Raw genomic sequence first — 144,179 nt, 5'->3', positions numbered from 1 at the left:
GTCAAATGGCATTGAAAATACTCCGAAGTTCACATTATCTATATAATTATATCTGTGTGTGTGCGTGTTTTGTTCCTTTAGTCAAAACTTAGTTATAATCATAACAAATTTTATTGCCCTAAGACCGTTATCCATTATTGATAACAGTTTCCTCCTTGTGTATACCTTAAGGTACAATGAAATATAAGTATAGGCTACTATACACGTAGTTATCTATTTCTTTTGAGTACTTTTTATTTTGAAGTGAAACTTATGGATTTTATCATAATGATTTGATTTATACAAGTAAAGGAATAAAACAAACTGAAACTGAAAATTGAAACTATCACCTTCCAAGTGCGAGTATATCCGATTCAGAGTAATTTTCAATAGTATTGTATTATACAAAATCAGCTAACCAGCAACCTTAAGTCGTTACTCACGACATTGGGTAGTTTTGCCAACAAAAACAGTGATAGCAAATTGTCCTTTCCTGGAGTCAGTTTCATCCGTCTTGAGAGACTTTCTCTCCTTTAAGACACACGTACATATTATGAGAGACTTCACGAAATGGTTTCTTATACTTATCTATGAAAGTCTCTCTTAGTCTTAGCTATGAGCGACTTTCGCCATTCTGAGATTTATATAAAGACTTTATGTGATAGCTTCAAGAAAAGCACCCTGATAACATAATGTTTATACTAAGTCTTGATAAGCACACGAAAACACCTCGTTGATAGCACACACAATAGCGCATAATTATATACACACAAATATCATTCACGTCAAGTGATATAATACTGTTGATGTTATGAACGCGCGAGATGGCTTGCCAACGAGTGAGCTTTGAATATTATCATACGCTTAATACAAAGAGATCCGTATCAAGAAACACTGTATACTAGACAATTTTTTTTTTACTGAAATATCTCTTTTAATTTTACATACAATTCATTCCTTTTATCTTATACAAGCCTGTACTTCATAGTATCAAATATTGCAGCACAACAAAATAGAATATTTGTTCTTACTTCAATGAGCGATTTGTATAATCATAAGCACCAATTATTTGTCTCACACAGAACCCTTAGTCATCTACATAATACATTAAGATTACAAGACACTCCATACTTAAAAACAGACATATGAAATATACCGTTCAAACATATAAGTTCAAAGAACTTCCATCCCTATTTTACAGTGTACAATCTTAATTCAACTATACCTGTATATTCATTTATCCTACTCGCCTTTCAACTGATTATTCACTAAATCATCCTAAACTTATCTTAGCTCAAAGATCAATTAGGCGCCACGGCCTTACAATCCCACTTTTTAAAGTTATTCCCTATCTTAATTCCTTTAAAGTATCTTAAAAAATGTCTTGTTTTCAAACTATCATCGATACTGATTGTGACGAAACAGTTTTGTCAAATTTTGGTCTACAAACGTACCCCTTAATTACTTATTCATTCTCTGATTTTTGAAGATACCATTTTTTTTTCATGTCAAAACAAAACCAGCAAGGCTTTCTCAATTTTTCAAAACCATATACCAACTAACTCACGCGCAATCATGCACACAGCCACACACATACATACATGCACACACACACACACACACGCACACACACACACGCACACACACACACACACACACACACACACACACACACACAAACATATACTCAATATGAACCAATGCACACTCATGATCACTTTTTTTCGTCGAGAGGCAGGATAAACACAAACATTCGTATACACAACACAGTCTTCTATTTAGGCAATGCATTCCAATTACTCTTCATTAAAAATAATGTACAGCACGTTTCATTTTACCTAAAATTCACGTAATTCACTATACACTGCACACTTTAATACATGTATAGCCTCTCACATTGCTTCTTTTTTTCCTTTTGCCCATTCGCTTCCCTTTGCGGTATCATTAAGTTAGAGCACAAGACAAGTTTTAGTTCCCAAATTGCCCATGTCTGTATATTTTTTCTTCTGAGGGTAAGATCACTTTATATCAAAGCAGATTCCTTCATTTTTTCATTCTAAACTAGAAATAGCTGAATCGTTCATTGATTTCATTGTATATTGTTCAAATACTTTAACGGTTATCGTGATCATTATAATGTGAATGTATTATGTAGATTTTTTGTTCTGATATATGTATCGTCATTTTAAGTATGATTTCCGTGAAAAAAAAACACCGAACAAAAATAGAATCAAACTAAAACTGGAACTGCATTATCGATGTTACTACAATAATGGCAATCATAGCGACGATGATGTTTATGATGAAGATGATAGAGATTATTAAATGATCCTCATAACTCATACTACTGCACTCATACTCATAACTATGTCAGTATTATAACATATCTTCTATTCACTATTTCATTATTATTGCAACTTTACGCACTTCCCTTCCTCCTACCAATGTTCCTTCTACTCCAGCCTGTGATTGACAACATTGCTCCTATGACAATACAGACACAATACAATATAACACACTCTTCTCATGAGACTCAGAGAACTTACAATATTACAGAAGATTTTAAAAAGAGAGAATTATTTAAATCCATTGTTTAGACGCCATACAATAAAGTAAACACGCAGGCATATACATAATCTTGTACACATATCATCCACGTAGTGATACATAATATGCATATAGACATACACATGCACCTATATACTTCAGAGCTGAAGACTGAATTTCAGAGCTTTTTGAAAGGAATTTTGTAGATACACCACCAAGAGATCAGTGACACACGAACGTAGCTGAGAAGCGATACATGACATTGCAAGGACGTATTTATGACCTCTCACGCTGCTACTGCGTCATAAAACTTGTCGGTCATGTCTTCGTGCTTAGCCTTGCCCCATATTATTGTGGGCTATGAACCGGTTGGTTTCTGTTTTGTTGTTGTTGCTGTCTTATCTTAAGATTCTTTCTGTGAGTTCAGGGTTGAGTCTCTCATCTCTCGACGGCAATAAACAAGAGTGTGATAAGTTGAGCATTATGATCATCACCTGGCCATTCTGGGCCATTGTCGGAGATCGTATCCATATAGGGTCTACGACCTATGAAATGATTGTCAATAACAGTCAACACCAAGTGTAGGGAATGCCCCCAACCCCAGTGCATTGATATGTATCAAACCACAAAGAGAGATGAAGAGAAAATGAGACGGAGGAGGAGGAGACGGAGGAGGATGAGATAGACAGATAGATAGATGGATAGATGGATAGACAGACAGAGAGGAGGGAGAAAAGAAAGAGGGAGAGGGAAGATGTTATTTCCTCGTTTAAGAAGTTCACCGCTTATCCATAGGCCTATAGGAAGGAAGGAAGAAATTAAGATCCAACCCCTTTGATTAGTTAAGTACAGTGTGTACTTCACCACAAGTCCTGAAGTAGATTTTTTGTTTCTAAGACAACACCAATAGTGCAAGTTCTCCGCGTCCAGTATTTCGTGAGGTGTAATTGATGTTTTATCATTCAGATATAGGGTCTTCTATTGCAACTTGACACGGTAGGGCCTATCTCTGAGCCATGACCTCTGGTGGTAAATACTGATGGTGTGACTTGATAATCGTTCACAATTGGACCGAAGTACGGAAATACTGTACGTGCGGATCAGCATCGTATGAGGAACTCGATGTTGATCGAGCGGTGTACATCATGTGACGTCATGAAGTAAACCTTGTAACTGAAAGCTCATTACGTGGCTAACAATTCAGATATTTATGGACCTATAAACATAGATCAATAAATAGTCAGACGACTGTTCAAGGGTTGAAAATGAGATCATTGGCAGAGCGTATACTTCTGAGATATCAGTGACATCTGATGAGCAAAACTAGCATGCTGAAATGTTTCAACAGTTTTGTGTGTATGCCATAATCTAGGCCTACTGTGCGGTAACATTGTTACTAAGAACACTGTATATGGGTATACTGGTGTAGTGAGAATCAAATAATGTAAAAAAAAAACTTTAAAAAAACTTATATGGCACATTGTATTACATAATCAACTTTCCTGTTCACTGGCCTGGGATGGCATATAAACATAGGCCTATATGTATTTGGCAAGCAAGTATTAATTATGTTGACCACATTTTCACATTAATACAGTGTAGGCCTTAACTATCTAAAAGGAATAACATAAATCCACCAGGTCCTTACCTAATGATACATTTTATAGATGGCATATAAACATTCGATATCAACATTCAAATATCCGCATGTGCTGCCCTGGTGTTTTGGCAAATGCTGTCCACATTTCTACTGATTTGTAGCACCTATGTTTCTTATGGTGTTCAAGATGACTTTCTCTGAAAACTTTTCTGGGTTTTCTTTGTCTTCTGTGAATGATCAAATATACATGTCACAATGTGCTTTTGATTATGTGAAGAAGTGAGAAAGTTGAAAATGAATAGAAAAGAATGAGAGCTCAATCACTATTAACAAAGACGATTCTGGCCTACCGCCGCAAAACGCAACAAGTGACAATACTGATATTTCCTGGTGATAAACAAAATGTATGTCATTCAAATCAACATCCGTGTCTTGATTGTAGATTATCTCTCACCGAGATGAAAATTTAGAAAATAGACAAAACTTGAATTCAGATGATTTGCCATTTTTTGAGTGTAAATGTATTTGCCACAGTGAGGCAGTATAAAAGACTACCTGGTAGGCATAACAAGTCTCCCACTGTAATTTTTCTTCCTTGAAAGAAGGATCATATGTATCATATGTACACATATATGTCAAAATCATGGTTATCAGGTCTATCACCATCCTTGGTGTTATGATGCCTTCATAAATGAACGTGTGTAGTACAATTTAATGTAAGTGGTGATTTTCAAACAATACATTTCACCACAGACGACAACATGATTGACTACCCACCCTGCCCTACACCTACATCTACCTACCCTGCTCTACAGCTTAATAAAAAAAATCAATGGATCTCAAACCATGCAACAAAAGGAATACCAACTATACTTTCTTCTTGTTTGGTTTTTTTTTTTTTTTTTGGGGGGGGGGGGTGGGGAGTTTATGTCATCACATGCATCAGTTTCATACCAGCATACCCATATAATAACTGTCTCACAGTCCACTGTTTGAAATATTAAAGTGAGCATTTATTGCAAAGTGATTATCATTTACGCATCCACATGCTTCCATATAATTATCAGGTGCATTATCAATGTTAATCATGTACAACCATATCAAATTTACATACATGACTCACACATCATCAGTGACAGATGAGCATCAAGCCTATATATAGCTTTGGATGTAAATAGAACAGGATCCTAGAAGAGTGATATCATAATCATATGATACTATGACCAACAATACTTTTGTGCTTATGAAATATAAGTTTCAACTGATTCTAAGTGCTTGGGACTGTGTGTAGCAGATGACACTGCACTCACAAAGGCAACTTCTGTATAAAGATACTCATTCCTCTACCAAATTCAACCTCTGAAATGATAAAATAAATCATCACAAAGTAAAGACAATAGAAATAATCAAACATTGGACAGGAAATCAGAAACAATATATATCAACTATCACAAAATATTCCATAATTAATCATTAGAATTCAAGATATATATTTTTTTGTCATTTTTGTCACTTTATACCCTCTTGATGCTACATTTTTGGCTCTTCATTCCCAATAGATCAACACAAATCAAAACTTTTCACTTGATTACTAAATGACAGCATAATAACGTTGATGCAGATAACACACTTGTCAGACGGAACCAACATAATGTAAGAATCAAATTTCACTTTGGGCTTTAGCATCATGATATCATCAATTAAACAAATTACACATAACGAAAAGAAAGTGCAAAAATAGGTGTCACTGGTTAATTACATTTGAAAATTGTACAGTTCAAGAATTTTTGCATTATACAAAGCATAAACATTTAATGTAGGCATCAGCATTGTAGAAAAATAACTTGCTGATTTAAAATACACATTACAAAAGAGAGAGAGAGAGAGAGAGAGAGAGAGGGGGGGGGGGAGGAGAGTACATATTTCCACAAAGAAGTGACTGTGAGAAACAATGCACAATATGAATAAACACCAAGATCCAGTCAAAATTTAAATTCTACAACTTGCAACAGTGGACTACATCACATGAAAATTCAATCAAGTACTAAGTAGCTCTTTCATGGATTATACTCTTCATGGAAATCACAGGAGTTCAAGGATCACAATAACAAACAAGGCAAACATATCAGGTACACTGTATTTGCTTAGCATAAAGCAAAACATGTGACTGTTAATCTACGCCACCCAAGGAACTCTTATCACATGTACAATGTAGCTAAAAAAATTCCTCACTGGCATGGGCCACATAAATCAAAAGTACAATTTTAATGCTATAAATTCAATACTTGCTGAGAAGCTTCTGCATAATTTATATGATAACAAAAAGAACTATTTGACCAGGAATTCCTAAAACTCTCAGCAGAGCATACAGAATACATTATGTAGCTTTTATATTTGTGTTTAATGCTGCTTGCATGCCTTCAGTGACAAAATGACCATGTCGCAAAAGTGATACAGGAACAAAAACACTCACAAAATATTATTATGATCACTGTCTCACTTTAGTCACTCCGACTGATTGATGCAGAAACTAGCAAAACAAGTCATAAGGTAAATATCTTGCTGGTGAATGTAAATGCAGACACATTAACCCTTTTGAGTGCTTTGCATGCTGCTTAGCACAAAAAACCCTACTGCACCGTACATTGTACCCACTGTCCAAAGTCCTTCCTGCACAAGGGGTTACTATTGATGTAAAAAGTGAAAGATAGATCAGTAGATAGGTATAGAAAACACAAGCTTAGGGTTAAAAGACTGGTTATTGCTTATCAGTAGCAGGCTTGGAGTCCTTACAGAGGCATATTAAATGGCCCTTAAACCATCCCTTCATGAGCAGCATAAATATACAATGTACATAAATCTACCAGGTTACAGAGTGATAAATCTGTGTATGCTCATAAGATGTCAGTACTGTGAGCTTGATTTTTCCTTCATATGTGATTTCTTAAAGTACAATAATAAAATAAAGGGGATCTTCTCTAATCCAAAAGACAGGCATTTGATTACTACTTCGCCTAATCAGACATCCTTCATAACTGTCATTACAAATTCAAAAACAGTTGTTTCCCCTTTTGAAGTCTCATATACTTGACAATATTTGACAGATTTTATCACATACAGAAAGGCATTTGTGGCATGGCCAAAAAGTAGGCTGTACACACAAGTGTCCAACAAAGTTTTCTGAAAAAAACCTCACCAAAATAAAACTTTCAACTGAACAAACTACAGCACACACATATCAAAAAACACTATATAGTATGTGGGCTTCATGCCACAAACATAAAGCTAGGCCATGATCCAAATCTGCATCTCATTAAAACAAACAAATAAACATAACAGGAATCTAGTCACTATCCTCCTATGTGTCATTCTGGCACACGATGGAGGCAAAGGACAAACACACTCACTACTCTGGCATGTCTACAGAACCTTCTATTGACAGAAAACATTATCAGAAGGATGTTCATCAAGGACTAATCCTTAGCCTTCTGACCTTTGCTGATTAAACTGTATGTACCTCATCATGGATGGCACTTAAATCTCTCTAGGCTATGCTTGTGTCACACAATCAAGGCCAAAGTCCATTACGTTAACAGTTAATAACTAAATACATTAACTCCCTCAAACAAATGTACATGTATACCTCCATGTAGCAGTTACATTGTACCTTGATTCTGCATCTAAAACTGCACACACTATCCTCTGGATAAACTCACTAAAGCCACTAAGACAGCATGTCTCTGCAATTGTTTCTCACAAACCTGTAAGACAGCATTTACAAGGACAAACATTTCTATCAGCAGAACTGAAATTGTGGAATACAATACTCACGCACTGTAAAAGCTGTTATTTTCACGAGGGTTGAATTTTCTCGAATTTTACGGATCACTGTAGGGTCACTAATTCAACAACACAAAGATATTCACCACACACCTGGGTATCACTGCACCTACAACAGGCTTGGCATCAAGTCCTGAAAACAACATCTCACAAAAATGTCCATGACCTCCTCGTTCGTGAAAAATTGTACGCAGAAAATAACAGCTTTCAAAGTAATATGCTTATTCAGGGCTCGACACTAACGGTGGCCTGGTGGCCTGGGGCCATCAAACTTTCAGAAATGAAGAATTTGGTGGCCTGATCGGGCCATCAAAAAAGGTCGGATGTTTGCCTTTGGGCCACCAAAAATAAAAGTTAGTGTGGAGCCCTGGCTTATTAGATCCTTATTAATGTCTAATACCAATCACTGTAAGTTCAGAGAAACACCCCAGCTCCCCACAACTAGCAGCATATCTGGAACGGCAAATTAAGAGTATGGATTCAGGTAAAATGCAGATATTCAGTAATATACCACAGACGAAAAAGCAACATCACTGTGAAGTATTATAATGGGAGTTTATCTCAATGTTGCACTCAATTACAAAATGAGCCATAGGGATATATATACCTATACCGGTGTTGCCTGTACTCGACAGAAGGCATTATTATATTTTGAAGTATCATGAATTATTTAATGAGAGACCTACCTAAAATTATGTATGGTTCATGATCAAATTACCAGCAAGGCATACTCACTAAGCTGTCAGAATAATTCTACTGGACGATCAGCCTACAAAATAAGTCATCATCATAAATCATCACAGTCCACAAGTGTCAATTTTGAGGCCATTTCCCCATGGGCTATAGACTGAAATGGCTCCAATTATTGTATCTACAGAGGATGAGCTCTTACTGATTTCTGGGAACAGGAAAGCTATGCGACTTCTCAAAATGTAAAAACTGCCCATCATCGTACTATCAGCTGTCGGAATTGTGTGTAGAGATGTAAGCTCAAGTGGGCTGAATGGTGGTCGCAGTGTACTAAGAAGTAATTTTCACAAGCACATCGATGCAGAGGGCTTCATGATTTTGTCCATCATAGAGGTACCACAGAACCACTAACTGTATCTGCAGAGAGGAACAAAATACAGTGATAGCTTTTCAATGAGCATGAACAAGAAGTAAAATAAATGAATGAAGTTAAGCTTGATGCATTCACATACCATCGAATTCTCCTATTTCAGCATAATTCCTGTGAATTAATGCCTAACCTCCCTAAAGCAATTAAAACGTACAAATTGATGGCACACTCTCTAAAATATTGGTCAGTTGTTACTTGAACAGTCATTACAGAATAGTTTTTCTTCATTTTTCTTGGATCAAATGTGAAGGTCAAAGCTTAAATAACAATTTTGAAAATTGTTTTAAAAGTCAATCAAGGCAGCAATCTGTCAATTATCACTGGGTTCAATCTGTCTGTAGTCATGCAATATGACACATAGGATGTTTCTAACGGTGCAATGAAAATGCATATTCTTGTTTGCTTGATTTCGCTGCGCAATACAAGAGCATACTGAACGAAGCACATCCATACGTGAATGCATCAATTTCCCAAAGGCTATTGTCATTAGTGGCTGTGCGATAATTCACTGTATTGCATTGGCTCATCAGTGAACTCGTTGGTGAATGCTTGGTATGTACTAAGAGCACAAACTCTAATTGTTACAATTCACAAGCGCGCAAACATCTTGCTACATACGCAAGTGCAGTGCAAGTCCCTCCTCTTTCAGTGCAATGTCAACTTCAAAATCTAGAAGTGCAGTACTTTTTTACAGTTTATGCCATATCTAGACAATGATTATAGATGATAATAATTATATTGGATGACTTTAATTTATGGAATGCCAGTGAATATTGCACTCGTTACGGCCAATATTTCACTCATCTTTGATTCATGCAATATTGGCCCTAACCCAGGCAATATTCTCTGGTATCCCATTCATAGCCATCCAAAACAAAATCATTATTGAATGGCCAGTAACAACAGTAGCCTATATGGGGAATTAATACATTGGCCTATGCATTTCCTTAAATACGCTCCCATATTGCACAGTAAAAATTGAGCGGACAACAATACACGTAGGCGTTTTTTAATGCGCCACGAAAATGCAGATGATAATTCCTGATACCAGTATCCCATTCATTGTCATCCAATATACTATAACTGTACATGTTATCTCTTCTTCACTTAATTTTTCAAATAAAATCTAATTTCACCATATGATTTCCATAGAACTTGTTATTCATTCTAACACAATCACAACATCCATATTCTTGTAGGGGGATGAAACGCACACATACATTGTATGTGGATTGACTGAATGCAGCAATATCAAAATCCAAGAATCTATTATGATTTTATGAATTTTTATATTTTTGGAGCAGCCATCACTGAATGAGAAGACTACTGCAGTTCATCATGTCACGCATGGAAAACTATCATATAACATAAAGAAAAGGCCACACAATCAATGTTTTTACATAAAAAGCACACATTCCCTCAACTTGCTACTGACTGAATTGTTAACGGTAATATTATTCCCCCTACTTCCTGAAAGAGGTAAATCAAGTGCTCTTTCGTTGTGCTAGAGAAATGAGAATAATTATGTTAAACTTTTGTTGTATTTTCTTTATATTGTTTTTCCATACATGATGTCATAAAATGTTGCAGTTTTATCATCTAGCAATGACAGCAAAAAATAAGAAAAAAAAAATAAATCGATGTCATAAAATGTTGCAGTTTCTCACCCAGCAATGGCAGGAAAAAAAAAAATCTTTGACAATATATAGAGGCTTCATAACTGATTGATTTCCTCACTCTTTGTTGATTTAGTTCTACCGATATTGCTGCATTCCCTCAATTCCATGGACAATTATGTTTGGGTTTTATTCTCCTGTGAAGGTTTTCAAGATGAATGCAGGGAAACATAACACCCTTTCAGCTTTCTTACATCTGGGTACACGGATTCAATCAAGAGGTTGTTCTTGTATGTGTAAGTTGCACCAGACTTGGTGGGGCATGTGACGCCTGTTGTGCACGCATCTGGATTGGGGAGCGGAAATTTCACGTCCACTCCAGCAATGACACCATAGACCTTTGCAGTCACATTGGGAGTGACCTCCTCTGCAGCAAAATGAGAACAAAAGACACAGCTTCGCGATTACCTACGATAAAGGTACCGGTAAGCTTGTGATGACTGGCAACGAATGCAGACGGTCAGTGAAGAGAACATCAACATCAACCGGTAGATGTGAGAGTTGGACATGGATACATGATACACATAAATCTGCACAGGGCATCTTTGCTTAGCTGCTCAAATGGCCACTTCAATTCTACCTGCAATGATACTTCTGTTCAGGCAATGACACATACAGTCAAACCTGTCTACAGTGGCTACCCAAGGGAGAGAAAAAAAAAGTGAGCGTAACAGACAGGTGGCCGCTGTAAGGCAGGTTTGATTGTATTTTGAAAGGTGATACTAGAGACATCATTATTATTATTTTTGCGGGACTAATTTTATGCGCTGGGTGGTTCAAAACATATTTTGCAGGAACCTTCTTAATTTTGCACTGCACAATTGCTTACTCCTATGTGATTTGACATTTCCATGCAAGAAAACTAACATGTTGCTAGATTGCCCTGATATTTTAACATTATGAATACAAATAACAAGACTGTATACTGTATAATTCATACAATCAGACTCAAATTGCAGTTGCCTTATCAAAGTTTACCTTTCAAGCAGTTTCATGGTTTAACAACAATTTTTGCTGACCTTGTTAGTGACGAGCATGAGGAAACATTATGATAACAAAGATCATAAGGGAAAAGATGCTGCTATGTACATGTAGTTTATTTCTTTTTGTTTTAGTACTTTTACCTGAAGCACAAGGAATCAAATCCACATTCGGCATTCCTTCATAGGCTAAGAGGAGCATAATTAAATTGATTTCCACTTCACTCACCTGCAGTGAAATCAATTTGCACTGAAACATTAGTCCCCTTCTTCAGAATGCATGGAGGTGTGCTGCAACCTTCTACAATGACATCCTTTACCTTGAACGTATCTGTGAAAACAAAAGCACAAGCACAAGCCATAAAGGGATAATACTTGTCACATAATTATGTGAAATAGCATTTTGTTTTAGCATCACATTTCTAAAAAAGAAAAAAAAAGAAAAAAGAAAACAACCAACCAACCAACAAGCAAATATGTGTTATTGTCATATCTGAGAAGCCGGGTTTTGATGTGCAGTTATACCCTCACATGGAAATGGAGCCTTGTGAATGTGATGTGACATTTTGGACTCCTTAGGTAACACCGTACTACATAAATTTGCAAGGAGCTAAGAATGCACAAACATGTTTATAAAACCTTTAGATAAAATATGGACACACAAAGTCAAATGATCAAGACTAAGGACAAGTATTTAAAGGGATTGTATAGTTTTGGTTAAAACCTAACTTCAGGTTTCTAACATTTTTGGGTGAGATAGCGAGAAACCTCTTATGAAATATGAAAGAGCCTGTAATTCTAAGAGGAATTCAAAGTTTATTTGATTAAAATTGGTTCTGAAATGGCTGAGATACCCCAAACACAGCAATCCGAATAAAAGGTAGGACCCAACTTTTATATACAATGGATTTGTTGTACTTTGTTTTTTGGATGTCTCAGCCATTCCAAAACCGATTTTCTTCAAATAAATCTTGAATTCCTCTAGAATGGTATGCTCTCAACTATTTCATAAGTAGCTTCTTGGTACCGATATCTCATAAAAATTTAAAAGCCCAATCCTCACCTCAACAAATACTATATCATACTTTAAACTTTGAAAATGAGGATACAGTACAAACTTTTTAAGATGTTCATCTATTTACTGCTTGGGTCCAGCAGTTTTATTTTGTTATATTGAAATTCTGTTATAGCCAAACATATTACTTGTATTATGAAGATAATATGGACTATAGTTTTGGGATGTGACTATTTTACTTCAAACTTTATCATAACTGTGTTGATTATACATGGAGCACACTGCATTAAAATAAATAAGACCTTTATACTCAATGGTGTAGCATAAAGAAAATATCAGTACGTTTTTCATGTAGCATTTCACAAGCTGGCACCTTTTATTGGCTGTAACAGAAAAAGAAAGAAAATGGAATAATTAAAAGTCGACTATAAAAGAGTGATCACTAAACTAGACACTGCTAGATTTGATATTCAATGACATTTTACATTGGTTTCAGAGGGGTATAATTCTGGATTTAGAACTGCTTGTTGAGAGATGCTGAACACATCTTATTTCAAAAGATTACCACATACAAACTTCAGAAAAAAATTCATTTCTTTTACCCAGCAAATATCCATTACAACCATAGAAGGGCTTCTTAAAGCAAGCCTCTCCTGAACAAAACCAAAACATGGACTACATGGAGACACAAAGATTAAAAAAAGAAGAAAACAAACCTAATAAATACTGGTATAAACTGATCATGCTGACCCTCACCATTGTCATGCAGTGATGATGGTTACAAGTACATCATACACATGGCCTATGGTTGGACCTACTACTCATCGACCACTCCTTATCAGCCCTATCTTAGAAAATATTCTTCAGTTTCACCTTAGCTAGGGGCCTAATTTAATTTCACTATGGCAGAAAATACATGTACTCGTACTGTAAAACACAATATTTTGCGGAATGAACTTTTCACGAATTGGAGCTGACAGCCATTTTCGCGAGTTACCTCTATACATTTAATGCATTTGATATTATAGTGTAGACATGAATTTCTGCATGCATTTTACTTTGCGAATCTTGGCACTCGCGAAATTAAAATGCATGCGAACATTCCTTGTTTTCCAGTAGATTCTACCGCAGATTCATATCACCGGTTCAGACTGACTTTTGACTTGCAACGTATGTGCGGAATTCTCATTGACAAATGCAAGAGATATTTTTTACTGTGCACCAGTGCAAGCTCATCATTTTACCATAGACCACCACCAGTTCTCCCATTGATAAAGCATGTAATTATATTCTACTGTAGTGAATGGCAAAGACGTGAAAACCAAGAGGATTTTCATCAATTCTTTTTCCTCCTGTTTCCTTGGGTTATTTACCTGCTGCTGTACATCTATCCCCGTAATTTCTTGTGATTTGTATTTATGTTCGAATGTTCCAGTGTATTGCGCCCCATCCGCATCCAAAGCAAGGCACGCATATTTTTTATTTTATTTTTATATGGCGAGAAAGTCCTTGCGCCAGGTTGGTTGATCTAAAACTTAGGTAGTCCATGCCATGAGTAGTAATTTATTTACAGTAGACTGTTAGTGTTAGACGTCTATGCCTACTAGTACTACAAGTATGTATGACTATGACGATGATGCAGGGATGCCCAGTTAAAAAAAAAAAAAATTATGAGTGAGATATTCATGACTCGGCATCTCTGCATGCGAATATGTGCGCGAGCAAGGGTGTGGGTGGGGTTTTTTCCCCCTGTGGCCCGAGTCCCACGTTAGGGAACTTTTTCAATTTCATCAGCTAGGTGCATACTTAAGTGACTATTTTTTACTTATTTCAGGGAGGTGACACCTCCCTGCTTATTTTGAAAGACAAAAGGGAAATACACCTTCATTTGCAACTAGACTCTCGACTATTACTTTAATCTTTTGAGCTATACTCATTATTATAGGCCCAAATTGCAGACTTGGCCCGATGCGTGAGAAAAATGGGTGCCATGCGTGAGATCATGAGATTGCCCCTAAATGCTTGAGTCTCACGCAGAATGCGTGAGACTTGGTAGCTCTGGATGATGATGATGATGGTTAGACCTCTAGACACCTAACGTTAGAAGTCTAGGCCTACATGTAAATTTAGTTTCTGATGATGGTGATCAGTGATGATGATGATGCAATTTTGGCTGGCCTTCTACTACTAGTACTACACAAACACAACAATGAGAAACAACAACACGAACAGAAGACAGAAGTCTCACCAGTTGAGGCTGAACAATCTTTGTAGATGGCTCCGGCTGATTTTGTTTCAATGGGCCGTGTTTTGATCACTTCGGCAGGGCGAAGTTCGACCATCGATATTTTAAACGGAGCAGGAGCTGATTGCACCATGCCAATTACTGAAACTAGGCACAAAACTGCAAAGGAAATTGCCTTCATCTTGATGAATAGCTGCACACTGCACTGCAATATGATGTCAAGAGGAAAAACGTCTGTAGGTGCTGGCTGGCGTGAACCTTTCTCTATGGCCGAATAATGTGGACTGAATCAAGTTCCTTCTTAACCAGACCAATCCAAGTATCTGCCGATGAAAGATTAAGTTGAACGAAAGGATGTGGATCCGTGGAGTTGCATGAAGTCACAGTGCAGTGCAGTTGCTCGGACCAAAACATGTGATCTTTCGATCTGGTGGTTCCCACCCACGCCACAAGCGAGCGAGCAAGATAACAACACACGATTTGCTGGGCTGGGTGCATCAAAATGTGGGAAGCTCTAGCAGGATTGAAGCAAAGCGCAAATAATTATTCAGTCCGCCTATGTAACTGAAAAAAAAGTAAATCAGCGTTGTTATGCGGAAGTGCTGTCTCGTCTCCAATTTCGCTGTGTAATATGTCATGCTCACCATCCCTGTGAAACATGATTTTCGCCGAGATATCCAAAAATGGTACTATTGCTTTTTTATTTGTTTTCAACAAACGCCCACAAAGTATTTCATGGGAATTTTCTCTAAATGTGACATGTGGATTGAATGAATGCAGCGATACGTACGTATACCCCTTACATTACTCGTAAAACATAGTGAAAGTTTGAGGAGAATCAGGCAAAAAAAAAGCAAAAATGAAGAGCACCAAAAAAGTGTCACTTTTTATTTAATGACATGTTACTGACATTATGTTAAAGGTGGTATTATTCGTCCTGCTTTCTAAAAAAGGTGATAAAGTAAATTGCTATTTAATTATAGGCCTATAAAATGAGTTCAGTGTACATGTATAATAAAAATATCTATGCAATAGAGATAGGTATAGACAAATGTGAAAGTGTACTATCACTTTAATGATTAATATCAATATCATCATCATTATTGTTATCATCATCACCATTGATATCTTTTTCATCATCATCACCATCATGATCATGATAACATTATCATTGTTGTCATTATTCTCTTGTCTGAAAGGATAGAGAAGAGCCCCTTATAAACTGAATGAATGAATGAATTTGAATTTATCATCCAATGGATTTAATATCATAACCATTGAGGCCTACATGTTTACAAAATATGCAGTCACATGGAAAAAATGTAAGGATAATAAGGAACCAGTAAATAGCATGAATGCTATAGTCGAGTCTGGCCCCTTGAAGTTCAGGCAGTTTCAAAGTCTTTTTTTCTTTCTTAATTTTTTTAACTGCATGTGCAGTAATGTGTTACCACGATTGCTGGTTAGATAGTTATCAATAAGACATTAAGTATATTCTAGTGCTAATAAAAGAAAAATGATTAAATAAACAATTCATCACACGATGAATATACTGACACTTGTAATATAAGTATGTTATACACAATGTCTACTATACTAACAAAAAGAAAATATTTATAGGATACTAGTACATTATGTTAACAATATCTCATTGGGCATGTTAACGTTCTATTAAATGTTCTATGACCCCAGCTTTACGCAAACATGATCTTGCTGTTTTCTTCTTAATTCTAACTGGTGTAGATCATTGTTCCACAATGTTGTACCTTGGTAAAAACACCATTTTCCCCCCTTTTGTTCTGGTGTTTTTGTGTGAGTGCCATCACTGTCACCACCATGCTCTCTACCTATAGAGTTTACTCTTTATGAGAGAAGTAAAGTGAGTTCATTATAAGGTATAACTAGAGTATATTATATACACACTACTACTTCACTCTCCTTAGAAAGACTTTTGATTTGATTTTTGATTTGATTTGATTTTATTGGTTCCTGCATTATATCATTGCTCATGCAGATACATACACATATATTATATACATTGATGGTGCCATATATATATATATATATATATATATATATATATACATAAACATTAATTGCTAACAAACTAAGTTTCTTCATTACCTTTAGAATATACAGCAATACACTTTCTTCATTGCCTTTACAATGTACAACAGAACATATCAGCGATGCAATGAATAACGCAGAAGGGCTACAGCTTAAGCATTGATTGATTTGCATGCAGCCCTCGTACATAATGCATAACATAATAGCATTATAGGAAAATAGGAGGGAGTGATGACTTGCATAGAGATAGGATAGAAGAAAGGAGGGAGGAGAGGTCTGTCTGCTTTCGCTAATACACAACGTTAGATCACCTGGATCACTGAATAGTAAAGCATGGCAAAGGATTTTCTCACCAAGGCACAGGTGAACAGACGACAGTTACAGGTCATGGTCGGTTACATAACATTACGCAAGAAATTCAGAACGGTGATAATTCCACGAGGGAATTTCATAATAAAATTACAATGACATTATAAGATCACTGATATCCAGAGAGCAGCATTGTCTTTACAGCTTTCTTAAAAGAATACATAGACTTTAAAGTTCGAATTTCAGAAGGAAGAGAGTTCTAAATATCGGGTCCAGTGTGTCTGATAGATTTCAGTAGCCATCACCGTTTTAGGATTTTGTAAATGAAATTTATCAGCCTTTGCAGTGACAGTAAAGTGCCTTGAATGCAGAAAGCAGAAAAATCACCCATTTAGCGCCATTAAGATATATGCTCATATATCATTCGTTGCCACGCATGGCCATTTCTTTTTTCTTTTTTTTTGCTTGTATACAATGTTTGTACAAGCACTTGATCGACTTGTTGTATTTCTATAGATGTTAATAATATTCTCATAATTTGTTGACGATACATTATCAATCATATCATATGACTCGCTTTGAAAATGTCAAGGGTATTTCTTCTTATTTTTCCTGTTTAAAATTGATTTTGAATGGTATATATATATTTATATATATACTTTTTTCATGTCGAAAAGGTTTTAACAAATAACAGAGCCCTGGGGAAGACGGGTAGTTAGTTCTAGATTTGCATGATTGCATCACTATACTTCATTTTGAACGTATGATGTTTGTCTATCTTATGCTGCATGTATATATAAATATGTTGATAAGGTAGTCCACCTGTTGGCAAGATAAAAAGATAAGTAACAAAGCTGCAACAAAGTTCATGCTGTATTCACCAACGGTTTATTGGAAATAAACCGTTGGTGAATACAGCATGAACTTTGTTGCAGCTTATATATATATATATATATATATATATATATATATATATATATATATATATATATATTCATATATTCTGCTGATCAGAGGCCACTCTCTATAAAGATTGCAATGAATGACTTAATAAATCAATGGCCTTATGAGCAGCGAGACAGTCACTACAATATTCAGTCGTTCACATTGTCCTTGTAATATTGAATATCATTTTTTTTTTGGGGGGGGGGGGGAGGGAAGATGTTCATAGTTTACCAAAATATACCATGATGGTTGAATATCAGTTCTCAAATTGCATGTGTGATATTTATACATATGTGATTTGTGGAGTGAGTAAATCAATCCAACTTTTCTAAGGTATATGAGCAAGACAAGCAGTGGGTCAAGGATAATACATACAGGATGGCGATTGTTGTCTAGAAACTGGTACTTCGGATATAGACGGTCAGTCTAATGTATAGAGTGGTATAGCAAAGATGAGTATTGACAAAAAAAGCTATTAATTGCTAGAAACGTACATTTACCTCTTAGCTCTGCGTATGCCATTGATTCGTACACAAAATATATGGGGTATACCGCATATTGATGGACCGATGATCTGATTTTTCAACTGCAACGTCTCCCCCTAAATATCATCCTTACTAATTACAAAAGTAATATGATGGGAATGATACAATGTCTTTAAGCTTGATTTCATGTAAAATTTCACACAAAGACTTTAAGTTTATTGATGGATTGATGATTCATAAACTGCAACCTCTTCCCCTAAAAGCATAATTATGACAATATGATCGGGAGGATACATGCTCGTTTGCAAGTTTGATTCAATGTGAAAAAAAAATGAATCAGTTAAGACTTATTCTTGCTTCCGATGAAGATGTTGTCATTACAACATATATTTAAATTTCATTATGTCGTTGCGACTAAAGCAATCATCAACAGTTGAGAAACTTTGAAAGTGTATCTCTTATTATATCAGATGATAATATATTGACGAAATTCTTACTTACATGTCTTTTACTGTCTTTCGGCCTATACAATGGTTTCCCTCGACATGGGTGATAATGATTGATCACATCTTCAGCAGAAATATAAACTACTTCTCTGACTCGTGATATTTCTAGGAGGTGGATGTGTGTTTAATGCTTCGAAAGTTACACAGCAAATCAAGCCCCTTGAATATGCTGGAAATGTATATATGCATGTTTAATCAATGTGTTGTTGTTAAAGGGCCAGAGATACTTGATTTTAATACATGATACAGACAATCTATTTACATGAACAACCCTGATTTTTTTTCCTATGAAAGTCGGATTTGACATATTAAGGAAGCTAGAGAAATGTTAAAGATAAGCTCTTCCTATTTTTTTTCAAAAATAGTTCTCGAGCGGTAATTTGAAAAAATGCTGGAGTAAAGTGGCGATGTTATCAACTTACAATTCTGTATTGCTCGTGTACAATACAAAAAAAAAACACAAACAAACAAACTTCAATTCAATTCGTGAAATTCATACATCAATTCAGTAATAACAGTTGTTTGGAAATAGAGTATAAAATTTGTATAAGATGTACCAGTTACAATTCAGTGAAAACCAGAGGCAGAAATTCTGATATAATAATGATACCAATGGAATCATCTGTACTTTATCATTAGGCCAAATCAAATCAGTTTGCACACAGCCACAGTTTACCGATACCCTATTACTTATGTGATGTTAATATTCTGTTTGAATTTCACTAATATATATTCTTTCAGCCTAATCAGCTGTGTAAATCACGCAAAATAAATGGCACAGCAGATGACAGAGAAAAGTTGCAGAATGTCAGGTTTCACGTTGCCGCATCTATATATAGGTGCTGATGGTTTGTTTTGTGGGCGTCATGTCATTTTCTTCACCCGCTGCTTGCCGACCATTTCGCAAAGATTATCTGGCTCATGCTACCATCCATTAAGATGTCTAGGGTAATGACGAATTCCATGGAAAAGATCACGTGTAAAAGAAATTTTATGATATTATCAATATGTTTTATGTCAGCCATGCACGTCACTCGTTTTCCACCATCAATAGAGTACGTCTTTTGGTGAACCATCAATAAATAATTGTCCTGCTTTGTCATCAATGATAATGAAAATAATGATACATGACAAGAGATTGTGTAATAAAATGACACACACCAATGTTTGGCATCAATTACAAAATGTATTTCAGTGCTTTACAGATTTTAAAAAAAAAAGATATATAACACCGAATCAACACTTATGTATAGATTTACTTATTAGTTATTCTATCAGTTTTGATAGATATTTGACTGGGCAATATCACATCACAGATGCTGTGTACGTGTGTATATTTTGGGCCATTTTGAACAAACACATCTTGCTTATGCTGCCTTCCATTAAGACGTCAAGGGTAATTACGAATTCCAGGAGCATGCAGATCACGTGTATAAGAATTTTCATAAATATATTCTATAACAGCCACTTCACTCGTTTTGCATATTGTCTGCATCCGTAGACGTGCTTTGATGAGCTGCCTTATTCTGCCTTGTGCTCAGTATGACCGCTTTAGTTTCCAGATGATATAACCAAGTTGTCGTTTTGTTTCATGCAAGTGAAAAAAAAAAGATGTGAAATATGATGTGATTCTAAATTAAAATCCCAAAGATCAAAAGCACTTCGCGCACTCAAGTGTATGAAACTGACTCTCATGCACCGCTTTTTAAAGACAAACCTTTCACTGCGATGGCAAGATGCCAATGTTAATTTGCGAAGAGTAGCCAGCGGAAAGTATTAAGCCCAAGTTTTATAACTAAAACATGTTAAAACTTGTTTGGTTTTTTTTAATAAGCTCAATGGAAAATCTAGAGAGACAGAGCGATGGGAAAAGACTGAAAAGATGACCACAATGTTTATTTCGTAAACGACCAATTCAATTCAATTCAATTCAATTCAATAGTTTATTTATTTCCATCATAAAAAAAGAAAAAAGAGAACATGATTCAAAGCGGTATCAAAGCTTCGTAACCACAAATTCTCTACTGTATCTTTTACACTACAACGGCGTGTGTAATAGGCGGCTACCATGTTGTTTCCTTTGCAATTTATACTACACGTATATATTTTTTTCCAACAGACAAGATGCCAATCCAAATATTCATCAATATATTTCATGACTCAAGTTTTGCAGTGAATCTCCATGGTGCCCACGTTCACTATGCAGCTTTACACGATTGAAACGTTTCTAATTGTATGTATACAGGACTAATTCAATATTATCATCTGCCGCACATCGGGTTAGTTGTTGTAGTTATCTTGATTTGATTGATTTTGATTTTGTTTCTGAATTTCTTTTTCATACATAAATGAAAAAAAAAGTCGATTGAGCGAATTGCGCACAGTATAATTTGAATCTGACAGTTAAAACAAATAAATGATTAACTCAAATATCTAATTTTTTTTTCTGACGTAATGGAAAATGAAAATAAACTATTTTGTGCATACATTTGTGCAAACATAAGTTACAGTATACCTTTTGCTCAAAGACAGTAGGAAACTCTTGATGTACAGAAATTCGGGAGATCATTATCATAAGCAAACGTTTGACGAGGACAATGGCCTCAGAAATGATTGTCTATACAATACAACATTGTAAGAATATAACATGTATAATATACTGTACAAGTTTCCACCCACTGAGTGGCGATAAAGAGAAAGGGCGGGAAGAATGAGGGGGAAAAGTGCAGCGGTGCATTGTGCAAGATGTGAAGTGATTGCGTGGAAATGAGTTGTGAATATGTGTTAATGTTTATGTTTGTTGTGTACGTTCAATTCGGAGTCCTTACTTTAACCATAAAGTGAAAAAAATAAAACAGATAAATAGCAAAATGCTCTAATATTCGGATACATCTTTTATTTTTCAACCTTATTTTAGGGGCCCGCTTTATTTCCATCAAACAAAAAGATATTAATGCATGTTACAAAGTATACATTTGTCGATTTACATTGTTCAACAATAATAAAAAAAGTGCGAGTCTTAACTATAATACAGAATATATATACAAACAATTATTATAGAACGAGGAAACAGTCCACGCTTTACAATGATAACAAAGAATAATCATAATCATAGCGATGGAAAAGAGTGATCTACTGAAGAGCGTAACATGAAAAACGTGGATCACTCGAAAAAACAACAATAAAAATATGCAAAATTTATCTACGTATACCATAAGAGCATCTTTCAAAGCATTTCATGTTGTAGTTAATTTGAATTACAGAATGAAAAAGGCAAACAGTGATAGTAGCACACACTGATTTCTCTATATTGAAGCGACATTATTCATATCATTTGCGGGGTTTCTTTATGTTTGTTTGAAAATCAAAAGGATTTCAATCTCCATCAAAATGTTTCAAATTAAGCAGCAAAGATAACAAAAATTCATGAAAATTAGATGGAAAAAGAGAGAGTATACACTATAATAAACTGGAGAAAACATAACCTAGTTCGAATAATAGCACGCCATCTAAAATGCAATCCATAAATGAACTAGAAATGTCGCTACGGCGACTGGTATGCCTCCGCCATAATGTATGGTTCTCCTAATAGGTCTATAGTACATGTGGACAATGTGTGATTACATTTTCACAAAATTGGCAAAATATTAAAATGACAAGTTTGTCACAAATGTGTTATATGCTCACCTTCCTTGACCTAGGTTTATTTGGATGAATAGGAGAGCATGTATTTAAGAACTTTAACTTGACTTTGATCTATTCATAAGTTTATGCACTGAGTAATTTTCAAGGTATGGAGAAAAAGTGCAATTTCTGTATTGAATAGTAAATTGTTGCCATTTTCATCTGGCCTTTGACCCTAAAATTCATATTACGATAATCACTGTCAGGCAGAACATGCATAAATATGTAGTAAGTTTCAAGATAACTTGAACCATTTCCTAGATAGTATTATGGAGGAAACAGTTAGTTCAGCACTTTCACTTGATCTTTGACCTTTTGACCTTTGAGGCAAAAAAAAAAAGAAGAAACTTAACAGACCCTTGACCCTAAAATTCATATTACGATAATCAGTCAGGCAGAACATGCATAAATATGTAGTAAGTTTCAAGATAACTAGAACCATTTCCTAGATAGTATTATGGAGGAAACAGTTAGTTCAGCACTTTCACTTGATCTTTGACCTTTTGACCTTTGAGGCAAAAAAAGAAGAAACTTAACAGAGAATCTCTATTGGGTTATACATGCATACACCAAGTGTAAAAAAAATAATCCTGCTGGCATTGCATAAATATGAGGGAAATAGTAAAATTTTGAAGTGTTGCCCTTGACCTTTGACCCCATGAACCCTGCATTCTCTTGATAATCACTGCCAGTCAGTTCATGTATATATATAGGGTGCTGTTCGTTATTCCGAAGGTTCGCTATTCCGAAGGTTCGTTATTCCGAAGGGTCGTTAATCCGAAACACGCAAATTCCCTATACCTACAGGTTCGTTAATCCGAAAATGAAAAAGGGTTCGTTGATCCGATAATTTGTGGCGTTATTCCGAAGGTTCGTTATTCCGAAGATTGGTTAATCCGAAAATGAAATTCGGAACAATGAACCTTCGGAATAACGAATCTTAGGAATAAAGAGCCTTCGGAATAACGACCCTTCGGAATAACGAGCTGTAACCATATACTACGTTCCATGAAGATACCTTGAACAATTTCCAAGGTACAGAGAAAGAGTGAAATTTTAATATTTTTACTTGAACTTTTGACCTTTGACCTTTGACCTCATGACCCCAAACTATCACCAGAGAATCTTAATTGGGTAATACATGTATACACTAAGTTTCAAGAAAATATCTTCAGGCAATGCATAGATATGGAGGAAATAGTAAAATTTTATGTATTTGACCTTGACCTTTTGACCTTTGACTTTGAGCATGTGCACCCAAAAGTTGATAGGCACAATTTCATCCCCTAATACACATACATGCCAAGTTTCATTAGGATACCTCTGAAGGTTTTTTAGTTATGCTTGCCACAAAATTCATTACGGACGGACGGAAGGACGGACGGACAACCCGAAAACATAATGCCTCCGGCACCACTTCGTGGCGGAGGCATAAAAAAGGTGTTCTTTTTTTTCCAGTCACAAGATGAGTATGGAACTGTTGTACTTCGGATTCGTCTCGTATATAACATCCTCATAATACACTCATACTTCGCCTAAAGTGATGTTGTTCTGATGCCTAATAGGTGACAAGAACCACAACCACAACCTCTTGATATATGGGTGTCCATAGCTCCTTTGAACAACGAATGATTAAAAGGTGCAAACAGTCGGCGAGGATATCAAATCAACTCTCGGAACCATGACAATTGGGGCAGTACCGACACACTTTGGCGAACCCTTTCCTGTACTGGCGATTTGTTAGGGCGTACAAAAACGGGTTGACGGCGGAATTCATGTAGACTGCCATGTAGGCCCAGTACATCACCAGCGGACTAACACAGTGAGGACAAGCTAGGGACACCAGCGAAGCGATGGCTACTGGAGTCCAGAAGACCAGAAATGCTCCAACAAGGACTGCGAGTCTGAGAGCTGACTTTCGATGTCCTTGGAGTTTGGTTTTCTTCGGCACGACTGGAACATTCGAACCTGCAGCAGTGGGAAAAGAAGACGCCTGGCGCTGTCGGGGATTTCCCGTCGTCAAGGATACCGCCGGATCACCTTGGTTGCGGGATGGTGTGATTGTACCTGCAACGGCCATTCCGGACTTTGGCGTCAGACTTGTGCTCGTACTCCCGTCTGACACACCTGGCGCTGCACCCGGCGGAGCCGTGTCCTGGTTAGTCCTGGTATCCGAAGTTTGTTTTGAAGGACATGCAGTCTTTGAGTTTGATGCCCCCTCTGTCACCATGTTAGTGAGATGGATGCGAGTCGAAATTTTCCGTATCGTACGAAAGAGGTTAAAGCAGAAGAAAGAAAGAATGACGAGGGGTAATACGTACTTCAATATGATAATGAAGATGACGAAATTTGGACTCAGAAATATAAACTCCATCTGGCAGAAATAGTCATAATCAATCACACTCCTTCCATACATTGCAGGAATGCCAAACGCTAAGAAGAAATCAAATGCTGCTTCTCCTGCCCAGCATATAGCCATGAGAATATCGACATGCTTTGCTTTAATGGCTTGTCGATATCTAGGCTTTCTCGAAGTCCGGAGGTTATGAAATATCGACATCAGTATGATGACGGTGACAGGCACGAACGTGATAACGTACGCCAAAGCCTGCCTGAACTTGCAGAACACCTCCCCAAATCGCCAGCGCACCGAAAAATCGGCGTCTGCAAGGAATGGCACGTTGAAGATCCCTACCATGAAATCCGCAACAGAGAGGTTTACAATAAACCTGTTGGTGACATCTTTTCGGATGTCTTCCACGAGCAGGTACGTTGCCATGACAACCCCGTTGCTGCAGACGATTAGGACGCTCAAAAACACCGAAAATGTAAGCCGGGAAATGAAGGCAGCATTGTTCCTGTTCATGGTGTTGAGGAGGATGTCTGATACTCCCTCTGTGTTGGTTTCATTTGCCATGATTGTCATTCAGCTTCCGCCTGCAAAGAAGAAAGAAGGCCGAACATAGTAAAGACAAATTAAAATGTAGCATGAAAACTTCAACCACCTGTTGCTGATTTTTGTGTAGCGTTGTATCGACGATGCCAGTCCGTAATCGGATCATCATCATGCGATGTGTTGCTAAAACATGTACACTGTGCTGTCATGTTGCTCGTTCTTTTGTTTTCAGGTCTCGCTTTCCAAAATGCCTCATAACTTTTTCCCCCAGAAAATATCCCAAAACGACAATTATCACCGGGGTATTAAAATGACGGCCAGATGCTTTTCTGCTTTTGTTTGTGCTAAGTGTCCCTTCTTATGACGCACGTACTCGAGTTTGCTGTGCTTTCAAGTGTATAGGCTGTCTTTGACCAGGTATGTTCTCGGTGTACTTCATTAAGGTCTGTATATATGCTCTTTTTCCGCATTCACATTAATTTACTTCGTCCAAAAATAACCTCAGGCTATTTCTGAAAATGTTTGACATTCTGCTTTCAGTGCGTTCATCAACGGTAATCATCTGACATGTTATCCGAAGTAAAGTCATTCTTTTTACCAGTCAAGAAGACGAATATTGGTATTATAAAAAAAAAAAACTGTCACCACGTTAATCATATAAAGTCTCATTCTCATTCTCATTAGGTCTTTGAAAGCATCCAAAGCTTCTTATAAATTCTTTATTTCCTTTCGTTTCGTTTGTTGTCGCTTTTTTCATTTCCAACAGATATTTATTGTAAACATGAATACGCATAATAACAAAGCAATGTAATGAAACAAACAAACTGTGAACTGAGATACATTATTGTACATTTCATAACAAATACCGAAAAACTTTGTTGAATATAACGATAGGGAGCTGCTAAAAAAGCAGGGTTTGTAGATTGCAGTCCCCTCATAAAGAATATCTAATGAAAAAAAAACTTACAAAACTGAGCAAAATGCTTGAAAAAAAAAAGAGGGAAAGGAAGCCAGAAAAGAAGCAGGGGCCTACACACGCATACAGACACGTAAGCAAACACGAGACAACTCTCTTAAAAAAAGAGGAAAAGAAAGTAAGTGTGAAATGCATGACAGAAAGAGACTATGATGGACAGAGGAAAGGGAGAAGGAAGAGGAGATGATAGGTCAAAACCAGGGCACGTGAGGCATGAGATATACAATGTAATTACAAACTCACCCTTCAAAATATAACGAGTTACAGAGAGGATTTTATAGAAGACGATAAACAATATTGTAATGAAAAAAGACTTGAAATTAAGCCTGACAAAAGTATAACTCATTCCGCAATGTGAAAATTTACTTTAAAAGTTTAGTTAAAAGGTAAAGATATAACGCTAAAACTTAGAGATTCTTTTATATTGCTATCAAGAGAATTCCAACATTTAGGGCCAGAGCAGAGAATACAGATTCGGCAAAAATAGTCCTGGTCAAAGGCAAGTGAAATTCATTGGATTGCCGGGTAGGATATGGACAATTTTGTGTTTTGTTTATATTCTAAATTACATTGTAGATCATTTGCACAGCGAAATCTAAGCTATAAGGCTTTGCAAAGACGATCGTTTATACATGTCAGTCTAACAGAGTGATGGTTGATTTACATATACATTTGTAGCTTGAAAAACAAACAAAATATACAATCCCAAACAAACCTGCAACAATAGTATAGGTTTGCATCTTTAATGCTAATTCAGTGTGCGTCTGAATAATAAAGAATGGTCTTCCGAAACAAAGTAACAAACAATGACAAACTCGGTTACAAGAAAGAAAAAAAGTAAGTCTCAACAGCAACATGCTTTCCATATTTCCAGTTGTTCGCATTCTGATTCCGTTTGGTAAAAACAGACGGTAAGTTCTAATAAGAAATTCTTACCGTCCGTTGCCATAATTACTGTGTAGACACACAAAGCCATGACATAACTGCAATCTACGAAATCGAAAGGGATGGATTAAACGATTCTGGCATCACCGGCCGAAATCGCATCTTCTACTTCTACTTCTACGTCTACGTCTACGTCTACGTCTACTTCTACTTCTACTTCTATGTCTACGTCTACGTCTACTTCTACTTCTACTTCTACGTCTACTTCTACTTCTATACTTCTACGTCTACTTCTACGTCTACTGAACTTCTACGTCTACTTCAACTTCCACTTCTACTTCCACTTCCACTTCCACTTCCACTTCTACTTCTACTTCTACTTCTACTTCTACTTCTACTTCTACTTCTACTTCTACTTCGGTACTCGACAGGATCCTTCACTCTGAATGTAGCATCGAGGGACTAGTGAGTGTCCCATGCAGTACAGGCAGACTGTGCTTATAATACAAGACACGTGAAGGAAACTTAGTATAAGAACCATGGCTTTTAGTTGTGTGTCTACCTTAAAGAATTCATAAACCTCATTTCCTGACTGATTTCCCTTTCCCTGGTTACTATCAAACAGGTATGAAGATATAGAGAGGGAGAGAGAAAGAGGGGGAGGGGGGGGGAGAGAGGGAGAGTAAATGAAATGATATAACATGCTGCCAATCATTTGAACAGGGAGAAGGGAAAGTCAACTCCGTATCCAGATTGACTGTAATACGACATCGGCCTTAATAAATATGTAAACTAGATTAGGTGATGGTGTGGGAAAGCTCCCACCTCCCTGACGTAAAGTGATCAATTCGCTTTGCTGATGACACTATAGATGATAGATGTTATAAGCTTTGGCAGAATATTGTCCACTTCTTCCTACAATATAGGCAGGAGTGAATCTTTTAAAGAGGAAATCTCGTCCAAATATAAGTTAGTCTGATAAAAAAAGAGTAAATTTGTACGAGGTCAACGGTAAAATTTGACTGGAATCGGATGAAAAATAAGAGAGTTATGACATTTTGAAGTTTTGATGATTTCCCCAAAATAGTTCTTGTACAGAGGGTATGAATTTGCAAATGAGTGTGCTATTGCATGTCATACCCTCACAATTTTTCATTGATCGTGCACAACAACAAAAATGACGAAAATTTAATGTTTCTAAAATGTCATTCAAGTCTGAAACATGACGTTATTCCTGATTGAATAACTTTACAATAGTGATCAGTTAGTATTATGAGGATTTGAGCCTCGGGCATAATTGCGTTTGAATGAAAAATTGAAATTTCAAAATTATGTACAAAATATAATGTAAGTTGTGAGGGAAACTGCTCACTTTTCCATTTGCATATTCATCGACTGTTCAAGAACTATTTCCCCCCCCCCCAAAAAAAAACAACAACTAACAAACAAACAAACAAACAAAACTTTGAAATGTCATAACTTCCTTATTTTTCATCCAATTTTAATCACATTTATACCGTTAAACTCGTAACCACTCTTTCTTATCAGACTAACTTATATTTGGACTGGATTTCTCCTTTAAGGAAATGGAAACATCAATGCAAGATCCTAAAGCAGAAACGGCTGTAAAGATTTTAGAAGTTCAACATGGTGTTGAAGAAGAAAAATCATTGATTCCTTACACGGTATACACTATCAAACAAAAATTATAGAAATTGTGCTATATTCTAACTGAATCAGACGCACTCAGCAACTCAATCAGTATCACAGTTCCTATATTATAAGTACATTTAAATCTAAAAATTAAGTGAAGTGAGGAGCTGCAGCAGCAAGCTTAGTTTCGATACACGGATCAACCTCAGAGAACAAAATCACCAAGGCACAACTTGTCCAGATCAAAGTGATGTACCAAATATTTTTGTTTTGAGCAATTATAGAGCTTGATGTAAAACATAAAATGTTTTTTAATGAAAGCGCAAGACCCTCCGTATCACAGCCTCCGTGTATATGGCGGTGACACATTTTCAAGGATTTGCCTACTTCTTAATTGAATAATTTGGAAAGAAAGCTATATCCTAAGACACTGACAGGAATAGACGGCTTACAATGCAGGTGATTTTCACAGCCCAAACATAGTACAAGACGGTATTATTGTTTATTTAAAACATTCTTTAAAAGTATTGCACAACTTCATGACTTACCTGATAATGGTAGAATACGATTGCTATTTCGCGGAATGATTGTAGTAATGATTATACGATGAGTCTTCACAAGTGAACTTGAATTGTCCTTTCTTCTCTCCCTCTCCTTCTCTTTCTACGCGGTCTGGGTCATTTATCTGAGGGAGATCTCAACGATTCTCTCTCTGCAATTCCTGTAGATGTGAATTAGTGTTAGGGGAAAGGCATTAGGTATCAAATGGTTTTGTAAGCTCCGGTCAGGAAGAGAAGAATCAAAAAGAAGAAGAAGAAGAAGAATACTATACTTCTGAGCACTTATCGCGAACGCAGCCAGTCATCGAGAGGAGTGCCGTAGAGCGAAAGAGAAACACAATGTGAGCATCTGACTATTCCGACACCAAGTCTCAGTCCTAATATGAGCGCAAGTATACCATTTACTGGTTTTCAAAAGAGAGTCAATACGGGCTTCCGGGGAAAACGAAAATTACACGGTCTCGAACTCTCGTGATGCCTAAGTTGCCATGGTAACGGCAAGATGGAAGCAGCCAATCTCTCTCATCTCCTGCTCTCCGGGGATGAATTCAAGACGTACGCATGTAGGCATTTATTTAAATATTCACACACAATTAGAAGAGGATATTTGACGCTGCAAGCTGCTTAGCGAGAAAATTTCTTTAACTAATGATTGACTAATGGTATAAAATAGTTTTACAATTGCCTTCGTCATATCATCATAGAACACAACACATGTTATATTGCATTCCTCTTCTGTATGCTATGATCATTCTATTTTCTACTCATACCTTGTAAAAAATGATCAATCACACAACTGTGTCTAGATAAATGAAATAAAAACATAGAATTTAAAAAAAAAATTGCCTGAAAGGAATTAAGAAATGTATCTATATAATGAACGTATAACACAAATGCAGCAAACATTTCGTTAGATATCTTAACAAGATATCAAACATTATCTGTGGGCACTTGTCGCTTCCTTTTTCTTTTTTCCCCTCCTTTCTTTTCCTTGCTTATTTCAACATAATTGTATATGCATCCTTTATGGCAATGTGTAAATATGTTGGACGGAAGTATACGTATGCGCCTTTGTTAGACTGTTAAAGTTGAACAGGAGCACATGTTTTTCTCATTTATTCATTAGACTTTCAAGATGCTGCTGACGACTTATTTTTCTTGACTCGTCTCAGCATAATATGTAATGACAACATGTATATTTTACAATGGTTTAGCGGACTAATACTGGGACTTTGGACTCTTACATTGGGGATCTATATTTTGAATCTTGAACTACAATGTTCTCCCCTCAATGTCCCATACTTGACCCATCTGGAGGAATGATAATCTGTAGCATTCATTTCTAGGATCCACCCAAGCCCCCTCCCCTTTACTTTCATTCCTCTTTTTTTTTCTTCTTCTTCTCTTGGTTTCCTCCCCCCCCCCCTCCCTCTCTCTCTCTCTCTCTCTCTCTCTCTCCCTTCTCTCAATACTAAAGTAGTCCCACCTCTCCTCGACTTACCTTTCCTTCGCGGGATTATTCATCTTTTCTCCATTGATTCCGCATTCCATACTCCACATTGTACGCCGACTTCGTTCTTCTCTTTGGTTTCATGAATCTTCACTTCTCTCTCCTATCTCACTCTATTCTTCCTTACTACTCTTTCTGTTCCCTTCTCTTTTACCATCTCCACTAGTACAACTTCAACTTCCAGCCCATTACTGTCGTCCCCCACTCTTCACTTTTTGCCCTCCTTACAACCCCCATGTCGCTTCCCTCTTCAATTCTCCTTTTTTCTAGGCTCTTCTTCTGCCGGTTAAGAACTACATACAAATGGTGTCACTGCAAACCTTTCTCCCTCATTCACAGAGCTCTTTACTCAAAGGGTAAATCCAGAATGAATGAGAATTCATTGACAACTTATATAAATATTGCATATACATGGTTTTTAATATGCTTATCATACATGGCATATAATTTTCTCTGTTTATTTGATCGAAATGAAAATAAATTTGAACTTGAACTTTGAACCATATGCATCTCTAATACTAATATAATGCTGATGATGTTGAAAGTAATGATTACAATCATGGCTAATGAACATTATCTGATTATTGTTGTTATTCAGACTGAAATTCGCTTTTCTTTTGCCTATAAGCTTTGAAAATTATTTGTTCGCAGGTGATACAACTGAGAAGTATGTAACGAACACATTTCATCATTAAATACTTAGATTAGTAAAAAAATACGATACAAACGAAACATTTTGATGCAGTCCTTTACATTGCACAGAGAGAGAGAGAGAAAGAGAGAGGAGTAGGAATGAAACAGTTAGATAATAAACTCCTTAAAGATGGACTCAAGGATATATACTCATATACACCATGTGTGGCATTTTCCCTTCTTAATCCACAATAATTATGACTTATGCATTACACTTTATTATTGTACCATTATTTTTTTTTTATCGTATCTGGTCCACGTAAAACTGGAACAGGTTATTTTGAAGATGCAAGCCGCTGTCTGCTCAATATGACTTCACTCCATGGAGTTAATAAAAAGAACTAATCATTGAAAAAAAAAAAGATACTTGTGGAAATTTCAAAGTTTCACATACCTTCAAACGGCGAAAATATATGCCCAACTCATTATCATGCAGAAGTGTTGGGGTGATCGATGCCAGCAACTGTCAACTTTAATATGGCTTTGTGTATACTCAGTAATCATGACTGTACAATACTGAACAAGTAAATAAAAATCATCGACGATATCTGCACATCTCAGTGGAAGACTTATGAAACGATAATGCCATTACTTCTGTCAGTTTGCATAATGTGACTGTTTGAAAATTCAGTAATCTTAAAAAGAAACTGTGCTGTTTTAAGACTGGATTTAATGAAACGTCCTCCCGTCTTGTTTAGATTTATCATTAGAATTATTTGTCTAAATCAGCGCGATCGTGGTGTGGCATTTCACAGTAAACAAATACAATAAGATGCTACTTTGGCCTTCCTACAAGTAAAACATAATCCCCCTCCAACGTTCACTACTATTATCATAATTATGATATTCCTTTAACCTCCGCTCCTGAATATTCAATCTGTATAAGGCGGACGAAGGGATTTACTGGCACACATACCCTAAAGTCACATTTTGAGAATATAGTATTTAATACTCTGTCGGAATTATGACTCTGCTTCACGTTGATCGCCACTTTTTTGCGCATTTTCCTTTTTTTTTTTCTCAGTCTAAATGTACTGTGATGCTAAAATGATGCAAAAACAAAAACACGCTCCCTTACCTCGAAGGGGTAACAAGATTAACTAATCAGTTGAATAATTCAGCACCGTGTGTACTCATCCAAAGATAGTGTTAATTTCAATATTTCATTCTCTTCAGTGTGTGATTTCTGCCTTAAAATAAGAGTATTTTCTTTATACTTTCATAAATTTATAGGCCCTATAGCCTCAGTTAGTTCCGTATATACTTTCTTGCAAGCTAAGCTATATTTGCAATCTCAGTTAATCAATATGTGAAATGACTAGTCTCTTAAGATATTGAGAATGATATTATGCGTCAATAGAATCTATTAAAAAGATATAAAATGACATGATGATGATGACTTATTACAGATGTTATAAGTGTATTCACTCTTTTATCGGTCCCACAAATGGAAACTATTCAAGTGACCTTTTATTTCCATCCAACAGAAAAGTAACACAAATATAAAGTATGCATTGATGATATTGTTAACAATATATAAGCAATGCAGATCATAGATTTTGTATACAGGTATATATGGTGAATATTATGATGAACAAATGAATATAAACACTGCATTTCGTTTGCAGTGGCAACAAAAAAGCAAATAAATCTATGGGAAAAAGTGACCAATTGAAAAGCAGAGTTTGTTGAGATAGATTTCCCCGAAAAAAAATCATGACTGCATTTTATGACAAGTATAATGTTGCATGTATGTGTTTATATCTGTATCTATGTATATATCTATACTGATCTATATATGTATTTATATCTATATCTATATATGTATACATTACATGTATATCTATATATCTAGATCTATATCAATATCTCTATCTCTATACTCTATCTCTGTCTCTATCTCTGTCTCTATCTTTGTCTCTATCTCTATCTCTATCTCTATCTCTATCTCTATCTCTATCTCTATCTCTATCTCTATCTCTATCTCTATCTCTATCTCTATCTCTATCTCTATCTCTATCTCTATCTCTATCTCTATCTCTATCTCTATCTCTATCTCTATCTCTATCTCTATCTCTATCTCTATCTCTATCTCTATCTCTATCTCTATCTCTATCTCTATCTCTATCTCTATCTCTATCTCTATCTCTATCTCTATCTCTATCTATCTCTATCTCTATCTCTATCTTGTAGCGATTTTGGGTATTTGATGTTTTATGCCGTGACCTTTTATACCCCAGGCCAAGTGGCAAGGGGTGCTAGCCACACTGGACACACTAGTATTCGTTTACACACGTGTGTGTTTATCATCCATTGGTTCTACACAGTACAGTTGACTTCTAACCGTCTGCTGCCCTCTCAGGCCAAAGGCCAATTTTGTTACAATATCTATATTTTTATCTATATCTATATCTATATCTATATCTATATCTATATCTATATCTATATCTATATCTATATCTATATCTATATCTATATCTATATCTATATCTATATCTATATCTATATCTATATCTATATCTATATCTGTATCTGTATCTGTATCTATATCTATATCTATATCTATATCTATATCTATATCTATATCTATATCTATATCTATATCTATATCTATATCTATATCTATATCTATATCTATATCTATATCTGTATCTATATCTATATCTGTATCTGTATCTGTATCTATATCTATATCTATATCTACATCATGGGTTTGCCCAGCAACATGGATACCTGTGGACTCAGTATTAGCATTGAAAAAAGGGAAAGTGACAGTATATACGCTATACAGACAAGTATACGACATTCCCTAAACATAGAAATCAAGGTTTAGGATTTTACATATTCCATGGGACTGAGGATGCTAAGAAAATGATAAACAAAATGGACGATTTTAAACGAAAACATGAAAAAGAAAGAAAAAAAGAAGGACCATGGGAAACTATGAGAAAAAAAACAATTGATATTAATGAAAATTCAACAAGTACTATGCGATGGAAAATACATTATCACCCTGCCAATTCTCGTATAATGTTTCTGATATGATAACTTTAAGTGATGACTTATATTGTTTGGCGAGTTGCATAAAAAATTATTATTTTGTCTCACACTGAAATTACATCGGAGGTTACTTAAGTTGGAATTATGTATGTATTGACTAATATTAGTATTTTGTAATGCACAGTAGTTACTACAATTACTTGATACTTGGTGTTACAAAAAACATTTCCCACTTTTGATCCTTAATAGTTTAATATATCAGGTAACACTGACATTTATATGAGCAATAGCTGAAGAGTGTATAAATTTGTTGGAGGCAATTTTAAAATGACAGCATAATTCAGTTTCATTAAACTAAACATTGATATTTCAGTTAGGTTTCAGATTTTGCTCTATTTTCAACCTTCTGTATAGGCCTATGATATACAAAACTTAAACTTTGCACAGAAGTTAATTGATGTGTATTGGAGTGTGTAGTTGACACCCAGACAATGGTCCTGGACAATGACCAGGATTTGAATGCTCTATTATTTATTCATGAGGAATTCCACTATCACAGCTAGTCTTTATTCATTCTTAAATGTGGTGTATGCAAGCACGTGTTTCCATATGCTTCCTGTTTTCATGTGCATGCATTTCACCCTTTGCTAGGAATTCAGACTAGCAGTGCCCAGGGCAATCCATTATGAATGATTAATAAAGCATTCATGTGCCTTGGAGCAGAGCTCTGAACAGATGGCATCCAGGTCCATTGTTCAGGGTCATTGTGGAAGTACACACTCACATACACATCATTAGTTCCTGTGTAAAGTTCAGGTTTTGTATATAACAGAGGATTAAGATTTGACCAAAATCTTGAGCTATTAAGCATCAAAAGTTGGAAATTTGTGGGGTTTTTTTAAACACCTAATAGTAAGCTAATAAAGCTGCGTAATATTATGTCCTTTTCGTTATCAGCGACCTTGTCACATCCCTTGTAAATTTTTGGAAACCTAAGCAGTACCGAGCGTCTGACTGCCGAAATGTTCTCTTCCTTCAGCATTACACACAGGTGACTCCTCTCCGTTCAGTCAGAGGTACTCAAGGTGACTCATATCACATGACATTAAACCACTACCCTCTTTTCGTCCGAGTAATGTATTTTAAATGTATTTTGGCGCCATATGTTTTTTACTGTCTTCAATTCCATGAAATGAAAATTCTAAAAAATATCTGATTGTAATTATGTAAGTATGAAATAGCATCTATTAAGTAGGTGAAAGATTAAAATTTAGATTAATGTCATGGTGTCAAACATGCCAATTTGCCGAAGATTGTCGGTAGACTGAGTGAGCGCATGCGCTGTCAACATGAATACAGTCAATGTACGATGTACGAGCCGAAGAGAAACCTATCCCGGCCGTGTGAAGTGATGTGACTGTCAGGCCAAGAATGGGATTTAATTGCGAATTTCATTCATTTCAAAGCAATCAAGGCAAAAGTGACGAAGGATAAGTCATGTTCAGTAAAAAATCTCACGGTGACTTTAAGAAATCTGGTCAGAAGGTTCTCGATTTGAAGAAAGATGTGGTTGCCCGTCTGAGACACCTGCGAATTGTGATTGGTAGGTCATTAAATTTATTTATGACTTGTGTTTACTATCTTGTGCTTAGTGTTTTGGCATTTCTAGTATACTTTCATTTCACTTCGTTGCAGTACTACTAACAGTAGTATACTGTTGTTTGTAGTAAGAAGGCCCTACTGCTGGTAGGCTGGAGATCTAATGTGGCATACTCGTGAAATAGGTCTAATGTCAAGTGAGGTTGAACACAAAAGTATCCTGTCCTGTCTCTGCTTAGTTTTTAATGCGCTAAACTTGGGAGAGGGGCCGGGGCCTAGCTAGCCCTTATCACAATAGTCAATACACAGCTTTACCCACTTTTGAAGAGCCTATCAAAAGTTAGATTGAGGCACTGTAACTGTATAATGCAATAACTGCATGGCTGGAAGTAGTGGAAGAGTGTTGCCACATGCATGTCCTATCATTTAGTCGTATCGTGTGTAAAATGAAAAATCTATCAAAATCAAGCAAGTATCAAGGCATGGGTACCACGTATCGGCATGGTAGCCTTGACATTGACACCCTGGTTACAGTATCTGTTTGCGTATTGATCGAAAAGGTATGTGTGGGATGGAGCGCCATTGATAATGAAGAGACGAAAAACATACTCATAAACAAACTAACAAACCAAACTAAACACGGATCAATTACACATCCGCTCTGTTACGACGCATGACTGTGAAATTCATGTGTATTACCTATGGAGGGAGGGGGTGCCGATCGTGAGGTACCCTTATAGGTCGCGCAAAGAAAATGCATCGCATGCACTAAAATGGCGTTATTTTACAACGGAGATTCAGAATCAACAGAATGGTCACGGGATTCAAAACTGCAGTATTTACAGCATACTCCTGGCAAAATTTAGGCGAATTCGTTTTTTACTTTTTGAATTAACGAGTTGCAAATCCGTAGGGTGCCGATAGGTGGTACCCTCAATCATACTAAAGTAGTAGTGCAGTGTGTAGTGGTGATACAATTAACAGTTACACTACAGTCTCTAGATCTACTATTTAATAAGTATTGGTACAGTAGATCTTGGCCCTACTAGTATAGCCAGGTGCCCGCACCTCGTCAGGGGCCCGAATACCGTCACCCCGCTTAAAATCGTTTTGAGCGCACTGAACAAAAATGTATGGCCGGGACTGTGTTCTGTACGCTTGAAACTTGGCAGGGCTACCAAAACCAAGCAAATTGTGGTGAAAACCGAACAGTTTTTCGCGAAAATCTGAAATTTTTAATAGGGCTATAGGAATACGTGTTATGTCACCCGCACGCATCTTTTACGTGTATGTCTATGGGAACATCACGGTCACCCGCACACGTCTTTTACGTGCTAAGTCTATGGGAGAGCGGGGTGACGAGTTGCGGGCCCCTTCCTTAGCGCGCAACTTTTTCGCATCGTTCGCCTTTGACGACGATAGCTGCAAATTTTCAATATCAACCAGTGAACTTGTGATTCCATTGAAATTTTAAGCATTTTTCCTGTATGTGAGTTGGATTTCAAAGAATTTCAGTGGCGAAATCTGATTCAATTATTGGCAAACATTAACTATGACGAGGTGCGGGTCACCCAAGTATACTCCTGGCACTTAACAAGTATGGTACATTTCTATGTACTTTCGTATGCACGTGGCTATCTCAATCAAATTCCACTGAACCAAATTGCACCAAACTCAGTCACAGGATACATCAACGTTACTTGTTTCCAATCATTTTCATAAATTTGAACCAAATCTGTCATTGACATCTGGAACATTGACTTTCATGTTGTTGCTCATGGCAGGTCACTCTTCGCGAATGGTCAGGGTGTATGCTGCCTGCGCAATCTGTAACTGAAGTTACATGTAGTTGTCTGACATTATGCAACAAATCTTTCCTTAGTATCCAAAAGCAAAAAATCAACGAAGGATTTAGCGTATGGGAAGTTGCATAAAGTTGGGTGAGAAATGCAGTTCATAGATTTCACAAGACCACAGAAAGACAAACAGGTAAAACAGACACACATACACACACGCATATCTCACTATCTGACTTCTTTCAGCTTACCACAATCATTGCACATTGATTTGATTTATAGCTCCTATGTTGATTCCCCATTCGCATAAGATTTTAACACAGCTAACTTCAGTTACTGTCCCCCTCCCCCCATCAATGTCATGCATAGCTTAAAGTCATCATGACGAAAATGTTTTAAAGGAGAAGTGTTGTTATGCCAGCTGAGCGAAAGATGTTAATGTATGATACCCGTACATTTGCAGTAACACCTTTCATGGGTCATTCTCAGTGCAGTGTAGATTATCCAGTGGTAATTACACTTTTTTTTTAAAATTGTCGAGTACGTACAATTGTGTAGGGTCTTATTTGGATGATAAAAACAGACAAAGTCATTGTAATTAGACCTCAATATATGATTTATACCTCTATCCCATGAGGAAGGCATAGCCACAACAAATGTGATTTGATGATTAAATGCCACTGCTGACAAGGTTATCATTTTTCTCAACAAAAAGAATACTAGTTGCATAATTGTCATGTGGGGCCATTGTGTATGTAGGTACTTGTTCATTTTTGCTCGAGCATATCTTTTTTATTTTTATGGTGTGATTCTTTCTGTGTTATAAGTGTAAGGGGTGAAAAAAAAATACTTATTTGCTTTGGAATACTTTCTATGGCCTTTCAGCCATATTTTAAACAAATATAATTTCTCTATCAAAGTTCTAATTATCCCTGTATTGTGGCAGCACTGATAACACAACAGTAGTCATTTGTCAGCATAGTCTAATGTGCAGTTTATATCCCTGTGAATTTTGCAGAAAATGCCGAGACATCTGAATTGCGGTCCTACTTCGAGCAGTACTTCTCCCACATTTACCATGTGTTCTATGAGAACTTCGTCCTGCTGGACTCCAGCCCCAAGCAGAGGGTGCACAAGGCTCAGCGAGAGGATCTTGAGGCCATCCTGATGGTGTTTGAGGTAAATGACTAAAGCAATGCAGTCAACCTCGCATACCTCGAATTAGTCGGGACTGAAGAAAATGGTTCGACATACGCGAACTTCGAGGTCCGCGTACGTCAAATTTTCTTCGACTTATCCGACATTTATCGATGTTCGACATAATATCTGTTATAGTGCATACCGATTGTTTGCATGCTTGTCAATTGGAATTGAATTGACTTGAATATGAATGAATTGAATGGAAATGGATGTTCTTCTTTCAATACTATTTTCTGGTGGACAATTAAATCACCTATCACCATAAAAGCAAAAAGAAAATACCAGTACGTAATCGAGTGCAAGACGAGGTTGCAGAACATGCATGCTGAATGTACATTGTGTGTGGATGTGGTGTGTCTACAGAATACCGTGTAGGCATTTGCATAATACTCATACACATAATGTGGAGAAACCCATCGAAACACAAACTAAATTTACCAAGCAGACAGTTACACAAGAATCACATTCTTAGCTTTGCAAACTTTTAATATTGCACACAACATATAGGTGTGCATGTAAAGTAGCTCACCAAGAACATCAAGAGCTACAGGGAGCGACGGCAATGTCGCACCGCTACACACCAGTCTTCCGTGTGTCTACCAGCAGCTCTCACAGTCAGCGAGCAGTGCCTAGCTAGCTATGCTGTATTGACGAGATGAACACGTGGTTATACATGGATGAGAAACTGGCGCAATAAATGGCAACGCACTGTGCACGTGGCGAACATCATACAGTGTGTTTGTATGCGTGCACAGATGCGTGATTGGGAGAATAATGGTCGCATAGAGGGTGACTCACGGCCGACAGTACAGCGCAAATTCAAACAAAACCAGATTTAAACAACATGTACAGCAGCGATCAGTATTAAGTGCAGCACACAAAGGATGGGCTACTTGGTTGCCAAAAAACAGTAGTGAGTAATATTGCAAGATCAGATTGGGGCTACGAGTACAGTGCTATTACTGTAATAATAAACATTTACCAAAAAGGATTGTTCGCATAAAAAAAGAGAAACAACTTAGGGGGCTGATACGATTGTGCTAGAAAAGGGGAAAATTTTAAATTACTGAAAACTCAAATAAAATGTAAGTCAAAACAGGGGTAAAATACTGGTAAATGATAATTGCCTGACAATCGTGCAGCATATATTTCCATAACATCTAAATTTATCTAAATAAACTGTTGTTAAATCGTATCTATTCTTAATTATGCTAGGCCTACTTCCAGATCATATACCACCGTATTTTCATAATCGCATCATTGAATAAAAGTATTCAGTGCTTGCGTTCTCAGGGAGAATTAATGAAACAAGCTTCGTGAAAAGAAATGGTAGAAAAGCACTATGCAGGAGATTGATGTTCGGACAGTGGACCATGATTAATGCCAAAGATATAACTGTCAACACCCAAGCAGGTGCGCCAAGATGGTTAAGAAATCTACACACACGGCATGGCTATCACGATGGCAAATCAGAACACAGTGGTTAAAGAAAAGAAGATGCTGGGGCAGAGCGTAGCGCTATCATAAGCACACTATTGGAACAGGTGCTACACGTTGTATGTGCATACCGTGTACGTGTGTACAGATCCGTAGGTACAGTGTAGGTGTGGGGGATTTTTCTTGCCAGCCGTGTATTGCCTTGGGCGCACGATCGTTCTGGTCTCAGAATACAATAGAGTGTGAAAAGATTTGTGACATGTCTTTGCTGTCCACGCGCGCTTAATCAGAAATACTGAGTGATGTTTGCAATTTCGATTCGAGCAACATGCTGGAAAAACAATAAGTTAATTATTGTCGTGACAGTAGATTTCCCTTCGAGGTAGCCGAACTTCGAGTTACTTTTTCAAGCTGTGCGAGTTTTAACACACGGAAACTCCATATAGGAACAATCGGGACTTTCATTTTGCCCCCGAGGTAAGTGATATTCGGCTAATCCGACATCGAGGTAAGCGAGGTTGACTGTATTTGAAACAGCAACACAAGATGCTATTGAACAACAGTAGTGAAGGATTCCTCACAGTCAGAAAAAAACAGTGCCCAAAGAATAAAACTTTTTGAATATTACATTATACAGAGGTATGGTCTCAAGCCTCTTTGTGAATGAATACCTGGCAGTCACTGATGAATGTGATATTGTATTTGATGAGATGAATAATAAAAAAAAAAGATATGATTGAAAACACCTTTGCAACCTGTGTGTAGTATTGAGTAACCAATGTTCAACCCACACTGGCAGCATACAGAGGTCAAACCTTAGTACAAGATGAACTTTCTCATATGAACTGTAAAACAGTACAGGTAATACCTAGGAATATATATGCTGCATCTGATTATGTTTTGCAGACTTTATATTTTGTGAATAGGGGCATGTATATCAAGTGGTAGATTTCTTGATTGACCTGATATACAATGTAGAACCACAGTGATGGACTGAAAAATAGGTGTTGCAGGGATCAAAGTTTAAGTGATGTTCTGCCCTGGAAAAGATAGATTTATCCACTTTTGCTTTTGCACTGTAGTTACTGTAATTCATTTGTGGGTATAATTCCATGATCATGTAAAGGAAGTGCCAGTGGTGAAAGGCCATATTTTTTTATCCCAACATTTGACATGAATACCAAAAAACATACGTGCAAGAGCAAAGTTAAGGGCCTATCTCAGTGGAGGAGACATCACTACGACTGCTGCGACTGATATTAAAGTCCTGTTCACTAAAGTGCAACTGGAAAGACCAAAAATGGCTTGTGCTCACACCAAGAAGGTGACGTCAGAGATGCCTTCAAACAAGGTGACAACCTTTTTGCCCAGAAGTCGTGCAAATATTACTGCAGTATCTGCGGCATCACGGGACTTCTTGAAGATCCAATTGTGGAAACGTCTGTGTGACGTCTCCTCCTCGTCGCCAGTAAGTCGCCATGGGTCTCCACAAGGTTTCAGAGTTCACATCTCCGAGACGATCTGGAGACTGGAAAAAGTCTAAACAACAACAACAACAACAAAATTATTCATGTTTGATTTTCCTGCGACTCCCTTAAGACCCGGCTGGTCTCCAGCAGACGTCACAGAGACATCTCCGCAACCAGCGAAGACTTGAGTCGCCACCTTGTCGCCACCTGCCGTCCAGGCCAATGAAATACCCACTTTACTGTACAAGTGCACCATACAGTTGTTTCTAATCTGCATGCATAGAATACTGTATGTTATGCATGCTGTGCTCTGAGGTGACTATTATCCATGCCAATGTTGAGTACCATTTTGTTTTTTAGGACAAACTTTTTTTTAATGGACAAAGTGTTGGGAAGGATACACTGGTCTTACTGTGATAACGGTTGGAGTTCACAGTAAATCATGTCTCTTAAATGCTTCCTTCTGTTATGTATACATATTCTTGCCCATTGTGTTTAAATGAAAACAGGACTTAGTAGTACTAGAGCCCTGTGTACTCAATCAGTCTGGCCTGCCACATGCCTCAGGAGTATGCTGTCAACCAGCATTACGTATAATATACAAGTTTTTATTGACCTCTGTTTTGTGTGTACATTGTAAATATGGTGCAAGTATGTACAACGAGGTGACACTTTGGTGTGTTGTTTATCTCGTAAATTACATACAATAGCAGTTGACTTTCAAAATAAGCACAATGGAGTGAACACAGCGTAATATGTTGCATGTACACATAAAACTGAAAAGTTTACATGTTGTGCATTGGAAGATCATAGTGATATCACACTGTGGGTTCACTTTCAGTTACTAGGGTATTTGCATGCACACAGATGCAATCATGAACAAAATACATATACTTTACTAAGTCATACATGACATATCACAGACATACTACTGTATAGATTACATGTATAATTCTAGGTCCAAACATTCCATCATTATCCATTATGAGACTGTACTCTGTATTTATTGTTTGTTGTGTTACTGTACATCAATTTGATTTTGGGTAATTTGTGATATCTAGTGGCTGATTGAAATGATATAAAAAGTCAACTAGTTTATGTGTGTACCGGAGTAATAGAGTATTTGTTTTTCTGTATTCAGTGAAAATGTCTGACGATACATGTACTTCAGGATTCATTCACACCACTATGGTCACCAAACATTACACTAAATTCCTTCCTACATACACATACTATATGTACATGTGACATATGTTACTCCCCATGTCATAAACATACTTCTTGTCAATTTACCAAGCCCTTGTGTTCATGCAAATAATATATATCAAATTCTTTTAAAATTTAAAATCACACAGTCTAGTTGAAGATCAGGTATGCTAGAAACTGCACACTTTAAAGAACAAGTCCATCTGATAAACATGTGGATTGAGAGACTGCAGCAATATTAGTAGAACACACTGGTGAAAGTTTAAGTGAAATTGGACAATGTGTTCAAAAGTTATGAATTTTTGAAGTTGTTCCGTGATTGCTGGATGTGAAGTCTGCCACAGCTTGTGATGTCACACGTAGAATGATGATATGAAGAAAAATCAACATATTTTTACTTTCCTTGCATAATAAAAGAGCAAATGACTTGCCTCTTTCAGAAGGCAGGGGAATGATATTATTTAATAACATACCGGTATATGTCATTTACAAGCTGAGGGAATGTGTACTTTTTTCGTGAAATGAAATTTAGTGTAATTCTCTTTATATTTTCCTTATATTGTTCTACACATGTGACGTCACATCATCAACATACAGTGTTGTAATCTTCTCATCCAGCAGTGACTATACAGAAACTTTAAAAATTCATAACTTTTTGATTGGATTGTCTGATTTTCCTGAAACTTTCACTGATGTGTTCTACTTACCGAAATATTGAGCAATAAGCGATATATTATGCACCACTGCATAATCTCAATCCGTTATGAAGACTGAACTTGTCCTTGTCAGCCAGTATTTTGTGTGACATAAAATATTGTGAGAAGTATGATTGTCATTGTCAAATTTTGGTCTCCAAGTGATTTTCTTGTCTAAACTTTGTTTTTATTACTACTTGAATCAAAAAGTTGTGAAATTGAATGCAATTTTACAATAGTCCTATGGTTTCCTCGAGTTGTGTTTGAACAGAAGAGACAACTTAGATACTATCAAGAATCCTAAATACATGCATATGCAGAGTTGTGATGTGCACTGATCCACTGTCTTGTTTGCTTTTGTTCCTTCGTTGCAAAAAAAAACAAAAAACCCCACCCCCAAAAATGCTTGCAAGTTAATTATGTTTTGTAGTTAAAAGATGACTGACAACAACTCTCTTATCCTACATGTATGAAAGCAGATATAATGCCAAGGTACCTCGCATATCCTGTCAGAAGTTCATAGGACTTTAATATTCTAGGCAAAATTTAATCAGAACACACGTCTGGGAGTCGACTTCACAAGTATTTTTATGACAGAGTTCAGAATGTAACCAACATAAATCAGGTATAAACAGACCACAGTGGTGTTGGCAGATGAATGCTGCAATGGTGAAAGTTTCATGACACGCAGATGAAAGCAGCACATTGTACCTTACAGTGAAGGTGACGTGTAATGATCATGCCAGATAAACAAAACTTGTACATGTACCTCTGAACTAGATACATTAGATGAGTTGTGCATTTCATTAAAGATGCATTTATAAGTTAGTTACAGTGAATGGTATGCAGGCCTGATGGTATTCAATTACATGTATAGTATATCTTCAGTGAAATATCATTCTTTGGTTTACAGTAATTTGAGTGTGGGAAGATAACAGTTGGCTGTGTAGATATGCCTCGCTCCATTGTCCAAGAAGCAAATTTGGAATCTTAGACTATGAGAGCAACTTCAAACAGCAGATCATCAATTTGACATTCCATATTTCAGTGTCAGTTTTATTTTAGACTTGTGTAGATGGTAGGATAGGGCATTCACTACAGAGACTCTCTTCTTGTATAAAACCCTCATGCATTTCATCAGAAATGTCATGATTTTGTTGTTTTTGTTGCTCGTTTTGAGATCAAAACTACTTTCTTTTACATTACACATGAGTAATTCTTTGTTTTTGCTGAGCAGATCTGTCATGATCATATATGACAGTAGATATAATCATAACATGCTGTCTAATGTAGAGAGTCGAGACAAGACAATCGATGATTAGAATTTTGTCAGAAATTTGAACTTTATACCAATGACATTTCATTAGAAATTTTACCACGAGTGCTTTAGAACACACACATACATTGTACATGTTGGTGCTAAATATCTTACAATACCCCAGTCTGCGTAGCTGATACTTGGCAAATGTTGGTAAATGGTTGATCTCAATATGCTGTAGGATGCTAGCACCTCATCCAGAGCAAGCCATGTAATGTGTTGCCTTGTGCCTAGATACCATGATAACCTCTGACCCTGTTCAATCTCCACATTCTTGGCTGGTGGCAAGATTTTTTTTTTCTTATAAAAATGACACTGTAAAGCAAGATATTTTTGCAGCATGAAATTTTCACAAATTGGAGCCAACTGCCTTTTTCACAGCATGAAATTTTCGCAAATTGCCTCTGGCAGTCAATGCATATACAGTAGTGTACAACTTTCATGTGCATTTTAATTTTACGAATCTTGGCTCTTGCAAAAGTTGCAAAAATGAAAATGTGCAGGAATATTCCTCATTTTACAGCACTTTAGGTAAAAGTAGACCAATATCAAAGAGTTGCGATTATTTAGTGGGATTAACGTTTTCAACAAATTTGTTAAGTTGATGACAGTCCGTGGATGTAAACACAATGTAAGTAAGTAGAGTATTTTGCAGAGTGTATCAGCTGTAAACACTTCATGCAAGAGTGTAGATCATACTGATGGCTATTGCAATGCTTGATGGGGAAGAGAAATAGAGAGTGGGGGGAGCTGTTTCTCCAAGAAGGCCCTTCTCAGCAGTGCTCTGCGTTTGGCTAGGAATAGGAGGCTGGCAGTGAGGGCAAAAGAGGGGAGAGGTTGTGGGGAGGACATGACTGCAAGGGAGGGTAGGAAATTATGATGGCCCCTCCTGCTGAGGGCTATGGCGGGAATGCTGGCTTCCCACTGCTCTGGTAAAATCAGAAAGAGAAAAAAGAAAGGTCCTTATCAAACCCTTGTACTGTGTGATATCAGGGAGGTGGAAAGAGATATATTGTGATTCATAGTGTACACAGCTTTAACCACTCAAAGGATATGAAACAAACCTCTGGCTTGATTTCGATCAGTTTTTGTCAGCCTTCATTTTTGTATTTGGGTCTGTTGTGATCTTTAAGATGTTTTATTGCATACCTTTAAAAGTGCAATACAAGTAGAGTCAATATCTGACTATATTGGGTTATTACCCATTTGATGAAATAGTTTAAATGCTCCACTCTGCTATATTGTAAGCTATTAAGGAATATACAACTGTAAAGTGAAATGCCAGTGGGCAGATTCCAATTATCACTGTTATGAAAGGTATTGGAAAGGAATGGTGATTTCTTGTTGTAGTGGTATCTAATTATACACATTTAGGATTCTTATCAACAAATGAGTATATGGGACTATAGAATGTATCCTTGACAACATAATTCATGCAGACAAGCACCAGTAGGAGATTGATTTTACATTGTACATTTTTTTTTGTAAGTGCAGATATATACTGCAGTTGAAAAAACAAAAACTGTGGTAACAATATGTACTACCAAACCTTAAAAACACAAGTTTAGCGTGTGTGAAATCTGCAGACAGATACAATGTATGTATAACCAGGGCTCGACACTAACGGTGGCCCGGTGGCCCGGGGCCACCAAAAATGAAGGTCGGGCCACCAAATTTCAAAAAAGGGCAAATTTGGTGGCCCGCCTTGGGCCACCAAAATTCTTTGAAAATTATGTCAATAAATTCGTAACTTTTTGCGCCGGAAATTAGCAGTTAAATTTGTTTAAAGGATGGATGAAAAGGACTGAATGAGTGCCTGAGAGTGAGTGTTGCAAGTTTGTTGAATTTTATTTATGAGTAGATATGTCCAACTTCTAATTCTTACTATTATAAAACTTAAATATTTGACTCATTAAAACAAAGGACTTTTATTTTATTTTATTGTTTTTTTCGGGACACCAAATTCTACTCTCGGGCCACCAAAAATTTGAAATTTAGGATTTTGGTGGCCCCATCGGGCCACCAAACAAAAAAGTTAGTGTCGAGCCATGGTATAAAGATGTTGAAATACTGTAGATGAAATAACTCTTGGGTACTGGTATTTAAAAAAAAAAAATGAAATACAATATTCCATCACTGTCAAGTTTGTATCTGATAACAAATATTACAGTGAGGGTAGACTTGTTTCTGAAATGGTTTGTTTACTCTGCTGCATATGGGAAATATTGAGAATGGTATTGGTACAATGTAAATCTGATCACACACAGATTTTCATATTGGGTTTTGCTGTGTTGCCTTTAATGATTATTTTCAACTTCAATTTTTAGAGAGCTTAATTTTGGTACATTGTCAGAGATAGAGGTAGCATGTATTAAAGATCATGCAGCTCACACTTTTTGAAGAGGTAACATTTTAAATGATGCCTTTATGCAGGCAGGTATGTATGATGCTCAAGCACAGTGTAGAGCTCCTGTTGAAAGTGAACGGTTAGCAGAAAGGCGGTATTTTTTTTTTCAACTTGAATTATTCATATTTTCCATCAAATATCCATCAGCAGTGAGTGGTTGCTGTGCATGTATGTGCATGTATACCATGGTACATTGTATGATCACAATAGACACTTTGCGTGCACAATGACAGCTAGAATATTAAAGCCCATACAAATCTGTATGTACCGGTACCCATGTAATGAGAGGGATAATGTCAATGTTACAAGTGCAGTCTCCCCCCCCCCCCCCCCCCTTCATTCCACATTTCTTTCCAATGACTGTACCTTTAAAATAATGCTACCCATCAATAATACTGTAGTAATACAGATCTAGCCATTTTATCTACCCATCTCCACCATCCTCTTGGTATTTCCACCTGTGCAAGTGTTATGTAATCAGTCTTAAATTTCATAAAAGTCAGCCTGTACTGTAGTACTGTACAATCATACAGTAGCTACAATGTATCATGTATAACCGATATATGTATACAACACACATACACTAGTGTAACCTGTGCACATACACACATTGAAGTCAGTCTGCTTGACAACACAGGTTTTTTGTAATGATAGGACAGCAGCATTTGCATTTAAACCTGATTTATCAGTCCAAAATGTTAGCATATTGAAGAGCTGTAAAACAACCTTACTCCAGATAGTGTATAATGGAAGTGCTTGATTATCTCTACATGTAACAGAACTCTCAACTGCCTACTAAATTCTTTAGAAGTGTGTCACTGGCAAAGACCACTGTCAAAGCTCTGTTACGTGCTCGTTGTCAATCTAAGCTATTCCATATATAGTTACTTATTAAACATGAAGCAGTTTGCTAAATAAGGCATACAAGAGTTCTAATGACATTTTTATTTTTTGGTTGAAATTTCTTAATGTAGGCTTGACTTTCCTCTGTAACAATACATGAATGTCGCAGACTCCAGGATTAAAATTGGAATCAAGTTCAGTATATTGTATAATTTGTACAGTATGTATAGGGATCACCCAGCAGAAACAGAAAAGTGACTTCCCTTAGAGCAGGTCACCAGCATTTGGTTTTGTTTTGTTTCTGTATTTTACCCTCCATGTACACCTACAAATTATACTGTGAAAGTGGAAAATTTGGCCATGTGGAAATTTCTGCACATTTTGCGTAACATGAAACTACAGTGCACAAAAATAAGCATGTTTGTGCTGCCAAAGCTGTTATCTGATGTGACAGCATTGAGCTGTTTAGAGTGCTCACTGAATTGTCTGGACCATCCACAAAATTCATCTTATTGGCTGAGCAGGAAAAATTACTTACACAAAAATGTCCACTGTCACAGAAACTGCAAAGTATACAGAGAATGGAAATGGTACAAATCAAGGATCATTTTATTTACCTGATTGTCAATCTGTGCTATCAGTGACCATGGTCAACACTGTTCTCATGTAGATGACAGGTTGGCCGCCTATTTCACTTTCAGTATCACATATCATCACAACTCAATGTCAGGTGTACCTAACTGTGTGCAGGAGGACTTACATTGTATGACATGTATTGTCATTATATCTCAGAAAGAAATGAGTGTCAAAATTATCTTTTCACTTGTTGTTAATTGGCACTTTCAAGGGGGCAGTTGAAATGCTCATACCTGGTTAGTTGTTAATATGCTGTTTAATCATGAAAGGTATCATTTATATTTAAGGCTATTCTCTGAAGATGAAAATTTTGGTGCCATACAAGCTAACACAACAGCGTTTGACAAAAGAAAAGATACAACTCCATAGAGCAAGAAAATACACTCTTGAAGTTACACTCCTGATGATCACCTGATGAAGGCATTTAAGGAAACTTTAGACTGAACAAATGTATCTGAACAATCTAGACTGTACTGTACGTACCAAGTGTTCAAGTAGGCATTTCACACATTGTAACATATGTAGGACTTTGTACAGTATCAATCATGTTCTTACTCACTGACAGTGGATAATAGAACAGATTTGTTTTCACCATTGTGTTAGATATTCGCACTTATTTTTTGTTGTTCAAAGGAGTATTTTAAACTACATGTTCATGGTCTTGATACTAAAGACCTGTATTGTTTGTTTGAATTTATTCATAAAAGCAAAGTACTTTTCTTCACCATGGTAACATTGATTGTATATTTTCTTGCTCTATGTATACATATATCTCACTCATTATTGGACAGTATTGGAAAATTTAAGCCTTTTCTGAAAGAATTTAACCCCAAAGCCTCTGATCAGCTCAAAGCTGTCCCTCTCAACAATCACTGCATTACCTGCAGAACTGTCCTTATGTGTGGCATACAACTGTAGGTGTGTGCATGCCATCAAACTGTGTGTGCTTGTGTGGTGTTTGGGTGTGTGACAATTTTTGTGGTTTAGTTTCCTGATTCATATCATCCCTGTATCACCCAACTCTGTGAGTTAACTTCCACGATTACATAATCAGTTGTTTGTTTGTTTGTTTGTTTGTTTGTTTGTTTGTTTGTTTGTTTTTCAACCTGGCATTCAAAAGTGTGAGATGTACTGATATGTCTGCTGGTGGAGGTTTGACATTGCATGCAGCCTCAGGGCACCAGAGGGTTAATATACAGTGATCGGGGGCATGCTGTTTAATGCTCATAGTACACTGTCTGGGACACTGTGACAGATTGTTACACTTTCTGCCTCATACTGAGCAGGAAAATTGGAATGACTGCGGCTAGATAATTTCCAATCATGGCACCTGGCTTTATCACCCCATTGTGGAATGAATAATATGCGTTGTTCGGAGACATGCAAACCATGGCCACAGTACAGACTAATTCCATGATTACCAACGCTCCGAAAGGTGCGCCAAATCATCAGTGAATCATAGTGGTCTGTGCACTGAAGATAAGAGCAGATATATGCGGTATATATGAAAGGCAGCAAAATTTTATCACAAGTAAAATAAGTGTGGAAGTTGTGGACATATCTTGACAAGGGAGAGGGCAGTCAATCAGGTAAACAGGCCATCAACTTCCAACCCTTCAGAGTGTGACGGAGTATGCATACTTTATAACAGCAGAGCCATGATGGCTGGGGAAGATACATGTACAATTGCACTCTGAACCATTTCATGGAGCTGTTTCATGTTTGCACAGGTTATTTCTGTTGTGGCTTCTAATACGAAGGCCACAAATCAAAAATGTGTGGCACAAATTCAAATTTTGCAATTTTTTCATGGCAAAAGTACAACTGTATATAGTAATCTTTAGGATATTAGAAATAAGATCTGATAAAATGTCATTTTTCATTCTGTTTTCCAGAAAATCTTCCTGTACGTGCCAGAGTTGATACATGCTAGATGGCAGTTCCACAGTATAGGTAAGTTACCTCTTAACCAGTATACAATATCTAGTATATTGATGAATGCAGGTGTGTGCATTTAGTATGAGGTGTGAATGTTATTTGTTGTTGGCCTGCTGCTTTCTTCTCCTGGTATTGCTTTTTATTAAGTCAGAAATTTGCACATATTTCCATTGAATTTGCTCTAAAGATTTGAGAAAAGAAGATGTGTTATCACATTTGTAGAAGACCTCATGCTTGCTGCCTTTTAGATAATTCAGTTACCATGGTAATGGTCATGTGCCATTGTATACTGTATTTTTCCCATTAAATTTTCCTGATATTTATTGTGTTTATTCTACGTTTTCTAACAAACAAACAAAATCCATTCTAGTCAAAACCCTGATAATTAATGCAATTAATGCATTTGAGATTACAAAATGATTCTCCTTTATTAGCACAATTCTAGATGATATCATCTTCTTTCTGTACTTCAACGCGTATCATTTACACAGTTCTTTGATTTAGAGTCTCTTCCTTCCTCACTGACGTACATGTAGTACAATGACCATTAAACCACATCGTATGAACAAAAGATAAGCACAGTAGGCAGATGAGTGATACATCATTACAATACATGTTCTCCTTTTGTTTGTTCAGAATAAGTGAAGATGCCGTATAGGTTTCTGTGTGAGCAAGTTACTTGGCAATACACAAAATTTCCAGTCATGTATATTGTTAATTATACAAATTGGTTGAAATACAGCTACTTACAAAATCTCAATAGTTTGTCACTCAGCTGTGCATACAAAGTATGTACAAGTGTACAGTATCTAATGCTAAACCATTCAAACATTCAAGAGCTAAGCGATATCATCGTTAACATATGCATAAAAATGTGTTGTCTGCTTAAAATTCAAGAATATGACTTTGTATCCTACATTTTATATGTATACTGTATGTGTACATAAAGGCGTACATACAATGTACACATATATCTTTTCTCTCCTGTAAGCATACACTGAAGTTTGGGATGGTAGATGCATTTCTTCCTCAACAAAGATCTGTTTTGGAAGGCAATCTCTGTCCCATAGAGTGATTATGATTTTGCCAACCGTCCTGGGTTAGTTATTCCAGGAGATGGCCGAGGGATCATACATTTCTTTAATATATCTTTGCCTATGGATTTCCTGCACCATTTCAGCCCCAAAACAACAGGCTTGACATTTCTATGTGTAGACATATGCTGAAGAAAGTATATCTAACAACTCGCTGTCAAATTAAAGTACAAAAGTGAATATTGTGTGTGCCCTATCATTACATCTTTTTGAAGTCATCCTGATTGTATAAATTCTTATAAATACTTGCTTTCAAAATGCCTAAATCACAACATGTCAATATTTATCTCGTGAAAGTCTGGTATCTAAGCGTGTTAAAAACTGTCAGTGTTTCTAAATTTCCCAAAAGCAATGCAAATGGACAGTACAATCAATTGATATCTGAAACAGTGAATTGATTTTGAATCATCATAATTTGACAATAATTTACAATCGTAGTCTGCTTACTTCTAGAAATCACCTTAAGAGGCCATTTTGCATGTTGATGCTGTCCACAGTGATGATCAGATTCTAAATCACCGATGTTACAGTGTGAATTGGCTATGATGAGTGAAAGAGAATTTCATACTGGACGATATCATTTGACCTAGAACTGAAGGAATCTCACGTTTGGATAGAGTTAACATGCAATCACAATAAGCAGATGTTACCAAAAATAGGAACAGGGGAGCTGGAATATCAGAAGGTTCTGTGAGAGATTAAGGGTGAGTGACAATGCTCTCAAAAGCCACGTGAAGTGCAAGTAAACTCTTATTGTTTTTATTTCATATGTTGCATAAAGATAAGCAAGTGAGGTGTCATGAAATTAGTATTGATGTCAATAATGTTGTTAATTGTCATCAATAACAGCCTTTCATTCTCTTGACTGCTCGATTTCCAGGTCGAATCATGAAGAAACTTCTGCATGTTGGCAATGGACTCAAGGTAAAATGAACTTATTGTTTTAGTGATAGGCATGAGATGTGCAGTTTCATTTTGAGTTCTAGTATACTCTGTCTGCAAAGATTTGTGTAATGGCAATCAAAATTGTGTGTAGCTGGCAGAGAGAAGCACTTGACTATGTGTTGAAGTAATCATGCCTCTTAAAAGGGCCTACCCACTGTGGACGTTTCGGTAAGCATGCTCGTACTGTTTTCAAGAGAACGGTATAAGAACATGCTCCACTAAATGTCGAGAGTGGATAGGCCCTTTTCAGGGCCACAAACATACTCAAAAAAGAATATGTGGTGTACCTTGAAGCCTTCTACTGCTAACGATGTGATGCATGACTCTTATAAATGCAGTTCAAGTTTAAACTCAAGTGACAGAAAAAAAAAAGGTTTTGACTCACTTCTGTAAAATGGATACTTGTCATGACGATGCGCTCAATAGCTATAATTCAGGCCAATTATTGCAATCGGAGTAGATCATAAAGTTAGCATTTTCTGATTATAAATGGAGATCTTGCATCTTTTGCTGAAATATGAAGTTGTTTTTTTTTCTGTCTGTGAGTGTCCATCAGCATCTGTGGACCCATAGCTTCTCGAGTAGTCTGGGGAAGTTTATTCTTTATTTGAAAGCTCATTATACATTTTTTTTCTCTTTTTTTGTGATAGATTTATGATATGAAACTAGCTATCTATAATTCCCAGTGCCACAAAGTAACTGATGAACCAAATTTTTATAAATAGATTTTATGTACATGTGAATCAAACGACGACGACAACAACATCAACAACAAGGAACAGTGAACAATGAATGCATCAACAGGAATGGACATGGTACATTTTCATGATCACTCACTGTCAGACATAAATTTGGGATCTTCTTGTTTGTCTGACTCAGCAGTGGCCATGCCTTTGTCAGTTGTTGTCATTTTTTTTTTCGTAGAAAAGAGTCTCCACCTGTAGGACTTTGATGTGGCCCATCATATCTCCATGAACCATCATTATATATTTTTTCTCTCTCTCTGTTATAAAGTTCAAATACCGTTGTTATAAGTAAGGTTATGGGCATAAATCACAATTATGGCTGACTTCACCATCAATTTTACCAGTTTCAAAGAAATGAACAGGAAGTTGTACAAATACATGATGGTTTGGCAAATATGGCATCCATTTAAGCGCACAATGATCTGGAGGACTTGATACCAATGATGTACATACCCTGTGCTGTCCTGTGGTTCCATATGGTTAAGACAGCCACTTACTTTGAGCACCTTAAGGAAGTACTAGTATCTTCTCAAGCTGCACACAAATATCACACATATGTGCTACACAGCATGATTAGAATGCCTATTGCTCCTGTCAGCTGGTGCAAATATCGGCAATGGGATGGTTCTTTGATGTCGCAGAGTTGCTGTGTGTGAAAGATACACGCAAATGTGGAACATATAGATGTGTAATATATGAAGATATTTCTTGCATTGCAGTGCTGGATAAGAGTAAACATATATCGTCGCGAGTGTGACGAGACCTTGTATCTCAAATTTTGGTGAAAACGACTTTTGGATTAATGGTCAGATAATCAGTTAAGTGATGTCCTGCCCAAATCCTAGCTGTCTTACCCCTAGTATGAAGCCACCACAGCATGTCAGAGGAAAGTCTATCCCATTTGATATTGTGCTTTGGCTGTCATGTTTTCTTGCTCTCCTGAACATGTGACATTTTTAAGATTTGAGGTCTTGTCGCCCCAACGATGATATAAATGTATACAGGTGTGTGTGTGTGTGTCTGTCTGTGTTTTACGGAATACATATAGGGTTTCTTTGTATTGTTTGTGTTATTAACGCAGCAGTATGGAGTAGTGCTTGGGGGGGAGGGGTACGTCCTTACAGCATAAGTCCAACAAATATATAGCAAGAAAGAGATAATTGTTATTATTTTTTTTAAGTGCCTGCCCATGACTATGTATTTTTTGCTGTGGAATAGTAATGCTAGTGCAGTGTTTCTGGTGCTGTTGTCGAAAATTTGGCAGTATGCAAGAACTGCCTATGCCATCATGGTGGCAGGGCATCAGTGTTACACTAATACACAGTACCGTAATCAGCGCGATAGAGAGAGTGAGATAAAAAACATATTAAATCAAAGCATTGCTTGATGTTTAGCATTCATTCACACTAATGCAACAGAATCTTCATGCATGCATAGCACTAGGATAACTTTTACCCACTTTCAGGAAATTCAGGGTACAGTACACCCATCAAAATGGAAGCTTTTCAGTTGGTACCCCAGGGTACTGAATACTGCATCATTCATTCACAGTGAGAAAAGCATTAACAAAATTGCTCATTATCAGGGCATTGGCCTGCAAATTGTTATCACTAATCTGTTGAGAAAAGTTTACAGCCATGCCCCTGGAAAAAGTTGTGTCGACGTGGGACTAAGACAATAGTGAATTCTCCTCTAAGCACTCCAGTGATCAATTCCAGAAGCAATATATGTCAGAAAGCTGCAGTTTCTCCTGTATTAATTCTCATCCCCTAATATATCAAGCTTTATGTTCCTGTCTGTTAAATGGCGGGGACTTAAGAAAATTTTTATTGGTTCTGAGAAAATGCTGTCTTTGTTCTTGCATCTTTTATTTTTTTGTAGCTGCACATATGATGGAAAGACAAAATATCAGCCAGAGTTGTACTGTCTTTCATTGTCTGTAATTTTTCCGGAAAGCTTAGCAGAGGTTAACTAGAAAAGCACTCTGATACCCCTTTCATAAACTCAATAATGCGGATAATATCTGCATCATTTGGTCGTAAAATCGGAGCGGGGGAAGAATTATCTGCTTTTTTTCGACCCTTATATTATCCGCATAATAGCAGCATCTGGACCAGATTTGGAGTTGGTGAACGCAAACCCAAATAATGCGGATAATTGCCGGGGTGCGGTCAAAACGTCACCTGTCTTTCCGGCAGGAGGGACGTGTGCAGTCACCATGACGATTATCCGCCTTTTTCAGGACGGGCGCTCGTAGAAATAATGCGGATAATTTTCAGAGTTTGTGAACGCATTTTTTATTGAAATGTCCGCATTATTCTTAGGCGGATAATTGGAGGATGAGTTTATGAAAGGGGTATGAGAGCGCAGACCTCTGCCAAGCAGGAAGCTTATTTCCACCACTACACTGATCTTGTTCTTCCATAGAGATATCATATGCACACACAACATCAGTGCTAAAAGTCGCCAGATTTCCAAATATAGAAGCCTTTGTTACGTCATAAGCCTTCAGCTGCACGGCGCGCCTCGCCCCAGCAGAAACTAGAGCACGCACTTTAGTGCGTGCAGGCAAACCTCAAATACGCGCAGCCTGAACTCCCAAGTTCATTGACCCTACCTGCCAAAACATCAAATATCCTTCATAAATTCCCCAAAAATTATTGGATCATTACCAAAAGTTAATTGTTTGTTACTTGTGTCATTCTCAACCTTTCCTGCAAGTTACATCCCAATCCGTTAACTACTTTTTGAGTTATTTTGCACACGGACAAACTAACTAACGAATGAACGAACGAACGAACGAACAAATGAACACACAAACCAATGGTAATGAAAACAACCTCCTCCCTTGGCGGAGGTAATAATATTATGTGTACCACACTTTCTTTCTTTTTTTCTGAATATTCCACATTGCCATAGGTGCATCCTTATTGGCCTTTTATGAGTATGTACAATGGCTGAAAGCAATATTAAAGGAAAGAAGGGTTTTAAGGTACTGAAAAACCCAGGAATGTCCTTGTGCATTTCAATTTTGCTATAATTTCAAGGGCCAAGATTCACAAAATTTAAATGCACGCAAAAGTTCTCGTCTACACTACATGCATTAAATGCCAGTGGCAATTCCCGAAAAAGGCTGTCAGGTCCAATTTGTGAAATATTTCATGCCGCGAAAATATCTTGCTTTACAGTAGGCCGTGGCAAAGTAATAGGTTATGCCATTGCTGTTTTAGTGATATGGCTGATCTTTAGATCATCGTAAATAATGCTCAGGCAAGAATGGGCCAAGCTGCTTTATGCCTCCTTCATTAGAAACCAATACAGTGGACTCCCGCTATAACAAAGTCCTTGGGACCAGCAGTTTTCTTTCGTTTTATCAAAATTTCATTATAACCGAACAGATAAACAATAAAATCACATAGAGCGGATAATGTTATGACCATGGCCTGAATTTTTACTTCATTGTAGCCGGAATTTCGTTAGAACCGTGTTCGTTATAACGGGAGTGCACTGTATAATAAATTAGGGTAATTACGACCCATTATCAGGTGAATATTACCAGTGCTCTTAGTGACTGCAGACTGAGCAGGAATCAACCATGGGCATGATTGTGGTAATGATAGTAATGATGTTGCTTAGCTAAAAATGATGATGATGATAGAGGTGATGATGATGATGATGATGATGATGATGATGATGATGAGGGTGATGATAATGATGTTGATAAAATGGTGGTAGTGACACCAAAAGCAAATGTGATGAAATAATTGCTTGGTTACTGCCTCCTCCTACTCTTCCCAGCACCGAATGGACGGCATGCGTCTCTTCCTGCTGTGGTTCCAGATCCTCCAGGAGAACGCCTCGGAGGAATGTTATCTTCTGTACGCCACCCTAGTACCGGGGTTCCCAGTCCCCACCGGAGTCTACGGAACCAGTCTGGAGCACATCATGACACACGCTTCTAGGACCTCACCAAACTATGACAGTAAGTGAGGTGAAATCGTCCTATGTGCGGTCTCAGGAAAGCCACATTGTTTTGTAGCTCAGGAAATATTCATTACCACTGGAAGGAAATTGCATACATACAGTGTGCTATCCGTGACCCTTTTCTTGAGATTATGGGATGAATGGCTTCTGAACTTGTACACCGTGCCACAAACAAACTCAGTTTGTAGTGTAATAATGAAAGTGCATGCTTTGTTAATCATGAGAGGCTTCATTTGAGGAGAAGTACTATTTCCGTATGTCAGAGTAATTGCTCTTCAGTGGTGTGTACGCCTTAATTATGTTCTGCCAATTAGGACTTAGTCAAATAATTGTACCATTGGTTGAGCTCTTGATCAAGAACCACGTTCAATTGTCTATAGAAAACATTGGCCATTTCCCTCATTGGAGGCAATATACAATGCATATTATGCAGTGTTGTAGCTGGCAATATTTTTTCCAGGCTTATGTCACAAATATCTGTCAACTTCCAATAGTTGCAAAATATCACATGTGTACAGTATTGTTTGAAAGCATGTTCTAATACTTGAGTTTTATGTTATGAGTGCAGTAGAGTATGTGTGCTTATTAGTTATGCAATATAAGTTGCCACCATTATTATCAGTTCATATTTTTTTAAAGCATACATTTTTTTTTTAAGGGGGGGGGGGGTTGTGAAGAGGCAGCTGTGACATGAACTCTGTAAAGCAATAGTTTTACTTGCCAAATACCAAATATGAATTTGTTGCATTCATTAGATGTAATTCAGCCAACCAGTAAAATCAAACCAATGGGAAACCTATGTATAGTGTACAGGACAGAACTTTGCTGTTGCTATTGGTAAATTTCCTTGTTATGTGACAATGGCTTGAAACAAGCAGGTGACAAAGGTGATCCATACCTTAACATTACCTGTGAGGGATGCATGGATGCATGACCTCCCACCTCCTTCCCTGTGGGTCTAATACTTATTCATACACCAGAATCTCATGTCTCCATGGCAACCATTACACAAATTTCAGCAGATAGGTCAGGATGAAAATGCATATTTCTTTTTGTTTTGAAGTGAAATATTAACTGTCAAATAACCATGCTGACATTATTCTTGATGATAAAGGAGATAGGAGTAGTCATCTCAGACGCGCAGTATTCATTATTCAGTTTTCATGCTGGTGATTTGAAGAACATTTGGTCTTCAGCTAGTTTTCATAATTTCAATTTACTTTTTAATTTAAGTCACAGATTTTCCTTTTTTTGTTCACAAGGAAAATTTTCTTCAGATCTGTTCTTGGCATAGTAATAAGAGGAATATATATTTGCATGTCCTCCTCGGTCGATAAGTTCTGTTTGTGCCAAAGTATGTGAGAAAATGAAAATTAGGGAAATTTTGTGTGAAAACAAATGGAGAGCTGCTAAACACTTACATCACACAGAGTTGCAGTTTGTCTTACTCTAAAGTTGATCAGTTCATAACTTTTATTTTTATGTGTCTGATTTTTCCCCAATTTTCAGTGATTTCCTTCTCTGATTTTTCTGTTTTCATAAAAAGCAACATAATATCAGGATGGACTTTCCCTTTAAAGCACAAAACCTAGTGTAGAGTTGCCACTCCAGACACTGTTGCCCAAACGAAAGAACACTATAGGCAGTCTAAAATCATTGTCTTAAAGGTACTCTTTACCATTGGAAGCAGTGATTTGAAAAATGTTCGAGAAATCACATTTGATGCATATGTGTAGGTCAGTTGTATCACAAAAAACCAACAAACATATGGTAATAAAGATTAAAATATAAGGAGATATCACAATTTTTCCCACTAAACCATAACTGTAGACAGTTTAGTCTTCAAAGTTTTTTATTATAACTAGTGTTCACATTTTGTATATTTAACAATATTTAGCATTGATTATACTGATTCAAATGTTTACAATTTTTGTTTCTATTCCTAACTGACGTTTTAGAAATATTTTAAAGCACTGAAGCTGGATTTTTGTTTCATCTGCAAATGGTAAACAATGCCTTTATTTTTGTGTGTGTGTTTGTGTGTATGTGTGTGTGTTTTAATGTCAGAGCATTGCCAATGATAGAACTTCCAGTACAGAAGGATGATTGGTGTTAAGCATCTAACAGCGCACTTTTCTCTAACCCCAAATGGTTCATGAGTCATTTTGTCTTCGCATTCCTTTTTGTCTGCTTGCGCACAAGGTCCTGTACTTGAGGTTGAAATAAATCCCATAGTACCAGCCCAACCGGGGGAGAAATCTTCAGAGAATCTCACAAAACTCCTGCTAGAGAGACTACTGGAGTACACAGTCACACAGGTATGTCGCATTGTAGAGGAAGTATTGATTAAACTGTGCTAATGTCAATTAGCATGTTACATTAAGATACCGCAGCTCATCGGAGCTATATATGACAATATTAAACAAACACCGGTTGTAAAAATATAATGAACAATCTGTCCACTGAAGTACCCGGTTTCATAACGAATACAATGGTGACGGTAGACACACATAGGTAGAGCTCGTCATCCTGTTCTTGTAATGACATTGTTTCTCTCGAAGTGTTCAGTATGTAGGACTACGGAAATATCAATTTAATTATACTGGTAGAAACAGCTGAGGGTGTGTACATTGTAGTATTGAAATACCACTAAAAACACTCTTGCTACCACAATATATTTTGTAAGTATGCAGAGTAAGTGTATACCTTTATTTCAGTTTAAACTGTCAAATGTCATGCAGGGTCAAATTCACCTATGATAGACAGTGCTTTCAAGTGTTTGTTAATATGAAAACGTTTCTGCAGTTAATGAACTGCCTTTGTTTGACTCCAGTGGGTCAGCCTTTAATTCATGATATTTCTGTGATATGTGTACATGTTCATAGGGGTTTGTAAATGCTGGAGTGCTCCTGCGGTCAGCACACATTTGTCTTCATACCTTTTTGCCATCAGGATTTAAATGATGCTTATAGATGATCCCATTGAATGGTAGGTGTGTCTCTTTCTCATTCTGGGAGACATACAAAAGGACGAATCCTCAAAGTGATGTTAGTTTCTGAAAGACAAAAACAAAAAACGCAAAAACTACAGAAGGACAAATATCTTTAAAACAGAGAAGAACAAGAAAGAAATGCAGCACTATTAAATTAAAGCAAAAACATATTTCTTGTATGAGTGTGCCAGCAGAGCTGTCGATTATTGCTCTAAGATGTACATGTCTGCACAAGAAATGTATATAATGATGCTGTAATAAAACAATTTCAGTTGGGTAATAAAAATGCAACAAAATTAGCCCAAAAGGTTTGCCAGAAGTCCATAATCTCAGAGCTTACCCCATGGTGGTTGCTGCTTACTTTACATATCGGTTGTTGGTAGTTCACAAATCAGACTGCAGCTGTATCCATCAATCTTTTGTGCAAGAATGAATCGCATGCAGCTTGATGGAAAATATGATTACAAGCACACGATGTAGATCATCATGTTACGTTCTACCTTCCTGCAATTCTGAATGCAGGGTTAAAGGGGATGGCTAGTAACTGATCAGTGGGAATCAGCGGGAATGCTGGAGGATGATTGTTCCAATCCTTGTGGGATTCATTTAAGAGTACATTATATATCTATTGTTGTGTGAAAATTATTTGCTTCAGAACGGTCTCATATTGTGTGAAAATTATTTGCTTCGGTTACTAGCCATCCCCTTTAATGGTAATGGCTATTCTGGAATATAAATCATGTACTGCAGTTGAAATTATTGAATGCTTTCGATATCAAAATACTCCCACTAAATGCTCAATTCTGGTGAATCATGTCAGTGAGGAAAATTTCTCGGTAGACCTTGTTGATGTATTGGAAGTAAACGCCAAGTGATGGAAGATGAACTTTGAGCCCTTCTGAGAACTATGCTTTGGCTTTAACCATCTTTGCCCAAGCTCACAGTGCCCAGGGATAGCAACTCTGTGGGCCACTTTGGTAGAGAAAACCATCTGCCACTTACACAATCTTGCATTTCCAGCACCTGATATATCTATTAATTCTTTTTTCTTTCCACGAAATTGAGAGACACCACCATTTCGGCTGGTTTGGCAATTCATGGACAGCATGACCTTGTTTGAGAATTTGGTGATGGAACATTACAGTTAAAGAGAAATAAGGGGAGGAGCTGCAGGGTAGAATGAACTTGATGTGCTCACAGCCCTGTCTACTTATTAAGAATGAAATAGAAAAATAAAACCTGTGAGCATTATCAACCAGACGGAAACAACATCGAAATCATCAGATAAAGTAAAGTAATATATGGGAGAGGGAAAAAGCAAGAGAGACAGAAATAAAGAAAGAAAAGAGTATGTAATGGAAACTGTCATGCCACCTAATGAATCCGCTCTGTGTGTTTTGGCGGAATGTGCGTAAGCAACTTATTTCCTTCCTTTTGCCATGTGTTTCTTTTTTTTTTCAATTCATTAAAAAACTACAGGTACCAAGAATAGAGTGGAATGACCCAAGCAAGAAGGATGACTCCTTTATATTTCTTTTGGAGAACTTCAAGAGATTCTATCTGCCACATATATTTCCAGAGTTTCTTCATAGCACCAGCTTGTATTCGCCCATACTAGGTATGTTGTATTCATTTTGCTTTTGCCTGAACACCAAGGCTGCCAAGGGCACTGTTTGGTAATTGACCCCCCCCCCCCCCCACACACACACACACACAAGTGAATAACAATAACAAAAAGAATGACTTTCTTTGATTTTTTTTTCCACCAGGTATTTGTAGGGAAGCAAGGAGGAATTACAGGTAGATGCACCATGATTTATTGATATGCTCCTCAACAGGATATCACAAGTTAGAACAAAGGAGAATATATCAACGAATCACAGTACCACCAAAAGTTGGCAGTTCAGAATTTCAGCCAAACCAGATGGGAATTGCCTTTAGGGTATGGACAATCAAAAGTCTGTTGGTAACACTTTCCTCCAAGGGGCAGAGAGCAATGCCTCAGTTACAAACTGATGAGGAGCACTCGAGCAATCAGAGAAATTGAATTAATGATTGCAGAACACAGGTACACTCTATCTTATTTACATTTTGATGGGTAGCTTATACTATAACTGCTGGAAAACAGTCTTGATCTGATACAGTAACTGTGTGGTGCACTTCTTTGTCAATGAAAGCATCATAGTTATTCATTATTTATTCATGTTTTCTTTGAAAAGATACAGGGTAGGCACATTCAGTTTGCTAACTGCTATACAGTGGTGCCCTGTATATACATAAAATATGAAATAACAATACATTTGTAGTAACACGATTCACACAATTTCAGATCAATGACATAAACAAACAAAAGAAATAAACTTAACTACTGTACATTTCTGTTACTTATATACTGTATACTGGGTACATCAAAGATTATAGGGCCTTTGCAATTTGGAAAAGGGGAGAGCATATAACCATTTTAAAAAAATGTCTAATGGGTGTGACAATGAAAAAGAAAATTAGAACTTGTTGGATTCATAGGAGAAAAAAAAAAAGATTAAAGCATGCGAGTAAATCTTAAACAATTTGTTTTGAATATATTCAGAAACGAAGACAGTTGTACTGCAATGGGGAGTTTGTTGTTGGAGTTTGTTTATTTGAGCATACCTCCCACATGGTGTTGTACAGGGTCAAAGTTATTCAGAATACTGTATATGGCCATATTGAAGTTTTGTATGCCACATGATTATTTATACAGATACATATAAAGTATTCATTCAATAACAGTACTGAATGCATCGTGACAAAGTGGTATTTGTAACAAACAGTGAATAGACAGCAAAGAGGCATTGACTGGATAAAAATCAGCCAAGTGGGATTCCTGCTCCAGGGCCTCGAAAGATTGCACATGACCGTGTAGATTTCCTTTTGCTCGGAGAACCCTATTTCCTCCCAATTTAAACATCAACTTCCAGATATCCCTCAGGCCAGAAGTACTTGTAGCAACAGCAGTTCCAGCTACACCAACAACCTTGCTGCGTGCAGAGTCAGTGTCGTCAACTGGGTGGTTGGTTTCATCACTACACGCAAAGGCTCATCAAAATCGAGGTAAAGCTTCTATCTGGGCATTAGAGTTCAATGACCTGACATTGTCTTCAATACTGGTTTTAAATGTCAAAGTCAGTACCTCTTTGAGTACCTGATGTGGCATGATGTTTGTAATCCAGGTTGTTAGTGCAAGTTAGAAGACTCTGTGATATTGTATCAGTGAGAGATGTCCATACTGCATGCTTAAAGATTATTTTCCAGTATTTGCATAGTTCAAGGAGGAACATACAAGTTAATAAAGGGGGAACCAGTGTGCTAGTGTACATATTCATTTTCAGTCCAACTTTGGTGGCGGGATATCGTGTGGAAGTAAGGATTAGGTGACAAAATAATGATTTGACATGAGGAAGGAACAAAAAAATCCCTTAACACCGGAAAAAACAGCTTACTTAACCCAACCTTGCTCTTTCTCTGAACTATTGCTAGGTTATTTGAAGTGAGGACTCTACTAAACTGAATTTATCGTTGCATCTATGTGAATGGTGACTTGTTCATCTGACATGGAAATCCATCTCCCTACCAAGAAATATCAATTATTTAAGTATTAACTTCAAATTGATATTAACAAGATCTTCCATTAAAAAGATGAAACTCCTTTTTAAAGAGAAAACAAACAAGCAACACGTATGAGTCCTTCTGATCCATCATGTAAGAAAATCCACTGTCAAGGTATATCCATCATTTAATGGTAATTCAGTCCTCCTCGTATTTCTCTCATCCGTCGTCACAGCCACCCTCATTCCGAGAGGCCGGAGGTGGGGACCAGGGATTCACTGGAGCGGAAGCTTGACACCATCCTTCTGAAGGAGAGTGACTCTGGCTCATCCACGGCGACCATCAGCCCCAATTCCACCCTGTCCCTCAGCACCAGCACCATCTCGCTGACGGTCCCCCTGCAGGATGACCTGGAGACCTCTGGGAAAGAGTTGGTGCAGCGTGTGCTCTACTCCACCAGGGAAAATATTAACTTTGTCCAGGAGGTGCTGAGACAGGTGAGTTCCTTTTTTTTTTTTTTTTTTGTAGGTTTCTATTCTTTTTTTTTTCTAAGGTTTTCATTATGATTTTAGAGGTTCTCATTACTTTTTGAAAAGGTTTTCCTTGCTTTTTCGTGAAAGGTTTTCTGTACTTTTTTCAGGAAGGTTTTACATACTTAAAAAAAAAAGTATTTCTTGACTTTTTTGTGTGTATTCTGATGTAATTTATAGGTATATGTTTTGTTTTAAAGCTGCTAAAGAGCATTTAAACTCAAAGATTCATTTCTTCTTTTATTTCCCAAGATATAAGAATTAACAAATATTTTTATGAACTCCGATATATGTTAACAAAGTGGATCTGTAATTCAATTACTTGTCGTTTGTCTTTATTTTTTATGACAAGTGAACTGCAAAAAAAAAGTTTGTAGAATAATTGCAATACACATACATTGTGGGTTTGAGGAAACAGGAATCAAAAGTGTATTGTTTCTATAACTGGTAACTTAACCCGCTTAGAGGCATCGTCTGTCAATGCCAGTGCCATTGTACAAAACCAGGTTTTACCTATAAGAATGGCAGAGTTCATATGGTGATACATCATTTACTTGCTACACTGTAAATTGAACTTGTGTTTTGCTGCGCTGCCAAATGTTTCGGAAGGAAAAATCTTTCCTAGTTAACATGTCGCCTTTGCAGTGATGAAGTGAAGCAAAAGCAATGTCATACAGATATGATTGTAATAGTAAAGACAGTGAAGAAATTATGATGCTATAAATGTCATTCAATAGTTTGGTACATGGTTTGAATAAATGGGCACTTGAAAATGATCACCTCAATCATGTGCCTGTGATGGGTCATTTGGAGAAGACTCCCAGTGTGATTTGATCATGGAATGTCACCTGAAATTCCCACTCTCCTGCACACAACACACACACACAAAAAAAAAATCTGTGGCTGCTCAGGATGTCCATAGTATTAAGGTGTTCTTTCCTTGCAGAACATCTGACAAAATTGATTCTCTTTCAGCCATGCAAAGAAAATTAATTAAAAAAAAAAAAAGGAACCAGTGGGACTCGAACCTGTCATCTACTGCCTGAAGCAGTAGACGACAGGTTCGAGTCCGTCTGGTTCCTTTTTTCCGACATGTTTGTTAATTTACAGATCAGCAGTTGCGATCTTAACAAATTTAATTTGTAGAGGGAGACAAAGTGAAGAAACTCGCACCTGAACCTTCACCCCTCTGAATAATATCTTTCTTTCACCCACATAACTTGTCACCCAAAGAAAATTCGGTAACAACCTTTGATTCCTCTCTGTTCTGTGCAAGAATCCTGTAATTTGGTACAAGCTTTTTTCTTTATTTCAAATATCATCTTCCTATAACAGGAGAAATGGAAATTTTTTTTTTAATTGCCTGGGATGTCTATAACTTGCCTACACAGGTTAGATAGATTTTGTTATCAATAAGAGAACCAACCTGGCTTAAAGTAATGTAATCTTTCCCCCAGTAACTGAAGACCTTCCACCCCCTCCTGATGTTGTTTTCAAGGGATGTGTTGTCATTTCTTCACACATGTGATTATCTCACAGGGTTTTCTGTTGCCGATGAGTGAGTCCAGGGCTGTGAAGCTATCGCTGAAGGTCTACAATGAGTGGATTCAGGTAAGACATCACTTCTGATGTCCAGGTCAAGACTGTGTGTCAAGTACAGAATGATGTAGTGTGTCTCTTAGTGCTTCTGTCCTTTAATCCTCTAATTTGGGGTCTACAGGTTCATAAAGATTGATGTGTGTGTGTTGTGTGTGTTGTGTGTGTAGATGTTTTAAACCTGTTTTCAAGTGTTTGATCAGAGTGTTAGATCATTCTGTTGGCTTTATAAATGTAAGAGAAGTATAACTGCCACGGTTTATAAGCATTTTATATCCATCGCATGCTACACGCTGTGTCCATGTTGTAACGTATTCGCTTGCCAGACTTTTGTGCTGTGTTAAATTGATTGTTTCCATCTTAAGTGACAATACAGGAAGAGTTCTCAGCCCTAGCACATTACCCTTTCATGCTCTATGTGTCTACTGCGTCTGCAGTGGCTTCCCTGCCCTTTTCATTCCTCTCGCATCAAACGCAATCCTGACAGACTGAGTGCTTGCAAAAGCGTGCTACAGTCGTTAAAGGGGAATTTAGATCACCACGTGTAGCAGCAAATCTTACCCTTATTGAATGACATTTACAGCTTACATATGCCATTGAAATGCTTTGAAGTTTACATTTTAATAGGTCAGGGATGTTAATTGAGCTTTTCAGGTCTGGCTGTGCAATTCAATAGTGTTTCAGAAATGGAAAAGTAGGGATAATAGGTATTAGCTGCTCAGTGATAGCCCTGAAGATGTTGTCTATAGAAAAGAAGAGAAGATGACAAAGTGATGTTCAGCACTAGGTTCTTAAGCCTTATTTAGTCAATGTACTGGTAAAGGTTGTATGCTGCTTGCAGCTGGGCATGGCATTGCTGTCTGTCTGCGCACAATGTTTGTTGCCACGGTAACCTCCCTGCTATTCTGTGAGAGCCACTGTGTCGATTTGTGTTTCCATGCCAACCAATTCCTTTAGAATACCTCCGTGAAGCCGGTGTTCATGGAGGAGCCCGAGGTGGAGGAGGAAGGTGCCAACGAGGAGAACGTCGGCCTGAAGAAGATTGACCCGCCCTCGTCCCTGGCCTGCCAGATCACGTCCATCCTGGAGGCATCCCACGAGGGCGGGGTCTCCGAAGTCGACAGCCCTCCCCAGGGAACAGTGGACAAGACATTCGCCAATTATAGGCCTGATGTCGATGTAAGTCTTATGGGTTCTGGAATAGCGTATGGACTAATACCTGTCTAATGTGTTATGTTTACCGAGAGCTTCTGTTTTTTTTTTGGTGCTATACCTTGTTCTGTTTTTGTTTTCACAGGAATCTCTGATTCTTGTTTATGTGAGTGTGTGTGTGTGTGTGTGTGTGTGTGTCTGTCTGTCTGTCTTTGTGTCTGTGTGTGTCTGTGTGTGTGTGTGTCTGTGTGTGTCTGTGTGTGATGTAAGTTAAAATTTGAAGTGTCTATTTTGTTATCTTTGTTTTTCTTTTCTTAATGCACTTATATTTTTGTTTAATTTTATTCAGTTTGTTGGTGGGGGGATTGTCCCTATCTATATGCATAATTCATGATTTATATCTTGATTTGATTTTCCTGTGTTTTTCTTCCTTGTGAATTATCAGCCATTCATTATCAAATGTATTGCCTGGTAGTCAGACGATTTTAGTCTATGTCAACAATTCACATTTCAAAATATGTAATTTTTCTTTTCAATCTAAAGGCTGACAACTGACTTACAATGATTGTAGTTGTGGAATACAGAGCTGTTTGATGATTTGTCATTCATGTCCTCAAAACTTCACTGTAGATGCCAAATATTCAGCAGGCATAAGATTTGACAAATTGGTAGTTGTAAGACAATTTCGTGTGTGATTGAATTCTTGATTGGGAACGCAAAAATGCTCGCATGTGCTCAGCATGTAGGCGTGCATGTGCGTAAACTAGGCAAGGCATCTGTGTGCAGCTGTTGCCTGCCCATGTTGCATATACGTAAATTGCTCTCATACTTAGTTACTCATGTAATCTGTGGGGGCAATATTTCGCCGGATGGTTAGATGTGGGGATTTTTGTTACTTTGGAAAAACAAACCCCCACAAATTATTCGGCATCTACAGTATTTCTCAGAGTGCACATCGCCAGGTTCTTCCCTTTGTGCAGTATTTGATTTGCTTGTGTTTACAGACTTTCAGGAATGACTCTGTTCATGAGACTAATGCAGTAGGTGTCACAAAATGATTCTGGAACTGCCAGTCTCTTACCATGTGACTACTCGTATCTCGTGAATATTTATACCGTATGCAAATTGCCTCGAAGTAGCCCATGTTTTCCCTCTGTTCCGGCAGATGGGCGAGACTAGGGTGCCACCCTTGGTCAAGAGTGCGTCAGTGTCGTCGGACGGGACTAAGGCCAGGCGTAGCAACTCGTACATTGGTGCAATAAACCAAGCCATATGTGACGATATGGGCAAGTGCAATGTTGGGGCAGGACTCCAGAAAGTAGTCCAGGTAATGGCTATGAAGTGCCTCCTAGTGTGGTTGGGATGACACCATTTTGCACACTTACACCTTACACCCATCATCCACGTCACCATCATCATCTAGGCCTGTATTGAAAAGGGATGAAGCTGAGAAAAAAAAAATATTATTAAAGTGTGCATAATCACCTCTGAAGTGTTGCCTTCTGGAGATTTAATGGAATGTTGCTTTCTGTTTAAATAGTCTTGACTTTTTGGGGGTAAATTTTACAGTGTACATTGTGTGAGAGTATGTACCCAATTTCCAATTCATGCATTTTCAGGGCGCATTTTTTTTTTTAAGTCATGCTCAAAGCTACAGCAGTGACAAAATGGTTGGAAATAAACTGAAGTTGGGGATAGCTGCCGGAAATCATCAAAGGTTACATGCATATAATAACAGCAACTAGACAAGTACCTGTAAACGGACACATATCATGAGAAAGTGATAAAAGCTATGCTGCCATGCATGGCTGCATACCAATTTGCTCTGTCAACACGTTGGTATACTGTGAGCTGTGGTAATGGCATATGCAATGTTTTTATGGCCGAGATAGTTGCATACGCATACGAGGTGGAACAATTGTCCCCTTCTGTGACATATGAATGAAGGCATGAGAATGTACTGCAACATTACTTTGTTATTGTTTTTATCTACCGCTTGGATTGCTTTGCTTGACTTTGGCAATTACTTCAATTTACAGTGCTCAGAGAGGATCATCTACTCTATTTTCAGTATCTTTCTGTGTTCTGGATCAAGATATTTTAAAGCAGAATTGACAGGGCATCATTATGGCAATTGTGATGATGCAATGCTCTTATGTTTTATTACGGTGCATTTTTTTTTTCATTTCTCTTCCAGGTCTTCATCACAAATTCCTCCAATGTGTTCCTTCAGGAGCCGGGAGGGGGAGCATCAGGTGCTCCAGACCCCGCCCGTCCCATCCGAGAACAGGCGGATATATGCCGCCGGGTGCTGGGTAGCTATCGTCACATCGTCATGAACGTCAAGCTGGAGAAAACAACGTGGTAAGGTCGTAACGAGTTCATACCATGCTTGAAAGCAATGTCATTATTAATACATGAAACTAGACATCTATTGGGATCATACTACATTATGGTTACATGTTTGTTTGCTATTTGTTGTGAGATTTTTTTCTTTCATAATAAATAATTCTGAAAAGTCACAGCCTTATAGCACACCATCTAGGAGTTATGAATAGGTAATGTGTGCAGCGTATTTTACAATTTCTGATTGTACCTCGTATTACAACTAGTGGCAGGACTGTCAGTCTGACAAATATGACCTGTCCACAATGCTCATCATTATCACTACTGTCCTCACTCAGGGAGCAGCTGCTGATGGTGTTGCTAAGGGTAACAGAGAGCATCCTGGGAGGCACTCCCAGCAAGCCACGCCTAGCTCTTGGCCAGCAACTTGCTCACATCCTGTTCCAGGTAACCGTTTTTTTGGAGAATTATTCCCATTACTTGTGACCTGTCAAAATGTAGTGAGACCAAGGTGAATGATTAATGGTCCTATGTTTTTTCTTGCTTGCAGTAGCAGCTGCATTTTTTTCCTTCAAAATATGATTTATATTATAAGGTGCTGTATTACATTAAGCTGTGCTTTGATGTTATTAGTCATGTGTGTGACCCAAAATGAACCCATGTCAACAAAGGTGACAATATAGGAGTGTATTTGGTTTAAGTGATGTGGATGACTTTTCAAAAAGCTAGGTATGATACAGATGGAATTTTTGCATGGCTTGTTAATTTGCATGAGAGATAAGCAGAGATACCAGTTTTTAGACAAAAAGCCTGAATTCAGGCCCTGGCAGAATCGTATTTCAGGCTCTTTCATGTACAAAGTTGCTTCTTTTCGATAATTTACAGGCTCTCTCTTTCATTCTAATTGGCATCCCCGGATAAGAGTTGAGCAGTAGTCATTACATTCCTTTCCTGAAATGAGATGTATCCACCTTTGGGTTGGTAAAAGAGAACTTTGTTCTGTCACTCATGCCAGGAACTGTGCACATGATCTGTCAGATAGATCTGCAAATTTGTAGATGATCTCTGTTACCTACGCTTTAGATTCTGTTTCTCTAAGTTTCACATTCTCTTGAATATCATATTTGCTGTGCAGTGTACAGAAACCATAAAGTCTGAGCATTGTATTGATAATGGGAGATGTACACTGTGCAGAGTCCATGCCATTTGACATTATTTTCTCTCATGTCTGCAGACACTGATAGTGACGTGGATCAAGGCCAACCTTGAGATCCAAGTCTCCACTGGGCTGTGGGAGGACTTCCTTCGGGTTCTCTCCTCCCTCACACATTGGGAGGAACTCATCAAGGAGTGGTCGGTAAGTTCTTTCCCAAACTCTTCTGCACATGAGCACACGGCGAGTTTGAAAGATATTGTATAGGATGACCTCATGATACGGTCTTGGCTTTTTCTGCCGTCTTGGTCGGAGTTCTTGGAAATGGTAAATCGTGGAGTTCGTAAGATGGTTGATAACATTGAATCACTGCCAGGAATGCAGTGTACAGAATGGATCATATGATAAAGGGGTGAGAGTCCTTCCTACCTATATCAGGTCCAGCCCTTGGAGTCCAAAAGATGATACCTACGATCAAAGTGTGCAGCGTACCTAGGTGCTTGGTAATGATAGTGATGATGATGATGATGATGATGATGGTGGTGATGATGATGATGGTGGTGATGATGGTGATGATGATGATGATAATAATAATAGCAATAATAATTGATATTTGTCTTTTCGCCACACTGTTCCTTTAAATTGGGCTGTTTCAACGCAATCTTATAGGACTGATTCCTATAGAATATGCAGTGCATACCTTTCTTGTATTTGATGTTGACTTTGTGCTTTTCCATATCCATCAGACTTACTGCATTTTACTGTTCTGAAGATGAAGGATGCCATTTATGAATTTACTTCCTCTGTTACGCTATGTGTGTTGTTTTCCTTTTATCCGCAATGTGAAATGCAGCGGACCATGGAGACACTGACCAGGGTCCTTGCTCGTCGAGTCTACCACCTGGACCTCAGCAGCCTGCCGCTGGACAAGCTCAGTGAGCAGAAGCAGAAGAGACTCCGGGGCACGTGCCGCACCCAGCCCCTCCAGACGGACCTGCGGCGCGGCATGCACGAGCGCTCCTTCTCCCGCGGTTGGAGCCGGTGCGACTCCACCTCGCCCTGCAGCACCGAGGAGCTGGAACGCAAGCGCAACCGGATCAACACGGTGGGCAGCCAGAGCGACCTCTCGCGGCTGCGGGAGATTCGGCAGGCCAAAGATGACGGTGAGTTCATTGAGCACCTATAAAAGGTTCTACAGTTGTTATTTCACTTCAACATATTCTTTTATTAATAGGTGCGTGACTGGAGGGTAAATAAACAGTTTATGTCATCATAATACACTGCAGTGCTACGAAGAAATAAGAATGTGTAAGTCCGTCTGACATGGCCAAACAAATTCGTCTGCATGGATGGTTAGATTAAATGTGTTGTATTCTGTCTCGTCAAATGTGGCATAACTAAACTGTTTGTATTCATAGCATTTGTCTGCAAGCATGTTAAGCCACGCACATCAAAGAAACGTGATCTTTTCAACCCTTGACTCATAGAGCTGAGTGAGCAAGTGCAATGGGTCATGTACAGCTGTTTGTATCTTTATGCCATGATACTTGCCTGATATTGAACTGAAAGCTTTTGAGATTCAAATAGAACGGGTGAATGATGGTGTGTGACGTCAGGTGGTGCAGGTTGAGGTGGAATGTGGAAGGGATGAATGGATCAAGACCATGTAGTTACATTGTGTTAGGATCAAGGTGTTTGTTATCGCAGCTGATTAACAATTTGCCCTTCATTTACATCGATGAAGGACAATTTGTCAACCAGTTGCTACGAAGATAAACTTGATGCAAGAATTGATAAATTTGAAAGGTGTTTGCTTTTGTTTATTATAGTAAGGTTGCTTTAATGAAATTACTGTTACATAGTGGATAGAAATACCAAATTTAGAGAGATGATCCCTCATGAGCTACTCATTGTTATTAGAGTAGGAGCCCTCTGGAAAATTGTTATTTTTATGGTATAAATGCTGAATTTCATTTTACAGAAAATTTTATTTAGTTAACATTTTTTGCACAATGTACATAGCATAACTAATAGTAAGGTCACTTAATGTCAAATTTTGAGGTTATCATTGCACACACAAAAGGAATTTCTAACAAAGGAATTTCTAACAATGGTATGAAATTTTGGCAAATTTCGCAAGGAGCCATACAGATTTCTTGAATGCTGTGTGGACTGGTAATTGATCATGTGTTATTGCAGTAGGGCTTGGAAAGAATATCTAGCAATGGTATCTTGTGGTTTCGCTTCTCAGGTGATGTAATATCACTCCACTCGTCACATCCCAACCTGACCCGCCAGCGGTCCTTGACTGTGGACCCGGTGAGTACGGAGCGGGAGGAGCTGTCTCCGCCCGCCTCGGTCCAGATTCCTCGGAGTAGCAGCGCTGGAAAGCTGTTTGATGAGCTCAACTTGCAGAGACATCGAGGTGAGGCACTACTGCAAGTACCCCAGTAGGGCTGAGATGTTCCAAGAGAACGATGAGACCTCAGCAGTTTTGAATTAGAGGAGAAAACATAACACACTTTAGCATCTCTTAATGTCTACAGAGATTATCAGACCTCAATGTTTCTTTATGAGAAAGAGAACATTATACCTCAACAATTCCTACTGCCAAAATCGAATATATCATACCTCAAATGTTTATAATGGTAGTACAGGGCTCGTACGCGTCATGGAATTTCTGGAAAGTCAGGGAATTTCAAAATACTTTTTCCAGAAGCAAAAAGTCAGGGAAAGTCAGGGAATCCATCTATTTCTTCTGGAAAGTCAGGGAAAATCATTTTTTCAAGATATTTGTTAAAATGATATTTGATTTCTCGTATCAACAAAGGAAGAATAGTTTGTCAAATTTGTGGTTTCTCGTATTGAGACCGTTTTCGTAACAAACTCCACGCACATTGGTGTCTAATTGCGTCTTTCATGGGCATGTGCACGTGTACTTGTGTGTATGACTATCGACTGGCAGTGATGTAAGGTGCCGTGGTGCCTTTGTGTACACATATGTACATACGTGACATGAGCGCTGCTGATGATGCGATTGGCATTATTTTAAATTGCGTGCATGATCGAAGCGTCAGTCATCTAATACAGGGCTCGACACTAGGGTGGGATTTCACGGAGCACGCGAACGATTTGCGAAGGACGCGAATGGCAAAATCCAGCATTCGCATTTTGGTCTGCAAAAGATCGCCAAACGAACGTGAGGGTTCGGAAGCGTCGTCAATTGTTCGCGAATGTCGTTTTTACTTCGGCGAGAATTTCAAAAAAGTTTGAAATTTTCTGCGAACCTTTTCCGCACACTTGGTCGTGATTTGCTCGTGAATTGTTCTCGAAAGTGTCTTTAAAGCCTCGTCATATGCGCAAGACCTTCGCAAGACATGCGCGATGTTCGCAAAATGTTCGTGAAACCCCAAACAGACTCCGAAACTTTGGAGAATGTCTCGCGTATGTTACGCGAAATCTGCGAAGTTTTTCCGATCATTTTACGACGTAATCGCAAACTGTTCGCGTACCTTTTGAGACATTCTCGCGAACGTTTAGCGCACGTTTGGGGGATGTATGACCTCTACGTTTTCTACAAATAAAAATCGTAGCATACACCTAAACATCAAACAATTATTAACAACTATAGTAACAAAAGAAATTAAAGACTAGCAAAGAGAAAGAAATGTTTGATATACACAAAAAAATCGCAGAATACAGTTAAAATTAATCTAAAGTATGTAAAATTTCATTTGAAGTATAAAGATTATGTGTTGGAGGAACTGCAAAAAAAAAAAAAAAAAAGATCATATGCTTTACTAGTGGAGATAAGTCCTAGGGGGAAAAAATGTAGGCAAGCACACAATAGAAAAATGAGAGAAAAAGAAAGGAGAAATAGAGGAAAGAAAAAAAAATTCAACTCAAGACAGCTTCCACCTTTCCTTGGGTACATTTTCTCCCATGATTATTTAAAATTTTTCGTTGTTCGCATTTCCGTCGCGTGTTCTTCGTGTACGTAATATGCTGTACTTTAGCAATGATACACACGACATTCGCACATACGTCGCGGAAACTTCGCACAAATTGCGCAAGAATAGTTTTCGGCTTCATTGTCGGAAAACATTCGGAGAAAAACTTTTCCGAATGTTGGATTTTGTCATTCGCGTCCTTCGCAAATCGTTCGCGTGCTCCGTGAAATCCCACCCTAAGAGTGGGATTTCACGGAGCACGCGAACGATTTGCGAAGGACGCGAATGGCAAAATCCAGCATTCGTATTTTAGTCTGCAAAAGATCGCCAAACGAACGTGAGGGTTCGGAAGCGTCGTCAATTGTTCGCGAATGTCGTTTTTACTTCGGCGAGAATTTCAAAAAAGTTTGAAATTTTAGGCGAACCTTTTCCACACACTTGGTCGTGATTTGCTCGTGAATTGTTCTCGAAAGTGTCTTTAAAGCCTCGTCATATGCGCAAGATCTTCGCAAGACACGCGCGATGTTCGCAAAATGTTCGTGAAACCCCAAACAGACTCCGAAACTTTGGAGAATGTCTCGCGTATGTTACGCGAAATCTGCGAAGTTTTTCCGATCATTTTACGACGTAATCGCAAACTGTTCGCATACCTTTTGAGATATTCTCGCGAACGTTTAGCGCACGTTTGGGGGATGTATTAACTATACGTTTTCTACAAATAAAAGTCGTAGCATACATCTAAACATCAAACAATTATTAACAACTACAGTAACAAAAGAAATTAAAGACTAGCAAAGAGAAAGAAATGTTTGATATACAAAAAAAAATCGCAGAATACACTTAATATTAATCTAAAGTATGCAAAATTTCCTTTAAACTATAGAGATTATGTGTTGGAGGAATTGCTAAAAAAAAATCAAATGCTTTACTACTTGTAGTGGAGATAGGTCCTAGGGGGAAAAAAAATGTAGGCAAGCACAGGATAGAAAAATGAGAGAAAAAGAAAGGAGAAATAGAGGAAAGAAATCAACTCAAGACAGCTTCCACCTCTCCTTGGGTACATTTCCTCCCATGATTATTGAAAAATTTTCGTTGTTCGCATTGCCGTCGCGTGTTCTTCGTGAACGTAACATGCTGTACTTAAGCAATGATACACACGACATTCGCACAAACGTCGTGGAAACTTCGCACAAATTGCGCAAGAATAGTTTTCGGCTTCATTGTCGGAACGCATTCGGAGAAAAACTTTTCCGAATGTTGGATTTTGTCATTCGCGTCGTTCGCAAATCGTTCGCGTGCTCCGTGAAATCCCACCCTAACGGTGGCCCGGTAGCCCGTGGCCACAAAAAAACGCACGTCGGGCCCACAAAAAAAAAAAAAAGTTGGAGGATTGCCTTTACTTTTGGAAATGGACAGCGGTAACAATCGGCTCCGTAAGATGCTAAAATAAATGTCAGATGTTTGCTTTTAATTTTGGAAATGAATAACGGTAACATTCGACTCGGTATGATACTTAAATAAACGTCAGATGTCTGCTTATACTTTTGGAAATGAATAACGGAAATATTCAGCTCCGTAGGGAGCTAAAATTAATGTCAGATATTTGATTTTGCGTTCGGAAATGAATACGGATAACATTCGGCTCCGGAAGATGCTGAAATAAATGTCGAATGTTTGCTTTGACGTTCGGAAATGAATACTAATAATATTCAACTCCGTACGATGATAGAATAAATGCCGGATGTTTGCTTTTACGTTCGAAAGTAAATAGCAATAACATTCAGCTCCGGAAGATGCTAAAGTAAATGTCGAATGATCCCTTTGACGTTCGGAAATGAATAACAATAATATTAAACTCCGTACGATGATTAAATAAATGTTGGATGTTTGCTTTTACTTTCAAAAGTAAATAGCAATAACATTCGGCTCCGGAAGATGCTAAAATAGCTGTCAGATGATTGCTTTTACGTTCGGAAGTGAATAGCAGTAATATTCTGCTTCATACGATGATTAAATAAATGTCGGATATTTGCTATTATATTTCGAAATTAATAACAGTAATATTCAGCTGCGTTTGATGGTAAAGTAAATGTCTGATGTCTGCCTTGACGTTCAAAAATGAAAAACAGTAACATTCGGCTCCGTACGATGCTGAAATTATTGTCAGATGATTCATTTCACTTTCGGAAGTGGACAGCAATAACATTCGGCTCCGTACGATAATAAAATGAATGTCAGATGTTTGCTTTCAAATTTGGAAATGAATAACGGTAATATTCTGCTCCGTACGATGCTAAAATAAATAATAGATTGTTGCTTTTACATTTGGAAATGATTAACGGTATCAATCGGCTCAGTTAGATGCTAGAATGAATAGCGGATGCTTGCTTTCACGTTCGGAAATGAATAAGGATAACATTCAGCTCCGTAAGCTGCTAAAATGAATGTCAGTTGTTTGCTTTTAATTTTGGAAATTAATAACGGTAATATTCGACTCCGTATGATACTTAAATAAACGTCGGATGTCTGCTTATACTTTTGGAAATGAATAACGGTAATATTCAGCTCCGTATGGGGAGCTAAAATTAATGTCAGATATTTGATTTTGCGTTCGGAAATGGATAAGGATAACATTCGGCTCCGGAAGATGCTGAAATAAATGTCGAATGTTTGCTTTGACGTTCGGAAATGAATACTAATAATATTCAACTCCGTACGATGATAAAATAAATGCCGGATGTTTGCTTTTGCGTTCGAAAGTAAATAGCACTGAAATTCAGCTCCGGAAGATGCTAAAGTAATTGTCGAATGATCCCTTTGACGTTCGGAAACGAATAACAATAATATTCAACTCCGTACAATGATTATGTCTGATGTTTGCTTTTATAATGTTCGAATGTAAATAGCAATAACATTCAGCTCCGGAAGATGCTGAAATAAATGTCGGGTATTTGCTTTGACGTTCGGAAATGAATTAAAATAATATTCAACTCCGTACGATGGTAAATAAATGCCGGATGTTCGCTTTCATGTTCGAAAGTAAATAGCAATAACATTCAGTTCCGGAAGATGCTAAAATAAATGTCGAATGATCCCTTTGACGTTCGGAAATGAATAACAATAATATTCAACTCCGTACGATGATTAAATAAATGTCGGATGTTTGCTTTTACGTTCGAAAGTAAATAGCAATAGAATTCAGCTCCGGAAGATGCTAAAGTAAATGTCGAATGATCCCTTTGACGTTCGGAAATGAATAACAATAATATTCAACTCCCTACGATGATTAAATAAATGTCGGATGTTTGCTTTTACTTTCAAAAGTAAATAGCAATAACATTCGGCTCCGGAAGATGCTAAAATAACTGTCAGATGATTGCTTTTACGTTCGGAAGTGAATAGCAGTAATATTCTGCTTCATACGATGCTAAAATAAATGTCGGATATTTGCTATTATATTTCGAAATTGATAACAGTAACTTTCATCTGCGTTTGATGGTAAAGTAAATGTCTGATGTCTGCCTTGACGTTCAAAAATGAAAAACAGTAACATTCGGCTCCGTACGATGCTAAAATAATTGTCAGATGATTCATTTCACTTTCGGAAGTGGGCAGCAATAACATTCGGCTCCGTGCGATAATAAAATAAATGTCGGATGTTTGCTTTTAAATTTGGAAATGAATAACGGTAATATCCTGCTCCGTACGATGCTAAAATAAATAACAGATTGTTGCTTTTACATTTGGAAATGATTAACGGTATCAATCGGCTCAGTTAGATGCTAGAATAGATAGCGGATGCTTGCTTTTACTTTTGAAAATGAATAAGGATAACATTCAGCTCCGTAAGATGCTAAAATACTAGTAAATGTTGAATGATTGCTTTCACAATCAGAAATGAATAACGGTAACTTTCGGCTCTTTACAATGCCAAAACAAATGTCGGATGTTTACAAATGTCTGTAAATGCTCCCACTTTATCATTTCAAACGTAAGTTTTGACCACCTACATGTAAATAGGCATCAACTTTTATGATAACTCTATTCATTTATTTTAGACATGGGTACCTATATCACGTCAGTAATACTTAATATTTATTTTTCTATGTTTAGTAGGACCGATTTAGTTTTTCTTGTGTTTTTCTTGTTTTTTTTTTGGGCCACCAGATTTTACTTTCGGGCCACCAAAAAATAGAAATCAATGATTTCGGTGGCCGGATCGGGCCACCAAAAATAGAAGTTAGTGTGGCGCCCTGTCTAATAACACGAATGTATGATTACTTTTGGATTAAGATAGTGCTTTGATTTTGATATAGAATTTGAATTAAAGCATTTTACCACAGAATATTGACAACACAATCATTTCAATGTAAATAATAATCATCTTCCCTCTCCTTTATACTTGAGGATGTTAAGGCTTAGATAATTGTGCGTACATTTATTATTGAACTTGATCAACTGCATTATCGATATCCAAGAAAAAAACTAGAATTGTGAAATTCTATGTACAAATTCAAAGGAGAGTTGTCCTCTTGTGATATCACATATTCTGGCATAGTTCTGTCCAAAGAGGGCAACATACACACTTTTGCATAATTCTTGTTAACAGGTTATCCAAATTTGCTCAACATTTTACTGTTGGGTTTCTAAAATTGTTTTCTACTCACCTAATCCACGTTGTTGTTTGGGGAAAATTCCCCTTTAAGGTGCTTCCTTCAGAACAAAGCATAAGTGTGTATAACCGAATATACACACTTGTTTTGTGTTTTGCTTCCTAGTATTATGATGATGTATTTTTACACACTTTAGAATAAGATGTGTACATCGTGTAAAATAGTCATGGAAATTTACATTTTCTGCTCTGGAAAGTCATGGAAAGTCAGGGAATTTTGAAAATGTGGAAGCGTATGAACCCTGGTAGTAGTTAACACTTGACCTCAACATTTCCTTGTGCTAAAAGGGGAACATAAAACTTTGTAGCTCTTTACTCACCACCTGAAAAACCAGGTTGTTTCTGATGTGCAGAATTCAATGTACCCTTGAGAGTAGAACCATGACTCCCAAACAGCTGTTCCCATACCCCTAAAAAGAATTAACCTGTCATCTATGACCTGTAACATAACCCTGACAATGACTTGTATCCGTCTTATAGTCAGTTTTAATTCTCCTCTTTGGACTAGTACTCTCTCCCTGAATATTTGTACTAAGTTACTCTGTTTATGGATTTCAAAGGGTTCTGTAAAGCTGCGTGCTCGTTACATGTATATTTATCGTTTTGTTTTATGAATATCAAATGCTTTTGCTCATGACATTTGTCTATTTACAAAGCTCTGATTTTGGTTGTTGTGAATTTGTGGAATTGTATAAGTGTTGGGTGCACTTTTGCTCTCTCACACCTGAATGTGTTCATGTTTGTTTTACTGGGTATGTGCTTTCTGAATCTGTTTTAATTTGTCATTTCTGCTCAGGAGATGGGGAACGAGAAGGTATGGTGAAGTCCACAACGTTCCCCCTGGGTATGAGGCACACCACCCTACTGCCAGCTAATGGTACGTATCAGTTTCTCTGCCTGTCTCAGCTGTTCACTTCACTGAGCTCCTAACTACAAAAGAGTTCACTGAGCTCTTTACTGCCAAAGCATTCACTGATTTCTTTAAAGCCAAACAGTTCATTCGTGCTGTTACCCATTCAAATTCAAGGGTGTTGTTGATCATGTGTTCACAAGACCTACATTGAGTGAGGAAGAGAGTGTTCAAACAAGTTTGACTAGTAGATAATGGTGTAGTGTTTTTGTTTTTTGTTTTTTTCTGTACAAAGATGTAGTTAGGGTAGATTTCTTGATTGTGAATGGAATATGAACTTGAATGTGAAGTGATAATTTTTTGTAGAAACTTTCTCTTGCTTGAAGCAGTGCATCAGTGCATCTGATTGACTCTTGTCCAATGAACTAAATTTCTCCAAGCCATCGGTATCATTTGTTATTGTTGTGAAAATATTCCTCCTTTCAATGAAATGACTTTCAAATCATATGAATATGCCCAAATTTCAGAAATAGTCAAACAGTCTATATCTATGTTGTCTTTAACTGGAGCTGGTTTGAATGTCATGAGTGTTTGTTGACATATATACCTGAGTCTTATGGCATGGGTCTGTTGCAGGTGATGACAAGGACTCTGTGGATGAGCTCAGTCTTGGGAACAACAGCCTCACGCCCCTCATTGGACCCCGCGATGACCTCAGCCTTGACGACAGCTCCCTGGACGCTCCGTCTCCGGACTCCACCAACCACACGACGCCGACCGACAACAGTCGGCTGACTCCCACCAGCAGCCTCATCGAAGAGATCGACCAGGAGGTCATCGCCTTGTCGCCAGCCATGACAGCCTCACATTTCTCCCTAGAGGGGAGCAGCCCGGGTACACCGGTGGCAGAGCAGCACCCATACAGTGCTAGTGACGTGAGTGGAGGGGGAACACCTGTGCTGGGCACACCCCTCTACAACTCAGACGGGACCTCCCCTGGCGGGCCGGGATTTTTCCAATCGGGAGGGACGTCGCCGGGAGAAGGCAACAACTACCACGATTCGGTCGCGGGTAGCAGGGAGACGGCGTTGCTGGGGTTACTCGAAACCAATGGAGTCGAGGTGGACTTGGCCAAAGAGTCGCCCATGCTGGAGGATGATGATGATCAGCAGATCCAGATAGACGACAGGATGGAACTGGCTGGTGAAAAAACAGATGCTGGTATGTCTTACCCAGTGCTATTACAGGGCTTGACACTAACTTTTTTCTGGTGACCCGAAAAATAAATAAATTGGAAGTAAGAGGAACCATAACAATCCATTTCAAAGAGGAAACATAACAATCCATTTTGAAACTTAGTTACCTGATTGGATCAACAAAAGATAACCTTTTCAGAAATGTGGTAGCCCATCGTCAATATTTAATGGTCCCTAGCCATTGAGAATGTTGAACCCTGGCTATAGGCTTGCATCTGCATTGCAAATTTTGACGCTGGTAGTAATAGTAGTTGTGATATCAGTCAAAAATGAGGTTTTCCCTTTTGTATACGTGTCATGATATTTGAACATCCACCGCCTATTTTGCAGGTAACCAAGGACCCGTCCAGAGTCCGGATGCCAGTGTGATGTCTGGGGGTACGAGGATCGGATGGCATCCCGATGTGGCGGTGGTGGTGTGGAGGAGGCTCCTTGGTATTCTAGGCGACATCAACCAGATCAGTGACCCGCGGCTTCACTGGGTGGTCCTAGAGTGTCTGTGGGACATCTGGCAGATGCTTGCAAAGGTAACCATGGAAACAGTCTCATCCCTTTCCACCACAAGTCATCCACGAATCAAGTGAACTTAGTTGTCGTGGAGAGAGGTTTTGTTGGAAACTGATGGGTTGTTGAGTCAATTTGGCTGTCATGAAAATGAAAACATCAGGAGAGGGACTGCAATGTTGCAAAACTTCTAAGCGTTAGGTTGAGTTTTTATCAAAATATTCATTTTGGAAAAATGGCATTTCATTCATATGTCAGTGTCCAGCCACTTGTCGCAATGAGGTATGGCTAAACGAACCATATTCTGATCAGAGCATGTTACCCCAAGCAATTGAGAAAGGAAACAGGGAAAGAGCTCCGGTAAGATGAAGGTGGGAAATGTAGCATTAGAGCATGCTTGAGGGAGGATAGAAAAATGCATTGCTAGTTACTAGTATGCCAAAAGCTGGGCAGATGATTCTTCATAGAACAGAAAGCTTATCTTGATATAGCTTTGGTGTGGATTGTCTCTGCTTCTTCCCTTCCCTCTCCTCCCCACAATCAACTCTGACCATCAACTCTTTATTGGCTGTTCCTATAGATCCGTGACAACCAGGGCATCAGTACCGACAACCAAACCACTCCGCCCCCGCCAGAAAACATTCCGCCCCTCCTGCTCTTCTCCCCCTGGCTCTTCCGGGCCACCTACCTCCCCGTTGGCTACCAGCACGGGCGGCTGTCTGCCTACAAGCAGCTGTGTGCCATGACAGTCAGGCGACAGGACCACTCACTCCCTAAGGACCACCTTGTACATTTCTACCGCATCCTCCATTATGGGCTTATCGGCACAGATCAGGTGAGTGCTTCAGCACAGTCTCATCCTGTTGTGTCAGATCAGTTGCACATGATTGGGAGGGGGAAATAAAAGTAAAACATCAGTTATGGATGAGTTTGCAAACAATAAAAATATTACAGTAGTTAAATACTGTTTTCTTTATGCCACTGCCTACACATTGTGAGTATGGGGGTATATAGGAATCACTCTGAGGTCAAATGGCCGTTTTGTCCATTGGTCCCTTGCAAATCTTGTGGATCTATTAACTACTCCCTCAATTTTGGAGCAATTAATCTAAAATTTGGCACAGAAACTGCTCTTAATAAGTAGAAGGGCAAGACACCTATTTTATCAGTATCAAATAATGTGTTTCCAAAGTAATGGCACATTTTCATAAAATTATACCAAAATGTTGTGGATTGAATCACTTTCAGTTTAAAAGCAATTCAGTTGAAATCTGACACATATGATTAATGTGTAATTATGCAAGATACCTTGTGAGTGTCAAGAAATGTGTTGCCATGGCAACAGCAGTTTATATACAACTCATACATTTTTTTTTGATTGAACACTCATGAATATGAGCTGGAAATTAGGACTTATGATCACTATGACTTGTAATCTTGCATGACACCATTTTTTTGTGAGTGCCAAGAAATGTTTTAAATGTTGAGTGTTGTCCATCTTTTAAAGCCATGAAGGCCACAACAGTGGGCATGTTGTCATGATGTGTTGAATCTGTCATCGGAAACTGGTTTCTCATCAGTGTTTCAAACATGAAAAAATCTACCATGTATGATTTGGATTTTAGTCTGAAGGTGTTTTTGTTTGTTTGTTTGATGTATTGTGCAGTTTAATTTGATAGAAAAACAAACAAACAATGACACAAATGGGGATTGCAGCTGTACGAATCAATGAGGTGGATGTGATAAATTACCAAATAACAAATTGTTTGTCTGTCAAATGAGTTGATGATACTATGTTTTTATCATATTCTTAATGCAGGATTGCAAAGCAATATGCAGAGCTTAACTCTTAATGTGCCAGGCCCAAAACCCCTAACGTGCCAGAGGTTTTTACCTAATGCCAGAACGTTTCGAAACTGGACTGACAGTGAAATTTAAAACCGTCATATCTCTGAAACTATTGACTGTTTTGAATTGAGTTCTACACAACATATATCAAGAAATGTTTGTTCTTTCGTGTCATGCACTCAGTTTGCCACAATATCTATCTGAACCTGAAATATTGCAGAAATAATTGATACATCAAAAAAATTATTAGAAATTTTTGTGTAGTATGGAAAAAAAAAGAGTCAGTCGTATTTGTTCTTCAATGGAACGCTCCCTTGACTCTGTGAGAAAGTTTTAGAGCGACATCTCCTCTTTCAAATGATAACAAAATTGCCTTCTAGAATTGTATGATTCCAAAGATACTAGCAGTTTATTTTTATCTTGGCAATTTCTCTTTCTGCCTCAGTAATTCATTCCCAAATCTGAGTCCTTTAGTCCCAGATCCTGTATTTGAAACTAAAGTAATTGTCCCGGGCCCTGGAATAGTGTCTTTTGTCCACCTGAGAAGGAAGAACCTGCTAATCCTCCTTTTGTCTAAGAGACTTGCGGGTGGGTGTACTCTATTGAAATCGGCAGGCCTTTGTCCACGCGCAATTCCTATGCTGGCGTGGGGACGATTAGTTATGTTCATCAAAACAAAAGGATGAAAGACTTGACCGACGAACGAAAGCTGACCCTCTTTGAGGGACAAAATGAGAGCAGCTTCCCGCAGAACAGTATCCAAGCGGAACAATGCAAGTGGAACCGCATAGACAATACACGCAGATTCAATAGCATACACACGCGTGGTTTACCTATGAGACTTTTGATACATACACATCTCGCAGAGGGTGCGCCCGCTGCGGATTTTCCCGATGCGAAAAAAATACATCTAGCTGAAAAATCGTGTATTTACTCAAAATTTTCCAATGTAAGCATACTCATGTTTTTAGTGGAAACGATGGCTATGCTAATCAGCTACCAGTACATATCATTGGCAGTTTCTTGGTGTAACACATTACAGTAACACAAGAGCTTAAATGATCAATGCTTTTCTTGCTCTTCTGAGTCGCCGATCGGCGACCATGGCACGTCAGGACTAAGGTCGCCGATCGGCGACCATGGCACGTTAAGAGTTAACATGAAAAATCATGTCAAGTTGGGTCAAGCATTTCTCTCTCTACTGTGTTTTCATCATCGAGCTCTAGCATACTAAAATACTCTCTTGATAAATCTCAGCTTTGTCCAAACCAAACTTTTGGAATTGATACAGGAGAAACAATCAAACATTTATCAGGCAATACTTCTGTTATGTTTGCACAAGCCATATTTCATTCTAGTTACATCCCAGTGAAGCTGTTTTGATAGCAAGTACCTTTTTATTCTGATGTTGGTAGAACCAAAACACCAGAAAATGTTAAGGTATGATAAACACTTTCGATTCTTGTAAGGCCAACTTTGTTGATGAGGTAGATTTGCATTTAGTGTGTTTGTCTGTGAAAAGCAAAGAAATAGAGATGCCATGGTTTATTATAACTTGGATGAAAGGGAACACTATTCTAGTATCATTACAGGGGCATTGGGTATTATGCAACAAGAAGATATCGGTAAAATGAGACACTTAATTTCATTTTTATGGAAAAGAATATATAAGATTCATCCTTACAAAGGAGGAATATTCAATAGATTTACAATAAAACGTAGCATGGATTTTGCAATATCCTCATTAACCTGCATATATAAAAGAATGTTTAACAGTAGCTGAAAATTTATCATTGTCCTGTACTAGTCTACTGGCATGCTGGATCTAGCCTTTACAATGCCTAGATAAAATTTGCTAATATTCATATTTGTGCATATTAATCCCAAGAAACTAGTTTCTGTTCACAAAATATGCTGCCAAAAGTAATGGGAAGTTGTGTTTGATGAAGGCATACAGATTCATGTACAGTCTGATCTTGGTAGTGATATTCAGGTGTGTGTGTGTGTGATGTGAAGGCCCATGTCATGAACTCTGAGCTTTAAACTGAGAAAGTCGTTCAATTTCTGACTAAATTCATACTGTGAGTCGTCGCGATTTAAGAGGTGACGACTGAATTCGCACACCCCTGCTTCTCAGCATAGGCATCAAATATGGCAAGAACTCTGGAGGAAATTGTGTGAAATCATCCCCTGTTCGTTCTCCTCATACAGGATGTGATCAACACAATAGTGCAATACAGCGCCCCAGATTTCTTTGCCTGTGATCTGCCCGGTGCTACCCTCCTCATCTTGGACTTCATTCAGGCGGCCAACATGATAGCATCCACTAATGACCTGGAAGTAAGTACTTCTATTCTCCTCTCTTCTTTTCCTCTTCTCTAGTTGTTGTGTTCAGTCTTTTGGCCTGGATGCCTGCTGTTTTTACTATGTGTGCATGTGTGTGTTTTTTGTAGATTTATGTGTCATCATCATCATCATTATTATTATTATTATTACTATTATTTTTTTTTTTTGAAGGGGGTGGGGAGAGAGAGCTGATTATGTTTAATTACTGTAAAACCAGAAATATTCACATGCATTTTGATTTTGTGAGGGCCCAAAATTTGCAATTTAGAATTCATGTGAGGGTTCTTGTCTAGACTGTATGTATTAAATGCAAGTTGCCATTTGCGAAAATTTCATGTTGCAAAAGTATTTTGCTGTACAGTATAATTATTTACTAGTGTGCCCAGGTACCTGTTCCGGTAGCACTTTCTTTTTTTGATCACATAACTCCTGTGAAAGTAAGTGTGTGTGTGTGTGTGTGTGTGTGTGTGTGTGTGTGTGTGTGTGTGTTCATGTGAAACATGTTTGCTGTACTGTTATCTCCCTGTTGGCTTCTCTGCCTATATGTCCAGTCTACATACCTGGTTTCATGTATGTATACTGTATGTACTTGTATGTATCCATATATGTATGTGTGTGTATATGTTTGTATAGGCATGTATGTGTGTTTGCTTTCTCTATTCCTTATAAGTATTTTTTTTTTGTAGTTGATCAAACATTGCTGATTGTATATTGTGCTTGTACATTCGTGATAAATTTTTTTTTTCTTGTAAAATTATAGAAATCAAATGAAGATTATTTAAAAAAAAGGTGTGTGGATGCTACTTACAATTAAGATGACTGAAATTTACCTTCATTTACAGATGTGAGAGTAAAAGAGATAGTAATTCTGTGTTTATGTTCATTGTCTATGTACATACTCTGAGTTGACCTCCCCTCCCTAAAAAAAACCAAAAAAATAACAAAAACAAACAAAAACAAACATGCAGATGTAAAATTCCTCAATATATCCTTGCATTTGTGCATACACTGCATCAGAATATTGGGTAGTCATCATGAGTGAGTGTTTCCAGCAGCTTGCATCATCATGCTGTCACTGGAAGGGAGATCAACACTTAAATCCTACTGCATTGAGTCATCATTAAAGGAAAAACGTTGGCCTAATTCTTCTCCTTCCCCCTCCCCCCCCCCCCCCCCCCCCCTTACTGGCATGTACACACTTAAAGCTCATCGATGTTGACATTTGACTTGCATACCCTAATCCTTGTCAACGTCCTATCAAAAAGAAGAGAGAGAAAAAAAAGTGCTGTGTTTGGGCCAGACTTGAGTATCTCTGTGCTGTGATTCAGTCACGCCACTTGGCAGTTGTTATTTCCTGTCATTTCATGGCTGTGAGATATCTATTATATGTGCCGTATTGCTGCCACAGAAAGATACAAATAGCTACCTACTTGGCAAAGTCCAAGATGGATAGTATTGCAGAGCCAGTTAAGCCGCCGAGTTCTATCGCCGTGTAGTTCAGTGCCAGTGGCAGTAACTTCCACGTGACAAACTCGAGAGGCGCCCCTTGAATTGTCACCACTGCAAGATTAATTGCTCTCACTGTGCGTGTAAGTGTTGTATTTATGGTATTTGCTGTTGTGAGCTGTGCAAAGAAGCCTAGTGCATATTCTCTGTATGTAATAGTACATATCTTGTCTTTGCATTTCTACTTGAATTATGATGTATGCTCATGTGAACTTGTCTGAACTTCAAAGATCAGCTGACTTTTGTTACGCTGCCCGAAAGGCGTAGTAGTTAGCTGTTAGTGGTGAGTCCTTCAAATACAAATACCAAATTCTAGTTTTATTTCTAACTTTTTGTGTGAGAATGTGCCGCTGTCAATCATGTGGTGGTCATAAGGAAGTGTTTGTTGTGAAGTATGTTACTATTTCTCTTTTTGTATGTACCATGAGCCCATAGGACATAGATAAGGAAGTTAGAGTGTGTGTTTTTTTTCAGTGCTTTGCATTTGACTAAAAACATTACATTACGTTATTTGTTTTGTCATGTTTATCTCAGGAAGCTTTGTTTTATACCCCTGAAAGCCCCAGAGGGCAATTTTGGTAGTGTAGCGGCATTCTTTTTGGAACAGTCGTGAATCTTATATTAATGGTTAATAATTTGAGTGTAAATGTGAGTGTTTTTTCAGTATTGGTCAATGGAAGTGTGACATGTTTATGATTCGATTTCTAATGAAAATGATCAAAATACACATGAAATATTCATAGGACTTGTTTGAAGCTTTTTATGATAGGAAGAGATAGGCTATGAAATTTTAAACAATTGCTCAAATTTTGCATGCATTCCAGTGGAAATCTATATCATTTTATGCTTGGTGTCAACTGTAACAGCTGTTTTGTAAGGTTTAGAGACTTCCTAATTTCTAAAGCCAAAAGTTTGTTTCTTTTCTTTATTTCTCTCCTTTTTTTTTTGGGGGGGGGGTTAAGTGTTAGATTCAGTCTTTATGCATTGATTATCTTTCTAAACAATTTTTATTTAGTTTTGTTTTGGCAATCATTTTTGGAATCTGTCATAAACCTGTATTGCCTCGTAAGGGATGGACACCAAAGTAAAAGTTGCTGCAGCATCTCCAGGATTTAAACTTTGATTTTTAACTGACATGAGCTGTTTTAGCTGCAAAATTGATGATGACGACGATGATGATGATGAAACAGCATTTATATAGTGCCATTTATCTGTTGAAACATTCAAAGGTGCCAGGCTCCCCTAATGTGCCGAACATCATTCACAAAGTGTTGGAAAAGAAAAGAAAAAAAAAATAGCTGTAATGCTCATTGCTGTGGACACCATAATCATTTCCTAATTTCAATGCTTTAGCCTAACGACATTGCCGAATTACTGTTGTTTGGGATACTGTTTATGTGCTGTCATTTTGCATAGAGTTCTTTACATCAGAGAAGATTGAATCCTGCAGTATCTAATCTGTAAGGCCTTATTTCCAATTCCCATGGTGTAGCATTCATTACTTTGTATGTTTCAGTGCATGTTACACTTTATGTCAACAACTAGGCCATTTTTATGTATAATGTGCCATAACAAGGACATTTTGACTCAGGCTTGAATATGTTCCTCAAATGTCATCGTTCAATCATACAGAAGTTTTGACTCAATTTGTCTGTTCAAACTCTTCCACATATATGGAAGTATGACTTTTTTAATCTTATGTGCTGAAATCTTTCCAAATTTGTAAAAATATACAAATACAAGTTTTTATTTTCCTTTCTTTTTTTGAGCTGTAATTAGAGTCTTAGCATTTGTTTAGAAATGTAACAAAGTGAAAGAATACTTGTAAAAAAAACACAACTAGTCATAAGACCATGTTAACCAATACTCAAGCAGGTTTCACTTTGTGTCATGGGAATCACTGCAACTGAGGCTGACATAAAGTTTGAAGTTGAATAAAAATGCCAAGATTATTGATTTTTTTTTCTTTTAAGTTACACTGTAGAAATATGTTCTTTGCTGGACTCATCTTCTATGGGTCTTTTTAGTTAGTTTGTTTAAGTTACATAGGTTGCCTGTTACACCCATTCTATGAACCGCACATACTTCTGGAAATGAATGTTGGCCATCTTATGAAATCTGACAGATTCTATCCCCTCTCTGTCTCGACGCTCAGGCTCCGCGGGTCGAAGCGCTCTCCCTCCTAGGCTCTCTGGTGTGCTTTCCCAACATGTTCTGCAACCTGACGGTGTTCCAGCCCTCCTCCAAAGATCTCAGTACCATGGTCTGCAGTGACATCAAGCCGGTCAAGGTGGGTGGAGCGGAGGTGCGCCCGGGGGGGGGGGGGGGGGGGGGGGGGGCATTTCATTACACATTTTGCGCGATAAAGTTGTCAGATTTCAGTAGCGTATAACAGTTTGTCAGAAAATAATATCTGACAAAATGCTTCATGAAATGCCCCCAGGGGAAAAACATCTAACTAACTGTTATAAGCTGCCGACATCCTTACTTCTGATTGGCTGAGAACAAATTTGTCCGATAGATTTGTCGGACAAAACACTTCATGAGACGCCCCCCCCCCCCACCCGGTTGCGTTATACCTATTCTAGCCAATTATGACTTCCATCTCAAATTATGAATGTCTGCTGATGGTTTATTAATGTTGATATGCTGCATTTTCAAGGTGGGAATACATGTATGCACACAACCCAACATTATGAACCTACATTTTGTTTGTGAATGCAAATGAAGCCCATTGTTTGTTGACAAAAGTACAATGTAACTTCAAAAGAAAATGAAGCACAGTGTCATCTGTATCAATGACAGTGGCAGCTAAATAACACAATTCTTTTTATCAATGAATGAAATTATGCATATTTATATTTCAATTCAAATGCCAGAGGAAAGTAATGTGAGGGCACTGAGAAAACTGTTGTGGTGGACAATTCTTGGCTATGCCGAATATGACCTTAAACTCTGAGCGAATGCAAACATATTTATACTGTGCTCTCGACCAACTTGACAGAAAGCTGTAACTCTGTAAGCCATGATGTCATTAACTCTTTGAGCTTTTAGAACAGACAGTGCCAAAAGGCTGGAGGTCATTCATATAACACTTTAATGCTGACATATTGTTGGAACTGTGTTTGCTGCAGTGCAGTTGAAATTATGCTGTAGCCAAGAGAATGTCTAGTACCTATTTATTACAGAAGGTCAGTAATTGTCTTGCAAATCACACAAAAAGTTCCATTATTTTTCTGCTGTAAATCATTAATGAACAGATGCTGTTGATTTGGCTTGTCCGTGTTGTACGTTTATGCTGTAAAGAAAAAGGTTCCAGATTGTGTGCAAAGACACAACATTAGAATGATTAGAACTGAAAGTAAGCCCTTGACTTCTGCATCAATTGAGGAAGTGTCATTTTCAAGAGTACCTGGTAATGAGAGTGGTTTAATTTTTACAATATTGCCATCAGGATCACTTGATCACCATCTTGCTGAAGTGCGGCAAGAAGGAACCTAACTGTGAAGCCCGCTGCATTGCACTCTGTGGACTTGGCATCTTTGTGTATGAGGAGCTTGTGCACACGACCTTTCACCCCAGAGTAAAGGAAGCAATCAACGTCCTTTTAGCCAGCCTGAAGGTCAGTCGAAGAGAAGGCATTTTCACATTTTCACTCCTGAAGCTGGCGGATAACAATTCTATTTGATGTTGTTTTTAAAGTATTCTTCAACAGAAGTTATGTGTATGTGACAGGGTTATATGATATATGTTCTATTTCTTTATATATATTTCTTTATTAATTAATCTGTTTGTTTATTTATCCATTCATTCATTCATTCTTTCATTCATTCATTCATTTCTTTATTTCTTTGTAAATGTATTTCTATTTATTTGTAAAGAGAAATATTTGCTTGTAAAAAGAGTCAATCACACAATATACATTCTATATCATGTTGCTGGTCAAAACAGGTAACAGGCAATAAGTGCTCATAAATACATTGCTATGGAGAACAAATGAATATATGTGCATTTCAATTGTCGAAGTATTGATCACATGTACACAAGATTTTATATTCTAATTATGTCTAGAGGCAGTTCCGGTGTATGTCAGCAAATTGTATCCATTGAAATGGTCAGATTGAACCCTGTCCTCCTAATTTTCCTCTATCCTCTACCCTATCTGCTGATGCGAATCCAGATGCAGGCACTCATGTTTAGATTGAAATATCAGAGGTTTTTATGGGAGAAGATTGCGAAAAACATCTTGAGCTTAATGACCATCATCTTAACTCCCAGCCTTGAATTATGTGAAAGACAGTCTCTAGGTCATTTCTCAGGTCCGTGGTATCTTCAGTGCTCTCCGTGAGTGTGAGCCTAGTGTCCAAGTCTTATTTTGTTAATATTTGATCATAAACAGCAGAATTCCTCACAAGACCAGATAGAAATGCATTCTCTGAACTGGTGTGTGCATTAAGACAGTGAGCTCTTTTCAGAATAACAGACTATTAACAATCTTGTAGCTATCAGAGGTATAGAATGATATGACACTCTGTCATTTATGAGTATGATATGCATGTATATGGTATATAGTTAGAAATGTGATGAATGAAAGGTTAGTCTTCTTCACTGGGAAATATCCAGAACTGCTATTTCTGTCTAAATACTTATTCTTTGCCCCATTTCAAAGGTTCACATTTGTAGGTTTTGTGTCTCCATAATAATTAATATTTTTGTGGTTTTGTATTTCACAATTTCTCTCTCAAAACAAACTTAGTTCCACAACAAGCTGGTGGGACAGGTTGCCTGTGACATGCTGTTGTGTATATGTGACCATGCTGAGAGATTGAGGAGACATATGCCAGAAGCCCCAAAGAAAATCATTGAAGTGAGTGACTTACGGCCTTCTGAATATCCCATAGTGCAGACAAAGTAGGTGTGACCTGAAATTTATGCTGCTGAATTATTGTGCGATGCCCCAAACTTGATAATACACAATCTTGCAACCTTTCGAGTTATGTTTCAAGTTTCTTTTCTTTGACAATCATAACAACAGCAGTGATGATAATGATAAAAGAAGTGATGATGCTGATGATGCTGATGATGCTAACAATGATTAGAAGAATAGTAAAAGCAGCAGCTGTTTTTCATACATCACTTTCCCTACCCCAGCGTGGTTCTCAAAGCATATATTATTACCGTTGTGGTTGAGATCAAACCCATGTCTACACTGCACAAGCTCCACCACTTCGGGGGCTTTCTAGGTAGACTGCCACTGATAACAACACACACATGCTAAATCAACCCACATAAACCCAATTGTTCCTTGTGAATTTAGAGGATCCAAGGACATAGACATAGAGATTAGCCTCCCCATACTTATGCTTTTGGATTTTGTCACATTGATCCTTCTAATTTTCTAAGAAAATAATGTGAAATGTAAAATTAATTTGTTTCTCTCTCCCTGTCCCAGGTGATAGCCATGACAGTAGCCAGTCTCTTGCCAAGCATGGAGATGACAGAACATGAAGAGGGTAGAAAGGTGAGCTCAAAATAACTCTCTTGCTCTTGCCAGATATCCATCCATGTTTATACCCACCATGCGAAATAATAATTGGAATAATTTCAATGGAATGTCATGCTGATGATGAGAATAATATCAAAGCACTGACAGGTTAATGAATCATGCATCTCTTTAGTAAAATTCAAGTATGAAACAGATAATTTATTTTACATGGCACTCTTGAGAGGAAAGAAATTGATATCAATTATAATTCATATTACCAGTCTGACCTCAAAAAAGAAAACGTTGTTCCCCATAAATGACTTTAATGAATCTGTCATACATTATGCAAGTGAACGCTTGTTGACAGGATCATGAACATAGGTTGTTTACCAGAAATGACTTCAACAAATCTGACATACACCATGCAAGCGAATGCTTTTGATGGGCAGGATCATGAAAGAGAATGCTCATAGTTGGTACCATGCATTGAGATTGAGCGGGATTCACACGGCTGTCTATGGCCTGCTTTCTGTCACAGCTGATCGTGTCCCTGATGTTCTGCCTGTCCGAGTGGTGCATGGCCGTCCCACTGGGTATGCTGCAGGAGAGTGCAGAGAACAAGTCCAAGCGAGAAAACAGCCCACTCATTCACACAGTATTCAAGGTGAGGTGGTCAGCTTGTATTGGCATGGCCGCGGGTAGTATTTGTTTGTCTGTGATGAATTTGCTTCATCCATGGGAAAGGTGGGGGGGGGGGAGGACAGTGAATAAATTCGAAGACAGAGAGATCTTGTATCTCACAATGAAATTGAGGCAGAGGACGCGTCATTCTGTATCAATTGCAAGATGTGCTGATGATTGTCAGTGTAAAGCCTTATGCATGTAGCTAGGAAGTATTCAAGAAGTAATGTCAGGCTCTCTTGACAGTACATCGGAACAGATTTCTTGCACACCCTGTCAAATAGGAGTTTGCATGATTTACTCAGCCATCATCTCTATGATAGCTACATCTGCGAACCTCTTCCCCTCAAAAACAAAACAACACAACTACAAAAACCCGCCCAGAATTTGAACTTTCATTGAAGGACCTGATGCAACTAAAGAAAGATGCTTTTAGAATACGTAGTGATTTTGTATGATGAGATCGGCCCACCCCATGAAGAAAACAACACCAAAACAACAACCACAAAAACCCAGTTCTAATGCATCGTCAATACACGAGCCACGTAATTATTTCATCCACGCAGCGATGCTAATTTTTTTTGTCTATACAGGTCTTGCAGACGGCGGCAGAGGAGATGCCGGAGGACACCCGTGGCATGGTGAACTTTGCTGAGCTGGCATCACCAGACTATGACCCCCACATCAATCTGGATGCCCTCAAGGATGGACACACCCTCCACCCTGCCCTCAAGAACAACACCCCTGACTTCACGGAGTACGCCTTCGAGGATGGTGAGTGAGCTGCTTTAATGCTTCACATAATGTAATTGTGCAAGCTTGTTTTTCATCTGTATGATGCTTTGAACTTGTGAGTGCTCTTTTTAAAAAAAATACAATTTCACATCATGATAATTGGACTTTGATGGAATGAAATCAGGGATACAGAACAGTAGAAGTTTCATCAAAAACTGAAGGAGTTGAAACCCAAATATATGTGTTAATCAGGTAAATGCAGAAATGTTAGTAGAACAAATCAGTGAAATTTGAGGAAAATTAGACTATCCATTCAAAAGTTATGAATTTTTCATCTTTCAGTACAGCTGATGCTTGATTTATGAGAAGACTACAACAATATGTGTTATCGCTTTAGGTTAGCAAAATAGTGTAAAGAGAATTCCGCAAAATTTCAATTTATATGAATGTATAGTATTCCATTTTTGTGTTTTTCACCTGCATGAGCAGGTATTACCAGTCGAAATTATGTGAATAATAGACCCAGTGGTTGAAGAAATTTCACTGTACTTTCAGCACTGGCTCTACTTTTTCTGTGAGAACATGTCTGATGCAAGTCATTAGGATTGCTGGAGGTGATGTATTTTCATCTTGTAATACTGAATATGGTGTGCTTTCTTTCATCAGCAGAGCCGGTTTCAGTTTCTTTCCCGTCAGAGCTGACAAGATTAACAGCAAAAACAGTAAGTTTGATTTGCTGGGCATTGGGCTTGGTTTGATTTAAATGGTGGTGATGATTATTATGATGATGATAGAAAGCAATGTTGCTGAGCATGTGCAAGAGTATGATAGTGTTCATTTTCGATAACAGTTGGCTTTACTTCTGTTGTATCAACTGAAAAAGAGATGATTACTTTTTAAGATATTTCGGAGAGCAACAGCAAAATACATCAATAAATGATGGAAATGGTTCCATTGATTGTTGAAATGTCTTGTTTCGATGGTATTTCATCATAATTACAAATATGACACCTTTAAGTTCCATTGATGTCAGACCAATATCCTTTCATTTGAAGAGAGGACTATAGTAATTGCTCAATCACTCCATTTTGTTTGCCTGTAACATCTCAGGGCATGGCACAGGAGTTTCTATGTTGTGTGGAATTTGCTGCTAGCATAGACTGGATTTTGTGTGAATCACTGGCTCTACATGTTATGTTATGCTTCTGTATTCTTTGCACCACAAGGTGCTAGCCCATCTGGTGGACAAACTTGGACATTTCCCCCTCGGGGGAGGGCCAGCGTGTGTGACATCACTGGTCAACGAGGTGGACGACCTCCCGGGATTCGAGACGGACGACATCACTCCCCGCCTGTTTGAGTCCCAGAACGTCCAGTTCTTCATCTACAATGATGCTGCCCTTATCTCTGTAGAGCAGCTGCCTCCCCTGGTATGTCGTCAGACACACGACCCACATTCACAAAAGTAGTTTTAATTTAGCCTGTAGATAATGCAAACTGTGATTGCACAAATTGTCATAACATATCATATATGCCTATAGACGTCCAATGCTGAATGCACATTGACATGCATATGTGCACAGTACGCCTGTTTCGTGCATGCTTTTGTCCTTGGAGGGAATGTATTAAATAATTGATTTGATTTGATTTGATTTGGGTCAATCAGACCAGAGGCATCTAAGCCTCAGACCTCTCTGAACTAACATTTAACATGAAGTTGGCCTTGAGCTGATCCCTGAAGAGGTTTTATTCGTGCTAAAAGAATTGCAGTGCGATATGGGGCTGCTCTCGGTCTGTTCAAATCTAGAGCTGGGCTGCAGTACCATAGCTTCTTCATTCCTTGTTTGTGGAATGCTGCATCAACATGGGTATGGGACTTCATTTTGGGGTTTGTTTGTTCTTTTATTTGTTCAGGATGATGGCTCTGAGTCCAATCTTTCACTGGCGACCTCTGACCTCCGTGTGGTGGTGCGCAATGTGACAGGGAAGTTTGCCTGGGACGGGAGGATCATCTACGGCCCGGCCGAGTGCAAGGCGCAGAGGACAAGATTAGGTCAGTACACCCTTCAGCTGCTCGCATTAGCTGTGACATTGTGTGTTGGTAAAAGTAGCACAGATATTCTCTTCCCAAGGAAATCTATGAGTTGTTGTTATGACTGGAAGAAAGATACATGTACGTTCAGTCCATCTGAATGTATTAGCAGGCATTGACTTTGCTGCAGCAGATGTTCCTCATGTCTTGGTGATATTTACTTTCTCCAAACCCATTGTTCAAGATAATGAAGTAGATTTATGTCTCACCCAACAAATTTGAAATACTGTGTAGTTCCACTTATTATGAGTGAAGGAGTTCTTGATGCATCACTAGTAATATTCCTTATACATGTAGCTTGTGTGATGAAATGAAGTGACCGTGATGAAGACTAATATGAAATAGATGAAGAATGCTTGCTGCTGTTGTGATTTTGTAGTCCTCACACGCATAAAAATGAAGGATATTTTGAGTAGACGACCGTTAGGAATATATTTTGGTCAGTCTGTTGAATTGCATTTTCTTTCCCCAGAAGTATACCTGAGCTGCAAGCATATAGGGTTGCAGAAAATGACAAGTCTCCTGTGCAAACAATCCTCTCCAACTCATTTGGCTAAACATAGTCAATCCATATATTTCTCCCCCCCCCCCCTCCATTCCTTCACAGTGTCACTAAGAAAGACTCCAGTAGCTCCAGTGGAGGACAACGACTCGGCCTTCTGGCTGCACCCCAAGACCAAGAAGCTCTCGGTGGACATCATCACCAACAACCGGAGGACGAGGAGTACGGTTCCGTCATGGCAGGAGGAGGGAGATTCTCTGGACGTCCTCAATGAGGTGCGTGCAACGCTTCCGTGGGTTTACGCTCACATAACTTTGTCCAACGACTTCACTTGTTATGTTACTAACCCAAGAACTAAACCTGCACTCTCGATACTGCTTGCCACTACCCATTCATTCCTTCGAGCTGAGCTAGTATTATTCCAGTCAGTTTTTGCAGTTATGCCCATTATACTACAGTTTTGGTCTAGTCTCTCAAAGAAGAAAGATCCCAGTGAGTCACCCCAAATTTAGATAGTCGTCTCATGTGACTGTGCAGGCAATACTTTGTGGTAGATGAATAAGCCACTTTGGGGGTCCACTTTTCGCATGAGCAGGAAAAAGAATTTCTACCAACAATCTTTATGAATGGTGCTTGCCAGCATATCCACCTTACAGCAAAAGTGGTCTTTGGCAATATCGATAAAAAAGATTGTTAAATACATTCAATGCAAAATAATGAAATGCATGTTTTCCCAAGTGTTAATTGAAGGACCATTCTGTTCACCTAATTTATTTATTTGAAAAGGATCTATGAATTCCATACATTTTTTCAATAGGCAAGTTTATACATTATGTCGCTTTGAAAGGAGCAAAGTGCGTAACCAACTGAGAAAAAAAGAACGGTTATTTGTACCCATGTGCACATGAGCTTACTCCAAACTGGCTTATAAGCAGTGTTGATTTTGATGGATTCTGAAATATGGCTAATTGACTATAAATAACGGCTTGTGCTTTCTCCTTGAATATCATTGTGTTCTATTCAATCTACCATCTTCTCTGTACTCTGTAGCTCCAACAGTACATCGGTTTCACCAGTCCGGAGTGTCTGTTGAGGCCGGGGGTGCCCCTCAACATCCCCTTCCCATCCCCAGCGGACATGTGCTCCGACATGGAACGCTATGCCATGGGGGCGCTCTTGAAGGAGTGTGACAGGGAGGTGGAGTATGTGGAAAGACATGGAGAGGAGGAGAGGTAAGCTCTTAAAGGGAACACAAACCCAAAGAGCAATGTGGATTGAGTAAAAGCATTCCCATTAGTAGAACACATCAGTGAAAGTTTGAGAAAAATCGGACAATCTATGCAAAAGTTATGAATTTTTAAAGTTTTGGTGTTGGATGAGGAGACTACTAGAGGTTATGACGTATAAGTGGACAACAATATAAAGAAAATATAAAAGGAATTCCACAAAAATTCCCTTTTCTAGCAAAATGAAAGCGTTCTTGACTAACCGCTTTCAGAAAGCAGGGGGAATAAGTGCTACCCCTAACATATGTCAGTCTCAAGTTGATGGAATGTGTAATTTTTATGACAAAATAAATTTTATTGAATTCCCTTTATATTTTGTTTGTATTGTAGTCCACTCATACGTCATAACCTCTAGTAGTCTCCTTACCCAGCAGTTCCAACACCCAAACTTTAAAAATTCATAACTTTTGCATCGATTGTCCGTTTTTCCTCAAACTTTCACTGATGTGTTCTAATAATGTTACTGCTTTCACTCAATCCACATTGCTTTTTGGGTTTGCATTCCCTTTAAGAGGGAAATTTCCATGTTCTTTTTTATTGCTATCATGGCTTCATACCATAATGGTATTACCTTTATCTTAACCTGTTGAAGACTATAGTCCCTAGTATACGTGGATGGATGTCTGTGGGAAATGCGTGTTATAGCAAATCACTTCGTCCTGTTAAAGTTAAAGGTCCTGTTTACCTTTGGGAACAGTGATTAAAAAAAAAATTTTCAAGATATTACATTTAGTGCATATGTGTAGGTCTGTTGTACCACAAAACATCCTATCATATAAAATTGAGCCTAAAATATGAGGAGATACCTGTATTTTTCTCAATAAACCGTAACTGTAGACGGTTTAGTTTTGAAATATTTTTATTATAACTATTATTTACATTTTGTATATTTAACAATACTTAACATTGATTTTACCGATTCAGATTTTTACGGTGGTTGTTTTTATCCTTAACTCACATTTAAGAACTATTTTAAAGCACTAATGTTGAGTTTTTGTTTCATCTTCAAATGGTAAATTATGCCTTGAATATGAATATCAGCTAAAAATGGGAGTCCATGAAAAAAGGGGGAAAACAACAATCTTTTAGGAGAAATGCAAAATAATGATAATAGTAAAAATAATAATGATGATAATGATGATGATGATGATGATGATGATGATGATGATGATGAATAATTAAAAAAGGATCGTCCCACAGTGTTGAATGTAAGATTGTCAGGACTAGATAAGGTTGTTTTGTTGTTATTCTTAATTTATATAACCTGACTTCCCTCACTTTTCAGTATGGTTGCTGAGGAGTGCTGGCAGACAGCACACCAGGATCCCCAGTCCCAGTTTTACCTGTGCAGACAGCTCATCTCTCAGCTGGGCATGATGAATTGGGACAAGAGGTACGTACACACTTTTTACACCTCCCCCCCCCCCCCTTCTCTCCACCCGCAGTTTTTTGGTTTGACTGGTTCCTGTTGGTGGGTAAAATATGGCAGTGACGATAGGTCCCACATGATAATTAGGACAGTGACCATGGAGAGAATGAAAGACCTTGGATCTGTAGAAGATCACAGATACTTTTCGTCTTGCCTATGCTGCGCTGTCATAGCAGTGATACTGTCAGTTATTTTGTTCTTTTTCTTTTCCTTTTGTATAGATTTATAAAGGTTATGGGAGGGGGGTATTTCATGAAGCGTTTTGTCGGACAAAATGCTTCATGAAATGCCCCCCTTGCAAGGATTTCAGTAGCTTATGATGACAGTTTGTCAGGAAAAGCATCTCACAAAACGCTTTGTGAAATGCCCCCTTGATGTTCCTAGAGAGCTTTTGATAGATAGTGTAGTTTTATTTGTCTGTTTGGATAGTGCCATAAAGTGTAATTTGTCTTTTCACTATTTCTCTTTAAAACAGAAACAAACAATAAAAGCATGATGATAGTCACATTGATGGTGACTCCAGGTTTACTAGTGTTTAACAAAAGGGTTTGTGTTTTTATTTTTATTCTTTGGGGTTTTTTTTTTTCTTTCTTTCTTCTTAATGGGGTGGGGTTCCAAAATTAGGGGCATATTGTTCAGTCACATACACCTATAATAGTCCTTGGATATTATTTCTAGTGTGCCTTTCTTCATGAGTCTGACCGATAATTGGTCAGCCTCTGTGGGATTTCGTTTCCTCATCTACCAGTATGCCAATCTTGAGATTTGGTGTGCTGCATTTGATTTACATCAACACTTTTGCACTCCATTTCTTTCAGGGGTGAAATCGACATTGTGAAGAAGAATGAGCAGTTTGCGAGAGAACTGAAGAATCTTGACTCGAGGCAGTGGTGAGTTCGGTCATGCTCCTCATTTTTGAGCCATTTCTCTGGGTTTAATGAGGCAAAGCCGACTACTATTATGATTATTCATTTCCATTTCCCTATTCCCAAATTTTACCTTCATTGAGATCACAGAGCTGTAACTGGGAGATGCTTACAAGGTTTATGTGTACACATTTTGTGTTTTATTATCCCTTCTTTCCATTTTTCTAGACTTGATGTATTTTTATCATAATTGTATGACCTAGATAATTTGTCCTACTGTTCTTCATAGATCGAAATGTCTTCTGTGTTGTGTTTTAGGCCAAGATACCATAGTATCAGTTGTATGAGTAACAATCCAAATATCATGAAGGAGACAGTGTGATGTAGTTGCAGTTTTTGCATTCATGGCAAGGTATCATGATGAATAATACTCTTGAATCCCATGATTATTCTGCACACTTTTGTGCATTCTACATGTAGCCTTGTGCTGCTCTGTGTTCTGTAGGACTGTGCATAGGTGTGACCCAGGATCTGCCAAATATGTTTTCTTTGTCTCTCTCAAGCATTCAGTGGTTGACAGTGGCATTCTGTGCATTTCTATTGTAGGTGATAATTTGAATCACTGTTTAATGCAAACTGACTATTTTGTTATTCTGGTTCACCCCTTCTCCATATAGTCACATAGCAGATTTTATGTTCAGGGCTCACACAGTCTTTGAGAATACATTGCTGAGTCAAGCTTTTATCTGACTGTGTAATTATTGATCCACTGAGAAGTGAAAAAGTTCCATGTTGAAACTCTTTGATTTACGTGTGTGTGTTTGCAGCCGTGAAACGCACAAGATTGCAGTACTGTATGTAGCAGAAGGGCAGGAGGACAAGCAGTCGGTGCTGTCAAACTGTGGGGGAAGCCAGGCCTACGAAAACTTCATTGCTGGACTCGGCTGGGAGGTAACATTTTCTTTATCATCCAAATGTCTGAACCTAGCTGGCTAGATACAGTTTACTCTATGGAAGTTGGATCTATTCAGGCTGAAGAAAATATGAGCGTATGCACCATAAATACCAATTAAGAGTGAAGTTTGGACTGTTGAGTGTCAACATAGTCAATTACATGTCATGTGCAAGGGCAAAGTATGTGTCTCTAAATTGCTCTTACAAATTGAGGTTTTAAGGGTTGTATGCCTTTTGGATCAACCTAGGTCAGAGGTGGGAAAATTTTCCACAAATGTTGATTTTTGTTTCAGTGATATTTTTAGAGGAGTTAATTGTTTAGACTTTTTAGACCAAAAAGACCCAAAGATATAGGAGTACTCCTGTTTAACCCTGCTGTCTGAAAACTACTTTTGCATCGCAAGCTATGTAATGTTTCATGAAATGAATAAGTTTATTTCTAAATTGTGCGTATGTGCATGTGTGTAGCTCTGCAGTGCATTTTGGTTATACTGCATGGGTATGATTATCTAAAACACAATTATATGAAATAGATAAGTAAAGGTGTACTTCCTGAAATGTGGTGTTGTATTATGCCATAAATATGGTTTGACTGTGGTAATACCAACTGGCAAGGCTTGTAGCAAGTTTGTGTCATTGAGTAAGCTTTATTTTGGAGGCGTGCATGACTTCAAACTTACTGGAATTCATATTTGTGATAGACATAGTATAGAGGACAAACATAAAGAGAGTTTCTATGAAAGAGCTGTAACAGTGGTAAAGCTATTATAGGCGTAATTTTTTCCTTCTTTCTGTCATTCCTCTCTTTCTATCTCTGAAACCTGGTTTGTAGATTGATCTCACCACCCATCCAGGCTTTCTTGGGGGCCTTCAAAAGAACGGCAGCACAGGGCTGACGGCGCCGTACTATGCCACCTCCACCGTGGAGGTTGTCTTCCATGTTTCTACTAGGATGCCCTCTGGGCCAGATCTCAACAGGAAGGTAAGTCAGCGCCTCCTCTACTTCTCACACGCCTACCAAGTTTCAGGACAATCAGTCCATCCCTGCTTTTAAATATAGATGTTGCTATGGAGATTTGAATTCCTTGTGTATGTGTGTGTGTGTGCTTGAATGTATACAGAACTGAGCCAGGCTACCAAGAATGTAAGATTTCGTAGTGAATACTGTATACGCCATATATTTCGTGAGTCTAAACTTTCGTGAATCAGGAATTCCTGACGATTTTGCGATTGGTTAAATTCGCGATCGTGGAGTCCTGTACTGAACGGAGAAATGTACACGCGTACGTCACATCCACATCTGGATCAGAGTCAATATTTTCGCATGTCTTTAATTTCCCGAATAGCACGTGACTCGCGAAATTCAGAAATATAAAAACCTCACGAAATATTTGGCGTATACAGTAACTGCTCGCCATGATGGACCTGTGTAGAGCTGCCAGTGTGTATAATACATTTTTTAGATGCTTAGTATGTTATGTTTGTTTGTTTTTTGTCAAAATTTGTCTTCCAGAAATTTGATGTAGCATGCTAGGTATGTGAGACATTCCCGTTTGAAAACCATAACATTATTTTTCTACTCCAGAATTTGTGGTGTTTTTTTTTTTTTACACTGTGAATGTAGTATGTTACTTTGATCTGCAGAGGTCGTGAGCCCTACGAGTGCTTACTATTACTCAAGGGCCTTGATGCACCGTTTTTCTCTGGGAAGAATTTCCAGTGGCAGCTGCAAAGGCCATGTGGCTGCTGTATCTTCTGCAGCTGTAGAAAGAGATGTCAAGTGCACCCTTAGAATGTATAATCTGAATGGTTGGAGACCATGTCTCTATCAGCAGTAGATATCAATGCTCTGATGATAATGTCCCATGATAAAGTGGTTGTGCCGCCCACATTTTCCTTTTGCATGTCTCTTCTGGAAAACTTGATTGCAATGATTTTGTCTGCTCTCTGGTGATTCAGATGCGTCACCTTGGCAACGATGAAGTTCACATCGTCTGGTCCGAGCACTCCAGGGATTACCGGAGGGGTATCATAGCAACAGAGTTTGGGGATGTCATCATCGTCATTTACCCGCTGAAGAACCAATTATTCAGGATCCAGATTCAGCGCAAGGGAGACGTGAGTTTATATTGACAAGCTTTTCCTAATCTTCTAAATCACTATTCCTTTCACTGTCTGGCACTGCCAAAACATATTACCCACCTGATAAGTATAGAGTCTGAAGAAATGGTTCTTATGCTCACTGTAAGAATCGCATGAATAATTCATCTGAGAAGGTTACATATAGTAGAATTTTCCTCAGAGATTTAAACAGTTATGTCCATATTTGCTGAAAATAAGATCATTACTTTAAATTATTGCTAAATTGAGTGCTAAAAGGCGAGGGAAACACTGATTTAGGGGCAAAATGCACATGTGTGTACAGGTATTTGCACCTTGCCTCAGAGTATTCAAATGTCCCCACTAGGTGAGGCAGCTTGCCCTCAAAATGAAAGTCATGAAAAAATAGGTAATGGAGCAGATCAGGACAATTACCCGCCAAGGGCAATTACCCCCTCGCTAAATACTGGTTAGTGATAGGGTTAGCGTAAAGATTAGGATATGGATTAGGTTTAGGGTTGAAGTTTGGATTTGGGTTAGGATAAGGTTCTGGATTAGGATTAGGGTATGGGCCGGGGGAAGGGTCTGGGGCAATTGTCCAGGGAGTAATTGTCCTAGAACTGTAATGGAGAGGCCATGTTTGCTACTCTGACTGTGGGAATAGGGTTGCTTTCCTGACAGTATGAAGTAGGTATGCTACCGTGACAGTGTGGAATAGGTTTTCTACCTTAATAGTGTGAAATAGGTGTGCTTCCTCAGTAGTATGGAATAGGAATGCTACCTTCACAGTCTGGAATAGGTGTGATACCTTAGTAGTGTGGAATAGATGTGCTACCTTGACAGTGTGGAATACCTTGACAGTGTGGAGTAGGTGTGGCAAGAGTGAACGTATTGTGTGTCCAAATTGTGTGTGTTAGTCGCTGCAATACAGTGTCATTTCTTTGCATTAGAGCATGTTCTCAGGTCATACTGCTTTATCACTGCCCCATGTGCAGCATGCACCTCTGTGTAAAGAAATGCATCGATCAAGCTTAACCAGGATCTGATTGTACCAGAGAAGAGTGCAGTTGCAGTGTTGCCTACATAGAAAGCATCGTCAACAAAAATTGCCTGAAGCTGTTGTATTGGATTATTTATGAGAATAGCATGCATATCATTTTTCTGGGGGATGATTTATCAAATGCAATCCCCTTGAATTTTGTCCACAAGGCTGCGTTATGACAACCTTGCAATCACATGATCCAATGGATGTAATGCATTCTTTGTATTTGAAAAAAAAAACGAAGAAAATCTCTAAAAATATGAAGTTTTACATTATCACCTCATCTGATGTATATATGTGACAGTTCTGTAAAACCTGAATTTGTATCATTTCAACTTAAATGAAACTAATTATTCTTTGCTTTTGGTATTGTGTTTGTCAAAGTTAGTCTCAACATGGAGGTGCTCTTGGACTAAAAAAGCTTGCAAATACATACATAGATCTATGTTAAACTTGGTTCTCCCAGCTTATTGCGTCCCTACTCGTGAAAAATATTTGCTTTATTCTATGGACGCCCCTGTGATCTTTAAGAGATTTTGTTGGTACCTCTCCTCTGAGCGTTTTGTCACAATTTTGTGGATCTTTGAAACACTGCAATATTTCCTGAGTTTGTATCAAATTTATGCCCCCCTCCCCCATCAGTTTTTGGTGAAATTTTTGGGAAAATTTGATAATGATACAAGGAACAGATGATTAAATTGTGGAAGTGATGTGGACATCCGTCTGGACTCAGGATTTAAAAAAGAATTTTTGTTAATTGTTTTAGGCCAGCAAATGAAGGGATGCAAGCTGCGGATATTTGAGGAGTGCATGCTTGATGCACAGCAGGAAGCTAAGGTCGAGACACTAGAAAAGATTCTTTATTATTGGGAAATAGGCCATTTTTTTAGCATATAGATGTATTTGTGTATATGGGTGAAAATGAGCTGCTTTGCAGAGGTCTGCACTCCCCTAGTGCTTTTCTATGTGATGTTTATTACCCATGGATTGTCACAATTTGATATTTGTTGGGCAGGCATAATAAATCTCTGTACCCCCCCCCCCCCCCCCCCCCCAGGTATTTGATATCTGGTTATATCAGGGTAAAAAATTTAGAAATTTAGAAACAATGGGAATACATACATTTGTTGTTGGGGAAATCTTGCACTTCACTATTGTCAGGATACTTACGCACTCCTCATTGAGCTGGATGAATAGTGAAAAATTCAATGTATTTCAATGCATGAAAGTATTCCTGCTTCAAGATACGATTGATTTGCACTTCACAGTCAATCTCATTTCTTGGAATGCTACTTGAGAAACAAAATTTAATGAGACTACTTTTTAGTTTCACTCTTTTATCTCTGAACTACTGATACACGTTTTTTTTCCCCCATTGAACCAGAAAAGACATATCAAGAGAGAATTGATTGCGTTTATCCCTTGTGGGCTAGATTTCCATGTAGGTTATGTCCAATCTATCTGCATAGCAGGTGGAAAATGCCTCTTCTAAATTGCATACCAGAATCCATGCTGGTTTTTCTTGTCAAGTATTGCAAGGAGAATTTCTTTGGCAGTGAAAATGCCTTCTGAATACCTTTCAAAAAACAAACAACCAAACAGACAACGATCTTTACTTGTCACCTGTTCAGGTCCATCAAGTGGGACTTAAGTCACATTAGTGTCAAACGAGAAAGGAACATTTTTGCCCTGTGCCCAAGTTGTGGTAGCATTATCAGGAATGCATGTATTCAAGCCAGAAACAAAAGGGTGCTGCTACCTTGTAGGACTTATCGCATTCTTTTTTTCACACATGCCACCACTGAGATGGAAGGCCTACTTTTGGGCAGTTACAGATTTTGGTGGAGGGAAATGCAAAATACATGAAATATAAAAGAAAAAAAATACTGGTAGCAGTCAGACATGAATTACAGTAACCGGTTGAGGACGGGCTAGTTTTGCTACAGCACGCATTTCATGTCGACTCTGTCCGAGTATACTCGGGACTGGTCCTCAATGGGTTAAGCCAACTTATTTTGAATGAGAATGAAACATCTGATGTGGTCATGAGCAAAAGGATTGTCAAATTCGACATATTGGATGACATATTTTCTTAGTGCCTGTAGAATTGGATTATTCCAAATAAAGCTGATGGCACTTTTAAAGGGTGTGTACAGTTCTGGTCGAGGTGAGGATTTAGCTTTTAACGTTTTGCGAGATATTCAGAAACCACTCTATGAGATGTCAAAGAGCATGCAATTCTAAGGGGTATCAAAAGTTTATTTGATGAAAATCGGTTTTGAAGTGGCTGAGACATCCAAAAACAAGGTGAAACAAAGAGATCCTAATAAAGTTTTGGTCTGTAGTCTTTTATCATTATTACCTTTTTGGCTGTCTCAGCCATTTGAAAACCAATTTTCATCAAATAAACGTTCAATCCTTCTTAAAATTACATGCTCTTTCATATTTCAAAAGAGGTTTCTCATTATCTCACTTAGGAATATAAAAAACATGAATCCCCACCTCAACCAGTACTGTACAGCCCCTTTAAAAGGAGCTCCATAATTGAATTGAATGGAAATTAAAACCCCAGTTGTTGTTTTTATTTTGAAGCAATGTTGTTCAGAATGAATCTTTAAAACATTTATTTAGGTAGGCAAGTAGTAAAGAAGTTACTAAGCAATAATCCAGATATTCTAGTATTTTTTGTTTTTGTTTTTGAGCTGCATTCGGGTTTCAATAAAAAAAAAAATGGGTGGAAGTAACTTTCTGTGCTCTATACAAGAAGATTTTGTTGTGTCAGTGATTTTAATGATACAATAAATGAGTGGTAATACATGAAATAAATCTCTCCAAATGATCTCTTTTTGAAAATGCTAATATTTTTGCAAAAAATTAAACCAGATTTATCATCATTATTGCATTTACAATTAACACTTCGTTGCAAGGATGAATTGACACTAGGATGGTTATCACCAATAGCTGAAATGTGGCTGCCTCAATAGCAGTGTGTAACTATTCGACACCGAAAAAGATTCTAGCTATCCGATTGGTCTTTTGCTCACCATGCGACATGTGGTTAAAAATACCATGGCACATCGTTGCTAATGAGTATGCAATTTTTGTCAAGCAACATTGGATATTACATGGCCGACGTCACTGTTTACATTTACTTCCCATGTTAGGCTCATATTCAACAAGTAGTTTTTGCACCTTTGTACGCCTGTGACATCACAACATACACATGTACCTTTGCTGCACACACTCAGTCACTCATTTTACTGTCAACAACTACTTTAACTGATCGCTTATATTGAGGGCTGTGCCACAATACAATGTAGAACCATGCTCTTTTCATGCAAGATGGTTGCCAGTTCTGCACTCTATGGAATGTAGAACCATGCTCTTTTCATGCAAGATGGTTGCCAGTTCTGCACTCTGGATTTATACAACACCTAAAAAGAATGTAGCTATCCGATTGGTCAATTGCCCATCACGTGACGTTCAGTTGAAAGTTCCATCGCACGCTATGGCTGTCAGCCATGCAATTTTGTTTGGGCAAAAATGGATAGCGCATGGTTGACGTCGCCCATTTCCACTGACTCCCGTTTAAAACTCACTATTGACTTGAAGTCTTTGTTCCATCGCACGGCTCTGATGTCACAATAAACAAACATTTTCCGTGCGTGCTCGACGATTACAAGCGCGCTGAAGTGCGTACTTCTGTCACTCATTGTAAACAGCTTCAACCGATCGGCTTCGCATATGCACGTATACACGGTGAATGTGACTGTGCGGCTACTCATTCGTCTTTCACAGAAAACGGTTGCCATTTCTGAGCTAAATTCAAGAATCTGTGTGGACCACATCTGTTGACATTCGAGGTGTTGTATAAAACAAATAGTGTATGGTCTTTACTCGTGCAATGGAACAAGATTTCACACTCGGTGAAAGATGAGGCGCACTATTCAACTTGGCTTCGCCTAGTTGAAAAGAGTGCCTCTATCTTTCACCCCGCACTCACGACCATTCACTATTTGTATAGTAGCAGTTTGGTTTTATCATTGTCTTTAAATTTTCTGGCCACTCTGGATAGTGTAGCCCCCAGAAGAGGATGATGAGTAGGTTAATGGCAAACATCTTATAGCTTCACACACTGTAGCCAGCCTTGGGGCTAGGTAGACCACTCTTTGGTCGGGGTTCTATCCCAACGTCACATGTGAAAAGCCATCAACTACCAAATAATATTCAAAAGGTGCAGAGGTCGTTGACGCTCGTGCCACGTAAAAATTAACAAGATTGACCGCGAGGATTTTGCCTTTGATATTCTAAAAATGGGGAATATTGTTGTGGCAGGCCTTATACTAGCTGTGTGTATTTTCTGCAAATTTTGTGTTGTGGATATCAGCTAGAGTAATGACTTGAAATAAGTAGCAGCAACATCATCCTCTATTGTATCTACTCAAGATATTCTATGTATATATGTGAGACATTGATTTCATTGAAAATTTGTGAAAATTAGGCACAGAGTATAGATTACATAAGAAATATTTGTTTGTTTGTTTTTTTGTGAACACACAATAAAACATTCTGTAGCTCTGGATTGAATGTATTATGATCCCATTTGTTCTGGTTGCTTCTAATCATCCCAAGAGTTATCAGTATTGCCAAATACACATCCACATCCAACCACCAACCAACACACGGACAAACGCATGCACAATGCACACACACACACACACACACATGCACCCATGCACAAGACATGAAGATTGTGCAGGAAGTACTTGTCAGATTAGTGTAAAGTAGAGGTAGGGGTAAAAATTCCGCTCATTTGCTTGTCTGGAGTGTGATAAAGGTACAGACATTGCCCAAAGCTCACATTAAGGGATTTCCATTTCTGTGTAAGTGTATTAACTGTTAAATTTAATGACATGGAGCGAAATCACTAAAATACTCCGACTGGGGATACTGAGGATTTGCATGTTTCAGTACCGCCAGGTCATTGACTTTATAACTATGCAAACTTATCGTTTGGAGGCCAGCCCAGTAAAAACATTCCGGAGGTTTAATAAAAGAAAAGAAGAAAAGAAACAAAGATGGAAATAAAGTAACAAAATTATGCAAATGGGTTTGAAGGTGCTTGTTTTTTTGTTTTTTGTTATTGGTTGTTTTTTTTAATACTTGTTAGGGGAATCTGCTGTCATGTGTATACCAACACTGTATCAATAATCACGCCATTTATGCACCATGAGATATTCATTGGCGGGAAAATGGAAGAGAGGAGGCAATTAGGAGATTCTTCTCCATCCGTCTCCCCGGTTATTCACCCCCCAGCCACCACCACAACAATGTACAGGCGGTCGTTAGGGGCTACCCGCCATCCATCACTGGTGCTATTAAAATAGCAACAGATTTCCTGCTATTCTTACATATAAAAATGTATTTTCTACATCTTTTTTTTTTCTCTGGAATCTAAAACAAAAAAAAAAGAAGGAATGAAAAAGTGCTACAAAAGCAGGATGTTTCATAACCAGGCTCTGGAAAACTGACAACAACCCTTTTTGTTTTGTTTTGTTTACAGCTACAGTAGCTTGGTCTTTGGTCAACTTGAAAGATCCTGTGTTTTCTTCACATTTATTTGTTTGTAACCTGGATATACTGTGCCTTCGGCATCCTTCTCCTTCCATGAGGGAAATCATAGCCTTACTTTCTTATCAGTTGATTTTCTAGGAAACCACTTTTTTGTTGCTGGTGTACATTTTTTTTCTTAATCTGTAATTTTGGCATGTGTTTAGTGTGTGTGTGTGTGTGTGTGTGTGTGTGTGTGCTTGTTTGATTATTTGCACTGTTTAGGTTATGCTTACTCTACATTATAGTGTAGATTCTGTGAAATATTTCAATTTACCTACCCATTTTATCTTTGTCTCTGTGAAGTTTTAACATCAATATAGACTATTTTTTTATTTCACTTAATCATTGCCACGGGCAGCTGCATGAGATGTGTATTGTACCTTTTAATACCGCAGTGTTCCACATTAGACTAACAAACAAAAGATACTCAGAGAATATCTTGCATCCATTTCAACAAATTTAATGCACAAGAAAACTTCTCCTCCAAAACATGCGTTGCCTGATGTGATGTTTTGAATTTTTCTTTTCTTTTTGCAACATTAGACTTTTACATTTGAACAACTATAAATTGGTTATATACTGAGTACAGAGTTTCAGAATTTGTAGTGACTAGGATAAGTAATAACTTTATAACAAATCACAATGAAAAAGGATGACAACATAGCAATTTCACCATAGGAATGCATGAGTGGGGGCTCAAGGAAGCAGAGTAATAGAAGAAAGCAGGCATAAATTCTGCCCAGGTGACCTCGTTAAGCACATGGTATTATATTGGATTGCATTGCTACATTTCTGAAATATGTGAGCCTCCTACTCATGCATTTTAACTGCGATACCTTCAATCTTATCCCTCTGGGCCCCGTTTTATCAAAAGATACAATCAATTGTAAATTTCTTATCACACAGGCTGCCATAGACTTATGATAGAAATCAACTTTATAATCAATTATAACTCTTCATAAAACAGGGCCCTGGATGATATACACCTTCAATCCTGTATTGAAAGTTTTCTTTTTCTTATTTTCTTTTCTTTTTTTTTAGTTTGTTTTCCACAATGAATGACCTTGAAAGTTTGAAACGTGCCCACTGCCTTTCGATGGAATATCTCTTGCATCTCATCCATTGGAGCAAAATTACTGCCTCCCTGTCCAGCACTTTAATCCCGTATCATTAGGATCTGAATGCTGGTTTCTTTTAGCGACATTTTGAAAGATTGTAACTGGTGTGGGTGTGTATGACCCCGTTTACAGTGCGAGGCTCGGCCGTGGCTCAGCCGCGGCCAAGCCCGCCTTCATTTCAGTGCAAACGTGCAAAAGGCCAAATGCGGGGCCAAGATTGGCCGTGCATTTGGCCACGCTGTGGAGGTGGTCTCGGCCGCGGCAGAGCCGCGGCTGAGCCCGGCCTTTTCTCAGTGTAAACGCAAACTGGGCCAAATGCGCAGCCAATTTTAGTCTGGCTTCCAAACCCTCTGCCCGTACTATTTCATTATTCAGGATATTAACCCCCTCAACGTCAAAAACTAGTATAGTTTAAGGTGGTTTTGTCCTGCAAAGGATTTTTCCTTCGGCAAAGGCCTTTGCCCAAACGACGACTTCGTCGCCACGGAATCCAGTTGGCAAAGGGTCTGAAAACCAGATTATACCAAATTGCGTTTGTTTACAAGCAGAGCGCCACTACGACAAAATATTGAAAGGTTTGAATTAAAAGTGTGGTTGAGCCCGGCAGTGTAAACGGACAAGATTGCGGGGCTCGGCCCCGCAGTTGAGGCTGGGCTCGGCCGCGGCTCGGCCCAGCCCCGCACTGTAAAGGGGGTCTATGTTATATGTATGCATCTGTGTGTCTGCAGTAAGGGGGATGCTACTTAGGCACTTTAGACTTGTACCCTATTACTCCTACTCTCATTATATGCCATGATTGTACGTTTGCCTTCCCTAAATATGTCTTCCTGTTTGTTTGTTTGTTTGTTTTTCCATTTCTGTTTGTTATCATTTGTACGTGTGTGAATACTTCCAAAATTTTAATCTATGATTTGTTTACTCTGTTGTTAGATATGAAGAATTGATAAACTATCTGTTTTATATGGTTTATAATTATGTGTTGCTTGAAGGCAAATAATTTTCCCCCACTACTGGGATATTTATAAAATGCTTACAATGTTCATTGAAACAAATATACGTCTCAATACTTCTATTTGAAACAAAAACACTTTAAAAAACAAGCTATGAACTGTCATGACTAATAACATCATAACATTACTTTATCAAGAGAACAAATGACAAAGTAGACACTATTTCTTTTGAAACAAGTGCAGCTTATAATTATTTCTTGCAATAAAGTTTTCATTGTTATAATATTCCCTAAAGCTATTTGCACATAAATAAAAACAGGGTATCATTCTTCTTAATTTACAGTCATAAATTTCATTTCTTTCAAAAAGTAAAGCACTTCTCCCTGCGTTCACATTAGTCCCCGCGACGCTCCTCAAAAACCATAATGTGAACGTTCGCTGGGACTTGTCCCCTCGTCCCCTCGAAGCAAGTCGGGTACGGGGACAAGATTTGGAGGGGAGAGTGACCTTGGGGCGAAATTGATGGCGTCCAGCTGTATTCATGAAATGTGCGCATGCGCTATGCCTGGTTTCAAGTGGCAGAGCTTGCTCCAAGCCCCAAATGCCCCCACAGCTCGGGGACAGATGAGATAGCAGTGTGGACAGTCAGTTGTAAAAAAGATAAGATCTCTGGTGACTGTCCCCGAGACTCAGGGTCTAATGTGAACGCGGGGTCAGTGTGGAATTGCTGATACCAATAAAAACAAATAACATTAATTCATTCTTGGTTATAAATGTTACTTCTACGCAGTCCTTAATCTATCAGTGTATGCGGTATTAGCATTAACTCAAAGAGATGTATTTAAGATAAAATGAAAGATGAAAAATAAAAATGGTAGATGAAATGGAAATGGTAATTAATGGTAAATAAATCATGTTCTATCAGACAGATATCTCTTTCAAACAGAAATGCCAAAGATTTTATGTCTGGGCTGCCAGGTATATCTTTTTTTGTCCCTTTCATGGTAATAATGATGATGATGACAACAACAACAACAATAGCAATAATACTAATAATGATAGTGATAATAATCATTATCATTATGCTAATGATAATGGTGATAATGATTAAAATAATAATATGGAAAGTAATATCGGGTATTGGAAATACCAAATTTCTGTTTGAGTACTCAAAGGGCACATAAAAAAATTCCTCACAGAGCATAAAGGAGAAAAAGAAATAAGGAAAGAAACAAGTTTTTAATTACTCATATGCTAAATTTACAAGAGGGGTATTTTCACATGTTTGATTCTAAACAGTGAATCAAACTTACTGTCTTCATTGACTTTACTGTTAAATGACGAACAATGAGAGAGCTAAATGTGATGAAGTCTTCGTTGTTTGCCCAATCTGTCCCCAACACACAGGTGCCTTTTTTCGGACCACTCTTTGATGGAGCCATCGTGGACTATCGCGTGCTGCCGGGACTGGTGAGAGCAACGGCCATCAATGCCAGCCGCATCAAACGGTCCCAACTGGAGTTCTACAAGCAATAGTATCCTTTTTATTAAACTGACGGACAGACACCCTTAACCTCAAATGTAATGCCTCAAAAGACATTTTCCTCTGTGTGTGCATGTTTATGTGTATGTGTGCGCATGTTTGTTATGATTTGACAACCAAAATATCAGTTTCTTGTATATTACTTTCATGTTTTTGTTTTTTTCATGTAACTCTATGGATGTAGAAATTTGCATGCATATGGGATTATATCAGGTCTGCCTTCTAGAAGTCAGAATTTGTCATTATGTACGCAAAACTAATTCATAGTACTGCCAGTGCACAAAACACCGTTGCAGAGACCTTTTACTATTATATAGCCCTGTTTTAACAGACCTTTTCTGTTTTGTTCTATTGTGCTTACGTGTTGAGTGTGTCAAAGGAATGTTACTATGAGAGCGTTTTAACATAAGTGTTGTTCAGGGTAATGTTACGGTAATTACCCTGGCTGGCTTGGGTAGAATTTGCAAAAGTTGCCGTGACAACATGCAAGCAATATTTTGTGGGACCTTTTTAACAGGCAGGGTAAAAAAAAAAAAAAAGATTGCCCAGACATTGTCGCAGTAACTTTGGTTTGAAAGGCTCGGTTAAAACGAGGCTTACGAAGGTTGTTAGAGGTCACATACAAAAGTCTGCTAGTGAGTGAATTGTTGCAAGTCAGCAAGATACAATGTGACAAGCATCACCTTGTGTTGTTTCACAGTTCCAGGCTTCTGGGAAGTTCTCTCTCTCTATGCATAGTGTGTAATAATAATGATACTAATAAAGGACATTTATATTGCGGAGCTACTATGATGATAATATACTCTATTATATTCCACATACTAAGAATCTTGCTATAGGATTGGTCAAGAGCTGATCACGTGATAAAGCGTAGTTTTGCCCATCACATCACTTGAGAAGAAAAGTTTGTTGCACTCTATGATGATAGTCATTTTGTTTCGCTGATCTCTTAGTCCACACAGTCCTAACGCGTGATATAACTTACAATTTTGAGTACGCGCGAAATAAAAGTGCTTTGCACTGTGGTCCATCATTTGACCTGGGTCAAGTGATAGACCACAGTGCAACGCACTTTTATTTTGGTGCCACGCGCGGGGCGCGGAGCGCGGAGCAAATTCGTTGTTTTGTCATCTACGTGCACACGTCTAAAGTAAACTATGTAGCCTAAGCCCTGAGAATATCCTAAGACGGCTAAAATGGTTTCAGATGTGGGAAAAAAATGGGAATATCTAAAAACCTAGATGTGGAATATAAAGCAAATAATCAACTTTTAGTTTCAGGCAATGAGACAAACTATCACTTCCTCGGCGATCTGAATGTGTACGCTATCTTTCCTCAGCTGTGCTTCGGTAAGATAGCTACATCCAGATCGCCTCGGAAGTGATAGTTTGTCCCATCACCTTCACCAATGTTGATTATTTGCTTACTGTGCATTACAAGGTAATATTGTCATGTCACAAAATGATGAATTATGTAAGTGGTTTTCCGAGTTCGCAATTAGGTTTAAAATAACTTTTTTTTTCAAGTTATATCAGGTGAGATAATGTAAGGTGGGATGATGATGTCATTCTGATCCTCTCAAACACAATCTATGATGATAATCTATTGGCCTTGTGATATGCTTTGATCAATGTGCATAGCATATAGTAGTGATGTTACATTTCTATCGTATTGGATGGCAATGAATGGGATACTAGGGAATATTGGCCCTAACGAGTGCAATATTCCCAGTACTGGTATTCCATGAAGTAAAGCCATCCAATATGATGATTATCATCTATAATGATTGTCTAGAGAGGGCATAAACTTTAAAAAAGTACCGTACTTCTAGGCTTTGAAGTCCACTCTGCACTGTGAAGGAGCGACTTGCACTTGCTTACGCTATGTCACTATGTAGGAAGATGTCTGCGTGCTTGTTAGTGTAAAAAGAGTTCACGCACGCATGTATAGGAGCAAGCGCTCACGCAATAGACAAGAGAAAATAAAGTGTATTATTGCGCAGCCATTAACAGCGGTTGCCTTTGGGGAATTAATTCTTTGGCCTGATGCGTTTCGTTCAATACGCTCTCGTATTGCACAGTGAAAATTGAGTGGACAAGAACACACGCTTTTAATGCACCGCTAAAACATCCTATATAGATGATAATTGGATTATGCCAGATACTTTCACTTTAATGCTGGACTAAATGTTGTGTTTTATTTACATGTTTACTCGTCATTCAAGATGTATTGATCTTTCTGTTGGTACTTTGGTAACCACTTTTTTTTTTCCGTACGCTCAAAGTGTGTATGTCTGCTCTTCAGGAGAACTATAAATCAAAGAAATGGCTCTAATTGAGCACAGTGAAGAGGTATTGGGATGTGAAAGTCCTGCATTTTTAGTCCCTTGTGCAGTCTTACTGGCCTTAAAAGTTACCTAGAGGAATTATAAAATGCAGCAGTTTTTTATCATTATTTTAATTGCAACATGTAGGTACTTTCATATCTGGTAGGGGTTTTTTGTTTTTGTTTTTGTTTCCTACAAGATTTTGAAATCTCCATCATAGACTTTCCACATGTAATACAGAGTAAAGACAAGCAGGCAGTCAGATGAACAGAAAGCAGACAGGCTCGATCATTGGGAAGATACTACTCGCATGATAAAAACAACTGCCTCGTGAGCTAGATTTTATTCCATTACAATCCAGCCACTGGGCATTCTTTCCACAGTTGTTATCTATCGGAGAGACTGGAAACCCCCACACAACTCATTCTGACATCTTTGGTCTTGCAGGACGGGAAACTGGCATATTTCTTGTGGGTCTATAACTCCTCAGCTTCGGTATCAATCATACATTACCCTTTTACCGGGGCTAGTTCTGGGGCAATTTATGCAACGTAATGCAAAGTGACACCTCGAAAGGAGAATAATATTGAAGTTTACAATCAACAACTGCTGATCTCCGAAGAATTTTTGAGTGGGATTTGGTGTCATCCATCTATCCATCCTCTAGCTGACTCTATTTAGGCAGCATTTCTTTCTTTCTCTTCTTCGTCTTGCTCTTTTTTTTCTTCTTCTTTCTTTTTTGGTTAAGAGTTTGGTACCTGGCAGGCACAACACTTGTCAAGCTCTGTCGTGGAATGAAGGAGAGAGAGGGAGAGCGAGGGGCACCCATCACGTCAAGCAAGGCATCAGTCATACCTGTTGCTAAAAGCATCCTAATCAGTTGCTTGATTCTACAGGATTGGAAGCTGCAACTACATTGCCGCTCGGCATGCAAAACGGGATGCTGGCGCACAAGTCCTGGTATTAGGCTATGTAGGTTACTGGAGCAGAGCTAATTGATACTGACAAAATTTACCCCTCTGTTGAGGTTGAAGGAAGGACGGGATAAAGCGCGAAGCAAACTTGTCAGTTTTAGCACGAGGTAATTAGAATGATGGATCAACAAGACTTTCCCATCTAATAAAATTGATTAGAGTAGATGCAAAGTGGTCAAGCACGCAGCATTACCTCCAAGAATACTTGTTAGAAGGCGTCGTGGCTTTGCTGTAATGATATTCCATAAGGGTTGCACCAGACACCCTGCTAACTGACTGCAGGTATTCTCGTACAGCCCGTGTAGTGATCTCTACTTCTTTTACAAGTTGTATCTACTCCCATGCAGAACTTGGCACTTGTGCCGATGTAGTCTGACTTTCGATGTATCTACATTGCATGTTCTCTTTCCCCTTGATTAAAGCCTCTGATTACTTATTGCAGTTTTGCATCGCTATTTTGAGTAATTAAAGACAGATGAGCGTTTTGACCACGCTTTCTGTCTGTTAGATGCAAATGTTTGCCATGAAGTCTTTATATGGCAGCATCAGGCTGGTACGAATCCAAAGGGAAATGAGTTTCTTAAAGATATCTGTCAAGCAGAACTATGCTCATTCGTACCCGTGATAGGTACCTGATAGGCACAGGTGAGAGTGTTGTGGAGTGTACGGTCACATGTGAGCGGGTAGTCAATTGGCTGCAGCAAATGGCGAAAATTGGCAAGCAGTGCGCAGCAAAGAGGAGGGTGTAATGGATCCAGGGTGTCTCCCTTCTTGAGCGACAAGAGCAACCCAATATTTGTGCAACCAGCAGCAGTGGAAAAATGGAACAATCATCGCAGGTAGAGTTTCCTCGCTGCACAGAAATCTGACACCCTATTTAAACAATCATAGCGATGCATTTCGAAAAGGGGGGTGGGGAATAGTTGCCGCCCCCTTCTCCAATACTCTACTTTTCTCATGAATTTTCATGCAGCCATATCTGCATGTTGCATGCCATCATATTGACAATGTAAGATAGAAATCAGGGGCCCGCGGAGAGAGAGAAGGGGTGCTCTATTACCAAGCAAATGCAGAAATTGATCACTTGATACAAGGGCCCCCTTATCGTGTGTTCCAAGTGAAAATTGAATTTAGTACATTTATGCACAGCTTGTAATTATGTCTCCCAAACCCAGAATTGATTCACCTGTGTGTGACATATTTCCATTCCCATTTCCAGTTTTGGGTAGATAGAGACGTACAACCTAACCTGGGGAATGATGTTAATTATTAGTGCATGATATGCCCCAGAATTCAAGTAGAGACAGGGTTCCCCCCCCCCCCCCCCCAAAGAAAAAAGAAGAAAACTACTCGTGACCAAGTGGTTTTTAGAAGTGAATTTTAATCCAGTCTGTGCTTCTTTCCACGCTTAATTACAGTATTTTCCTGCAAGTAGGGCCCATTTACAAACATTTAAGTATCCGTGGAATTTTGATTATCATTAAAACAAGCAGAAGAATCTCTTTTTTTTTTTCATTTGTTTTCTTTTTAAGGTTTTAAGGAAAAGAAAATCTTCAATATCTGCAGTATTGCCCATATTTGAAAAGGATATAAGCAAATGTGGGGGCATTTTTTTTTTTGTGGGGGGGGGGGGGTTATTCAAGTAATCTCTGATGACAAAGAATCAAGTGATCACATGAACACCATTTACACACATTTTTACAAAAGTGATTTTCTTAAATCAATTTTTGAAATGCCACTCTTAGGTTGATCATTCGTGTGTGTGGACACCCCCAAAAAATAATTACGAAGGTAATTGCCCTGATCAACATTGTGATGCAAAAATCAGCCCTTCAGATTGATGGATCTTGATGGGTTTTTTTTTTTTAAACCCTCACAATAAATTGTCTTTTGCAAATAAAAGATGTGAATTTTGTTTCCTCTCATTGTTGAACTCATTGCACTGCAGAGCCAAGGTGAGAGTGGCCCAGGTCATTATCCGGTCATTTCATTGTTTAGGCATGCACAGCTTGGAGATTTAAAGTTCTTTGCTTGCAACCCAGTGAGTTTAGCCAATGTGTGAATGAATATAATCAATTTTTGCATTGCGAGGGGGGGGGGTGGGAGAGAGGAGGGGAATTATAATTCTTGCATGTAAATGGGCCCAGTGAGTGCAATGAAAAAAATTTTTATGACTCCCAATCTTTTTTTTTCTCAGAAGACTTCCGGCACTGTTATTCTTTTGTTGCCGTGGTTACTACACTTGTGCTCCAGACCAGCCAGACACTAGGAGCAGTGTTTTAACAAGGATCGTTTGTCTGTCGTACTGTCTTGTTCTTCTTTCTGTCAGGCTGTCTCAAGATTAGCAACAAAATAGAAATTTATAGAATTTGATCAAACTTGATAATTGTAGTTTTGCAGAAGGCTTTTTTTATCCCTTTCTTTCTTGTTTTCAAGACTAAACTCCAGGAATGCAACCCAGAGTCTATATGACATGGGGAAAAAGTATGTCTCTTTGTGTGTCAAAACAAATGTACATGGTATGTTCTGTGTGAAAGGATTTTTTTTTTTTATCCTGCATTCATGCTTGGAGCTTGTTTGTTTTTTTCTTTGCAAATATTGTGCTGCATCCGAAAGTGTGATGTATTTCTAATTGCATCTTCAATGTAGCTCAAAGAGTAATCTAATGTGCAAATGCAATGACAATTGGATGTTATCTCTCTTGAATTTCATGTCTTGATTAAGACAAGACATTCAATAAAAAGAAAAAGTGGCTGATAAATAAACCTCTGTTAATAATGAACAATAATGCAGGATATTTGCAATTCCCCTTATGACTCTGTGTGAATGCTCAAAGGGCATGAGAGATTGCCCACACAGCATAAATGGAAAAAAGATTGTACTTTATATGCAACATTTTTTGGGGGGCCATGGTAACCACAAATGAGTTATAACCAAGAAACTTTCATTCTCTTTTTAGTTAAAGAGATGAAATGTAGTTTACCCACTTTGCAAATTGTTTTGAGGTACAGTACATTAGTGTGTACCGGTAAACTGTTTGCCCAGAATCTTGGGGAGTATTCCTTTCAAATTTCCTTCTAAGAGTTACCCCTTTTTTATGCCTCTGCCATGAAGTGGTGCCGGAGGCATTATTTAAGAAATAGAATTAAATTTGTTTTACCCAGTAAATGTTTTTACATAAGATGCTGCATTGCTGATTTGTCTTCACATAATCAGTGGAACATGGAAAAGGAAATTTTGCTGTGTTTTCACTCTTATTATTGCATTCCTGATTGATTTTGTGCATTTAATAACAGGGAATTGTGACTTTGAATGACAAGTTAAACAATTCTAGATTTAGATTATTCCATTGGGGAACTTGAATATATAATCGTTTTTGTTTTGTTGTGTTATGTTTTGTGAGTTTTTTTTTTTTTTGGGGGGGGGGTGGGTGGGGGTGGAGGGCACAATTGATTTTTTACCCCCTTTTGTTTCCTGAGTCGAAATGGTCCTTTAAGACCTGCATTCAACTGCCCCCAGCGCATTTCAGGGCCCGCTTGCAGCAGCATTGGGGCGGCAGCCGTCTGGAGCAGCTGGTGGTAGGAGCCTGCCCCTGGTTAGTGAGGGGGCAGGCATTGTTCTGCCCCCTTCCCCTCATATCCCTCCTGAATGGGCCGGTGGAATTTGATGGAAAGCAGTCTAAAGTTCACTCTCCCTCTCGCCTCTCGTCCCCTCTCCATCTCCATCTCCTCTTTACCCCCACCCCACCTTACACTGTTTCTCCGTCTTTCTGCCCCCACTTCTTTCTCCTTTTTTTTCCCCTCCCTCAGTGGTCACCTGCCAAACAATCAAACACTAATGTACACAATGGCAATACACTCACTTCATCTACATATACATACATGTATAACCAGCTGTTCGTGCAAACACTGCTACTGTATACAAACTGTAGGCCGGTCCTGTAATTTATTCAGATTTTATGCATGCTTTGTTCACAAAAGTTACCCTTTAGAAACCACAAAGCTTGCCAGAGACTTGCCTGACCCAGCAACAATTAAGTGCATTCCTGCCTATGGAACATAATGGGAGGGAATGCTCAGGTGAACAAAGTGCTTCGTTACTAGGCTATTGGAAAAGAAACATGAGTAAACTGTAATACATTACAGTAACAGTCTAGTGCTCATCATGGTTTTTGCGTAAGATACGAATTTGCAAAGATGAAGCTAGGAGAGAAAATAGTGAAATGCATGAGAAGTCTTGAGGCCAGCCTGCTCATGTCCTTGAATTTGTTGGTATGATTATTTTCTCCAAGGACCTAGTGGGCTTTCCTATCCACCTGTACAAACTCAAGCCCCGTTTTTGACAGAGCCTTGTTATCGCGACAAACGTCCGGGTAGCATCCTGGTAACTTTTTTTTATCCTGCCTGTCCAAACAGTTCCCACAAAGTATTGCTCAGACATTGTCACGGTAACTTTTGCCATATTCTACTCCGGCCAGCTAAGGTAATTATGGCGACATTGCCCTGACATTACCTGGGTAACCCTTCTGTCAGGATGCAACCATGGTAACATTCCTTTGATACACTCAACATGCATATATATATATATATATATATATATATGTGCAACATTGCAGTTAGAGAATGACTGACACACAGCGTGCTGATCATGTGCATGGATTATAATCACTGATCTCTATGTAGTTGAGATAAGGCCAAAAAAAAAAAAAAATGTTGTATTGGCGTAACATGAGATTTTCAAATAGGGTCGGGCAGGTGGATTTTTTTTTTTTTTTTTTTTGCTACCCGTATTTTACTTGTAAAACTCATATTTAACAAAACCCCATTCGATAGAGAGGGTCTGTTGCATCCAAAGTTTGTTATATCACCGGTTTAAAAGCCGTCACGACATACTAGTCAGAATACGAACGAACAAATTCCTGGGATAAATCACCCAGCGCCACTGACAAATCGATTCTCTGAATGATATTAAATAAAATCTTCGAACACCAGACACCAGCTGTTGTTATTGTTGTTGTTTTTGATAATTCGCAAACCCATATCGCGCCCTCTCTCGGTAAAAATGATGTATTTCCTTTTTTTTTTGTTGAAAAGTTCAGGATCGGGGGGTTTTTTAGGGTCGGGCGGGTTACGCCAATACAACAATGTTTTTTTTTGGCCTAAGTGATTGTAACCACATTTTGTTCACTAGCACGATTACCTGCCTAGATGTGCACAATCTAGCAATAGGTGGTGCTGGCTGGTGGGCGGGGTAGTCGTATCAGTGGACACACCCTCTTTGTGGAAACCTACCTGGAGAAGGTTTTCGGTGTGGTTCTGTTAAAATGGCACCCCTTGCTCTCTCCTGTAGTCTAAGACCCCGTTTACAGTGCGGGGCTGGGCCAAGCCGAGGCCGAGCCCAGTCTCTTGGCCCCGCAATTTTGTCTGTTTACACTGCCGGGCTTGGCCGCGCTTTTAATTTAAACCTTTCAATATTTTGTGGTTGTAGCACTCTGCTTGTAAACAAACACAATTTGGTATAGTCTGGTTTTCAGACCCTTTGCCAACTGGATTCCGTGGCGACGAAGTCGCCGTTCGGGCCAAGGCCTTTGCAGAAGGAAAAATCCTTTGCAGGACAAAACCAGCTTAAACTATACTAGTTTTCAACGTTTAGGGGGTTAATATCCTGAATAACGAAATAGTACGGGCAGAGGGTTTGGAAGCCAGACTAAAAATGGCCGCGCATTTGGCCCAGTTTGCGTTTACACTGAGAAAAGGCCGGGCTTGGCCGCGGCTCGGCCGCGGCCGAGACCACCTCCAGAGCGTGGCCAAATACGCGGCCAATTTTGGCCCCGCATTTGGCCTGTTGCACGTTTACACTGAAATGAAGGTGGGCTCGGCTGCGGCCGAGCCGCATCCGAGCTTCGCACTGTAAACAGGGTCTTATTGCCCGAGGCCAGGAATTTTATCCTCTTGGCATTGTCACAACCTTGTCGCGGTAAGGACTGTTAAAACAGGGCTTCAGAATGCATTTTGCATTCATAAGTTCTTGCTATGTCAGGCATGCCTCAATCAAGCTGTCTGGATGTAAGGAAAAGTCTTTCTTATGTGGAGATTTGAGTGTGTTAGTAAATTGGTCTCTTAGGATTGCACACAAGACTAGAAATTTTGCTAGGTCATTTTATAGAACTGTACTTGCATGGTTTTTTTTACATATGAAGAATGTGTCATGTAAATTTCTATCATGGTACTTGTCAATTGCCATTTGATGGCAAAGCATGTATTCCAATTAAAAATTCAAGTACTTTGCATTCATCTAAATTAGTATTTGAATTAGTAATCATTGCCATGATTTGCAAGGCCATCAAGTTATCTGCTGCCAAGGTGAAATAGCACAGTACCAAGTAACAGGGTGTTCAGATGCAACAACAACAAAAAAATCATACTTGAACGGTATAGCTATACCAAAACGGTCTAGCCGTACAATGACTTTCTACGTCTGAACGCTGACTAATGGAAGGACGTATAACAGAACAATGGTCAGAGCATCATTTCGAACTAGAACTCGATAATGAATCAGCATTCCATTGTGTCCATTGTATGTCTGAACGTATGACGACCATAGAATGGTATAACTGGGCGGGGCTTAATGGGAGCGTGCACCAAAGGTGACCCCATAGCTGTCACTCATGACCATAACAGCATGCGCAGTGGGAAACTACACATTCATTTTTTAAATGTTTTTCTACGTTTTCCAGAACACTTGCGATTAGCGTATGAATGGTCTGTCGGCTATACGATGATTCTTTATACGTCATTTCTTTATCAAGTTTTGGTATAAACTGGCTTGCATCTGAACAGGGGGTTAAAGTCACTGTCAGCCATCAAGTCACTTTGAGAGTGCGAGTTTATGAAAGAAATGGCACCACAGACAATCCTACAGTATTTCCTTTGTCTCCCAGCCCATGGCTTGGAGACTAGGCGGTGACCTTATGGCGACTTGAGTCTCCGCGATGTCTCCTAGAGACTAGCCTAGTCTCTGTGGAGTCGCGGGAGAACTAATATGTTTCAGTGATGGTACGAAGGAGGGTACAATTGCTTTGTGACATTTCACAAAGTGATCACACGAAACAGCGTGCGACGTCACAATTGCTATATTTCACAAATAATGTACTAATTGGAAATTTGTGATATTAAAGTGACATTTTCCAAATTTTATACCATGGAGTATCAAACATGCCAACATTATGAAATGGTTGAAAATACCTACAATCACATGGAGCTCTTTTAACCAATCACTACAGGATAAATTGTTGATCCAACATATAATTCTGTCTAAAACTGTTGTAAGAAGACAATATTTCAATGTGTTCCTTAACCGTGAAATCTCAGCTATGAGGAACGTGCCAAGTACCTTGACACCATCGTGAAAAACCACAAGGACTCGTCCACTTTTGAGGACTTCTCAGCTCACGTCTTTGAGCCAGCACTAGCCAGGCAGAAGATCCAGAGTAAGTTCATTTCTCTCTGAATTATCCATTTCAATCTGAATAGTTTTTCAGAAGAAATTCCCCATTGGAATGATGTTTAGCCCCAATCCATCCAGAAAGTAGCCTCTTTCTATGTTGCTAGGCAACAAGATAATGTCTTTGGTTTTTGTCAGTTTTTTTCTTCTTGAAGAGATAATGTTACAGAACTATATACTGATTGAATTATTTTACAGAGTACCAATGAGGATGCAATACTCGCTCAATTTGATGATTGCATTTATTCTCCACGAGTCTTAGAAAGTCAAGAAAAAGAACATAGATTCATTGAAAGGATAATTTCTGAGAAATCATACCTGTGTGAAAATTGAAAGTGTGTTTTTTTTTAGCTGTGGAGGCATTATTATGAACATATGTATCAAGGACTGTTTTTCTTTTGTTTTTGATATGATAATTTGTTGTTCAGCAAAGAAAAAACAAAGGTGATATGTATCTCTCTTTACAGGAGATCAAGCTGTAAAACTTGGTTTGTGAAGGTTACCAGTGCATACGTTGTTTATGCAACAAATCATTCTCGGGTTCATTTTTTTCCCCCGGCATTCTGTGATGTTTTGCACTTGCACACCGAGGGAGGGAAAAAATGCTTATTCCGTTGATAATGTGATCATGAACTATAAAAATCGCATATGAACCAATATTAGTGAAGATGCATTATTGATGGTCGTATGTCTGGACCCCCATCACCTCATGCATTCCATTAGGTGATTGGAGTTTCTCACGCGTATGTGCACAAAAATATTTTGGGTAGGAATATGAAATGTATGGCTGTTGCAATAGTGATAGGATTCCAAGAAACCTAACTGATTGAGTGAGTGATATGTTTTAAGCAGGCGAGTCTGTGGTGATTTTATGTTTGCTAAATGTGCATGCTGAATAGGTTGGAATCATAATAGCTGTCACATTGATAAACCATTTTTTTGCAATGACATCAATTTAAAAAAAAAAATAGAAAAGATTGTCAACTTCTGACCAGAGCCACAGTGCCATTGGATAATCCGGTTGATCCAGATGACATATTGTCATACGAGATGAAAGTGCTACCTGATACACCCATCAGATGTATATTTTTCCTTGAGAGATTCTGGTCAAAACTATGGGTAGAGGTAACTCCAAAAGAACTATTCAGTGAGGGGCACAGCCCCGAAGTGAATGGTTCTCTTGGAGGCACCAAGGCCTGTAGTTTTAACCAGAAACTCAAAATTAAGCAAACTTTATTTGTTTTATATGTTGGATCAACAATTTAAACAAAAAAAGGGGAAACGGGAAGGGGAATATGTAAAGCGAGAAGTCACGTGGTGGATGCGATGAAGGGATCCTACATTGACCATCATAGGAAGCAGGGCACGATGTCAGAACTGCTATGTGATTTTGTTTTAAAATGTTACATTTCACAGAGTGACGGTACGAAGCAGTACGCAATGTCAGAATGGCTTTTTATGACATCATAATTGTTTTGTTAGGATTTGTTACATTTCACAGAGTGACAGTACCGTGGCACAGTGCACGATGTCAGCATTGCTTTGTGATGTAACAGTTGTTTGTTTAAAAAAAGTTACATATCACAGAGTGATGAATACAAAGCTGTGCACAATTCCAGAGTTTCTTTGTGACATCATATTGCAAATAGTAATACTATTTGCGAGATGTCATCATAGAAGTGACATCATTTTGCACATGGTACTTTATGGAGTGTCAAACATGCCAATTCTCTGACATTGCTGAAAATACCTATAATCAAGTGAAGCTCTTTCAACCAATCACTAGAGGATAGATTTTTTGATCCAAAATATAGCAGTGGATAGAGTGAGATGTCATCATCTTGTTGCCCTGAATGTTGCAGTGTCTTATACTAGTAACCAGCTTTGAGAGGACTGCCATACTAACAGCTGCTCTGAGCTACATGGTTATGTCAAGAGATATCCTGGAAAATGAAACTGTTTTTTATGTTCCTGTGTACCAACGAACAGAAGAGGAAAGGAAGTAACAGGACATGTTAGAAAAACATGATGGAATTCATTTTGGAATTGAATTACATATAGGCTCAATGCATCAGGAAAAGGAAAGGAGAGAGGGAGAGAAAAAAAAACCACATTTATAAAAAGAAAACTGCTGCACGCTGGCAAAAATCTTTAAGCTGTGCAAAAGATGTGAAATAGGCTTGAAACAAAGTGACTCCAGAGCTGTGTGCTATCAGCAGCTAGTAATGGAGATGCACATGTCCATCAAGTGATGGATGTATCTCTTTATTCTTGCATTAGCCACTTCTCTGACCTAATTGGAGCTGTTCTGTAGTCTCTCCATTAACTTTATACCCCCCGCTTCCCTTGCACGCATCAGACACCAGGTATTTCACGAGCCCCGAGTCATCGGGCAATGCCCCGGCCCATGGCCATGGTCTGACCTCTGTTGATTCCAAGAGCTCTTCCTTCCTGCCAACAAAGCTTCAGCTCAACGCCAAATCCGCTGGTAATAATAAACCCCTCTCTGATCTCTCCCCCCATAACGGTCAGGGGAGCACACCGCTTTGTCCAGCGACAGAGGACACTAGTCCGTGTTTATTGATGGTGTCCTTGTTGTGCTGCCTGTGGTCAGTCCTAATCAGTCTAACTTCAACTTTAATCAGCGCTTACATCCTATATTCTCTTTATCTTCATTTGTCACTGAGCATTATCTTGAAACTTGAACTCTCTAACTCTGGTGTTTGAGTGGGTTTCTTTCTTTTGTTTCTTTTTGTTTGCAATGCTATAGTCTCACAGTATTCCCTTTGTATCTCCTGGGCTAACTGTTCCTCTATATTTGTGTATGTTATCAGGGGGTATAGTTATAAACATTGCATGGCTTGCTTCTTCTTCTTCTTTTTTCTTTTTTTTTTTTTGTTGTTGTTGTTGATAATATTGATGTGTATTATTGCATTTTTTCTTTTATTTTTTTGCTGTCATTTACACACATATCCACATACTGTTCACAAAACTATGCATTTCCTGATTTCGTGCATTACACTTATTTCATTGAGTTTGCCATGATATAATGGTGTGTGTCTGTCTATAGTTTTGGAGTGCAAAATAGAATTTAAATGTACAGAATGTTAGAAGATCCTTTGAGGGAGCTACCCATGATAAAACTACAGTCATTATGTGGACGAGGTAATTTTTAGCAGAGATATCTTTCTATGTGATCAAGATGAATGGTGACTTTCTTTATCATCTCTTATCGTCATGGTGATATTTGTGAAAGGCAAATCAGGTTATATGGGTCTTTGCATATTTTTTCTCTTTGCTTGGGTTTGTTTAAAACCATCCAAGACTTTGGAGTCTGTCTGAAGATATGAGTGCACATAAGATTTTGAAAAAGTCACTTTCTTCAATCTTTACAAAAGCGTTTGTCATCATTTCAAAATTTGATTGCCTATCCGCAGCTCAGAATTGACAGTTGAATTTATATACCTCATTAAATTTCTTGCCAGAAACCTGTCAGTTTGCAGCACTCTTGAGCATGTTGTGTGTATTTGTGATGCTTGCGGTGTTTGTCTAGTTTACTGCTTTAAAGTCTACACTGTTCGTAGATAGGAGGTATACATGGAAATATAGTTGTCCATACACCAGTTCAGTTGCACATGACTAATGGGAGGTTGAAGTTAAGATTGAAGGTTGAAGTGTGTGCCATGGTAATGATTTCTTCTGTGTGGTCACATTTTATGTCCTGTGCCAGAATAACCCTGATTAATATGATGTCATTATCATTGTTCATGTTCATTAACACAAACTAAATTACTGAAGGGGGAGGGTTGTGTATTTGTGTGTGTGTTTTGTTTGTTTGTTTGTTTGTTTGGGTTTGTTTTTTTTTTTAGTAGTAGTACATTTTAAAAAGGTGGGAAGGAACATTCATAGATTTGTAAAGTCCCCCTGTATGCATGCAGGTATGTGCTGTGATCTTGTGCTTATTGGGAGGTGCTCTGGATTTTCGTGGCTTCTAAGCTTATCATATTGCACTCAGTGAACTTTAAGTCTCTCCAGATTTGTGTGGGTGGTGCCCTTACACATGCATGAACATGTCTAGCGAGTACAACACTTGGCTCAATTTCCACTGGATTTTTGTTGATGTGGCGCTTTGGTGTATCATGTGTCAGAATCAGAGTCCTCAAAAAGCTACCAGCAGAAATAATGGTGCTAAACTAGCTAGGAGGGTGTTTTTTTGTGAGAATTAGAAGCAGAAATCACTGCCTTGCATGTGAGAGGATTTACATAGCATCACTGTGCAAGATAACTTGGTTTTGTAACTAGGCATTCCTGTTTATGCACACCACATTCCAGTACTTTCACTATACATTTAATCACATTTTTAATTTCATATTAACTTTCCCATGTATATGGCAGGTTGGTTTTTGTTGGCTTTGAAAGGTGACTATAACTCAGGAAAGAAAATGACAGCGGAATGAAAGTAAAAGAAGCTTAGGATATAAGAAAAAATTGAAATGTCAAGAAATTTTTCAGTTTTCATGCTAAAAATTATATTCTGATATTTCATAATTGTCATCTTACTACCCAGTAATCTTTTTTTTTTTTTTTTACTTAAAAGATGTCATTAATATCTCTTTTTGGGGGAAGGGGAGGAGTAACAAGCTGTCTAACTCCGCTAAGGACTCAATGGAGTATCCGTTTACATACCGGTAGATATTCCAAAACAAAAATTCTCACGGACATTGATACAATGTATTCATGCCGTATAGTGGATGTATTGTAGGCAATGTTAAGACCATGGAAGTATCCATAGGTAACCATTTGAAGTAGTTTACTGGTGCCTAAAGTAGACAATGATTTTATGAAGTATCACATAATTTTCATTCTGACATTCTGATTTGTTGTCTTTGTTTTCCTGTTTCATATGTGATATCCATGGGGCTTTTTTTTTTTGGGGGGGGGGGGCAAATTAAGCTCCCTTTGTGAAAGCTGTCAGTGCTATAACATAAATGACGTTCTGATGGTGACTCTTAACCTTGAGGATAAGTTGACTTCAAGGACAAACTTGTCGTTAAGTATGGGGCACCAAGTGTTGCATAGTCTCTCTTAACACAAAATGACAGTTTTATGACGAAATTGTTCTTGTTTTTTGTTGACAAGTGATATTAATTTCATGGACGAAATAACAGTTTCATTGATATAATTGTCATTTCGTTGACAAAATTTACATTGTCACTGGTCAACGAAAAAACGATGTCATCACAAAATTATAATTTCATGATGAAAGAGATCATGCGACATTTGGCGCCCGTACTTAACTATGAGCTTATCCTCAAACTTAGCTTAATCCTCGAGGTTAAGGATCACCGTCTGAACGTAACTAATGTCTGTTGTCATTGTAATGTGCCATGTAACCGATTGAAGCTGGAAAATTACAATCCCTTTCTCCTGCTTGCCCTGTGATCTGATTTATCGGTCAGCATGAAATGTCGTGAATTTGTCATACTTTCTTCATGCTCTCTAACAACTGTATGATTACTCTCACTGCTGTGACATTTACTGGCTGGATTTGAAGTTTCAAATGTTCATTAACTTAAATGCAGTCCTTTAATTCATACATCAACCACAAACCATATAATGTCATTGTGCAGTCAAACATTTGGACAGATTTTTCCATTTTAAAAGGCATCCTGCCAAATCTTAGGAGTGGGTGAAAATTTTGTGTTTTTTATTTCAATCTTGTATGTTTGCTTTGCTTTGTCTTGTTTTATTTTATTTTTTATGTTTTGTTAGATAACATAGGTTTTTGTTTGTGGCTTAGCTAATCCACATTGTTGCAAGACAGCAATGCCATTAGTTTTTCCATAATACTATGCGGATCTTTTCTTACATCTTTTGTTTTGTTTGTTTGTTTTCAGGTGTGGGTGAGATGGGGCTGTGGAAAATATTTGCATGACAAGTGAAGATCAATTTGATAATTGGCAATGAGAGTCCATGATTGCTTGCATCCTTTTATCAATGTCCCTTTTTCTCCCAAAAGGGATACTTAAAAGTAGATAAAGTGTTAGAGCTACTTAAGGCCCTGATGCCGTCTTGAATAAATGCACACTGACAGTCTTCTTCCTGTCTTTCATTGTTCTTAAAACAAGATGTGGTGTATTACTCGTCGGCCAGAAACAAATGTACGTTCCCTTTTGAACAGAGCTGACGGTACGTGTAATCGCCTCCTTGTCTACATGCCCCCACCTCTATCAATGCATGTACTCACTGATGCCACCCAGTGGAGGAACAATTTAGAGTTAACCACTTCCCTTTTTAGCATCACTCTCTCCTAACATCACCACCACCTAACGATGGGCTTTTGATTTTGCTGGAGTTGTTGTGTATTAGGAGTAAAGTGAGAGTCCAGTGTTTTTTTATATACTTTCAGCTGACAACTTGGTTTAGGTTTAACACCCTCATGCCAACATTTAGCATTTCATTTCAGGGTGTCTGTCACCATTTGTGATCAACTGCTTATTGGTATACATCTTTCAGGAGAGTTTTACTTGCCAAATGGGTCTAGATTGGGATTCTGTTCATTTCTCACTGCTCGCAAAGTTTATTCAAAGTGATGTCGCCTCCTCGTCTTCTAAAGCAAGTCCGTTCATATCTTGAGATTTGCTCAAAAGCCGCATATACTGTATATATGTTTTTACCTTGGCAGGTAGGAAGACAGAGTTATAGTAACGGCACCAATGTGCCCTGCCTGAGAGTGTACATGTACGACATGGCGGGGGAGATGTTTGCTGTGATAGAACCAGAATTGAGGCGAGAAGACGGGAGGAAGCTACCAGGATGTAGAAATGCATTTATCAAACCATGTTGGAATTTGTCTTGCTCTCTGCAGTGGCGACAAACTACCTCGCCCTCCCTCACGAACCACTTGTGATATTACCTTTCAGCTAATATGAAAGCCACTCGATGAGCTGGATCGTACCAGTAACTTTGGTATTAAATGAAATAGGAGACAAAAAAAAAAATGTGTGCAAATACTGACATGCAGCCGTTGTAAAATTTTCCTTTTGCTTGTATCTGTATGCACTGGAGGGGGGAATCAACAGAGTATGCTTGTGTTTGCCTAGGACTGCGATTCTATTTTCTTGATTAGTTTGTGCATGATGGAAAACCGTTCAGGTGCCAAGAATTCAAATTAACGCTTATCTCAGCCATACCCAGTGGCATCATAAATCAAGTACCTGTCATTTTATATCACCAAGATGCTTCTAAACTTGCCCCAATCGACATGAATGCACAAGATGGAAGGGGGACACACTCACTCTTTAAAAAAAAAAAAAAATGGAGAAACTCAACACTGGACTAATTTGTTGGTGGAATGGTTACTAATTAAGAATGATATTGCTATTTGCCAATGGCTTTGGATTGACAAGATAATATCTGGCTGTACAATTTTGGGAGCTCATTTTCCGTAATAACTGGAAATGAGCGTCGGGTCGTGATTAATGAGAAGTGTCATGACATGCTGGTCATTCATATCGCCCCGCGCACCGCTAAGTACAAGGCAGAAAATCTCGTTTGACAGTTTAATTCGTGTCTAACTATCACTAGCTGTTTGTATTCCTACTAACACGATGGATATATTGAATATGAGCATGTTGCTCTGATTTGTTTCTGCTACAACGCACACCCTGAAATTCATCCTCCATTGGCTGAAGAGAAGAAAAAAATATATATGTGCCATATAACTGTGCAGATAGTGGTATCAGCTATATATCAACAACCTTTTTTATAACAAAAAACTCATCATTCTGCCACACATTTTGATATGCAATTGTATAGATTGCCTAAAAGTTTTTTTTTTGTCAAAAGTATTGATTTCTTTTTTACCATTTTTTTTTTATTGCACTAGGTAATCATAACTCCAGTGGCAACTAAACCAACACTGACATCACATGCAATGAAATAATCAGCATGCTGGCAAACATCACTAAGTCTGCATCCATTAATGCTGAGAACAGTGTTGTGTATGATTTTTGGTGTCAGATGCAGATCCTAGTAGATCATATTTGTGCAGTAACTTCTTTAGTGATTGAGATTTGATTTGAACTGACCTAGCAGCACATCTTTCAACATAGCATGAGAGGTGTTTTGTTACGAGGTAAATCATTCATCTTGAAGATATCTTCTTTGCCATCCATGTGCCAGTTTTTTCTTCTTTTTTTTTAAAGATTTGGTTCTGTTTTGTTCAGACAATACTTAGAACAAACTTCGGCAAGCGTATAATTAGAAAATTATGTGTGGACAATTCATTGATGTGAAGTCATGGCATGTTTTTGTCCTTTTTCAAATATCGCTAATTCCTTTGAACTTTGTTCACAAAGGGTTGACCCAGAAAATACTGAAAAGTTGAGAACTTCAAATCAGGGTTTGGAATGAAGCATATGCCAGCATCCCGTCTATGTTAGGCAAAATGTAGAGCTGTGCAGTTGTGGTTGAGTGCAGTGTATTTTTGACAGAGCAAGGGTTCTTACGGTGTGACACATAGGGGTACATTGCCTGCTGTACCTGTGCCAGAATTTAACCAGAGGAAGGTTCTGTAACACCCAGGTAGGCTATGCATATCTGCACTAGTTATGGTCTCTTACCTCACTGGTGTCAGTCCCCAAGCAGCTGATTTATCATCTGGATCAGTTTACACTGGTGCAAACTCATAATTATGATATTGACAGAATGAGCAGACTGTCTGTGTGTGTGTATATGCCTGCCTATGGGCTTCTGTGCGCGCGTGTGTGTCTACGGTAACACCCTACCCAACGCTGTATACTTATTAAGATAACTTATATCCTCACTATAATTTACAACTAATAAACAATATTCTAATACGAAAAACAATCCTTAAACCTTCACTCAACTTAGATTTAACATACTACTTTGAAACAACATAGCGTTATACTATCTTTGTTCGTTTTGTGTCTGAAAATTTACTCCTAATGTGCAGATTTACATAATGTGCAGGAGAGATGTGTGGGGAATGTCTATATAAGATTCAATCTAATTTCCCTTTGTCTGAACTTGTTGCAGTGATACAGTCAAGCCAAACAAATGTCCTTTTTTTATTTCTTATAGTTATTTTGCACAATGATAGAGATGCAATTGATTGTTCGTCTTTACTGTTGTTCTGTGAGCCCTTGATTTTGTTAACTGAGTAGTCTTGAAGAGAAATACAACAAAGTCACTAGATAAGGGACGACCTGTTAAACAGCTGCCACAACATTTCATCCATGGCTGCTCCATGACACTTGCATGACTAGTGTATCATTGTTTCGCGGGAGATGGTGGGATAATGCCTGACTAAACAGGAGTCAGTATGATTCTCAGTACTCGCAGAATGTTTTCCCTGCTTTTCACATTGTGCGATGTAGCGTGATCTTTGATTTCACACACACAGTTGCCAATTGCCATAATAACTCGATGAAATAAGGCCACTGTCATGCATTGTGAATTCTGTATTGACTTTCGAGTGTTTTTTATACCATGCAAACATGTTGGAAAAGGTAAGTATACTTCTATCCATCTTTCCCCAAACCCTAAATAGAGATCAGAGTTTACAATGAGTTGAGTGCTCTGATCGAGGTCTGGTTTCTTTCCTTGATGAATATGTCAGAGTCCTGATAATTTGCCTGAGAGCAGTATTTATTCTGTTCTTCATTGATCATATTAAAATAGTCATTATTTGTTATATTCTCTTCCCTCTTCTAACTCTCCCCTCCCCCTTTCAACTTTGTCTCTTTTTCCTACCATGTAATTCTTTCTGTGTGTCCATCTATACGTGCCTGACTAATTACCGTTGTATTTTTTCAAATAACACTCATCTAAACATCAATCATTTGGCTGTGCCCTCCAACATCTTGTTTTGCTACATCTGTCCTTCCACGTATGTCCCATCTAACAATGCATTTTTAATAAACTTATGTTGACATGTCTTCTGGTTCTTATCTTATATTATATCTCTATCTTCAATTTGATGTTTACTTCCATCTCTTGTTCATTTATGTTCAATTCTTTATCCCCCTCCAATACCACTCCTGTTTATGTTAACTGTTGTACCCACTTTTGAAATATCTATGTTTCTTTTACCTCGTAAAACTGTATCCTAATTTCTCTCCTTATATGCTCTTTGTGTTTCTGTATATCATCTGTTCATGTCTTGTTTTTTTTTTCTGTAATGTATCTTTATTGTATCTTTTCTAAATTATCCTAAATTGCAATAATTTGCCTATATCCTATATCTTTTCCTTTTCTAATTTTGTGTGTTAAAATTGCGCATTTCTTCCATTCTTCCACTGCCCTGTCTCTCTGTTGTCTTTGTATTTGTCTTGTGCCTCATTTTTCGCATAAATCATATTCTCTCTCTATCTCTCTCTCTCTCTCTCTCTCCTGTGTGCTCTTTCCCTCTTTCTCTCTCCCACTCTCTGATACCGATGAACTTGAGCAGAAAAGCCCCACCAGTCCTCGCCGTCGGGGAGTGTGACGAGGCCCAAGAGTTTCTCCCAGCCGGAGAGACTGATTCTCTCCAGCGCCATCCAGGGCCAGTCGGGATCGGCGTCCCCGTCGACCGCGGTGAAGGCGGCCGGCAGCCAGGGAACTCTGGACAGGCACTCGCCTCGTCTCGGCAGCCACAAGGAAACCCGGGGTGGGTCCAGTTTGCCGAGATTCACGACTTTCTATGTTTGTGGATGAGTTGAGGCATAGTGCTGAGCCTCAAGAGATTCCCTCCCTCGTCGGTGGGTGGAGGGGTCGTTCATTGTTGTGCTTATGAGATAGGATCCCAAAGGGTGTGAAATGAAACAAGGAGGGCATACAAATCTTTCCTCCTGTTAATCAAGGAAAAGGCAAGGATATCCTAGTCGAGGAGTGATGTATATTACAGATAGAATCCATGCCCATTACAGTGTAGGACTTGTGGTTGACAAAATCACTCTGTTAGGTATTACAGATTTCAAAAAAGAAGAAAAAAAAAGATGTCCAGGAAAATTATCATAATTCCCTCATTTGTCACATGTTATTGTAATCATGTACATGTAATGTTTTCCCATCTTCCTCAAACATAGAGGACAAATGATGAAGTAACTCGTCACCCAATGTAGCTTGATGTAGCTTCCCTTTAAATCATTCATTCAGCATGACTGTCTTCAAAGCATTCTCACCAATGTACCATGTTCATGTAGAGATAAGACAAAGTGGCCTGATTCATTGTTCCCATCTCTCTCTCTCACTCTCTAGGGGAGGAGAGGACACCATCTGGAGAGATTCCTGAGAAGAGCACCCAGACAGATCTATCCGCATCATCCAGCTCTATCACCATGGCAACTACAGCTTCTTCCACGTCTACCACAGTCCCTGGTATCAACCCCAACAGGCCGCACAGTCGCACGAAGCGACAGTCCTCGTCTGGCTCGGGGACCTCTGAGACAACTCCTCCAGAAAGCCCAGTGACACGCAAGAAATAACGTGCAGACGCCAGGGTCGTGAGGGACTAACAAAATAAGCATTACAGGAGTGCGTGCCCGACTCTGGCCGAGACCAACACAATGTCACCTGCGATAGCTGCTGTTGAGCAGGGTTCTCTTCGTCCTCTTGCTCCATTACGAGGGCAAAATGCAGGACTCCCAAGTGGAGAACTGATTGGGAGAGGCGTCTCCTGTGTGCAGTCTCAGGTTAGGGGCAACTCTCTTGTGGAGATACGGTGGCAGAAGTTCCCTGGTGAAAATGGTCATGGTTTGAAAGATGTAAAGCGGTGGCATGCACCACAATACTAGTACCAAGCAGCATGGCTGTTCTGGAACATCAGGAACTGTGCCACCGAGATGAGAGGAAACTCGTGATACCATGCTAGATCAGCTGGCACGACACCATCACGAAAGAAGAAGAAAGACGAGGAACCTCATACACGTAATCGGAAGTCTCAGGCTCCAGATGTCGAGATCTCGCAAGACTCTTCGCTGAGAGCCAGTGACCTTCAAGTTCTCGTGTCTATCTTTCTCATAATGTCACCAAAGACTGCGATGACCACATTAGCAGCAAGTGCCGGTATTTTGGAAAATTCATCAGATTCACAGCTCAGCGCATGGCTGGCAGGGAACCGTAATGATCCCAAATTACCCCATGCACCATAGATAGACTATATTACACTTGCAAACTCAATTGAAAGACTGCTGCATTGATTGATTGTGTGTCTCATTATTTCTTGGTCACCGAGCTATAATGATATTCCATGGCCGGTTCCAGAGAAGTCCATGATGACAATTTTAACGTTTGTTGCTCATGATTGTAATTCATCCGTATCAAAATTTCGCGATGCCCCTATCAAACAAGCTAAGAGGAAACTATCCAAATCAATGTGCAAAGATAAGAATACATTTTTGACCTATCGTACAATGCAGTCATACACTTTTTTGCATCACTAGGCAAGAGAGGAACAAAACATTAATATCCCCTCTGCCATACCGTGTCTTTAGAATAAAATCCAGCAAGGTTTGCTTGCAACCACTCTTTCACATTCAGTATGTTGTTTTTAGACCAGCAGCAGTAGGCCTTTTTGGTTTTCTTTTAATCATACAGTCGATGCAACCATCTTGTATCTGAGCTGACCGGAGGCAGAAAGCTCACCTCCTCCTCCCCTCCCCCCTGCCCTCTGCCCCGCCTCCCTGCCCATGCCCTCCACAATGCTGTGAATCCACCAATAACTAGATCATCTATCTGTCTGTGCCAGCTTTGCATCATGCCACAGCTTCTTGCTCTTCTTCGCCACACAACAAAGAGACAACACTTGACGGTTGCAAGAAATTTGGGTTCAGTTTATTTGAACTGCACTCTTTGTGTTTTCCTCCCCCCCCCCCTCCCCCCATCAATCTGTGCACTGGATGAAACTGAGCATGGATACAACTCAAGTTTGTTCCCGTTTGAGATGCACCAAAGTATTATCTCCATAAGATTGCTAATGATTCTGTGATTCATCCGTGTCTCCACGGTTCTCGGCGATACATCATTTGAACATGCATCCAGAGCTACAATTTCAGATTCCTGCAGAAAAGTCTGTGCGGACTGCAAACTTTTGTGTGTCTGGCATAGATTTAGAAAAAAAAGGGAGCATAACGTTTGCACTATTCACAGGTTACCTCAATAGATTTTAGAGCAATTCACTACTTTCTATCACTGCCACCTTGTATAAGTAACTTATTGCATGAAGGATATTTGTAAAGATAGAGAAATTAAATACACGAACGCTTATTACTTTTTTTTTATGTGAAAGATTCTCGGCAAATACTGATGTTCTTGTCCTCACATGCATAACTTACACGATTTTGTATGGAAGATTTTGATGTGATACCTATTTCACCAATTGTCTTATTGCATCAATAGTGTAAGGGAGATTCTTCATAGGAAAGCACATGATAGTCTTTTGGGGCAGGATTATTGTAACATAGTGTTGAATGATAAGCCATGTTTACATATCAGAACTCCAATTAGGACACTCTTTATTTGTCAGTTTTTTAATATTAATATCAAATGGACATACATGTTTTGTGATTGTGATTTGCAGCTGTAGAGATGAGCAGTGAAGCACCCAAAGTATTAAATGTAAGAACAAACGATCATTTCAATAATGCATGGTCTGTGGAAAGCCAGTTTGTGCTGAATTGAAACACAAATATGCACTATTCCATGCAAGTCATTTCCAAAATTGTCAACACGGCTCTGATGAACTCAGATTAACCAGTAGCGTCGGCATTGTCAACATGAACGAGATGAACTCTGATTAACGTCTGGAGCAACGAAGAGCCGATATCTATTCAAAGTGACAGCGTGTCTTGCAGTGACATAGGTCACCTTTTTATAGGGATGATACAAGACAATGCTCCTACCCAAATCTATACATTTAGTTACCGTGGTACATTTTACACTTTGGACTGATTTATTCCTTCATGCCTAGTTTTGCATGTGCAGAGTCCACTGTCGAGAAAGTGCAATACTGTGTGAAATGTGTGTATGTAAGTTTCTTTGTATCCAGCTCATCACTCTTTCACATCAGGTGTCTCTGTTTTGTTCTGTTTTGTTTTTAGTTGGGTTTTTTTTTCACCGTGTGCTAATGTATGTGTGCATCTCCATCAAACACACTGGATTTATCTTACAGGATTTCTCCCCCCCCCCCCCCCCCTCCCTGTGATTGGGGGGGGGGGGGGGGGGGAATGTGCTCTGGTAAATGTCAACATTTTTAAAGCCAAACTGTAATACCAGTGACTTTAATAAGCTATGCCCACTGTTGTCATGCAGATGTGTTGATGGATGTCCAATTTATGTGAAGTCAAGGTCCTTTAGTCTTAGTGTATATCTCAAGAGTGATGCAGCTCATTACAGTGTTCACAATAATTGCCCGGTGTTTACGTGAAAAATGATGATTGATCTCAGAGAGATTCTCTCTCTGTTCCCCATTATTTGTTTCTGTGTACATAGCATACTTTATGAAATCCTGAATTTGCTGCTAACTTTAAACATACTTTGTTGTGGTTTATGAAATCCTGATTTCGCTGCTAACTTTAAAGGACTGTGTCAGCTCATGCACTCTCTTATTTCTTCCTCATGAATGATTCCCTCTTTTGATTGACACAAATTTAGAAGATGGAACTTCTGGAGAGGGTGAGGAGGAGTTGCCTGCATCCAAAAGTATATTGTAACTACAGTCAACCTCGCTTAAGTTGACCTTGCACAAGACGAATAATCACCTAAGTTGAAGGTCTTTTCAAGTCCTCTTCTCTTTATATTCTGTTGATTTTAGTCCCTCAAAAGATGATTTTTCTCTAAGTCGAAGTTATTTCTTCAGTCCAAATAGATTTGACTTAGGCAAGGTTGACTGTATCTCCAAGTGTCATATTTGAATTGAGTGACTTGGTTGACTTTTATGGGGGGGGGGGGGGGGGGGGGAGTAACAAATCACAGCCTGTGCATCACATTTGCATGGAAGACCTAGTATGTAACCAATATACCCGAGTAGAATTGGCATAATGAGAATAATTCTACAGTGTGTAGCAGCTCTTCAAACAGAAATCGGAAAAGAAGAAATGAGATTGGTGGTATGTACTTGCTCTCGAGCCTTCTCACTTTTCATCATCATCACCTCCATCATCACTACTACCACTGTCATCACCATCACCACTATCATCATTACCGCCACCCTCATCACCATTATCATTTAACATCCTCTCTCCTCACTCCATTGGGTTTGGCTGTTTCCTCTTCGTGCACATCCCTTCATTAGGCTGCCTAGTCTCTACTCCATTGGAAGGAGACCAGATACCTTGATGTCCACTGCAAAGTGTCTCTTCCCAGGTCTTGTTCGGGTCTGCTCTGTGGTTTTGAACCTGACGCTGAGGTTTCTAGCCGTCCTGTGGCTTATGGCTGTCATTTTCCCTTACCACACACCCACGCCAGCTCATATCCTTTGCTTGCTCAATGGAGTGAAATCATTTTATGAGTGATCAAATGAAAGCCATGTAGAGACAAATGAAATCTTAAACCTTGAAAAAAAATATTTAAAATCATAACAAGCAAAATGGACATGCTTTCCTTTTCTGGTGAAAATGTGCATTAATATGAAGAATTGAAATGGATTGAAAATATGCAGGAATGAATGATTATTTTATAGTGGGAGTGAATGAGTTCCTGTTCATTAGTCTAAATCCTGGTGCCCTTTGCTGTGCCACCTGGAAAGAATTGGAGAGAGACACATGCTGCCACACAATTCTGACCGTAATCCAGCAACAAATTCAAATTCCTGTCGTGAGATTTCAATAGAGAAGATCTACACAGGCTATTAAAGCAATGCAGCAATTCTGTAGGCACCAGACTCAGAAATATCCCCTGTTTGTGATGATACTGCACCTTGACGGGACAAACAATGAATTTTTAACTCTTATCTTTTCTAGACTACCTTGAGAAAAGTGCAAGCAATCGGAGAGCTAACCCCCTCCCCCCCCCCACAAAAATATAAATGAATAGATAAAGGAATAATTCATGTATCAATTTCTACTGTACAAGCAGTTTTCTAATTGTTGCTTTGTTTACATTTAGGGATCAGCAGAGATTAGAGTGTATTGTGACAAACTTGAGGAATGAAAAGATAAAATATTGATAACGATATTACTCTTGTTGCTGTTCTTTTCACATATCCTTCTGTCATAGATTATTTCTAGTGAGTATGATTTTATTGAGACTTTAAACATTATATTTCAAACAGTTGATTTAATTACTTCTGACCAGAATTTGATAGTAGAATTGCTATTAAAGTGAATTTTTGATAGCGTATTTCAGTAATTCTGATCATCCTATTCCCAGTTATTATTCCAGAAATGTTTGTCCATTTAGGCGTCCTCCTGAAAAACAAAGGTATCTATTCTAAGATAATCCCTGTACCAAAATTACTTTGAAGGGTCAGTGATAAATTTGAATAGGCAGAATTTCTATGATTATAGTGAAACCTTGCCAAAACTGACACTGCACATATCCACATTGGAGCATGGGAGATGCATTGCCTGCCACTGACAGAAGCCAGCGCCCACACCCTGAGCAATGTGCACTGGTAGAATACCACTTCATGTTATTTCAAGTTGTTATAGCTCATTTTTTTCTTGATTTTTTTTCCCTGTTCGAGTATCTCTCCTTTTTTTTCTTTTTCTTTTTTTTAAGGGGTTTGTATGTGTAGATTACATTTCACTTGCTGCTAATATTTCGTCTAGAAGTGTGCTTCATATGTCTTTGTGTCATATTACAAGGTTTAATTGGTCTCGAAGGCGTGCATATTTTGGGTTTGTTACTAAAGTCGACCATGTTTTAAGTGGAATCCACTTAAAGGCACGAGAGAAAACTTCTCAAGTTGGGAGAATTTCAAAATATAAAATACAATGAACACAAAGTTATATCCATTCCGGGCTATAACTTTTCTTCGACTTGTGTTGTGCGAGGTCGACTTTGTGCGATGTTGACAGTGGCTTGCCAAGAAGTAGGGCGCGTTGAATAGAGGAAGGTGTTAAAGGCCGTCACAGATTTGAGAATGGGTTCGAGTAAGAGGACTCTATACGGAGGCATTGGGAGAGAGCCTCGGCAGCCGACACCTCTGCGATGCGAGCAGCTGTGACTGGCTCGCTGCTGCCGGAAATCTTTTCTTCCAAGCTCCAATGGATGCTGACCCGGTTCTTTCTGCACTGCTTCCTCCCGTCAGACCCGTCCCTTTTGTCATTCAGCCTCCCGAGGAACTCCCCCTCTCCCTCTCTCTCCTCTCTGCCTCTTTCCTCTTCCTTCTCTTTTTCTTACCCATCAACATCTCAAGTCAGTTATCCGCGAAGGAATTTCGAATTCTCCCTTTAGAATTTCCATATTCTGTCCTTGGACTCGATGGTGTTGGGATGCATTGAGATTGTCTAAGGAAGGGGAAAAAACAGGTGGCATTCGCTTAGGTTCTGGGACGCAGAAATGATGCTATTCACTTTTTAGATCCTGCACTAGCAGTCCGTGTCAGCATTTCTCCGCACTATCTACTCCTATATTTGTTTGTTGTTGTTTTTTCTCGAAATATATATTTATTTGCATATTGATTTCAAGTATTGACTCTGTATCATTTATGGTCAATCTCTGTTGCACCCACCACGTTTCTGTCAAGTATTGTTTTGTTACCAATGATTGTAGACCAAAAATTGAGTTGCGATAGTATAGTAGAGGATGGAAAGCGACGTAATATTCGTTCTCTCAATGTATTCTCTAGTCCCGAAGGGGGAAGTGTGATGTAAAAAAAAAAGAAATGTGTCAATACAACTGCTGTATTCGTCATTTATCCGTATATCTCGCTTGAAAAATGTTTAAAAAATTGATCTCTTGCTTTGAGGTTCTCCTGTCTTGCTTTTCATTTTTGAAAGCTGGATGTTTACAATTTCTATTTTGAACAAAAAAGAAGAAGAAGAAGAAGAAGAAGAAGAAGAAAATATGTCAGTGATAGAATCTCATATCATGTGGACTCTGACGTAGACTCGATGTTTCCGGGCAGTCTTTTGCGTGGTGTAGTAATGGTGCCCACATAAGGAGGACAACACTCCGATCCGATAGTGGGTCAAACTGACAAGTTTGTCAGTGGAGTCTGTGGCTGTAAGCGAAGCCTGCGCTGGAACCCCAGACCTGATGAAT

General features: G+C 38.4%; 3 protein-coding genes across 3 annotated transcripts; 1 reads left to right on the top strand and 2 right to left on the bottom strand.

Moving 5' to 3' along the window:
- Window positions 1-7,073: 7,073 nt before the first annotated feature.
- LOC139743114 (NPC intracellular cholesterol transporter 2-like) lies at window positions 7,074-15,426 on the bottom strand. Its single transcript, XM_071653619.1, has 4 exons — window positions 15,006-15,426; window positions 11,972-12,073; window positions 10,957-11,129; window positions 7,074-9,073 (listed from the first exon to the last, which is right to left on the bottom strand). Exons 1-4 carry the CDS (start codon window positions 15,181-15,183, stop codon window positions 8,987-8,989), a joined length of 540 nt encoding a protein of 179 aa, XP_071509720.1. The 5' UTR covers window positions 15,184-15,426; the 3' UTR covers window positions 7,074-8,986.
- A 9,238-nt stretch (window positions 15,427-24,664) lies between these two features.
- Window positions 24,665-25,915, bottom strand: LOC139743123 (histamine H3 receptor-like). The gene has a single exon (XM_071653631.1). It carries the CDS (start codon window positions 25,913-25,915, stop codon window positions 24,665-24,667), a length of 1,251 nt encoding a protein of 416 aa, XP_071509732.1.
- A 10,645-nt stretch (window positions 25,916-36,560) lies between these two features.
- Window positions 36,561-138,816, top strand: LOC139743113 (ral GTPase-activating protein subunit alpha-1-like). The gene is made up of 43 exons (XM_071653618.1): window positions 36,561-36,774; window positions 39,585-39,745; window positions 51,673-51,730; window positions 53,690-53,733; window positions 58,299-58,482; window positions 60,687-60,802; window positions 62,956-63,094; window positions 64,434-64,566; window positions 65,297-65,558; window positions 67,131-67,202; window positions 68,145-68,366; window positions 69,505-69,666; window positions 70,537-70,703; window positions 71,024-71,132; window positions 71,920-72,042; window positions 72,692-73,001; window positions 74,090-74,263; window positions 81,257-81,337; window positions 81,947-82,531; window positions 82,897-83,093; window positions 83,651-83,905; window positions 87,130-87,258; window positions 90,926-91,060; window positions 92,225-92,392; window positions 93,527-93,637; window positions 94,223-94,291; window positions 94,794-94,919; window positions 95,530-95,710; window positions 96,338-96,393; window positions 96,898-97,101; window positions 97,586-97,724; window positions 98,371-98,540; window positions 99,316-99,497; window positions 100,837-100,944; window positions 101,799-101,870; window positions 102,674-102,797; window positions 103,633-103,782; window positions 104,760-104,918; window positions 115,031-115,158; window positions 125,837-125,955; window positions 128,329-128,457; window positions 136,444-136,641; window positions 137,232-138,816. The coding sequence occupies exons 1-43, from the start codon at window positions 36,669-36,671 to the stop codon at window positions 137,456-137,458; spliced, it is 6,744 nt and encodes a 2,247-aa protein (XP_071509719.1). The 5' UTR covers window positions 36,561-36,668; the 3' UTR covers window positions 137,459-138,816.
- The last annotated feature ends 5,363 nt before the right edge of the window (window positions 138,817-144,179 follow it).

This window comes from Diadema antillarum, unplaced genomic scaffold (genome assembly GCF_040938485.1).
Source record: "Diadema antillarum isolate AM-2024a unplaced genomic scaffold, OU_Dant_1.0 seq00001051_RagTag, whole genome shotgun sequence".
Lineage (NCBI taxonomy): Eukaryota > Metazoa > Echinodermata > Echinoidea > Diadematoida > Diadematidae > Diadema > Diadema antillarum.
This window is presented reverse-complemented; position numbering and strand designations above follow the sequence as displayed.

What these genes read in the sequence shown, in the direction of transcription:
- LOC139743114 (XM_071653619.1), bottom strand. Translation starts at nt 15,183, where the DNA reads ATGAAGGCAATTTCCTTTGCAGTTTTGTGCCTAGTTTCAGTAATTGGC. An exon ending in AGATTGTTCAGCCTCAACTG is followed by an intron (nt 12,074 to 15,005) that starts GTGAGACTTCTG and finishes TTGTTTTCACAG; the next exon opens with ATACGTTCAAGGTAAAGGAT. An exon ending in GCAAATTGATTTCACTGCAG is followed by an intron (nt 11,130 to 11,971) that starts GTGAGTGAAGTG and finishes ATTTTGCTGCAG; the next exon opens with AGGAGGTCACTCCCAATGTG.
- LOC139743113 (XM_071653618.1), top strand. Translation starts at nt 36,669, where the DNA reads ATGTTCAGTAAAAAATCTCACGGTGACTTTAAGAAATCTGGTCAGAAG. An exon ending in ATTATAGGCCTGATGTCGAT is followed by an intron (nt 68,367 to 69,504) that starts GTAAGTCTTATG and finishes CTGTTCCGGCAG; the next exon opens with ATGGGCGAGACTAGGGTGCC. An exon ending in CAACTTGCAGAGACATCGAG is followed by an intron (nt 74,264 to 81,256) that starts GTGAGGCACTAC and finishes ATTTCTGCTCAG; the next exon opens with GAGATGGGGAACGAGAAGGT.
- LOC139743123 (XM_071653631.1), bottom strand. Translation starts at nt 25,915, where the DNA reads ATGGCAAATGAAACCAACACAGAGGGAGTATCAGACATCCTCCTCAAC.